The sequence below is a fragment of the Hyla sarda genome, chromosome 5 (genome assembly GCF_029499605.1).
Source record: "Hyla sarda isolate aHylSar1 chromosome 5, aHylSar1.hap1, whole genome shotgun sequence".
NCBI lineage: Eukaryota > Metazoa > Chordata > Amphibia > Anura > Hylidae > Hyla > Hyla sarda.
In genome coordinates, this window is record NC_079193.1 from 324582922 (window position 1) to 324724324 (window position 141403).

General features: G+C 43.3%; 1 protein-coding gene across 3 annotated transcripts; it reads right to left on the reverse strand.

The window, feature by feature from the left end:
- Positions 1 to 65907: 65907 nt before the first annotated feature.
- Positions 65908 to 121582, reverse strand: TMEM67 (transmembrane protein 67). Of its 3 annotated transcripts, none has more exons than XM_056522316.1 (28): positions 121291 to 121581; positions 116177 to 116262; positions 115512 to 115599; positions 114043 to 114142; positions 112842 to 112911; positions 108962 to 109036; positions 108819 to 108881; positions 105818 to 105972; positions 105492 to 105600; positions 103552 to 103644; positions 101765 to 101830; positions 100415 to 100571; positions 100164 to 100287; positions 98572 to 98677; positions 98309 to 98365; positions 97633 to 97731; positions 91855 to 91953; positions 89929 to 90015; positions 80687 to 80783; positions 77492 to 77622; positions 77228 to 77368; positions 77060 to 77140; positions 76170 to 76286; positions 74548 to 74664; positions 74363 to 74467; positions 72315 to 72417; positions 66281 to 66423; positions 65909 to 66178 (listed from the first exon to the last, which is right to left on the reverse strand). In XM_056522316.1, the coding sequence occupies exons 1-28, from the start codon at positions 121490 to 121492 to the stop codon at positions 66098 to 66100; spliced, it is 2952 nt and encodes a 983-aa protein (XP_056378291.1). In that variant the 5' UTR covers positions 121493 to 121581; the 3' UTR covers positions 65909 to 66097. The 3 variants fall into 3 exon arrangements, with proteins under 3 accessions (XP_056378292.1, XP_056378291.1, XP_056378293.1); XM_056522318.1 differs by lacking the exon at positions 121291 to 121581 and adding an exon at positions 121079 to 121177; XM_056522317.1 differs by lacking the exon at positions 89929 to 90015 and having other exon boundaries at positions 65908 to 66178; positions 121291 to 121582.
- Between the last annotated feature and the right edge of the window lie 19821 nt (positions 121583 to 141403).

Sequence of the window (141403 nt, forward strand, 5' to 3'; positions counted from 1 at the left end):
GCAATGGAGTTTCTGAGCAGAATTTTTCCGGTGGATTCCGCTCTGAAACTCTGCCATGTTAACATGGGCCTTAAGGTAAATATAAGCAACAATTGCTTGATGCAGCCGAAAAGTAGCAGCCAATCGGTGCACAAGTTTCCCGGCAAAGGCTGGGTCCACACTACGTTTTGTCCCATACGGGAGCGCATACGGCAGGAGGGAGCTAAAACCTCGCGCTCCCGTATGTGACCGTATGCGCTCCCGTATGCCATTCACTTCAATGAGCCGACCGGAGTGAAACGTTCGGTCCGGTCGGCTCATTTTTGTGCCGTATGCGCTTTTACAACCAGACCTAAAACCGTGGTCAACCACGGTTTTAGGTCCGGTTGTAAAAGCGCATACGGCGCAAAAATGAGCCGACCGGACCGAACGTTTCACTCCGGTCGGCTCATTGAAGTGAATGGCATACGGGAGCGCATACGGTCACATACGGGAGCGCGAGGTTTTAGCTCCCTCCTGCCGTATGCGCTCCCGTATGGGACAAAACGTAGTGTGGACCCAGCCAAAAACAGGTGGACATTGTCTGCTGCATTTCAGCCGCATGGAGCCGACACCTTGTGTGTTTTCACCCTTATAGGGGAAACTCCACCCTAGACATCTTATCCCCTATCCAAAGGCTAAGGGATAAGATGACTGATTGTGGGGGTTCGGCCACTGGGACCCCCTGCGATCTCCAGGCCAGCACCACGGCATTCTGAACACGGGAAGCTTTGGACACGCCATGGTGTGACGTCACTAACACAAGCCCCAAGCTTCCGTGTTTAGAATGCCGCTGTGCCGGCCAGGAGATTGTGGGGTTCCCAGCGGCCAGACCTCCCCATGATCAGACATCTTATACCCTATCCTTTGGATAGGGTATAAGATGTCTAGGGGTGGAGTACCCCTTTAACATAAGATACAACAATGCTCAGCTTTTGAGAACCTGAAACCTCTTTTACCACTAGAGAATTTTAAGAGATCTGGACTAAGTACAACTGGGTGTTCCTTCCAAATCTGCACTGATGAATATTACTTCACTTGTTAAATATTTACAATGATCTGACCAGAGGGAGAAAGTGCTTGTTATACCGGATTCCTCTGTGCAGCGGTGAAGTCATGTCAGCCTTGGTCAAGTCATTAAACATTTACAAGTGTTATCTAGAACCAGATTATTTAAATCCCCACTTTATACTAAACACAACAGTATCAAACTCCATTATGGATAAAGTGAAATCTACAGATCTGTTCACATTGGCACCATGGTTTGCTTCTAAAACGGGAGCAATGACACTGTCCCAGATCACTTATATGGCAGATTCAGGTGTTACAAACCCCATTAGAAATGTGGTGGCCCAGTACAGGAGTTGCACCCATATACCATTGCTGCCCTGTCAGACAGACTCCATTCCGTGACCCCTGGGCCTCCTCTTCACCTGTGTGCCCTGAATAGTTAAATATTGTATGGGTTATCCAATGTAATGTACATACCGTATTTATCGGCGTATAACACGCACTTTTTAGGCTAAAATTTTTAGCCTAAAGTCTATGTGCGTGTTATACGCCGATACACCCCCAGGAAAGGCAGGGGGAGAGAGGCCGTCGCTGCCCGCTTCTCTCCCCCTGCCTTTACTGGGGTCTAGAGCCCTGCTGCCAGCCCTTCTCACCCCCTGGCTATCGGCGCCGCTGCCCGTTCTGTCCCCCTGACTATCGGTGCCGGCGCCCCATTGCCGGCGCCGATAGCCAGGGGGAGAGAAGCGGCGCCGACAGCCAGGGGGAGAGAAGGGGCAGCGGCACCCATTGCCGGCGCCGGCGCCCCGTTGCCTCCTCCCATCCCCGGTGGCATAATTACCTGGGTCGGGTCTGCGCTGCTGCAGGCCTCCGGCATGCGTCCCTGGCGTTGTTGCTATGCGCTGCACAGCGCGGCGCATGACGTCAGTGCGCCGCGCCGTGCATAGCAATGATGCAGGGGACGCACGCCGGAGGCCTGCAGCAGCACGGACCCGACCCCGGCAAAAGGTAATTATGCCACCGGGGATGGGGGGAGGCAACGGGGCAGCGGCGCCGGCAATGGGTGCCGCTGCCCCTTCCACTACCCCCAAGGTCCAAGTCAAAACCTGGTAAGCTACAAACGAGGTAAAGTCTTTCATAGTCAGTCTCAATCAAGTCAGTCCAAGTTAATCTGTCTCAAGTCAGCGTGGCACTGCATCAAATTTTCCAAGTCCACCATAAGTCCCAGCAAGCCCTGTGGTCTCTGAAGTCACTAGTCACCTCAGTGGGCCTAGAAAGTGGGCAAGCTGTATAGACTGTTACATCTGTATGACTCAGTAAAGCTGCCGTTTGTTCCGTAACTTGACATCGGAGTCATTATTTGGCCCCCGTGCCTAGCCCAGGATCCAGCGGTATACCTTCGGGTGGTGTAGAGGATAAACCACGCCCTGGCGTCACGAATACAAGGAGTTGATGCCATCTGCCCCTTGGGTAATTCCATCTGCCCTCATCACACCCTCACCACAGAAACATAGAAGATTTTGCCCCCCTGCTCGATATAGCCTGCCCTTATACTTTTTCCTTTTCTATTCTTATCTTAGGATAGATCTGTTTATCCCAGGCATGTTTAAATGCTGCAGATTCACAAATGGATTGAGGTATGAGCTTCGGCTTGGAGCCCTAATTCATTGGCTGATAACTTGGTTTTACCCTGTCAAAAAATCCTCATACGGTGGCCACATATCTACCCGTGTAACTGTGGATATGCAGCTGTAGAATAATAGGAGTAAAGAGCCATGTGAATGCCCCAGTGATCATTAGCTTTAGCAGTAGGTTTAGGATCACTTTCCTACTGGAAGTTTAACCTTTGTCCAGTCTCAAATCTCTGGCATACTGAGAGGAACTGCCCTTTATTTACTGCTATCCATTTTTCCTTCATCCTGAGCAGCCTTCCTAGTCCCTGTTGATGAAAACCATCCCCAGCATGCTTCATTGTGTAAATGTTGTTCTGTGGGCGATGAGAAGTATTGGCTTTGCTCCAAAAACAGTGTTTCCCATAAAGTTCAATCTTGGTTTCATGTGACCAGAGTCCTTCTTCCATGTGGGCATTGTGCTAAATGCTGTTGGGTGAACTCCACACGTCTTCTTATGTTTTTCTTAAGCACTGGCTGTCTTTTCTGGCCACTCTACCATAAACACTTGCTCACCGACATCTATGGTTTATAGTGTCCTACGCACAGATACTTTCTTTTCCACTGGAGATCTCTGAAGCTCCTTCGGCGTTATCGTTGGTGTTTTTCCTGAATCTCTGGTAAATGCCCTCTTTGCACACTCTGTGTTTTGGTGGCCATCTTCTCTTGTCAGTTTCCCTTTTTGTTACAATGGAGTGAATGCTGATTCATGTTGTTTAAACTTTGGGACTTTTTGTTTTATAACTCAACCCTGATTTTATAACACAACACTGAGCTATAGATTCATACAACTTTACCTCTGACCTGTTTGGAGAACAATTTCTTCTTGGGGCTTTCTGAGTGGTGTTGCAGACCCAGGGGCCTTTCAGAACAAGAGTATTTATATATTTTTCTGACATGTCAAAAGTTTAAATCACACTGGGTCTCAATCCTGAGACTAGCTGCGATTGTGAGTTATAAGCACAACTCCCTGGTCAGTTACCCAATCACACGGATGTGCTCTATTATAGTCTATGAAAGACATCAGTCATATTGGGCTACCGCGTCCTTCAGCCGTTTACAACTCATGATTGCATCAGATCTCTTGACTGAGACCAGAGGTGATCAAACTTCTGACATGTCTGGACCATATACACGCCACAAAATGAGAACGAGTTTACATGTTATGCATGTAACAGAGGTCAGACCACCCACGATCAAACACGTATAAGTTATATACCACTGTATATCAGCTTTAAGTACATTATGTAAACTATCTCCTAGGATAAAGTGTTTAGTGAACCTGCTTGTATATATAAACACAAATGCTTGATACAAAAAAGCAACAAATATGAAAATATCCAAATAAAATCTTGGCATGGAAAAAGGATGTTTTATTTATTTATTTATATCCTGATTCTTGTTCACAATGGTAAACACCAAAAATACTATTATTACCAAGCACAAGTAGTCTAAAGGGTACAAGACTGTCTTCAAAGACATTGGCAGCCCAGCACAGAAATGATATCAAGACGTTTTCTACATATGTAAGAATCCAAAACTTCCAGGACATAGTGAAAAGACATTCACAATATGGCAAAGAAACCACGTGCAACATCCAAAGAATTCCAGGCTGAGCTGGGACAACTGGAGCAATGGTTTCAATGTTACTATATGGCACACACTGATCAAAACAGGACTCTATTTGCAGTAGCCCAAGGGGGGGGGGATATGTTAAAGCAGTGGAGAATGCCTGTGGGATCGCTGTGAACTGTAGTCCACTGTCTGTCACAGTTGCCGTCACACTAGTCACACTGCCATGAGGGCTTCCACAGAGTCATCCTATGCTTTGTCTCCTAGAACAGTGATGCAGAGACTGCACTGCAGATGTTGGTGGTTGTATGTCCCCTAGTGAACACTCGGTATAATGTCTAGCAAATTGGTGTTTAGGGTGCCCGTAATGGTGTACTGCTGAAAGAAGGCCAGACACTAAAGTCTTCCACAAATGGAGGCACAATCTCTTCAACAGTTTAACTCCTTAAGGACCAAGGACGGATGAGTACGTCCTTGGTCCCGCTCCCGTGATATAATGCGGGGTCCCACGGTGACCCCACATCATATCATGGCGGGCTTCATAGTGAAGCTGGGACCCGCCGCTAATAGCACGTCGCACTGATTGCGGTGCTGCACGCTATTAACCCTTTAGCCGTGCGCTCAAAACTGAGCCACGCGGCTAAAAGTGAAAGTAAAAAGTGCCGGTTAGCTCAGGGAGCTGTTCGGGATCGCCGCGGTGAAATCGCGGCATCCCGAACAGCTGTACTACAGGAGGATGGTCTCTTACCTTCCTTCCTGCAGTCCGATCGCCGATTGAATGCTTCAAGCCTGAGATCCAGGCTTGAGCAATCAATCGCCGAAAACACTGATCATTGCATCCCTATGGAGATGCATTGAACGCTGTTAAAGATCAGTAAATGCAATGGTAAATGACTGGTAAAATGGCCAGGAAATTTTCCATAAAGTTCGGAGTCAGAGCAGCAATAAGCATAAAGTAAATTGGCCTTTGGTAGCATGCTCGGGTGTTTATAGTGACAAGAGCAGGAACGGGTACAGAACAGAAAAATCCTGGATCCTAAACACCCTGATACTGCTGAGTAACACTGCAGGCGAAAGGCAATATTAAATAAAAATCCATTCAACGCCAGTCACTCTCCAGTTAGGCTAACAGAAGGGGGCCCAAACACGTGACCACTTCTGGGACATTTATATGCCATAATGGGTTATCTTAATGGAACAACCCATTTAAATTCAAGGAAACTAATATCATGTAACTTTCCGTAACTCACACTTCTGCCCTCTTGTCTTGCTCTCTACATGACACTTACTGTAACATTTCCTTTGAAGAACTTAAAGTGCAATTCAGTCCAATGCAAGAAATCGCCTTACAGCCATGCAGTGACTTCAGATGTCAGTAAGCACCATCAAGAATATATTCATTTGCTTTACTAACTTTTCAAGCCATGCTCGATAATAAGACTTGTCAAACATCAGAAAGAATCATTTGTAATCCAAGAGATTATCTTTTGTTTCCTAAAATGCGTCTAGACTGAAACATAAGACTGCCAACTACTGCCTGACCCCGGGTACCACGGTATCTACTAACCCTATACACTCATTCACCTTCATCTACCATATCTGAAAAATAAGAAAAACTAATACCAGAAGTCTCATGAAGTATTTCCATTAGAGTAAAACTCTCTGATGTTATGGAGTATTTTTATTCAAGGAGGAATATATTATTTGCAGTTATTTTGTTTAATCGTACGCAGGTAAATGTGATGTTAAAATCTCTTCATTTATAAAGGCAAACATTTACCTCATGATATAAAAAGTGACCAAAAATACACTATTTTGGACTTTGTAATTTTTTTGCGCGTACGCCATTGACCATGCGGTTTAATTAACAATATATTTTTATAATTCGGACATTTCCGCACGCGGCGATACCACATATGTTTATTTTTATTTACACTGTTTTTTTTAAATGGGAAAAGGGGGGTGATTCAAACTTTTATTAGGGGAGGGGTTAAATGATCTTTATTCACTTTTTTTTCTCCACTTTTTTTTTGCAGTGTTATAGCTCCCATAGGGACCTATAACACTGCACACACTGATCTTTTACATTGATCACTGGTTTCTCATAGGAAACCAGTGATCAATGATTCTGTCGCTTGACTACTCATGCCTGGATCTCAGGCACTGAGCAGTCATTCAGCGATCGGACACCAGGAGGCAAGGTAGGAGACCCTCCTCGTGTCGCAGAGCTGTTCGGGATGCCGCGATTTTGCTGCGGACATCCCGAACAGCCCACTGAGCTAGCCGACAGTGATTTACTTTCAATTTAGACGCGACGTTCAGCTTTGAGTGCAGTGTCTAAAGGGTTAATAGAGTGAGGCACTGCGATCATTGCCACGGGTCCTGGCCGTTGTAAGAGGCCGGGCCCGACCCGCTATGCCACGTCGTGGCCCCGCGTTATAGAAAGGGAAAGGACTCAGGACGTACCGGTACGTCCTTGGTCCTTAACAGGTTAAAGGGGTTATCAAACATAAGGTGACCTTAGTAATTAAGTGTCATACAGTAATGGACATGCTTACCAAGGATCTGTATTGGGGTGGAAGTAAATGGCCGTGTCCTGTGTCCCCCATCACGCTGCTGGCTTGAATTTGGGAACTGGCTACTTCTGTTTTTCTTGTGGCCTCCCTCAGACTACAATCCCCAGGATCCCTTGTTTCAAGGTGGGAGGTGACTTCTTTCTCTCCCACACATCGGTCACCCCACTCTATGCAGCACAGCCACACTCCCTTTGATCGCATGAATGCCCCACATCACCTGACACACAAGCTGTGGATCTGTGTGATGAATGAATGCACGCACATCATCAGGGGGATGGCTTCACATACAACAGATAAAGCAGCCAAGCCCCCTTTCAGGACCTGACATATAAAGTTTTGTCTCGGGCCACACAGCAAGCTGGAAAGTCTTCCACAAATGGAGGCACAATATCTTGAACAGTTTAAAGGGGTATTCCAGGCCAAAACTTTTTTTTATATATCAACTGGCTCCGGAAAGTTAAACAGATTTGTAAATTACTTCTATTAAAAAATCTTAATCCTTCCAATAGCTATTAGCTTCTGACGTTGAGTTGTTGTTTTCTCTCTAACTGCTCTCTGATGACTCACGTCCCGGGAGCTGTGCAGTTCCTATAGGGATATTCTCCCATCATGCACAGCTCCCGGGACGTGACATCATCATTGAGCAGTTAGACAGAAAACTTCAGAAGCTAATAACTATTGGAAGGATTAAGATTTTTTAATAGAAGTAATTTACAAATCTGTTTAACTTTCCGGAGCCAGTTGATATATATTAAAAAAGGTTTTGCCTGGAATACCCCTTTAATAAACAAGATTTGACTAGAGCTAGGGAAACCCATGAACTGAAGAGTGATAGGGCACCTAAAATGTTTAGGCTTCGTGCTAGCTCATGTTGTGTCACTAGTCTCTTTGTCTCTTTCTCCTGAGGAAGATCCCAGCTGGTTGGCTCCCAGCTTTACTAAAAGGTTATTAATCATAACTCGAGCTGCAATTTCCAACTGCACGGTGCAGGTACCTTGGCCTAAAGCCTCTATGGTGACGCTATGGGGCTCCTGTACTATCTATTTACAGGAAGAGAGGCTTAACACCTCTCCTTGAAACTCACCACTAAAGTTGCCCACTTACTTCTTGTTTTTCTCTGTAAAGAGCCAAACCTAGGGTAAGTTCCTCCCTACTCTAGAAGGTTCGCTAAGTGTATGTACACACATACAGTCATGGTCGTAAATGTTGGCACCCCTGAATTTTTTCTAGATTTCTCACAGAAAAGGATTGCAGGAACACATTTTGCTATACACATGTTTATTCCCTTTGTGTATTGGAACTAAACCAAAAAGGGAGTAAAAAAAAGCAAATTGGACATAATGTCACCAAACTCCAAAAATGGGCTGGTCAAAATTATTGGCACCCCTTTCAAAATTGTGGAAAAATAAGATTGTTTCAAGCATGTGATGCTCCTTTAAACTCACCTCGGGCAAGTAACAGGTGTGGGCAATATAAAAATCACACCTGAAAGCAGATAAAAAGGAGAGAAGTTCACTTAGTCTTTGCATTGTGTGTCTGTGTGTGCCACACAAAGCATATACAACAGAAAGAGGAGAAGAGAACTGTCTGAGGACTTGAGAAGCAAAATTGTGGAAAAATATCAACAATCTCAATGTTACAAGTCCATCTCCAGAGATCTAGATTTGCCTTTGTCCACCGTGCGCAACATTATCAAGAAGTTTTCAACCCATGGCACTGTAGCTAATCTCCCTGGGCATGGATGGAAGAGAAAAATTGATGAAAGGTGTCAACATAGGATAGTCCGGATGGTGGATAAGCAGCCCCAAACAAGTTCCAAAGATATTCAAGCTGTCCTGCAGGCTCAGGGAGCATCAGTGTCAGTGCGAACTATCCATCGACATTTAAATTAAATGAAACGCTATGGCAGGAGACCCAGGAGGACCCCACTTCTGACACAGAGACATAAAAAAGCAAGACTTCATTTTGCCAAAATGAACTTGAGTAAGCCAAAATCCTTCTGGGAAAATGTCTTGTGGACAGATGAGACCAAGATAGAACTTTTTGGTAAAGCACATCATTCTACTGTTTACCAAAAATGGAATGAGGCCTACAAAGCAAAGAACACAGTACCTACAGTGAAATATGGTGGAGGTTCAATGATGTTTTGGGGTTGTTTTGCTGCCTCTGGCACTGGGTGCCTTGAATGTGTACAAGGCATCATGAAATCTGAGGATTACAAATGGATTTTGGATCGCGCTGTACAGTCCAGTGTCAAAAAGCTGAGTTTGCATCAGAGATCTTAGGTCTTCCAGCAGGACAATGACCCCAAACATACCTCAAAAAGAACCCAAAAATGGATGGCAACAAAGCGCTGGAGAGTTCTGAAGTAGCCAGTAATGAGTCCTGATCTAAATCCCATTGAACACCTGTGGAGAGATCTTAAAATTGCTGTTGGGAAAAGGCGCCTTCCAATAAGAGAGACCTGGAGCAGTTTGCAAAGGAAGAGTGGTCCAACAACCCGGCTGAGAGGTGTAAGAAGCTTATTGATGGTTATAGGAAGCGTCTGATTTCAGTTATTTTTCCAAAGCGTGTGCAACCAAATATTAAGTTAAGGGTCCCAATCATTTTGTCCAGACCATTTTTGGAGTTTGGTGTGCCATTATGTCCAATTTAATTTTTTTCCTCCCATTTTTGGTTTAGTTCCAATACACACAAAGGGAATAAACATGTGTATAGCAAAACATGTGTTACTGCAATCCTTTTCTGTGAGAAATACTTCATTTACTAGAAAAATTTCATGGGTGCCAACATTTACGGTCATGACTGTATAACTGCAAAAAATTAACTTCCAGGGAAAAAATAGACTTGACTATTCTTTCTGCGGATGCCAGAATCAGAATTTCCGCAACAGAAACATCTGGCACTTAAATTCTGCTGTGTAAACAGTGAAGCACAATCAAATTGAAATCAATGAGACTCTGCTGCTGTGTAATGTCCGTGCAGAATATTCATGTGGAATTCCGCATGGACAGTCTGATGGTATGTTCATACTGCGGAATCTCCGCTTGCAGAGTACCGCTGGCGAAGATTCCGCCTGGCCGCCGCTGCCGAGAATGCTTCGGCGGTATGACCGCGCGGCACTGCGCCGTCACCACTGACGGCTATGCAGTGCTCGCGGACTTACGCGCAAAGAATGAACATGTTCCTTCTTTGTAAAGAACAATTTCAGCATCCGAATTCCCTGCTCGGAATTCTACTCATGGAATTCTGCGGGAATCTCGCAGTGTGAACGTACCCTTACTGGTAGGAAAACCCATTTAGGGATTATGAACATAGAGTGGACACTCTAGAAATGTATGAGACTTATTTGCTTACTCCACAATTCTGCCAAATTTGTGGGGCAGCAGCCAAGGTAAATCTGGGCAAATCCGTGTGCTAGATTATGGCAAGGTATGAGCTAGAAATCAGTGCACAGCAATAGTCCAGGCATCCATATATTGTAAAGTGCTGCAGAATCAGTTGGCACTATATAAATAAAATTATTATTATTATCCATCCATTGCCTTCACTAGGCTTAGTGCCATAGCGTTACTAATATTACTAAGTCTAAATAAAGGAATCTCTAGATAACACATTGTTTGTATTCGCAACTGAAGACAATTGCATCAGCTTGAAAAAAAATAAATAACTTTAAGTGTAGCTGTGTATATACATGGAGGCCAATTAGTCTAATAGCTAATCCCTGGGGAGGGCATCCTCTAACACAGTGTTTTCCAAACAGTGTGCCTCCAGCTGTGGCAAAACTACAACCCCCAGCACGCCCGGACAGCCAAAGGCTGTCCGGGCATGCTGGGTGTTGTAGTTTTGCAACAGCTGGAGGCTCACTGTTTGGAAAACACAGCTCTAAAAGTAATCACTAAGCTGGCTTCTCTATGCTTAAAGGGTAGCTCCCACCATCCTATTTATTCTTTTTTTGCTAGCCCGTCCTCCCCCGCTACGGCACTAGCCCGTTTCCTGCTCCCCCCCCCCCCCCCCGCATACCCCGTTCCCTCATTACACTTGCAGTTACTGCAGAGTCCGGCAGCGGGCGTGCAGGGACAGCGGCGGCAACGAGCCGGCGGCGGCGATGTGCGGGAGGAGTGGCCTCCCAGCCAGTGGCCGGGGAGCCAATGCGCTCGCTCCCACCTGTCTGATTGACAGGCAGGGAGCGAGTGCAGCCTAACTGAAAAAGGACTGATTGCCACTCCAAAATCAGTCCTTTTTCAGTAGCCGGTTTTTAAATGTAAATTAAAGCTTTTTAATGAAAAAATAAACAATAAAAGTATATTAGAGATATGTTGTAGTACATAAGTACTACAACGTATCAAAAAATAAAGTTGGTGACAGTGCCCATTTAAAGGACATGTCCGGTGTTCACTTTTCTTATTTTATCCGTTCCGGGCTGAAAAATAAAAGAAAACAAATTTTCTCTTACTTGCCTAGGCTCCCCCGGTGCTTCAGTGCAGGTGTTCGGTCCCCGGGCTGTATTCTTCTTACTTCCTGTTAGCCCGGCACGTCACACGGAGCTTCAGCCTATCACCGGCCGAGGCAGGACATCGCTGCGGCCAGTGATAGGCTGAAGCTCCGTGTGACGTGCCGGCCTAACAGGAAGTAAGAAGAATATAGCCCGGGGACCGAACACCTGTACTGAAGCACCGGGGGAGCCTAGGCAGGTAAGAGAAAATTTGTTTTCTTTTATTTTTCAGCCCGGAACGGATAAAATAAGAAAAGAGAGCACCGGACATCTCCTTTAATATGCAGAATAAAGTACAGCACTCTACAGCTTGTCTAAGGCTGCATTCACATTTGTATCAGAGGCCCCATTGTTATTCAGCTCATCTACTCTGTCACTGTAGCAGAAGAACGAAAGAATCCAGCAGGTAGATCCAAAGTATGGCGGACACCCATGGAGCGCATCGGACCCCACTGACTTTAATGGGATCAGTCATTTCTCTATCGGGCAAAAAGAAAAATAGGAATATTGCGGGTTTTTCGTCCTAATTTGAACAAAATCTGTAACAGAGGCTTTTTATTGGAGCCTCTGACACATAGGTGAACAGAACCTAATGCTGTTCATCCAAAGGGGACCTATCAGCTCCCCTGACCTGTCTGCTTTAGTAATCACTGGTATTCCCCATGACATAGAAAATGTAAAACATCTTTTCTCAGAATTCTGCATTATGTTGATCCTCTGTTATTCTTTAGAGATGAGCGAATTTACAGTAAATTCTATTCGTCACGAACTTCTCGGCTCGGCAGTTGATGACTTTTCCTGCATAAATTAGTTCAGCTTTCAGGTGCTCCCATGGGCTGGAAAAGGTGGATACAGTCCTAGGAGACTCTTTCCTAGGACTGTATCCACCTTTTCCAGCCCCCCGGAGCACCTGCAAGCTGAACTAATTTATGCAGAATAAGTCATCCACTGCCGAGCCGAGAAGTTCGTGACGAATAGAATTTACTGTAAGTTCGCTCATCTCTATTATTCTTCCTGGAAATATATGGGTGTTGTTATTTTTCTTAAAGGGGTTACCCAGGTTTTAGATTTTTTTTTAAGGGTCCTAAAATTTTAATTAACAAAGCAGCAGTAAGTTACCCCTCCCATCTCACGCCAATCCCTCGTTAAGTCAATCAGAGGCCTTAGCGGTAAAGTGCCATATTATGGGCATCCCGCTTAGTGTCACGGCAGGTCACGTGATGTCTGCTCCAATCGAAAAACGAGGTGCCGGCCAAGTCCTGAACGAGGGATCAGTGCCAGATGGGAGAAGTAAGTAGCCACTGCTTTGTTATTTTAATGCATTTCGGGATAAACCTTTAAAGGGGTACTCCACTGGCAAGCGTTCGGAACATTTAGTTCCGAACGTTATGTGCTCTGTGCGGGAGCCGGCCACTCCCCCTCATGCCATCAGACCATGCCCTCTCAATGCAAGTCTATGGGAGGGGGTGTGATGGTCACCATGCCCCCTCCCATAGACTTGCATTGGGGGGGCGTGGCCTGACATCACTAGCTTGCACACAGTGTTCGAAAATAAATGTTCCGAACGCTGAGCAGTGGTGTACCCCTATAAAGCATTACTGTCATTAATTGCCACTATCATTAAAACTAATTTTTGCTACTGCACTTCTTACAGTAAATTAAAAATCTTTCTAATATACTTTGCTTCAAAAAGATTAAGTTTTCTATGTTTTATTTGTGTTTAAAAAAAGCTGCCACTAGGTGTCTCCCTACTTCTCCAATACTCCTGCGGGTAGGGGGTGGTTTATCATGATGGGGGTTGTATACTGGGAGGATCATAAAATGTAACAAGATCATGATAGGACATCAAAGGACATCTGTAGTGCTCTGAACTTCCCGAAGGATAGGGAATACGTTTTAGATTGCGGGGAGTCCGAGCACTGGGGCCCCCGCGATCTCCTGTACGGGGCCGCGGCAATGTACAGGAAAGGGGGTGTTCCGTCCCCGCATGACACAGCAGCCGGCACGCCCCTCCATGAATCCCATAGAGGTACATGGAGGGGCGTGTTGGCTGCCCCGTCATGCGGGGACAGAACGCCCCCTTTCTTGTACATTGCCGCGGCCCCGTACAGGAGATCGCGGGGGCCCCAGTGATCGGACCCCCCCGCGATCTAAAACTTATCCCCTATCCTTCGGATAGGGGATAAAGTTCAGAGCACTACAGATCTCCTTTAACAGACAAAAAGCTATACATGCCCTTCCACCACTATCATCACAGAGCCCTGGCCCTGCTGCACCATGCTTCCAGGTTTGTGGGGGGTATCAGAATATCCACATGCCACCCCCAACCTGGAAGTTCTGCACAGCTGGACCAGAGCTCCGTGACAATGGTGGCGAAAGCAGAATGAGATAGCTAAGTGTAGGTTATTTTTCACTCAGCACCTATCTAGGGATAGTTATACAAATTTTCAATGGATAACCCCTTTAATGTTTGCTTTAAAAAAATTGTGTGTTTTTATTACATTTTTAAAGTTTAGGAAAAATTTCACATTAAAAATGCATGAATTTTATTGTTATTTGCCACAGTTTTGTTTTACCAGTGCTTGAGGCTTCATAGGGTTAGCGGAGGAGCCACATGGGAGCATGAGAGGTGACTCCATATTTCCTGGTATCAGCGTGTTCAATTCACTATTTTATGGTTATTAAAGGGGTTCTCCACCATAAGGTGATTTTAGTATGTACCTGACAGACAGTAATGGACATGCTTAGGAAGGATCTGCGCTTGTCTTCGGAATAAATGGCTATGTTGTGAAATTACCAAAACACTCTGGCTAGCTTTTTGTGAACTGGTATTTCCTGTTAAAATTTTCCTTTTTTGCTGCCAAATCCCATAATTCAATTTTCCTCCCTCCCACATATAACCCATATAAACATAAATGAGCTGCATCCATTGGGATCTAGACATGAAAAATCCTATTCTTCGCTGCAGAGTTATAGGTATGACTATAAAATACTTTAAAACTGCTTATGTGACATTTTTATTTTTCAAGATGACCTATAATGATCTACCAGATATGTCTATAATATCCGTAACATCCAAAGACATGATTCTGCAAATTAATATTTCTACATACAGCTGAGTGATTGCTTTAGTAATATTTATATAACTGTGTTATATTTGTTATGTATTGTTCCTTGGCCACGTTATTTTCTTTGGCCAATCTTTCCTTTGTTGTAAATTTCTCCAAAAAAATCCAATAAAAATTATTTAAACCAAAAGACCTGTGGTTTTCAATCAGGGTGCCTACAGCTGTTGCATTATTTGCAGATTGATCTCTCTCCCACCAAGCGATCGCTCCACCCATTGAAGCAGACAGACTCCTTGTCATCAGCTGACTAGTGAGTCCGGTCTCGGCTGCATTGCAAGCTGGGAAAAATCTGATACAACAGTAATTTTGTATGCTGGTAAAAATAAATATTGGGGTGAAAATCACAGAAGAATTGTGAGAAAACTGTCACACACAGGTACAGACACTATATTATGAACTACACTAACATTACAGCCCTTGTAGCATAGTCAAATAAAAAAAAAGTAGTCACATTGCTTGAGTCATATTTGGTAAGAAAAAGTCGAGCCAACGTCTTATGACAACTACTTCTTCACTTTGCCAAGACAGTTATGGCCGTAAATGTTGGCACCCATGAAATTTTTCAAGAAAATTAAGTATTTCTCACAGAAAAGGATTGCAGTAACACGTTTTGCTATACACATGTTCATTCCCTTTGTGTGTATTGGAACTAAACCAAAAAAGGGAGGAAAAAAAGCAAATGTGACATAATGTCACCAAACTCCAAAAATGGTCTGGACAAAATTATTGGCACCCTTAACTTAATATTTGGTTGCACACCCTTTGGAAAAAATTACTGAAATCAGTCGCTTCCTATAACCATCAATAAGCTTCTTACACCTCTCAGCCAGAATGTTGGACCACTCTTTCTTTGCAAACTGCTCCAGGTCTCTTTTATTGGAAGGTGCCTTTTCCCAACAGCAATTTTAAGATCTCTCCACAGGTGTTCAATTGGATTTAGATCTGGACTCATTGCTGCCACTTCAGAACACTCCAGCACTTTGTTGCCATCCATTTCTGCGTGCTTTTTGACGTATGTTTGGGGTCATTGTCCTTCTGGAAGATCCAAGATTTTGGACGCAAACCCAGCTTTCTGACACTGGGCTGTACAGAGCGACCCAAAATCTGTTGGTAATTCTCAGATTTTATGATGCCTTGTACACATTCAAGGCACCCAGTGCCAGAGGCAGCAAAACAACCCCAAAACATCATTGAACCTCCACCATATTTCACTGTAGGTACTGTGTTCTTTTCTTTGTAGGCCTCATTCCGTTTACGGTAAACTGTAGAATGATGTGCTTTACCAAAAAGCTCCATCTTGGTCTCATCTGTCCACAAGATGTTTTCCCAGAAGAATTTTGGCTTACTCAAGTTCCTTTTGACAAGACGTAGTCTTGCTTTTTTATGTCTCTGTGTCAGAAGTGGGGTCCTCCTGGGTCTCCTGCCATAGCATTTTATTTCATTTAAATGTTGTTTGCACTGACACTGATGCTCCCTGAGCCTGTAGGACAGCTTGAATATCTTTGGAACTTGTTTGGGGCTGCTTATCCACCATCTGGACTATCCTGTGTTGACACCTTACATCAACTTTTCTCTTCCGCCCAAGACCAGGGAGATTAGCTACAGTGCCATGGGTTGCAAACTTCTTGATAATGTTGCGCACCGTGGACAAAAGGCAAATCTAGATCTCTGGAGATGGACTTGTAACCTTGAGATTGTTGATATGTTTCCACAATTTTGGTTCTCAAGTCCTCAGACAGTTCTCTTCTCCTCTTTCCGTTGTCCATGCTTAGTGTGGCACACAGACACACAATGCAAAGACTAAGGGAACTTCTCTCCTTTTTATCTGCTTTCAGGTGCGATTTTTATATTGCCCACACCTGTTGCTTGCCCCAGGTGAGTTTAAAGGAGCATCACATGCTGGAAACAATCTTATTTTTCCACAATTTTGAAAGAGTGCCAATAATTTTGTCCAGCCCATTTTTGGAGTTTGGTGTGACATTATATCCAATTAGTTTTTTTCCTCCCTTTTTTGGTTTAGTTCCAATACACACATAAGGGAATAAACGTGTATAGCAAAACATGTGTTACTGCAATCCTTTTCTGTGAGAAATACTTCTAGAAACAATTTTGAGAAAAATTTCAGGGGTGCCAACATTTACGGCCATGACTGTATATTGTCTAACTAAAGATGGCGCCGATGCATTGCCGTAGATTGTGATTTGCCATAGATTGTGATGGAGTGACTCAGCAGTTTTCCCTGCTCGAGCGCTCCGCCTCCATTACATTCTATAGGCTGACACTCGCACACCATCCCACAACCATTGGTTACCGCGGGGGCTGGGGGGGGGGGTGTGCGAGTGTCACGTGACATATTTAATCATCACGCATCGCAGCTCGCGGCAGTCTCACTTGGGCTATCACAGGGAGAGGACAATAAAGCTCTTTCAATAAACCCTGTGATAGCCGAAGTTGCACGGAGCTCTCATGGCCTCTGTGGCCGCCAGCGCGCTCAATCGCCATCGCTATCGGGATCCCTATGCCCGATAGCGCTGTCAACCGCTAACTCTCAGGGAACGGGGAACAGAAAGTAGAGCAGCAGCTAAAGTAGTACTGTGCATGCACAGCACTACACAAATAGCGTAGGTAGGTAGATTAGTGTAGGTTGTAATTTAGCATAGTTTAGGCACCACGACTCCCAACATGGGAGTTGTAGTTTGGGACAACAACTCCCAGCATGCCCAGACAGCTAAAGGCTGCCCAGGCATGCTGGGAGTTGTAGTTTAGGACTACAACTCCCAGCATGCACAGACAGCTAAAGGCTGCCCAGGCATGCTGGGAATTGTAGTTTAGGACTACAACTCCCAGCATGCCCAGACAGCTAAAGGCTGCCCAGGCATGCTGGGAGTTGTAGTTTAGCTTAGATTAGACAGCGAAGGTACTACAACTCCCAGCATGCCCAGACAGCCTAAGGCTGCCCAGGCATGCTGGGAGTTGTAGTTTAGGACTACAACTCCCAGCATGCCCAGACAGCTAAAGGCTGCCCAGGCATGCTGGGAGTTGTAGTTTAGCTTAGATTAGACAGCGAAGAGACTACAACTCCCAGCATGCCCAGACAGCTTAAGGCTGCCCAGGCATGCTGGGAGTTGTAGTTTAGGACTACAACTTCCAGCATGCCCAGACCGCTAAAGGCTGCCTGGGTATGTTGAGAGTTGTAGTGCAGTGAAGGGACCACAACTCCCAGCATGCCCAGACAGCTGAAAGCTGCCCGGGCATGCTGGGAGTTGTAGTTTTACACAGGTATAAAGTAGTTAGCGTAGTGTTTGCGCGATTTTAACGTAGTTAGAGTAGCGTTAGCTCAATTTTAGCGTAGCTTTAGTTTAGTGTTAGCGCAGTTTTACAGTTTTTAGCATAGCGTAGTGTTAGCACAGTTGTAGCGTATTTAGCATAGCGTAGTGTTAGCGCAGTTGTAGCGTAGCATAGTGTTAGCGCAGTTGTAGCGTATTTAGCATAGCGTAGTGTTAGCGCAGTTGTAGAGTAGCTTAGTGTTAGCGCAGTTTTAGTGTATTTAGCGTAGCTTAGTGTTAGCGCAGTTTTAGTGTATTTAGCGTAGTGTTAGCGCAGTTTTAGTGCATTTAGTGTAGTGTAAGCGCAGTTTTAGCGTATTTAGCGTAGCTTAGTTTTAGCGAAGTTTTAATGTATTTAGTTTAGTGTCGCGTTAGCACAGTTTTAGCGTATTTAGCGTAGCGTATTGTTAGCGTAGTCTTAGAGTAGTGAGCACGGGTGTAGTGTAGCTAACTTAGTTTTACATTCAGATGAAGTGTAGTTTAGAGAGTGAAGGGGCTACAACTCCCAGCATGCCCAAACAGCCAAAGGCCGTCCGGGCAGGATGGAAGTTGTAGTTTTGCAAAAGTAGCAGAGGCAGTTGTGCTCTGCTATGTTAATGTAGTATACGGCCACCTGTATAGATGGCTGGATACGGTGATCACAAGGCCACTTACCCACCTCCGTTCCTGCTCCGTCACTGGACTTGTAGCAATGCAGGAAGATGACGGAGCTGGAACAGGGGTGGTAAGTTAGGCTGTCCAGGTACGAACCCATTTTTTTTGTGCGTTTCAGATACGTGAATGCGGAGGACTACATCGGAGTCGGTGGACTACGACGATGACCTGCATTTTTTTCTTTTCTTTTAATAAAATGGTTAACGAGGGCTGTGGGGGAGTGTTTTTCCTAATAAAAATGTTTTAACTTGTGTTTGCTTTTTTTCTTTGTTATTACTTTACAGGCTTAGTAGTGGAAGCCCTCTTGTAGACGGAGTCCATTACTAAGTCGGGGCTTAGCGTTAGCCCCAAAAACAGCTATTACCCCATTACCCACCGCCACAGGGGTATCGGGAAGAGACGATATTAAAAGGCCTAGAGCGTCAAATATGTGGGGAACCACACACGTTCTTTTTTTTGTTTGTTTTTTATAAAAAAAAAAAAAAAACGTGTGGTTCCCCGTCTGTCTGGGCATGCTGGGAGTTGTAGCCACTTGACTTTATTACTAAGCTAAGCTACACCCCACGCTAAACTATCTAAACTACACTTTATCTGCCTGTAAAACTAAGTTAGCTACACTACACCCGTGTACAACTACGCCAACTATGCTAGAACTGGACTAAAACTACGCTGCGCTAACTACTCTAAGACTACGCTAACAATATGCTACGCTAAATATGCTAAAACTGCGCTAACACTACACTACACTAAATACACTTAAACTGCACTAACACTACACTACGCTAAATACACTAAAACTGCGCTAAAACTAAGCTACGTCAAATATGCTAAAACTGCGCTAACGCTACACTACGCTAAATAAACTAAAACTCTGCTAACACTACACTACATACACTAAAATTGCACTAAAACTAAGGTACGCTAAATACAATAAAACTGCGCTAACACTACACTACGCTAAATACGCTAAAACTGAGTTAACACTAAGCTACACTAAAACTATGCTAACACTACACTATGCTAAATACACTAAAACTACGTAACACTACACTAAATATGCTAAAACTGCGCTAACACTAAGCTACACTAACACTACACTACGCTAAATACACTAAAAGTACGCTACGCTAAAAAATATAAAATTGTGCTAACACTAAACTAAAGCTACGCTAAAATTGAGCTAACACTACGCTACGCTAACTACGCTAAAATCGCGCTAACACTACGCTAACTACTTTATGCCTGTGTAAAACTACAACTCCCAGCATGCCCGGGCAGCCTTTAGCTGTCTGGGAATGCTGGGAGTTGTGGTCCTTTCACTGCACTACAACTCCCAGCATCACCGCGCAGCCTTCAGCTGTCTGGGCATTCTGGGAGTTGTGGTGCCTTCACTGCACTACAACTCCCAGCATCACCACGCAGCCTTCAGCTGTCTGGGCATGCTGGGAGTTGTAGTCTCTTCACTGTCTAATCTAAGCTAAACTACAGCTTCCAGCATGCCTGGGCAGCCTTTAGCTGTCTGGGCATGCTGGGAGTTGTAGTGCTAAACTACAGCTCCCAGCATGCCTGGGCAGCCTTAAGCTGTCTGGGCATGCTGGGAGTTGTAGTCCCTTCGCTGTCTAATCTAAGCTAAACTACAACTCCCGACATGCCTGGGCAGCCTTTAGCTGTCTGGGCATGCTGGGAGTTGTAGTCCTAAACTACAACTCCCAGCATGCCTGGGCAGCCTTTAGCTGTCTGGGCATTCTAGGAGTTGTAGTCCCTTCGCTGTCTAATCTAAGCTAAACTACAGCTTCCAGCATGCCTGGGCAGCCTTTAGCTGCCTGGGCATGCTGGGAGTTGTAGTGCTAAACTACAGCTCCCAGCATGCCTGGGCAGCCTTAAGCTGTCTGGGCATGCTGGGAGTTGTAGTCCCTTCGCTGTCTAATCTAAGCTAAACTACAACTCCCGGCATGCCTGGGCAGCCTTTAGCTGTCTGGGCATGCTGGGAGTTGTAGTGCTAAACTACAGCTCCCAGCATGCCTGGGCAGCCTTAAGCTGTCTGGGCATGCTGGGAGTTGTAGTCCCTTCGCTGTCTAATCTAAGCTAAACTACAGCTTCCAGCATGCCTGGGCAGCCTTTAGCTGTCTGGGCATGCTGGGAGTTGTAGTGCTAAACTACAGCTCCCAGCATGCCTGGGCAGCCTTAAGCTGTCTGGGCATGCTGGGAGTTGTAGTCCCTTCGCTGTCTAATCTAAGCTAAACTACAACTCCCGGCATGCCTGGGCAGCCTTTAGCTGTCTGGGCATGCTGGGAGTTGTAGTCCTAAACTACAACTCCCAGCATGCCTGGGCAGCCTTAAGCTGTCTGGGCATTGTAGGAGTTGTAGTCCCTTCGCTGTCTAATCTAAGCTAAACTACAACTCCCAGCATGCCTGTACAGCCTTTAGCTGTCTGGGCATGCTGGGAGTTGTGGTGCCTAAACTATGCTAAATTACAACCTACACTAATCTACCTACCTACGCTATTTGTGTAGTGTGGCGCATGCGCAGTACTACTTTAGCTGCGCCCGCTGCTCTACTTTCTGTTCCCCGTTCCCTGAGAGTTAACAGGGGACGAGGAGGAGAGCAGCGGGCCGGGAGGCAATCGGTTGACAGCGCTATCGGGCATAGGGATCCCGATAGTGCTGTCGACCGATCGCGCTGGCGTGAGGCAAGTGGATGACAGCGCTATCGGGCATAAGGATCCCGATAGCGATCGAGCACGCTGGTGGCCACAGAGGCCATGAGAGCTCCGTGCAGAGATCCTCTCCCTGTGATAGCCCAAGTGAGACTGCCGTGAGCTGCGATGCGTGATGATTAAATATGTTACGTGACACTCGCACCCCCCCCCCAGCCCCCGCAGTAACCAATGGTTGGGGGATGGTGTGCGTGTGTCGCCTATAGAATGTAATGGAGGCGGAGCGCTCGAGCAGGGAAAACTGCTGAGTCACTCCATCACAATCTATGGCAAATCACAATCTACGGCAATGCACCGGCTTATTTCTCTTGTCTTAGTTCTGGCCAGTGCCCAGTGATGCTTGAAGCTATGCAACTGACCTTGGGTAGTAGAATAATGAGATTTTGCTACAGTAGGAAAGATTTGTAAAAGGGGCATTGTGATTGGCAATAAAGCTATTTATGCACTATGAGCCACCAGTGTTCCTTAGCCAGTCAGCTCACACTCAGAGTGTTCCTATATAATAAGCTGAAATCTAATTTGGGGTATGATTTCTTCTGCGGATCTGTTTTTCTGCATGTAAGAGAACATCCACCTGTATCGATACATGTGCATTAAATCTGTCTGACAATCAACACAGCTGGAGTTGGCTGATCACAGGGAAAAACAGATCCTAAGAGGAAAGTCCTTGGTATGTATTCTGACTAATTGATGAGGGTCCTGAATGAGGGGATATCCTCCACTATTAACTCATCATTCTCTTATAAGATTTTTTTACACTGTGTTTTTTAAACCAGACACCCATTTAAGAAAACTCTTACACACACTCTGACTTCACTGACTTTTAGCTTTTTGGTTAATAGATGAACTATTAAGCCGTTTATATTATGCAGGTTTGACAAACTCAGCTAAGAGTGTACAGCAAATCAACTTCTGTGGACAAGTGAATCTCGGGGCTCTGTTTTGCTGTTAAAGGGGTACTCTGGTGGGAAAAAAAAATTTTTAAACCAACTGGTGCCAGAAAGTTAAACAGATTTGTAAATTACTTCTGTTTAAAAATCTTAATTCTTCCAGTACTTATCAGCTGCTGTATGCCCAAGAGAAAGTTGTATAGTTCTCTTCAGTCTGACCACAGTGCTCTCTGCTGACACCTCTGTCCATGTCAGGAAGTGTCCAGAATAGAAGCAAATCCACATAGCAAACCTATCCTGCTCTGGACAGTTCCTGACATGGAAAGAGGTGTCAGCGAAGAGCACTGTGGTCAGACTGGAAAGAACTACACAACTTCCTCTGTAGTATACAGCAGCAAGATTTTTATACAGAAGTAATTTACAAAAATGTTTTACTTTCTGGCACCACTTGATTTAAAAACATCTACCTCTTTAAGACTATACAACTGCATAAATAGCATTAAATTACAATTGATTCCAACCTCTGAGAATAGCAAATGTCAGAGAAAAATCAGTCAATGGTTTGGACATTGTTTCCCAACCAGGGTGCCTCCAGCTGTTGCAAAATTACAACTCCCAGCTTCTGGCTGTCGGCATGCTGGGACGTGTATTTGTTTTTCCCATTAAACTTGACAACTACCGACGGAGCTCCACCTAACGAAGCTGGACAGAAGTGTGAACGAGGCCTAAGTTTGCCGCTTCAACGATTTTAGATCTTGTAGTCAGATGTTTCTATGGTAACTGAAGTGCAATTACAGATTTTTTAACTTTTATTGACAAATATATTAAGTTAATACAAAGACATACTACTTCCAGTGTTGACTCTTCTTTTTGAAGATTTCTGCAGTTCGCCCCGACATACTGGATATTGGCTTCTGGTCTAAATCCTGACTGGTGACAACTCAATGTCCTATTCAGTGCTTGGGGTCTACCACAATTTCTGGCTTTTTGTTTGTCCACCATCTTTTTGAGGATTAACCACAAGTTCTCTAAAGTTTTTGTGACTAGTACACACCAAGCCAGGTATCCATTTTTGCCTGGTGACTAGGGCTAAAACGATTAATTGATATTGGAAATAGTTGTCCATGATTTCAATCATCGATTAATCGGTAATCGGCACAGCCTCGGTCGTATGGGGGCGTGGCCAAGTAACACTGTATTAATACTATTTTTGCTATTTTCCTTGCCTTAAAGGGGTACTCCACCCCTAGACATTTTATCCCCTATCCAAAGGATAGGGATAAGGTGTCTGATCACGGGGGTCCCGCCGCTATCTCCTGCAGCACCCCCGTTTCTCAGCTGCACAAAGCGAGGATCGCCCTGTGGATGATGACGGGCGATGCAGTGGACGGAGTATAGTGACCTTCAGGAGAGATCGCGGGGGGAGAGGGTGCTGCAGGAGAGATCTTGGGGGTCCCCAGCAACGGAACTCCCGCGATCAGACATCTTATCACATATCCTTTGGATAGGGGAGAAGATGTCTAGGGCCGGAGTACCCCTTTAGAGCCCCCACGTGTCCCCCTCCCTCTCCCCTTACCCTCTGGTGCCTTCGCTTACTCTCCAATGCCTTTTTGAAGATGCTGCCGACCTGTAACATCTATGGCCTGCCTGCAAAACTGTGAACATATTCACGGGAGCCCCTGTCCTGCCAGATCTTCCTGGTGCAGGAGGATGGCCATCACTAAGGTGTGTGAACTGCCCCTTCTCCCCTGCAGCGTGGCTCCTAGGTTACCCTTCATATGCTATCCTCTCTCTTTTTTCCCCTTAACTCCTCAGTTTCTGTCCCTATACTCTTACCCTATGTTAACCCCTTAGGTGCTGCCTCATCTCTTTTCCCTCTGTTAACTCTTCACAATGCGGTCCCCACTTTCTCCTGTCCTCCTGTTAAGCTTTCCCTGATCCCTTTATGACGTTTTGGGTTTGGATAGGAGATAAGATGTTTAGGGCCAGAGTACCCCTTTAAACTATGAAAATTAAGTTACACATCTCACTTGGGGTTAATAGGAAATTAAGATTTTAAAACTGTTACCTAGACACGTCTTTTACTAGAATATGCAATGCAGTGGACTAGGATATATACTAAAGTTAGTTCTGCTCCATCACTTTCCAAATATTTGCAAGTGATGGAGAATCCTGTACATTGTGTGTGTAGCATGCAGCATGTCTGAAATTTGCACAGGGGGGACATGAATTGTTGCAGCTGTTGGAATGTGTCTTAGAGCATATCCACAAATGCTGACACCACTACAAATACATGTCACCATTTTGGACGCCATCTGGAGCCCAAATATTCCAATACAGCCCTACAGGATTATGAATAAAATATGCTGCAAAATAATTTGATGAAATTATATGGTAAACACATTGCTAGTCAGATTTACCTTCAAGAGTCTGGAAAAGCTGGGTGACAAACTATGTGAGACCTGTAATGACACAACCTAAGTGGCTTTCCCAACATTTTTACCGAAACTGTGAAAGCAACTGCTGCACTTCACACTGTACACATGAAAGTGTACATCAACTTTCACACAATTTCTGACATGTCACAGATCGTTGGTGGTCCGGCTAATGAGACCCCCTCCAATCGCTAGAACAAAGCAGCATAATCGCTCGCATCAGTGCTGCATCCCTTTGTTTTTTCTTGGCCTGTTTCAGATTAATTTTATGTTTGACTCACAATTTTACTCTCAAGTAACTGGTACTGCCATGGGCACAACGTTTCCCCAGAGTAACGTCAATATATTTAAGGCAGATTAGGAAAATAACGCCATCACTCCCAAAACACACCATCTTAGTGACTTTACGCCAGCACTATCTAAGTACTAATTGAGACACAGATTTTATAAGCTTATAATACTACCCCCATTATGGATGACACCTTGCCAATAATTTGCATTTATTGTATGACATGTGACTAATAATACTGCTTTTTATTTCAGTGTGTCCAAATACGAATTGTGACACATCATTTTTGTATGTAATTTCATTATCTCTGATGTATAAATCTATATACATTTTATTATTGTATTTAGAAGTTTTATTTTGTATACCTAGCATCAAGGCCTGATGGTCAATATATGTTTTGTCCATGCTGTTGGTTTCATGTTACTGCTTGTTTAATATATCTGTCACATTCTGAGATGTCTACGTTTAGAACAACTATTAGTTAGTTTAGTTTTACACCAAAAATGTGCAACAAAATTTGTGTTTAAGCCATGCCCCCTTCCCCACTAAGCCACACCCATTTGAAGTAAGACACACCTTTATTATCTTCTCTAGTAAATGCAAAAGTGTCTCAAACACATTGAAAGTGTGGTGCAAGTAATATAATCCAGTTTTTTTATAGCTCAGATACTTTTCTCTCCATGTGTCTTTCCATTTTGTTTGGTCACATGACCCCATGGTAACCCCGCGCTAGTATAAACCACTTCCTGAAGCCTACAAACTTGAATTCTCTACATGACCTCACATGAACACCTCCTTCTCTGACGACTAACTTCAAGACTGCATCATAGATGGCAGGACGCTACAAGGGTCACATCTATCATACATAAGATAAAGAAGATCCAAACCTGGCTGCCAAGAGAGAGGGGTAGGAATAAAAACTGCTAAATCATTGAAAAAATGTATACTGTTTAAGTAAAAGGGGTACTCCAGGGAACTAAACCCATAGTTATCTATATATATATATATATATATATATATATATATATATATATATATATACAGCCTGTTTCCCTTTTTAAGCTGTCACTTACATGCAGCAAGTGAGAAAAAATAATAATTTTTAGATCCACTTTGTCTCCTCAGTAACAACACCACCTGATTTCTGTTTGGTCTAGAGCTCTGGCTGTACAACCACACCTCCCCTCCCCCTCCCTGTGTGAGAGCTTGTGAGCTGTGAGAGAAAAGCAGAGAAGATTTTCAGTCACAACTGAGCACATAGCTGATTTTTTCCCCCCTGTGAACATCCAATCACTGACTTCTGCTATTCAGGGCACACATGATTTATTGCTGGAGGAAGGATAGTCAGAAAGAAAAGACCTGTACAGTGTGTGTGAGGGGGTGATGAGAGGTGCCCTGTGTGATTACACAGAGGTGCCCTGACTTCTGGGAGTTGTAGTCTGTACCGCAAACAAGGAAAAGGTTTTTAGGATACATCAGGGGCCAAAGGAGCTGCCAAAACCACATGGATAACTACAGAGGACACAGAACATGTATTGAGGTGGTTTTGGGACATTTTTATGTTTCTTAACTTCCCTAGAGTATCAGTTTAGGATTTGTAGGGCAAAAGAGTTAAAAAAAACAAATAAAAAAAAACATCAGAGGGTATCTTTGGCAGTGACTTGAATTGAGCAACAGGAGAGACTGAGAATAGGAATTGCTGCGCAGAGCGAAGGTTGGCAGCGGCAGGGGATTAAAGCAGGCGAGTACACCTTTCCTTATATTTTTTTTAGCCCCATCTGACCACAATTACATATTAAAGTATGTCCCTAGACATTAATGTTGTTGTGTCATTACAATAACAGATACATTACAATTGCTGCATTATATTACAACACAATGTGGTCCTGTAAAATGGATTCTGGGGGAATACAATGATGAATTTGACATAAGAGAGCAGTAGACACGCTCTTATTTCCTTTTACTTGTTCTAAATATTCAGCCTCAGGGGCAAGCAATAAACTATCTACATTCATTTTTCAGCTAATCGGATCTTTTTTTAGGGCCGTTTAAATTGTTGGTAATAATCCTATGCGTAAACATAGGATGTGTAGCCGAGAATTATAAATGTAAAGGGCCACACAAATAATCCAGCAATCGACTGATGGAGCCTTGTAAAGGAGCACCAATGATCGGGAACCAGGGCTCATTATTGGAAGCCTGTCACCCCATGTAAATGGCCTTAAAAATGTGGTCCATGAATCCTGACCCACAAAGCTTAGGTGGATCCCTGAGTTGTCTGTCAGGGTTACTGCAAGTGTGACCTTCATTACAGTTTCCACAGAAGACACCACCTTCCCATTTACACAGCAAGAAATCCCCCAATGTCATATCACTACATATATGGGGGGAATTCAGGAGTCTGGGAATGCTGCATGACAGACCCTTGTGAGCTGTAATACCTGCCTTATTGGTTGTCAACCAGCTTTCCTAAACTCCGATATAACTTAGGCTGAGTTCACACACACACACACACACATATATATATACAGTGACCCCCCCGACCTACGATGGCCCCGACATATGATCATTTCAACATAAGATGGCCTCTCAGAGGCCATCGCATGTTGAAGGCAGAATCAACATACGAGGCTTTTGTATGTCGGGGCCATCGCATAAACGGCTATCTAGCAGCGCAGACTGCTTCAGCTGCCACTAGATTGCCGTTTACAGTGCACCGTGTGCTCCGCTGACGAACACTTACCTGTCCTCGGGGCTCCGGCACGTCCTCTTCGGGATCCCCTGCATCATCGGCGCTCTCCATCGTCGTCATCACGTCGCTGCGCACGCCGTCCCGTCATCCAGTAGGAGCAGCGTGCGTAGCGACGTGATGGCGGCGACGGAGAGCGAGGATGCCGGGGAAGCAGAGGCCTTGCCGGAGCGTCGGGGACACCAAGGGGACGCGGCGACAGTGATGGAAGGCGACATCCAGGGCAGCGGTGACGAGTGGTGACGGTAAGGAGCGGCGGGGACACGTGAGTATAACCTCCAATACCAGGATAGGGGATAAGTTATTTTTCACCAGACTACTCCTTTAACAGAGTGGCCTACCCAAACTATATGGAAGCAACTATTAATAGAGGGGCCTACCCAAACTATATAGGGGACTCCATATAGTTTGTGTAGACCCCTCTGTTAATAGTTGCCCCTATAGTTGTGGTAGGCCCCTCTGTTAATAGTTGCCCACATAGTTGTGGTAAGCCTGGACCCCTCTCAGAGAGGCCTAAAACTATATGGGGGGGGGGAACTATGAGCAAAGAGAGGCCTACAACAATTATATGGGCACAATTTGCCACTATATAGATGTTGTACGCTCCTTTCTGCTGTTAACCATTGCCCCCAATGCTTTATCAATGCGCAGCGGCCGTGCGCAGGGATGTAGCTAGAAACCACAGGGCCCCGATGCAAAAAATGACCCCCCCACCCCAGGGCCCGGGCATTTTATAATAAGCAGCCCATTTTTTTTGGTGGGGGTCCAACAGCTGAGACCCCCACCGATCACCTCAGTTGAAGTGGTTCTACAGCTGTTGGAAAGCTAAAACTCCCTTCATGTCTGGAGAGCCTCTGGCAATGGGAGTTGTAGTTTTGTAACAGCTGGAGAGACACAGATTGGACACAGTTTTACCCATCATCACTGCAGAATTTACAAGTGACTACAGCTCTGATGGGACAGTCAGGAGAATACACAATGATATCAGTGACCTGAGTGACGTCTTCTGACCTGAGTGACATCTTCTCTGTTATCTTTTCTTCTTCATCTGGTCCAGAGACCAGGTCTTCCTCCAGCTCCATCTTCTCTGCAGAGTCTGACATCCAGACATTGTTGGCTCCTCACTTTGTCAGCAGATCCTCATCCTCTGCATGAAGACAGTAATCATTATAACCTTGCCAGAAAGTGTACCCTAAATAAAATACTGCCCCACACTGTACACTGACTATAATACTGCCATACACTGTACCCTGAATAAAATACTGCCCCACACTGTACCCTGAATATAATACTGACCCACACTGTACCCTAAATAAAATACTGCCCCACACTGTTCCCTAAATATAATACTGCTATACACTGTACCCTGAATATAATACTGCCATACACTGTAACCTGAATGTAATACTGCCCCACACTGTGCCCTGAATATAATACTGCTATACATTGTACCCACTAAATACAATCCTGACACACGCTGTACCCTCTGAATATAATACTGCCACACACTGTACCCTGAATACAATACTGCCATACACTGTACCCTGATTATAATCCTGCCACACACCCATAGCCCCCCCTGCACCTCTCATCACCCCCACCCCCATAACCCCTCCTGCACCTCTCATCACCCCCATAACCCCTCCTGCACCTCTCATCACCCCCATAACCCCCCTGCACCTCTCATCACCCCCATAACCCCCCTGCACCTCTCATCACCCCCATAGCCCCCCTGCACCTCTCATCACCCCCACAGCCCCCCCTGTACCTCTCATCACCCCCATAACCCCTCTCGCACCTCTCATCACCCCCATAACCCCCCTGCACCTCTCATCACCCCCATAGCCCCCCCTGCACCTCTCATCACCCCCACAGCCCCCCTGCACCTCTCATCACCCCCATAGCCCCCCTGCACCTCTCATCACCCCCATAGCCCCCCTGCACCTCTCATCACCCCATAGCCCCCCTGCACCTCTTATCACCCCCATATCCACCCCCTGCACCTCTCATCACCCCCATAACCCCCCCTGCACCTCTCATCATCCCCATAACCCCCCTGCACCTCTCATCACCCCCATAACCCCTCCTGCACCTCTCATCACCCCCCTGCACCTCTCATCACCCCCATAGCCCCCCTGCACCTCTCATCACCCCCATAGCCCCCCTGCACCTCTCATCACCCCCATAGCCCCCCTGCACCTCTTATCACCCCCATACCCACCCCCCTGCACCTCTCATCACCCCCATAACCCCCCCTGCACCTCTCATCACCCCCATAACCCCTCCTGCACCTCTCATCACCCCCATAACCCCTCCTGCACCTCTCATCACCCCCCTGCACCTCTCATCACCCCCCCTGCACCTCTCATAACCCCCACAGCCCCCCCCTGCACCTCTCATCACCCCCACAGCCCCCCTGCACCTCTCATCACCCCCACAGCCCCCCCTGCACCTCTCATCACCCCCAAAGCCACCTCTCATCACCCCCCCATCACCCCCACAGCCCCCCCTGCACCTCTCATCACCCCCCCTGCACCACTCATCACCCTCCCCCCCTGCACCACTCATCATCTCTTATCATTCCCATAACACCCCTCCCCCCCCCCGGCACCACTCATCACCCATAACACCAACTCCACCCCCCGCAAGTTCACCTACCTTGCCGGGGATTGGAGAAACCACGTGAGGCTTCTGCTTCTCCAGGTGCTGGACGGGGGAGGATGAAGGAGATCGTGCAGGGACGTGGACAGGTCAGGTGATTGGAGAAGACGTGCGAGCCTGCGCGGGGCACGTGACGTCTGTACTCCAATCAGCCCTTGGCCTGTCCGGCTCTGCCCTAGAAATAAATGTGCGGGCCCCGGGGACTATGAGGCTCGGTCATAGTCCTTGCGGGCACCCAGCGGTCAGTGAGTGACTGTCGCAGTCACTCACTGACAAGCAGGGCCGCCATCAGGGGGGTGACAAGCCATAAAAACATTTTTTTTTTTTTAAGTCCAGGGACGTCCGGGCCACCTGAAGCTCCGGGCCCCATACAAGTGTATGGGCTGTACCCCCCTGATGGCGGCCCTGCCTACATGATCCCTCAACATGCGATGGTTTCAACAAATGATGGTCCGTTTGGAACGGATTACCATCGTATGTTGAGGGACCATATATATATATATATATATATATATATATGTACATGAATCAGCATCTATGCTTGTTCCAAAACTAATGCAAAATTGCATTAGTTGTTATTAAGCCTTTAACTCTTTTTGTTACTAGAAACAATTCAGAGCCAGGTAGGAAAATATTGCAGGATTTATTATTATTATTATTATTATGTCCAGCTCAAGGACTATCCTGGTATCTCAAAACACATAACAGATACCTGACAGCAATTATATTGGTGTTGCTATCAGTTTCTCTCCAGCATTTTACTACAATGCTGAGCTGGATCGCCAGATAAATGGGAACGAGCCCTTAGAAGCAACAAAACAGAATTTTTTTTAACAGAGAATATTATAGAAAATTGACAACATTTGTCCTGCAGAGTCTTTACTTCGTCAGGAATAAGAATCCATATATAATTTTACTTCACATGCTGCGCTCTGGGGATTCAGGAGTTAAGGGCAGTGGTCCAATCAGGAACAGCAGGCGGGATATTTAAATCCCTACAGTGGTTCCCAGCCCCTGCCGTTCTGTACCTTGTAGTCCTTATGACCTTGGCTTATCTGACCCTGCTTCTCTGTTTATGTTCAATGTCTGAGAATTTGTGTTCTGTCTGCCAGGTTTTGTTCCCTGTGTTTTGTTTTTGCTCCTGTGTCTGTTTACCCTTTTCTGTCCTGATTTTCTTTCCTAAAATCAGATGTCACTTAGGCTACGTTCACAGATATGAATTGCATCAGGATCCAAACTTTTTTATTTTTTTATTTTATTGTTTTGACTTTGTTCAGCATAGGGACCAGTACCATGGTCAGGGCGACCCTATTAAGCAGGTGGGTATCCCAAAAAGCAGGGAGAGAGGGTGTGTCTTAGTACAGGGCGGCACTATTCCCTGCCCAGTGTGACACATAGTAACCAGTCAATATAATTTTATATATATATATATATATATATATATATGTATATATATACAGTGATCCCTCAACATACGATGATAATCCGTTCCAAATGGACCATCGTTTTTTGAAACCATCGTATGTTGAGGGATCCGTGCAATGTAAAGTATAGGACAGTGGTCTACAACTTGCAGACCTCCAGATGTTGCAAAACTACAACACCCAGCATGCCCGGATAGCCAACGGCTGTCCGGGCATGCTGGGAGTTGTAGTTCTGCAACATCTGGAGGTCCGCAGGTTGAAGACCACTGGTATTGGAGGTTATACTCACGTGTCCCCGCCGCTCCGGACCGTCACCGCTGCCCTGGATGTCGCCTTCCATCGCTGTTGCCGCGTCCCCGACTCTCCGGCAAGGCCTCTGCTTCCCCGGCATCCTCGCTCTCCGTCGCCGCCATCACGTCGCTAGGCACGCCGCTCCTACTGGATGACGGGATGGTGTGCGCAGCGACGGGATGACGACAAAGGAGAGCGCCGATGATGCAGAGGATCCCGAAGAGGACGTGCCGGAGCCCCGAGGACAGGTAAGTGATCGTCAGCGGAGCACACGGGGCACCGTAAACGGCTATCCGGCAGCAGCTGAAGCAGTGTGCGTATCTTGAAATGATCGTATGTCGGGGCCATCGTAGGTCGGGGGGGTTACTGTATATAGATATATATATGTTTGTGTTAGGATAAATTAGCTCATTTGTGGGAGGGGCAACTGGTGTGTTAGGCTTTCACACGTGTTGTGGAAGGGGTTACTGTCCCTACATAAAGCACTCAGGTCGTCTCCTACACTGTCGTCATCACGGCTTGCGTTCCTGTTGGCGGGAGCTCTGATTCAGATTCAGCTACTCGGCAGCATTCAGGAGCCAGCGGAGTCCACCAGAAGAATGAAGCTTGTGAACATCAGCGGGCAGCATGCAGCACCGCTCCAGCAGGTTGCATCTTCCAGCGGCAGGGGGTGATGGCAGGGACGTCACATTAACTAGGGGCTTTGGTTGTCATGGTTACAGGAAGTGAGCGGGGTTTAGGTTATAAGGAAGCTGGGTTGGTGGCTGTTATAGCTGTATTTCTTTGGCTTCAGCTGTCTATGCTGGGAGTTGTAGTTTTGCAACAGCTGGAGGCACACCGGTTGGGAAACACTGGCCTAGTCTCTTAATCAGCTAATAGAGCAGCGGTCTTCAAACTGTGGCCCTCCAGATGTTGCAAAACTACAACTCCCAGCATGCCCGGACAGCCTACGGCTGTCCGGGCATGCTGAGAGTTGTAGTTTTGCAACATCTGGAGAGCCACAGTTTGAAGACCACTGTAATAGAGGGTCATCTGCTGGCGGAGGTTTGGTTTTACTTGTGGAATCATGAGAGGGCAGTTTCAAATTAGGTGCCAGTAATATTTGCATCACTAGCTGCTTTGGATTCGGTTGTTAAAGGGGTACTCCGGTGGAAAACTTTTTTTATTTTTTTATTTATTTTTTTAAATCAACTGGTGCCAGAAAGTTAAACAGATTTGTAAATTACTTCTTTAAAAAAATCTTAATCCTTCCAGTATGTATTAGCTGCTGAATACTACAGAGGAAATTCTTTTCTTTTTGGAACACAGAGTTCTCTGCTGACATCACGAGCACAGTGCTCTCTGCTGACATCTCTGTCCATTTTAAGAACTGTCCAGAGTAGGAGAAAATCCCCATAGCAAACATAGGCTGCTCTGGTCAGTTCCTAAAATGGACAGAGATGTCAGCAGAGAGCACTGTGCTCGTGATGTTAGCAGAGAGCTCTGTGTTCCAAAAAGAAAATAATTTCCTCTGTAGTATTCAGCAGCTAATACATACTGGAAGGATTAAGATTTTTTTTAAAGAAGTCATTTACAAATCAGTTTAACTTTCTGGCACCAGTTCATTAATAAAAAAAAAAAGTTTTCCACCGGAGTACCCCTTTAAGTTCTACTGCAGCCAGCTGGGCCCCCTTAAATGTTGCAGTGTTGGACATGCTCTGTGTCTGAGAGTATGTCACCCCCCTTTCAGTGTTTGGATAGGTTGTCATTTCATTATACTGTGCAGGTGTAAACAACTCATATGTTCCTACAATGACATCATTACCTTGCTATGCATCACCCTTCCATGTATACATTACTACACCAGGCATATGTTACTTTACAATGCTGCTGGATACACTTGGCATACAGGACCATGCCTAGTGCGTGTTATCGTGCTATTACATGCGTTATCATGCTGTTACATGCGTCAATATGCTAATACATGTGTCACTGTGCATTATATGCATCACTGTGCATTACATGTGTCACTGTGCATTACATGCGTCACTGTGCAGTATATGCATCACTGTGTATTACATGTGTCACTGTGCATTACATGTGTCACTATGCTATTACATGTGTCACTGTGAATTATATGCATCACTGTGCATTACATGTGTCACTGTGCATTACATGCGTCACTGTACATTACATGTGTCACTGTGCAGTATATGCATCACTGTGCATTACATGCGTCACTGTGCATTACATGTGTCACTATGCTATTACATGTGTCACTGTGCATTATATGCGTCACTGTTATTACATGTTTCCCTGTGCATTATATGCGTCACTATGCTATTACATGTGTCACTGTGCATTATATGCATCACTGTGCATTACATGCGTCACTGTGCATTACATGTGTCACTATGCTATTACATGTGTCACTGTGCATTATATGCGTCACTGTTATTACATGTTTCCCTGTGCATTATATGCGTCACTATGCTATTACATGCGTCACTGTGCATTACATGTGTCACTGTGCATTATATGCGGCACTGTTATTAAATGTGTCACTGTGCATTATATGCGTCACTGTGCATTACAAGTGTCACTATGCTATTACATGCGTCACTGTGCATTACAAGTGTCACTATTCATTACAAGTGTCACTATGCTATTACATGTGTCACTGTGCATTATATGCATCACTGTTATTACATGTTTCCCTGTGCATTATATGCGTCACTATGCTATTACATGTGTCACTGTGCATTACATGCGTCACTGTGCATTATATGCGTCACTATGCTATTACATGTGTCACTGTGCATAATATGCGTCACTGTTATTAAATGTGTCACTGTGCATTATATGCGTCACTGTGCATTACAAGTGTCACTATGCTATTACATGCGTCACTGTGCATTACATGCGTCACTGTGCATTACATGTGTCACTGTGCATTATATGCGTCACTGTTATTAAATGTGTCACTGTGCATTATATGCGTCACTGTGCATTACAAGTGTCACTATGCTATTACATGCGTCACTGTGCATTACATGCGTCACTGTGCATTACAAGTGTCACTATGCTATTACATGTGTCACTGTGCATTATCTGCGTCACTGTGCATTACAAGTGTCACTATGCTATTACATGTGTCACTGTGCATTACATGCGTCACTGTGCATTACATGTGTCACTGTTATTACATGTGTCACTGTGCATTACATGCATCACTGTGCATTACATGTGTCACTATGCTATTACATGTGTCACTGTGCATTACATGCGTCACTGTGCATTACATGTGTCACTGTGCATTACATGTGTCACTGTGTTATTACATGTGTCACTGTGCATTACATGTGTCACTGTGTTATTACATGTGTCACTGTGCATTACATGCGTCACTGTGCATTACATGTGTCACTGTGTTATTACATGTGTCACTGTGCATTACATGCGTCACTGTGCATTAAATGTGTCACTATGCTATTACATGTGTCACTGTGCATTATATGCGTCACTGTTATTAAATGTGTCACTGTGCATTATATGCGTCACTGTGCATTACAAGTGTCACTATGCTATTACATGCGTCACTGTGCATTACATGCGTCACTGTGCATTACATGTGTCACTGTGCATTATATGCGTCACTGTTATTAAATGTGTCACTGTGCATTATATGCGTCACTGTGCATTACAAGTGTCACTATGCTATTACATGCGTCACTGTGCATTACATGCGTCACTGTGCATTACAAGTGTCACTATGCTATTACATGTGTCACTGTGCATTATCTGCGTCACTGTGCATTACAAGTGTCACTATGCTATTACATGTGTCACTGTGCATTACATGCGTCACTGTGCATTACATGTGTCACTATGTTATTACATGTGTCACTGTGCATTACATGCATCACTGTGCATTACATGTGTCACTATGCTATTACATGTGTCACTGTGCATTACATGCGTCACTGTGCATTACATGTGTCACTGTGCATTACATGTGTCACTGTGTTATTACATGTGTCACTGTGCATTACATGTGTCACTGTGTTATTACATGTGTCACTGTGCATTACATGCGTCACTGTGCATTACATGTGTCACTGTGTTATTACATGTGTCACTGTGCATTACATGCGTCACTGTGCATTAAATGTGTCACTATGCTATTACATGTGTCACTGTGCATTATATGCGTCACTGTTATTAAATGTGTCACTATGCTATTACATGTGTCACTGTGCATTACATGCGTCACTGTGCATTAAATGTGTCACTATGCTATTACATGTGTCACTGTGCATTATATGCGTCACTGTTATTAAATGTGTCACTGTGCATTATATGCGTCACTGTGCATTACAAGTGTCACTATGCTATTACATGCGTCACTGTGCATTACAAGTGTCACTATGCTATTACATGCGTCACTGTGCATTACATGCGTCACTGTGCATTACAAGTGTCACTATGCTATTACATGTGTCACTGTGCATTATCTGCGTCACTGTGCATTACAACTGTCACTATGCTATTACATGTGTCACTGTGCATTATATGTGTCACTGTGCATTACATGCGTCACTGTGCATTACATGTGTCACTATGTTATTACATGTGTCACTGTGCATTACATGCATCACTGTGCATTACATGCGTCACTGTGCATTACATGTGTCACTGTGCATTACATGCGTCACTGTGCATTACATGCGTCACTGTGCATTACATGTGTCACTGTGTTATTACATGTGTCACTGTGCATTAAATGTGTCACTATGCTATTACATGTGTCACTGTGCATTATACGCGTCACTGTTATTACATGTGTCACTATGCTATTACATGTGTCACTTTGCATTACATGCGTCACTGTGCATTACATGCGTCACTGTGCATTATATGTGTCACTATGTTATTACATCCGTCACTGTGCATTAAATGTGTCACTATGCTATTACATGTGTCACTGTGCATTACATGCGTCACTGTGCATTACATGCGTCACTGTGCATTAAATGTGTCACTATGCTATTACATGTGTCACTGTGCATTACATGCGTCACTGTGCATTAAATGTGTCACTATGCTATTACATGTGTCACTGTGCATTACATCCGTCACTGTGCATTAAATGTGTCACTATGCTATTACATGTGTCACTGTGCATTACATGCGTCACTGTGCATTAAATGTGTCACTATGCTATTACATGTGTCACTGTGCATTATATGCATCACTGTTATTACATGTGTCACTGTGCTATTACATGTGTCACTGTGCATTATATGCGTCACTATGTTATTACATGTCACTGTGCATTACATGTGTCACTGTGCATTATATGCATCACTGTTATTACATGTGTCACTGTGCATTACATGCGTCACTATGCTATTACATGTGTCACTGTGCATTATATGCATCACTGTTATTACATGTGTCACTATGCTATTACATGTGTCACTGTGCATTATATGCATCACTGTTATTACATGTGTCACTGTTATTACATATGTCACTGTGCATTACATGCGTCACTGTGCATTACATGCGTTACTATGCTACATCATGTGTCACTGTGCATTACATGCGTTACTATGCTACATCATGTGTCACTGTGCATTACATGCGTCACAGTGCTATTATATGTGTCAAGGTGCTATATTGTGTCACGGTGCTATATTATGCGTCACAGTGCTATTATAGGCGGCACCAAGCTAACTCATGTGTTGCCACGTTGTTAATGCGTTACCATGTTGTTCATGCGTTACCATGTTGTTCATGCGTTACCATGTTGTTCATGTTTCAATGTTAGCCTGCCTTGTTTTCATGACTTTGACTGGTACATGTTATTATACCATTTATAAGTTGCCATGCTATATGTACATTATATAGCATTTATGTGTTACGTTATATTGCATACATTATCATGCATGGCTTGCATTCATCACCGTGTTTTTCATACATCCTTCATATAGTGCCATGTTTATGCATGGTACATTTTCATACGTTGTCATGCCGTTTATACATTGCCATGCCCTTCATATGTTGCCATGCCTCTCATACATTGCCATGCCTCTCATACGTTGCCATGCCTTTTATACTATACCATGCCTCTCATACATTGCCATGCCTCTCATACATTGCCATGCCTTTTATACTATACCATGCCTCTCATACATTGCCATGCCTCTCATACATTGCCATGCCTTTTATACTATGCCATGCCTCTCATACGTTGCCATGCCTTTTATACTATACCATGCCTCTCATACATTGCCATGCCTCTCATACATTGCCATGCCTCTCATACATTGCCATGCCTCTCATACATTGCCATGCCTTTTATACTATGCCATGCCTCTCATACGTTGCCATGCCTTTTATACTATACCATGCCTCTCATACATTGCCATGCCTCTCATACATTGCCATGCCTCTCATACGTTGCCATGCCTTTTATACTATACCATGCCTCTCATACATTGCCATGCCTCTCATACGTTGCCATGCCTCTCATACATTGCCATGCCTCTCATACGTTGCCAACGCCAGATATACGAGACTGCATTGCTTATAGATTACTGTATAATGAATATGTTGGGTTCCTTACATGTGTTATTAAGATTGTATTATAGACATATGTTTTATAGGTATATATTTTATGAGTATTTCCGTATCATGGATTTATGCGTATGTTTCCATAAGTGTAGTACAGATGTTTGTAGTGTAGTGTAGGTGTTTCTATAGTGGGCATTCATGCACATGTTTAATTTCATGACTGGTGCATATTCCAGACATCCTTCACTATAGCATTTCTCACCACATACATTTACTATAGTCCATATACCATTATTACATTACTACAGCTAGTTTGCATGTATTTGTTACTATAGCATATACATGTTGCCATATCACATATACGCTAGGTATGCATATATCGATGTTGTTGGTAGTAATACGTACAGGTTAGCATTGTCAACGTTCACATGTTTCGAGAGTGCAAAGTAATGGGCTGTCACTTCTACTTTACGGTGACGCTTCTTCATGTATTCAGTGCTGGTTGTTTTCTTAGTCGGCTATGTTTCTAGTTCTATTGCGTTATCATGTGTGCAGGTTTGCTATGTTTAGGGTCAGTCATGTTTCAGGTTGCTCCGATAGTGTCTCTGCCTAATTTCTCATGTACTAAGGTTGGGTTTTAGGCACTCTTGTAGATCTGTCGCACTATTCAGGCTGTCACTACATTCAGCACGATTATTTTGTTCATTTGTCTTGTTGTTTGCCTGTTACAATAGATTTGCTGTCATGTTTTCAGATAGGTATAGCAACTAGGTCTAGTACATCAACTGATGTCAGAAAGTGAAACAGATTTGTAAATTACTTCTCTTAAAAAATCTTAATCCTTCCAGTACTTATTAGCGGCTGTATACTACAGAGGAAATTCTTTTCTTTTTAGATTTCTTTTCTGTCACGACCACAGTGCTCTCTGCTGACACTGCTGTCCATTTTAGGAAGTGTCCAGAGTAGGATAGGTTTGCTATGGGGATTTTCTCCTGCTCTGAACAGTTCCTAAAATGGACAGAGGTGTCAGCAGAGAGCACTGTGGTCAGACAGAAAAGAAATCCAAAAAGAAAAGAATTTCATCTGTAGTATACAGCCGCTAAGAAGTACTGGAAGGGTTAAGATTTTTTAGTAGAAGTAATTTACAAATCTGTTCAACTTTCTGGCATCAGTTGATTAAAAAAAAAAAAGTTTTCCACTGGAGTACCCCTTTAAGGCGATAATATTTGTATCACTGTTTCTCATGTACACAGGCTGTTACGTTAGCTTCATTTTAACGGTTCTCATGTTCTTGGAACAGTCAAGCCTAGACTATCACGACAGCATTGTGTCTGTTCTAAAATCAAGCTGTCACGGTGGTTTCACTATTATGCTGTGTGCTTAGGATGCATGTTACTGCGTTACTCATAATTCATCAAGTACACGCCACTAATTCACATGTAAACTGTGTAGGTACCTGTGTATGAGTGCAGGTATGTGGGTATTCGCAGTTCTTTTCAGGTTTGATACACTCAGGCCTTGCCCGTTTCCTAAGCTCTCTTAGTTTTCTCATATTCAGGTCCACTGGCTTAGGCTGTCCATGTTAGCTCTACCAGGCATATGTTATACACATAGGTTTACCATGTTTTTTAGCGATTGTTTTAGCATTTCTGTTGTGTTTATGTTTTCAGGTTTATTATTTTTAGGCTGATGCATATGGTGGTTGGTCCGGTACTCAGGCCTGTTGTCTTTAGGCTGTCATAATGGCTTTTTGTCCGGCCTTGTCTTCAATTGACTAGATTGTCAGGGATGTCATTACTGTTACGTGTCTCATTTGTTCAGGTCTGTTTCGCCTGCAGGCACAATATTTACGTAAAGACTTGTCACATCCACAGGCACAATGGTTTTTCCAAAGACCTGTTAGGTCTTTAGGCACGATGGTCACGCTATGTCCTGTCACGACTACAGGCATGATGGTTATACATTGTCCTGTCACGACTACAGGCATGATGGTTACGCATTGTCCTGTCATGACTACAGGCATGATGGTAAGTAATGCCCTGTCACAACTACAGGCACGATGGTTATGAAATGTCCTGTCACAACTACAGGAACGATGGTTTTCACAATGTCCTGTCATGACTACAGGCATGATGGTTACGCGTTGTCCGGTCACGACTACAGGCACGATGGTTACGCAATGTCCTGTCACAACTACAGGCACGATGGTTTTGCAATGTCCTGTCACAAATGCAGACACGTTGGTTATACTATGTCCTGTCACAGGCACCACGGTAAGTAATGCCGTCACGATTACAGGGACGATGTTTACGCATTGTCATGTCGCGACTATAGGCACGATGGCTACGTTAAGATTTTCACTTCCACAGGCTCGATGGTTATGCAAAGATATGTCATGTATACAGCCACCATTGGTCATGTTGAGTTCGGTTAAATATACAGGTAGTCAGGCTAGATTGCTTCAGTGTCTGATTCACAGAGCGTTCATCAAGTAGTGTGAGTATTACTTTCTTCCAGGGTATACTGAGATTAATTGGGAGCGTATCTGTTTAACACAAATTCATTCTGTCATTGTTGCCACTTGTAGTATGTCAGGATGTTACCGTATGTTCTTTTAAGCTTTCATTTCACCTACCTGCTCTGTTATATTTTGCCACTTAGATTTTAAGCTATTTGAGGTGCAACAGGCATTCACTTTAGAGAAGGTATTCGGATTATCCTGGTTCAACATTATGTCATAAGGAGCAGGTATGGGTACAGGACAAGTAAGTAACTTGTCATTTATGAGGGTCACCACGTGTGTACTTCATACACAATATAAACCATGGTCACTGCTTTCCAAGTACTTATTCATGTTGTTACGATTAGCAAATTGTACTATGTCACTGTCCACGTATGGTAGTCTTCAGTGGTCATATGATTACTCAAAGATCCTCATGGTCAGATATTACATTTTCTATGTATCTTTAATTACCCTACCGGTTTGATTTTTGCCCACTTTATATGAGCACTTTCATTCGGCGGCTAGGGCACAATTCAATCCGCTTATTGTATATATAAGGGAAGTCTTACTCAGTCATCATACTTGGTCAACCTCAGATCACGATTAATGCTGCATTGTAGTATAGGGGTATTTAGGCTTGAGGCTTTTTGATAGTTGCCCTGACCACAAATATATATATATATATATATATATATATACACATTTGTATGTATGTATGTATGTATGTGTGTGTGTGTGTGTGTGTGTGTGTGTGTATATATGTGTGTGTGTGTGTGTGTGTGTATATGTGTGTGTGTGTGTGTGTGTGTATATATGTGTGTTCCAGCATAACTTTCATATGTCTGGAAAAAAAATGTGATGAAACTTGGTTCACATGTTGCCTGATGATGATTTCACTTTACTATATGCCAACTAAAGATATAGAAGAGTTAAATGATCTCCTTGGGATGCAGAGATTGTTCTGCATTTTTTAAATACCCGGCTGACTGTCCAGAGAATAATTAGGGATATGGGGATGGGATATGAGGAGGGGATGTGAGGTTGGAATATGAGGAAGGAATATAAGGTAAGGATATGAGGACAGGATAAGAGGTTGGGATATGAAGGCAAAATATGAGAGCGGGATAAGAGGTCGGGATTTGAGGTCAGGATATGAGGACGGGATAAGAGGTCGGGATTTGAGGTCAGGATATGAGGACGGGATATGAAGTCAGGATATGAAGATGGGATAAGAGGTCGGGATTTGAGGTCAGGATATGAGGACGGGATATGAAGTCAGGATATGAGGATGGGATAAGAGGTCGGGATTTGAGGTCAGGATATGAGGACGGGATATGAAGTCAGGATATGAGGATGGGATAAGAGGTCGGGATTTGAGGTCAGGATATGAGGACGGGATAAGAGGTCGGGATTTGAGGTCAGGATATGAGGACAGGATAAGAGGTCGGGATTTGAGGTCAGGATATGAGGATGGGATATGAGGACGGGATATGAAGTCAGGATATGAGGACGGGATATGAGGATGGGGAAAAAAACACAAGATATGATGACGAGATATGAGAACAAGAGCCTCATTGTTGCTTTAATCTCCCAGAAGGTTTAGATAGAAAGATCGGGCAACTCCGGACACTCAGCTAGTATTATAAAAATACAAGTGTATGGGGTCACAGAGCCACGGCACAAAATACGATGTCTGTATCTAGTTCTGTCAATGATTATACAAACAATAACATGATAGTTCTCAGCCAAAACATGTGATCAATAATACATATGAGTCGAGCCGGAGGGGGGTCAGGTGGGAGGTGAGTGCATAGACTTATGATTACTAGACCCCATCCCAGAACTCCTGCCCCTACGATCACAGACAACAAGGGTCTATCCCGGATTCTATACCTGACACAGTAAGGAATGTACAGTGTGTGGACATCAGAGTCATTTCTCATTACATATATTATTGATTTTCATGGAAGGGGGATGGGATTTATTTGACCTGCATGAAGCTTTTTCTCTCAGTCATCATTACAGGTAGATAGTGATCACTGACCAAACATTGCAGGGAATAGCAGTGTTTACTTTCTAACAATGGGGATTTTTTCCTGTGTAAAAAAAGAGTTCCTAATACTGTGCACATAGTCAGACAATCGTCCTGATCATAACCTGTGAGGGCAGCACATGGATCACATCATCCTGTTCTTCCCTGTAGTGTAATACTGATCTCCAGTCCGGATCAAGTCATGAAAGGTGAGAGCGTCTTCCATAATAGATGCAGCCGGGAGGACGATGATTTTACTGTAACCTGTGACTGCCCCCTGCTGGGAAACCACCACCCTGCTGGGATGACATGCTGGGAATTGTAGTATCACAGATAAAGAGCTACACGTTTCAGATCACTGCTGTACAACAAAAGTGCTATATATGTATACTGTGTGTATATATAGTGTGCAGAACATCAGCAGCATATCTATTTCATGGAGCCGTACCCTAAATGAACAGTTGTCACCCTAAACACACACCCCAAATCGGATTCAGACGGGCAAAAATATTTTTATTCCATGTGAAAATGTTATAGGAAAAGAAGAGATATAGAAAAAAAGATACATTTTCCCTGACATTTTTAATCCTTTTTGTGGTTGTAGATAGATAAATCTATAGATAAGAGATAGATCACAGAAAGATAGATCATAGATAAATACGGTAAATAAATAGATAGATAGATCATAGATAAATACGGTAAATAAATAGATAGATAGATCATAGATAAATACGGTAAATAAATAGATAGATAGATCATAGATAAATAAATAAATAGATAGATCATAGATAAATAAAGATAGATAGATCATAGATAAATAGATCATAGATAAATAAATAAATAGATAGATAGATAGAAGATCTAGGATGTATATGACCCATACATGTATATAGGGCTGTGTTCTGTATATAAGGCTGTATTCTGTATATAAGGCTGTGTTCTGTATATAGGGCTGTGTTCTGTATATAGGGCTGTGTTCTGTATATAAGGCTGTATTCTGTATATAAGGCTGTGTTCTGTATATAGGGCTGTGTTCTGTATATAAGGCTGTGTTCTGTATATAGGGCTGTGTTCTGTATAGAGGGCTGTGTTCTGTATATAGGGCTGTGTTCTGTATAGAAGGCTGTGTTCTGTATATAAGGCTGTGTTCTGTATATAGGGCTGTGTTCTGTATAGAAGGCTGTGTTCTGTATATAGGGCTGTGTTCTGTATAGAAGGCTGTGTTCTGTATATAGGGCTGTGTTCTGTATATAGGGCTGTGTTCTGTATATAGGGCTGTGTTCTGTATAGAAGGCTGTGTTCTGTATATAAGGCTGTGTTCTGTATATAGGGCTGTGTTCTGTATATAGGGCTGTGTTCTGTATAGAGGGCTGTGTTCTGTATATAGGGCTGTGTTCTGTATAGAAGGCTGTGTTCTGTATAGAAGGCTGTGTTCTGTATAGAAGGCTGTGTTCTGTATAGAGGGCTGTGTTCTGTATATAGGGCTGTGTTCTGTATATAGGGCTGTGTTCTGTATATAGGGCTGTGTTCTGTATATAGGGCTGTGTTCTGTATATAGGGCTGTGTTCTGTATATAGGGCTGTGTTCTGTATATAAGGCTGTGTTCTGTATATAGGGCTGTGTTCTGTATATAAGGCTGTGTTCTGTATATAGGGCTGTGTTCTGTATATAGGGCTGTGTTCTGTATATAGGGCTGTGTTTTGTATATAGGGCTGTGTTCTGTATATAGGAATGTGTTCTGTATAGAAGGCTGTGTTCTGTATAGAGGGCTGTGTTCTGTATATAGGGCTGTGTTCTGTATATAGGGCTGTGTTCTGTATATAGGGCTGTGTTCTGTATATAGGGCTGTGTTCTGTATATAGGGCTGTGTTCTGTATATAGGGCTGTGTTCTGTATATAGGGCTGTGTTCTGTATATAAGGCTGTGTTCTGTATATAGGGCTGTGTTCTGTATATAAGGCTGTGTTCTGTATATAGGGCTGTGTTCTGTATATAGGGCTGTGTTCTGTATATAGGGCTGTGTTCTGTATATAGGGCTGTGTGCTGTATATAGGGCTGTGTGCTGTATATAGGGCTGTGTGCTGTATATAGGGCTGTGTTCTGTATAGAGGGCTGTGTTCTGTATATAGGGCTGTGTTCTGTATATAGGGCTGTGTTCTGTATATAGGGCTGTGTTCTGTATATAAGGCTGTGTTCTGTATATAAGGCTGTGTTCTGTATATAGGGCTGTGTTCTGTATATAGGGCTGTGTTCTGTATATAGGGCTGTGTTCTGTATATAGGACTGTGTTCTGTATATAGGGCTGTGTTCTGTATATAAGGCTGTGTTCTGTATATAAGGCTGTGTTCTGTATATAGGGCTGTGTTCTGTATATAGGGCTGTGTTCTGTATATAGGGCTGTGTTCTGTATATAGGGCTGTGTTCTGTATATAGGGCTGTGTTCTGTATATAGGGCTGTGTTCTGTATATAGGGCTGTGTTCTGTATATAGGGCTGTGTTCTGTATATAGGAATGTGTTCTGTATATAGGGCTGTGGCTGTGTTCTGTATATAGGAATGTGTTCTGTATATAGGGCTGTGTTCTGTATATAGGGCTGTGTTCTGTATATAGGAATGTGTTCTGTATATAGGGCTGTGTTCTGTATATAAGGCTGTGTTCTGTATATAGGGCTGTGTTCTGTATATAGGGCTGTGTTCTGTATATTGGGCTGTGTTCTGTATATAGGGCTGTGTTCTGTATATAGGGCTGTGTTCTGTATATAGGGCTGTGTTCTGTATATAGGGCTGTGTTCTGTATATAAGGCTGTGTTCTGTATATAGGGCTGTGTTCTGTATATAGGGCTGTGTTCTGTATATAGGGCTGTGTTCTGTATATAGGGCTGTGTTCTGTATATTGGGCTGTGTTCTGTATATAGGGCTGTGTTCTGTATATAGGGCTGTGTTCTGTATATAGGGCTGTGTTCTGTATATAGGGCTGTGTTCTGTATATAAGGCTGTGTTCTGTATATAGGGCTGTGTTCTGTATATAGGGCTGTGTTCTGTATATAGGGCTGTGTTCTGTATATAAGGCTGTATTCTGTATATAAGGCTGTGTTCTGTATATAGGGCTGTGTTCTGTATATAGGGCTGTGTTCTGTATATAAGGCTGTGTTCTGTATATAGGGCTGTGTTCTGTATATAGGGCTGTGTTCTGTATATAGGGCTGTGTTCTGTATATAGGGCTGTGTTCTGTATATAGGGCTGTGTTCTGTATATAGGGCTGTGTGCTGTATATAGGGCTGTGTGCTGTATATAGGGCTGTGTTCTGTATAGAGGGCTGTGTTCTGTATATAGGGCTGTGTTCTGTATATAGGGCTGTGTTCTGTATATAGGGCTGTGTTCTGTATATAGGGCTGTGTACTGTATATAAGGCTGTGTTCTGTATATAGGGCTGTGTTCTGTATATAGGGCTGTGTTCTGTATATAGGGCTGTGTACTGTATATAGGGCTGTGTTCTGTATATAGGGCTGTGTTCTGTATATAGGGCTGTGTTCTGTATATAGGGCTGTGTTCTGTATATAAGGCTGTGTTCTGTATATAGGGCTGTGTACTGTATATAGGGCTGTGTACTGTATATAAGGCTGTGTTCTGTATATAGGGCTGTGTTCTGTATATAGGGCTGTGTTCTGTATATAGGGCTGTGTACTGTATATAGGGCTGTGTTCTGTATATAGGGCTGTGTTCTGTATATAGGGCTGTGTTCTGTATATAGGGCTGTGTTCTGTATATAGGGCTGTGTTCTGTATATAGGGCTGTGTTCTGTATATAGGGCTGTGTTCTGTATATAGGGCTGTGTTCTGTATATAGGGCTGTGTTCTGTATATAGGGCTGTGTGCTGTATATAGGGCTGTGTGCTGTATATAGGGCTGTGTTCTGTATAGAGGGCTGTGTTCTGTATATAGGGCTGTGTTCTGTATATAGGGCTGTGTTCTGTATATAGGGCTGTGTTCTGTATATAGGGCTGTGTACTGTATATAAGGCTGTGTTCTGTATATAGGGCTGTGTTCTGTATATAGGGCTGTGTTCTGTATATAGGGCTGTGTACTGTATATAGGGCTGTGTTCTGTATATAGGGCTGTGTTCTGTATATAGGGCTGTGTTCTGTATATAGGGCTGTGTTCTGTATATAAGGCTGTGTTCTGTATATAGGGCTGTGTACTGTATATAGGGCTGTGTACTGTATATAAGGCTGTGTTCTGTATATAGGGCTGTGTTCTGTATATAGGGCTGTGTTCTGTATATAGGGCTGTGTACTGTATATAGGGCTGTGTACTGTATATAAGGCTGTGTTCTGTATATAGGGCTGTGTTCTGTATATAGGGCTGTGTTCTGTATATAGGGCTGTGTTCTGTATATAGGGCTGTGTACTGTATATAGGGCTGTGTACTGTATATAAGGCTGTGTTCTGTATATAGGGCTGTGTTCTGTATATAAGGCTGTGTTCTGTATATAGGGCTGTGTTCTGTATATAAGGCTGTGTTCTGTATATAGGGCTGTGTACTGTATATAAGGCTGTGTTCTGTATATAAGGCTGTATTCTGTATATAAGGCTGTGTTCTGTATATAGGGCTGTGTTCTGTATATAAGGCTGTGTTCTGTATATAGGGCTGTGTTCTGTATAGAGGGCTGTGTTCTGTATATAGGGCTGTGTTCTGTATAGAAGGCTGTGTTCTGTATATAAGGCTGTGTTCTGTATATAGGGCTGTGTTCTGTATAGAAGGCTGTGTTCTGTATATAGGGCTGTGTTCTGTATAGAAGGCTGTGTTCTGTATATAGGGCTGTGTTCTGTATATAGGGCTGTGTTCTGTATATAGGGCTGTGTTCTGTATAGAAGGCTGTGTTCTGTATATAAGGCTGTGTTCTGTATATAGGGCTGTGTTCTGTATATAGGGCTGTGTTCTGTATATAAGGCTGTGTTCTGTATATAAGGCTGTGTTCTGTATATAGGGCTGTGCTCACACCAGGCAATGTTCCTCTAGCCTAGTATCATGAAGCATCAGGTCACTCACCACTTTTCTTGGGCCCATTAGTCTCCACTGACTTTGCCGGGGGTCGGTTACTCCCCTGAGTGTGAGTGAGAGTGCTGCTTGAACAGCCCATGGCTCCTCCAGCGTCACAAGGGTTAAGTTGATGGTGTTCTCTGGCGGGGGCGCAGGTTCGGCTGCAGAGGTCACATCCAGCTCAGGTGAGTGCACACTCCAGTGAAGTGCTGCAGCAGCTGCGGCCGGTGCTGTTTACTTGCACACAGCGGTTGCCATATGAACAGCAGCAGCAGAGACCACACGAGTCCCCGGCTGCTGCACACAGGACGGGGCAGAGAGGCAGGCGGGCACTGCGCATGCGCTGACAGCGCTCCACACATAGTGACACATGGACTGGGCAGAAAGGTGAGAAGTGTCACAATCCCTGAGACCATAATGTCACTCCTCTGCCTCTATATATACTGGGGTGTATTTTACTCCATACTGTGGTGTATTTTACTCCATACTGTCGTGTATTTTACTCCATACTGGGGCGTATTTTACTCCATACTGGGGCGTATTTTACTCCATACTGGGGCGTATTTTACTCCATACTGGGGTGTATTTTACTCCATACTGGGGTGTATTTTACTCCATACTGGGGCGTATTTTACTCCATACTGGGGTGTATTTTACTCCATACTGGGGCGTATTTTACTCCATACTGGGGTGTATTTTACTCCATACTGGGGTGTATTTTACTCCATACTGGGGCGTATTTTACTCCATACTGGGGCGTATTTTACTCCATACTGGGGCGTATTTTACTCCATACTGGGGCGTATTTTACTCCATACTGGGGCGTATTTTACTCCATACTGGGGTGTATTTTACTCCATACTGGGGTGTATTTTACTCCATACTGGGGCGTATTTTACTCCATACTGGGGCGTATTTTACTCCGTACTGTGGTGTTTTTTACTCCATACTGTTGTGTATTTTACTTTATACTGTGGTGTATTTTACTTTATACTGTGGTGTATTTTACTTTATACTGTGGTGTATTTAGCTTTTATTTCACTGCTCAAAAAAATAAAGATAAGGGTAGGTTCACACCACGTTTTTGCAATACAGTTTTTTTTCAGGTTTTTTATTTAAAAAAAAACGGATTCCTCAAAACCTGACTAAACTGTATCAAAACGTGTGTACAAAGTTTTATCTGTATACGGTTGAAAACCATATATGGTTTGAAAAATGATGTCCGGTTGCATCCGTTTTTTAAGAAAAAAAACGTATACGTTTTGAACTTTTCACTCCATTATGAATAAAGTTTTACTTGTTTGATTGAAATTCCAAGAAAAAAAACTGTGCAAAGTCAAAAACCGTATGGTAAAAACTGGATGGAACCGTACGGACATACAGTTCTGTACGGTTCCCATTGACTCTCATGTTAAAAAAAAAACGTATACGGGTCAATACGGTTTTTCACCTGGACCAAAAACCGTGGTAGGCCACGGTTTTCTGTCCAGAAAAAAAAAAGGAAAAAAACGTGTGGTGTGAAAAACAGAGACAACCGTATTCAATATGGTGCATATGGTTTTGAATGGAAAGTCTATGGCCACGGTTTGCTGTACGGTTGCATACGTTTTTTTTTTTTAAACCGTATCCAAAAACTGTATAGAAAATCATGGTGTGAACCCACCCTAATACATCCTAGATCTGAATGAATGAACTAATTGTATGAAATACTTTTGTCTTTTACATAGTTGAATGTGCTGACAACAAAATCACACAAAAATTATCAATGGAAATCAAATTTATCAACCCATGGAGGTCTGGATATGGAGTCACACTCAAAATCAAAGTGGAAAACCACACTACAGGCTGATCCAACTTTATGTAATGTCCTTAAAACAAATCAAAATGAGGCTCAGTAGGGTGTGTGGCCTCCACGTGCCCGTATGACCTCCCTACAACACCTGGGCATGGTTCTGATGAGGTGGAGGATGGTCTCCTGAGGGATGTCCTCCCAGAGCTGGACTAAAGCATCCGCCAACTCCTGGACAGTCTGTGGTGCAACGTGACGTTGGTGGATGGAGCGAGACATGATGTCCCAGATGTGCTCAATCGGATTCAGGTCTGGGGAACGGGCGGCCAGTCCATAGCATCAATGCCTTCCTCTTACAGGAACTGCTGACACACTCCAGCCACATGAGGTCTAGCATTGTCTTGCATTTGGAGGAACCCAGGGCCAACCGCACCAGCATATGGTCTCACAAGGGGTCTGAGGATCTCATCTCGGTACCTAATGGCAGTCAGGATACTTCTGGCAAGCATGAGGCTGTGCGGCCCCCAAAGAAATGCCACCTCACACCATTACTGACCCACCGCCAAACCGGTCATGCTGGAGGATGTTGCAGGCAGCAGAACGTTCTCACCAGCGTCTCCAGACTCTGTCACGTCTGTCACATGTGCTCAGTGTGAACCTGCCTTCATCTGTGAAGAGCACAGGGCACCAGTGGTGAATTTGCCAACCTTAGTGTTCTCTGGCAAATGCCAAACATCCTGCACGGTGTTGGGCTGTAAGCACAACCCCCACCTGTGGATGTCGGGCCCTCATACCACCCTCATGGAGTCTGTTTCTGACCATTTGAGTGAACACATGCACATTTGTGGCCTGCTGGAGGTCATTTTGCAGGGCTCTGGCAGTGCTCCTCCTTGCACAAAGGCAGATGTAGTGGTCCTGCTGCTGGGTCGTTGCCCTCCTACGGCCTTCTCCACATCTCCTGATGTACTGGCCTGTCTCCTGGTAGCGCCTCCATGCTCTGGACACTATGCTGACAGACACAGCAAACCTTCTTGCCACAGCTGGCATTGATGTGCCATCCTGGATGAGCTGCACTACCTGAGCCACTTGTGTGGGTTGTAGACTCGTCTCATGCTACCACTAGAGTGAAAGCACTGCCAGCATTCAAAAGTGACCAAAACATCAGCCAGGAAGCATAGGAACTGAGAAGTGGTCTGTGGTCACCACCAGCAGAACCACTCCTCTATTGGGGGTGTCTTGCTAATTGCCTATAATTTCCACCTGTTGTCTGTTCCATTTGCACAACAGCATGTGAAATTGATTGTCAATCAGTGTTCCTTCCTGAGTGGACAGTGTGATTTCACAGAAGTGTCATTGACTTGGAGTTACATTGTGTTCCCTTTATTTTTTTGAGCAGTGTATTTTGCCCAGTATAAGGGAAACACATGGGAATAAGTATAAATAGGTTAATTGACTACACAAACGTTTTACAGATTTTTTTGTGTATTGTAAGTATTTTCTAGGTATTACCCTTTTTGTATTCTGTTACTATTATGTATTAGAATAGGCCCCCATTCACATCACTTAATGTCTTATACTTTTGTGTTGCTGAAAACAAAAATGCAAATGTATATCCAAATGTTTTCCAACAAGTGTGCCTCCAGCTGTTGCAAATTTACATCTCACAGTATGTGTGAGTTTTGGTTGGGTTCACTCAGAGTTATTGATGTGTGCTTCACAGCTATACTTTGGCATACCGCCAAATAGTGATGCCAGCCTACACTGTTGCACTTAGCAGTGGGTCCATTTCCTTTAATAGCTAAAGACTATATTCAGGCCAAGTCCCACACAGACACGTTTATATAATAGACCAAGCTATGGAATACAGCAAAGCAAACTTGAGTGGGAAGTGGCCAGGACGTAGTCATGGGGGGGGGAGTTATTTATTAACTTGGGTGACTTCTGTTTTTGCTTGTGTGGTTCACTTGTTTGCGCCTGGAGAAGCTTGTTGCCTTCCTTCCAGATGTCTGTGCCTTTTAATAAATGCCGGCTATTGTTTATGCGCAACCACTGGATAGCCGGGATCGCACAGCAGGTGTTCAAAATACAATTTGCCGATGCATCATAATAGTCACTCAGAAGGGGGGTGGTTTGACTGAATACTTACCTACATTCCTACCTACATAGCTACCTATATATACTTGCCTAGCTACCTGACTATCTACATAGCTTGCTACTTACCTTGCTACTTACCTACTTTCCTAGCACCTACCTTCCTGAATATGTACCTACCTTAAAGGGGTACTCCGCCCCTAGACATCTTATCCCCTATCCAAGCATAGGGGATAAGATATCTGATCGCAGGGGGTCTGGCCGCTGGGGACCCCCGCGATCTCTCCTGCAGCCCCCCGAGTCATCAGCTCTCCAGAGCTAAGTTTGCTCTGTGGCTGATGACAGGGGCCGGTGGTTTGTGATATCATGGCTCCGCCCCTCGTGATGTCACATGCCTGCCCCCTTAATGCAAGTCTATGGGAGGGGGCATGGCAAGTCATGCCCCCTCCCATAGACTTGCATTGAGGGGCGGGACGTGACATCATGAGGAGCGGGGCCCTGACGTCACGAACCTCCGTTCCCTATATCCTGAGTCATCAGCCACGGAGCAAACGTAGCTCGGGATAGCTGATGACTCGGGGGGCTGCAGGAGAGATCGCGGGGGTTCCCAGCAGCGGGACCCCTGCGATCAGATATCTTATCCCCTATCCTTGGATAGGGGATATAAGATGTCTAGGGGTGGAGTACCCCTTTAAGAGCTACCTACCTGAATAGCTTCCTAGCTACCTACTTACAAGAGAAAATTGCAGCACTACTTCACCAATCCTAGATGCAGGGTGCCAGTGCCCAAACCTGATCAAAGTCCATCCAGATAAACAAACTATGGCACAGCTCTTCAAAATAGCCAAAATGGAAAAATGAAATGTATTGTCTCGTGTCAAAGCAAGCGTTTCAGTTTCTGTCTGGAAAAATTTTCGAGCACTTACCTACATAGATACATGCCTAGTTTTGGCTTTTTTGGCTGGAAGAAGTCGTCATGGTGGTCTGAGCCTGACGGAGAAGAAAAGGAAAGAGGACGACGCTGATCAGAAAAGACGTCAATTGTGAGTCACTAGATGTAACTGTATGTACAGTATTTTACTGTGTGACGCTAGTTTTCCCTTTTTTTGGGGGGGGGGGGGGAGCTGAGCCCCTTTCCACGGACACTAGGTACTCCTCTGATCCTAGAGATGAGAGCGGGTTAGAAAAACCCCATCACACCATGCGTTTGAATCTTTAGTGTCTACCGCTAAGTACACATCTGTATTACAAGGCTCCATTTGTGGCCTCTGTCACAGATTTAGCTCCTTAGCAGCAAATGGAACTGGCTGGTCCACTACACAACCGACGCACATGTGAACCTAGCCCTACACGGATATATCTACTACCTCACCACCTGGAAAAAAAAGAAGAAGAATTCAGAAAACATTTATGATTCATTACTACAACCCTCCCATGTGCATGGTAAAGTATGAACTTCTATATAAGCTCCTGTATAGATCCAGTATTGGGACTGGACAATTGTGCTAAAAAATGACTTTCCCACAAAAATAGGGAGATGACACTTTGCAGCCCTATCACTTTCACTGACCATTTCTCTCTGATGCTTCCCAGCTTCCAGCCTTTATATTTTTGAACAGAGGGCCTGTTATTTCCATTATATATATTTGGACTCTATAGGATGGCAGTGTTTGTTTTATAGTTATGTTTGTGCTTGTAGCACATTATCCAGTAGGATTATACCATAAAAACATGTTCATGCTCTGTCAGCAAATCTCAACTTTTATGAAGGTTCCAAATCTCTAATATGTTACGATGAGCAATGAGATATATTTGTTTCCCTGACAAAAAAAAGGATAATATGGTGCATGACCCAGCATAAAAGAGATGAGCTTGTCCATTATTTAATGTCATTGAGTTCATTATCAAGCTACAGGACCTGTCACATTAAATATCCAGTGCATATGTAAAATGTGAGAGTGGTTTTCAGGGGCCCGCCCTGTGACACTCCACTGGACCTGTCACAATACGTTTATCACAGGAGACAAATGACCAAAGACGAAAACAAACCACTCCTCAAATCTGCATTTTTCATAGGATTAATAGAATCTTACTGTCCATATTACCCATTTCTTCTAACAGATATTAAAGGAACCTAAGCAGAAAAATAAAATATATTACATTAAAGCTGTTATATGCCTACACATGGGGCATTCTTGGTATTTGCTGAAGCCACTCGTAAAAATACAATCTGGCCACCTTAAAGGGTACCTCTCATCAAATAAACTTTGGATATATTTTAGATTAATGAATGTTGAATAACTTTCCAATAGCATGTTAATGAAAAATATGCTTCTTTCTATTGTATTTTTCCCGATCAGTCCTGGCAGCAAGCATTTCTGACTCATGCTGGAGTCCTAAACACTCAGAGCTGCCAGCCTGCATTGTTCACAGCCAAACAGGCTGTGAACAAAGCAGGCTGGCAGCTCTGAGTGTTCTCCTTTGTGAACAAAGCAGACTGGCAGCTCGTAGTGTTTAGGACTCCAGCATGAGTCTGAAATGCTTGCTGCCAGGACTGGTAGGGAGACCCCTAGTGGTCATTTCTTCAAAGTGGAAAATTGAATAGAAAGAAGCATATTTTTTAATAACATGCAATTGTAAAGTTATTCTGCATACATTAATCTATAATATATCAAAAGTTTTTTTGATGAGAGGTACCCTTTAAAGTTCAAGTGTACCTGTCACTTAAAAAACTTTTGACATGTCCTAGTGACACGTCAAGGGTTTTGATCTTCAGGTGTCAAAGTGTTCAGACCTCCACCGATCAGGAGAAAGAACCAGAGGAAGCCTACACGCTCCTCTCCCTGCTCTGTGTCACGTGATACGCTCTATAGACTTACACTGAGAGTGTGTTTTCCTGATCGGTGGAGGTCTGAGCATTCTACAATAGAAAAGTAGAGGGGGGGCTCACTAAATATAAATAAACAGCTGAGGGGTGCTGCTCCAGTGAAGAAATGCAGAACAGCTACTATACCAAGATTTCACTGGAAAGAAAGAGCGCACACCACCAAAAAATATATTATAATGAATACAAAATATTTTATGAGAACATGTGTATCAAAATGTCACATATACAGTAACCCCAACCCCCCCCCCCCCCCCGACCTACGATGGCCCCGACATACGATCATTTCCACATATGATGGCCTCTCAAAGGCCATCGCATGTTGGAGGCAGCATCAATATACAATGCTTTTGTATGTCGGGGCCATCGCATAAACGGCTATCCGGCAGCGCAGACTGCTTCAGCTGCCACCGGATAGCCGTTTACGGTGCCCCGTGTGGTCCGCTGACGATCACTTACCTGTCCTTGGGGCTCCGGCGTGTCCTCTTCGGGATCCCTGCATCGTCGGCGCTTTCCATCGTCGTCATCACGTCGCCACGCACGCCATCCCGTCATCCAATAGGAGCGGCGTGCGTAGCAATGTGATGGCGGCGACGGAGAGCGAGGATGCCGGGGAAGCAGAGACCTTGCCGGAGCGTCGGGGACACCCCGGGGACGCGGCGACAGCCATGGAGCGTGACATCCAGGGCAGCGGTGATGGTCCAGAGTAGAGATGAGCGAACTTACAGTAAATTCGATTCGTCACGAACTTCTCGGCTCGGCAGTTGATGACTTTTCCTGCGTAAATTAGTTCAGCCTTTAGGTGCTCCGGTGGGCTGGAAAAGGTGGATACAGTCCTAGGAAAGAGTCTCCTAGGACTGTATCCACCTTTTCCAGCCCACCGGAGCACCGGAAAGCTGAACTAATTTATGCAGGAAAAGTCATCAACTGCCGAGCCGAGAAGTTCGTGACGAATCGAATTTACTGTAAGTTTTGCTCATCTCTAGTCCAGAGCGGCGGGGACATGTGAGTATAACCTCCAATACCAGTGGTCTTCAACCTGCGGACCTCCAGATGTTGCAAAACTACAACTCCCAGCATGCCCGGACAGCCAACGGCTGTCCGGGCATGCTGGGTGTTGTAGTTTTGCAACATCTGGAGGTCCGCAGGTTGTAGACCACTGTCCTATACTTTACATTGCACGTATCCCTCAACATACGATGGTTTCAACAAACGATGGTCCATTTGGAACGGATTACCATCGTATGTTGAGGGACCACCGTACACAGAGACTACTAAAATCAATTAAAAACAGCTCAAACTGAGCATAGCACAACCCTGGGGAAGGGCCATGAACCCCCTCCCACAGGTAAGTGACCCTGTCCTCAAATAGGCAAGCTGTAAGACAAATAACATAACATGTACAATACAGAAGGTCTGAGCATTCTGACACTTGCCGATCAAAACTTTTCACATATTGCTAGGATATGTGCCTCCAAGACGGGGACGTGACGGGGCTGCACTGAGATCGCGGGGGTCCCCAGTGGCGGGACCTCTGCATTCATACAACTCATTTCCTATCCTTTGGATAGGGGATAAGATGTATAAAGCCGGAATACCCCTTTAAGAGCCAATTGTAGTGCCTACATAATAATGGCTCATACATCAAACATAACAAAGTTTGTTATGAATGTTTGGTAGAATACATGGACATTGCTCACCTCGGAGAAGAAATTAAACCAGCACAACAGAGGCAATATGAAGCGGCGGGCAATGTTCTGCGGGGAAACCTTGGTTCCCAACATTCATGCTGTTACTTTATAACGTACCACCTACCTAAGCATTAGACAAACCAAGTATTCCCCTACATGACTAAAATGTTATCCAGATGATATAAAACACCAGAAATTCTAAATAAATTAAACTTTGCTTTATCACCATTATGTTTAAAATATGTACGCGCGATTGGAAACATGTCACATTTATGGTTTTATGCCCTAAAATCAAACTTTTCTAAATGGAAAAAAATTAAAATAATAATAAATGTTTTTGGAACTAAAACTGAACTTCCAAAATAACCTTATTAAACATTGATTACATATTAAAAACCTATAACCTTCAATTTGATAAATGTAGCCTAAGCGTTGCCATACCATAAGACAGTGTTTCCCAACCAAGGTGCCTCCAGTTGTTGCAAAACTACAACTCCCAGCATGCACAGACAGCCAAAGGCTGTCTGGGCATGCTGGGAGTTGTAGTTTTGCAACAGCTGGAGGCACCCTGGTTAGGAAACACTGCCATAAGAGGATGTTTGGAGGATATCTACAACATAGGTTAGGTAAATATAGACGGGCCGCTGATTCCAGATATCAAAAACAATACCAAGGTCTGGAACGAATGGAATGGATTTATACATATTCTAAACATTTTTACACATTTCTATTACTATATAATTCTCTTCCTAAACTAGCTGGTTATTCCATTTATCTATCTTTCCCATTTAGTCTCTAAAATGTTTTACTGTGTTACACACATATGTCATTGTCACAGACTGAACAGAGGCCCTTTTGCAAAACCTGAAAGAAAAATGTTTACCAGTCTTCCATCTATTTGAATACCATTCTAAAGTCCACCAAATAGCTTTAGCCTTGGAGGTAAAGGTTATCTGAGACACAATGAATCATTGTGTATAATGTTGTCCATCTGGGGTAGGCCAGGTTCACACACCGAGACTGCAGAGGTGACAGAGGTTCTTCCTTGTCAACATTGGACTTGTCCAAAAAGTATTAAAGGGGTACTCCGGTGAAAACCTTTTTTCTTTTAAATCAACTGGTGGCAGAAAGTTAAACCTATTTGTAAATTACTTCTATTAAAAAATCTTAATCCTTCCTGTACTTTTTAGCTGCTGAATACTACAGAGGAAATTCTTTTATTTTTGGAATGCTCTCTGATGACATCACGAGCACAGTTCTCTCTGCTGACGTTATTATAATAATAATAACACTTTATTTATTGTTGTCCTTAGTGGGATTTGAACCCAAGTCCCCAGCACCGCAAGGCAGCAGTGCTAACCACTGAGCCACCATGCTGCATTTAGCATACATCTGCTATGCATGGTTGCTAAAATGGACAGAGATGTCAGCAGAGAGCACTGTGCTCGTGATGTCATCAGTGTTCCAAAAAGAAAGGAATTTCCTCTGTAGCATTCAGCAGCTAATAAGTACTGGAAGGATTAAGATTTTTTAATAGAAGTAATTTACAAATATGTTTAACTTTCTGCCACCCGTTGATTTAAAAGAAAAAAGGTTTTCACCGGAGTACCCCTTTAAAGTGACAGAATATGTGCCTGGCCTTGCTGTGTTTCCCTCTCCATATATTGGTCAAATTATTTTAACCATAGACAATAAAAAAGTGGTTGAAGCCACCATGCCTGGAAAGGATTGTCTTTGCACTGTTCATAACATTAAACATGTCCCATACACCTACAGGTTTAAAGTGTTGCTGTCACTTTAACACATTAAAGGGGTACTCCGGTGGAAAAAATAAAGTTTCAAATCAACTTGCTCCAGAAAGTTAAACAGATTTGTAAATTACTTCTATTAAAAAATCTTCATCCTTCCAGTACTTATCAGCTGCTGTATGCTCCAGAGGAAGTTGTATAGTTCTTTTAAAAATATAATCCTTTCACTACTTACCAGAGGAAGTTGAGTAGTTTTTTCTGTCTGATCACAGTGCTCTCTGCTGACACCTCTGTCCGTGTCAGGAATTGTCCAGAAAAGGAGCAGATCCCCATAGCAAACCTCTTGTGCTCTGGACAGTTCCTGACATGGACAGAGGTGTCAGCAGAGAGCACTGTGGTCAGACAGAAAAACAACTCAACTTCCTCTGGTAAGTAGTGAAAGGATTCATATTTTTTATTAGAAGTAATTTACAAATCTCTAACTTTCTGGAGCCACTTTGTATTATTTATTTATTTATTTTTTTTGTAGCTTCATTTTTTACTCCTCGCCTTTTAAAAGCCATACCCCAAAACTCCATCTACAGGGCCTTATGGCCTTTTTTTATGCAGGACCAATTGTACTGTGTAATGACATAATTGATTTTACAACAAAATCTATGGCGAAAAAATTGTGATGAAATTGAAAAAAACCAACTGCCCAATTTTGGGGAGATTTATTTTCTATGCAGTGCACACTATGTTAGAATAATGCAATTGCAACAGGGTTCTTTATTTTTCTGTATGCAGGGCTTACTTTTTTTGCGCCATGGTCTGTAGTTTTTATTGGAACCATTTTGTCTTTTTTTTTATAGGGGGGGGGGGAGTTAATGTGCATTTTTTAAGGGAAGAGGCTTATATATTATTTTGGGGGATGCAACTGCAGAAAGAGAGAAAATTGACCAAAGCAAAGCGCAACAATGTGCAATTATCCCCAACAGATAACGTGGATGCAAGGTGAAAGATGGAAAGGTGCTCACCTTATGGCGTTGGACTTCGAGTACAATGCCTTTTACTGCTTTCTTGTCATTAGTAGTGACCACCAAAATACAGGGATGCAGCCGAGCAGTGACCATAATCGGTACGGTGTAAGAATACTGTAGTAGATGTAGATGCCTCCAGACGAGATGACGAAAAGTACTGCTCCTCCGGTGCTCAACTGTTCAGTGTCCTGTGTCAATGTTCTTAATCACCGAAGCAGACAAATTAGAGAAATAGACTCTATTTGCCAAGTGAACATACAGTAACAGACAACACGTTTCGAGGGGCTGCACCCCCTCTTTCTCAGGTTATGTGGTTAAGCCATCCAATGATCTAATTTATAGGCTGAAAAAGCCCGCGAACTTTGGAAATTCAAAGCAGAAAGTAAACTAAGGGGGAGATTTATCAAAGATGTCTATGTTCGCATCAACCAAACTACAGAGGGTTAGGCTGGTCTATTGTGCGCCTAATTTATCTTGATAAATTCTGTGCACAGATTTCAGGATCTATGCTTTAGACTGTATTTAAACCTGCTCCAGCATGGTCTGACATTTCAGCGTACTTTCAGCCGATGCGACTTGACGCTGAAAAGTCACTTTTGATAAATTCAGCACCAATGCATTTTTCCGTCTAAAATAGACTAGAATACATCATGTTCTAAAAAAGCAAAAGTTGAAAAAAAGTTGCATATATTTAGACTGCGACTTTCTGTGCGACAAATTTAGACAGAAAAAAACAGTCTAAATCCTTTGATCTCCTCCTAGGTTTCCAAGAGAAGGGACATCTGTTACATTTGTTCAAAAAGGATGTTCTGTTGATAGTAATATTTACAGTGATTACACATTATTATTTGTCGCTACAAATCGGTGGTAATAGAAAGGCAAGGGACTGGTCGGGTGGGTGCAGCCGTCCGTCATAGACTGTAGTGGTGTGAATAGCAGCGCTGTGCTGACATCATAGTGAAACACAGTAGAGCGAGGCAGCACTCCTGATTGAGAGAGCGCTGTCAACGGGGATTTTTTTAAATGAATGCCATACAGGACTGCGGGCAGAGGAGAGGTAATAGATTACCTCCTGCTGCATGTATGTTTTATTAGTAGATGTTACATTGCGTGGTGGGAGGAATAGTAATGCCACAATATGTTTTGATGACTTGAGTGTGGGTAAGTTATGCTATGGTGCGATTGATGAGCAGATAGTTATGGGCATACGATGTATGCCGCAGGATCTGTAGTCGGGAGTTACGTGCATGGGATGTATCCCGTAGAGGCTGTATTCACCGAAACAATAATATCAGGGAGTGGAATGATAGTGTGTGTGGATGGATAGGATGACGAGTAATAAGGTGAAGGATATTATAGCGGGTTGGATTAGGCTGGTTAAATTATGTCCAGGGTATTTGTGGATTATTATAATGGTGGTAGACTGGATGCAGTGTAGGTAATATAGAACATGTAAGAGATTTTGGTTGTAAAGAATCATTAAGAGGTGTAGAGTAATGATAATGATCGGCCCAGAGAGGGTGGGCATTAGAGACGAGCAAAGTTACAGAGATTCAATTCGTCACAAACTTCTCGGCTTGGCAGTTGCTGATTTTAGCCTGCATAAATTAGTTCAGCTTTCAGATGCTCCGGTGGGCTGGAAAAGGTGGATACAGTCCCTAGGAGATTAATTTATGCAGGCTGTAAGGTTGCATTGATTGCAACATCCAGAACATCTCTTTTCTCACAAGTGTTTTAAACCTGTTGGTGTTTGATGGCTGGATACGCTCAATAATAGTGATCTTGATAGGTTGCAGATCTCCTGGATGATCCGTACTGCAGTGGCGTGAGAGACCATGAAACAGAAAATTCTTCCTGATGTTCGAGCGATGTTTATAGAGTCAGTGCAGTGGCTGAATTGTTCTGCCTACGTTTTGTGCATTTACATTGTATAAGATAAACAACATAATCTGACTGGCAGGTTAGGACTTCTTTTATTGAAAGAACTTCCTTGGTAGTAGTGCTTGTTATGGTGGTGAATCCATGGATGGTGGTGGTACAGCAAAGACATTTCTTTCTGCCATATCTGTAAATCCCAATTTCCTTGATGTCTCGGTTTTGGTTATTTCTTTTGTGTTCCTCTTTAGTTTGCTTGGTGCTATCATCCCACGTAGTGTAGTGGAGTGTTATTCCCGGTTTCTAATGGCATCCTTCAGGTAGGGATCTTCTAGTAGGATATGCCAATGTTTGGCAAGCACCTTTCGGATATCCTTGTGTCCCGCAGAATAGGTGGTGATAAAGTTGGTTCTGTATTTGTTCTCAGGGCATTCAGATGTTGGTGGCCATTTTGTCAGGCAGTCATCTTGTGTTAAGTTGAGTTTTTTGGTCTGCTGCTTCAACCAAAGATTTAGGGTAGCCCATTTTTTCAGAATCTTGGCTTTCTGATGGAATGTGGAATTATTAGTGCAATTTTTTCTTACTCTTTTGAATTGGCCAAAAGGTATGTTTTGCCTCCATTTCTTTTAATATCCGCTCCCATAGGAGATATAACTATTCGAATCAACTGCTTTGAAATAGTTAGATGTAATGATTTTCTTTTTGCTATGGGTGATCTCTAGATCCAAGAACTCTATTTTTCAGCTGAGTAGTTTGGGGTCAATGTGATGCCCCAGTCATTTTGGTTTATTTCAGTTAACAGTTTGTCAATGGTGGTTCCTCTCCAAAGTACAAATAGGTCATCTTGATTAAGAAGGAAACTTGTTGTTCAGGGATATTTTTGTCCTGTTGGAGAAACCGGCGGGTACACTCGATACCAATCTCATGTTTAATCTCAGTATATAGTGCAATCACGTCCATAGTGAAGAAAATCCTCTCTTCTGTCCAGGGGATATCTGCTACTAAAAGACATCCCCTGGACAGAAGAGTTGATTTGCTTCACTATGGACGTGACTACGCCATATACTAACATTAAACATGAGATTGGTATCGAGTGGTATCGCCGGTTTCTCCAACAGGATGAAAATATCTCTGAACAACAAGTTTCCTTCTTAGGGTATGTTCACACTGAGGAATTGGGGCGGAAATCAAGCAGAAATTTTCTGCCTCAAAATATTGTTACTTTTCCACAAGAACTCACAGAGATTTCGCGCAGAATTTTGCGCGGAATTGGTGCGGAATTGTCGCGGAAGTCGAGCGGAATTCCACACGCAGAAATGAAAATTTCAAGCGGAGGAGGAGAAGAGTATAATATATTATATTATAATATTATATAATATATTATAATATTATCCACTTTTTTTTTCATGCGGAAATTCTGTGCCAATTCCGCACCATTTCCGCGCCAATTCAGCGTGGAAATGATTCTGACTGAAAAAAAAATTAACATTGATCTCTTTGGGAGTAAGACGCTGATTCCGCCTGAAAGAAAGAACATGTTCTTTCTTCAAGCGGAACAGACTTCCTCGTCAGAATTCTGCTTGAGGAAATTCCTCAGTGTGAACTGAGGGGCAGAAACTCTGCACAACTCTATGGGGATTTTCACTGCTGAATGAATTGAAGAGGAAAAAGCGAGCAGAATTACTCGTGGAAATTCCTCTCCAATTCCTCAGTGTGAACATACCCTTAATCAACTGCCTGAAGATTGTTCTGGAGAACAATTTCTTCACATATAATGACACCCTGTATCGACAAGTGAGAGGGACCACTATGGGGACTCCGGTAGCCCCAGCCTATGCCAATCTGTTTATGGGTGTTTTCAAGGAGCAATTTATTAAAGGAAACATCTTGTTCCAGAACCACGCCCTATTATATAAAAGGTACATAGATGACCTCTTTGTACTTTGCAGAGGAACCACCGATCAGATTGACAAACTGGTAACTGAAATAAACCAAAATGACTGGGGCATCACATTGACCCCAAACTACTCAGCTGAAAAAATTTAGTTCTTGGATCTAGAGATCACCCATAGCGAAAAGAAAATCATTACATCTAACTATTTCAAAGCAGTTGATTCGAATAGTTATATCTCCTATGGGAGCGGCCATTACAAGAAATGGAGACAAAACATACCGTTCGACCAATTCAAAAGAGTAAGAAAAAATTGCACTAATAATACCACATTCCATCAGCAAGCCAAGATTCTGAAAAAACGGTTTTCAGCTAAGGGCTACCCTAAAACTCTGGTTGAAGCAGCAGACCAAAAAAACACTAACTTAACACAAGATGAATGCCTGACAAAACGGCCACCAACATCTGAATGCCCTGAGAACAAATACAGAACCAACTTTATCACCACCTATTCTGTGGGACACAAGGATATCCCAAATTATTTATTTATTTATTTTCAATAAAAGAAGTCCTAACCTGTGAGTCAGATTACGTTGTTTATCTCATACAATGTAAATGCAGCAAACAATACGTAGGCAAAACAATTCAGCCACTGCACTGACTCTATAAACATCGCTCGAACATCAGCAAGAATTTTCTGTTTCATGGTCTCTCACGCCACTGCAGTACGGATCATCCAGAAGATCTGCAGCCTATGAAGATCACTCCTGGTGAGCGTATCCAGCCATCAATCACCAACAGGTTTAAAACACTTGTGAGAAAAGAGATGTTCTGGATATTGTAATCAATACAGCCTTATGGCTTGAATGAAAGTACTGTCCGAATTTTCTCTCAATAATGTCTGATATCAGCATAATATTCATTACATTCCTCTAGCAAAACATCCACCACATTTTACATATATCCCTATCTGTATCCTCATTTCAGCAAAACATTTATTACATTCCTCGAGCAAAACATTTACCACATTCTTACTCTCTTCCCTTCCCCTACCTCCTGTGTTCTTTCCCCCTTTCAAAATGTATCTCATTCTCATCCACTCCACCCATCCCATTAATCTATTACTTTTCCATGCCCACCCTCTCTGGCCCGATCATTATCATTACTCTACAGCTCTTAATGATTCTGTACGACCAAAATCTCTTATACATGGCATCGCATGTTCTATATTACCTAAACTGCATCCAGTCTACCACCATTATAATAATCCAGAAATACTGTGGACATAATTTAACCAGCCTAATCCACCCAGCTATAATATCCTTCACCTTATTACTCGTCATCCTATCCATCCACACACACACTATCATTCCACTCCCTGATATCATTGTTTCGGTGAATACAGCCTCTACGGGATACATCCCATGCACGTAACTCCCGATCCTGATATCGTACCTTGGTTTAGCACAACTACAGTTCCTGCGGCATACATCGTATGCCCATAACTATCTGCTCATCAATCGCACCATAGCATAACTTACCCACACTCAAGTCATCAAAACAGATTGTGGCATTACTATTCCTCCCACCACGCAATGTAACATCTACTAATAAAACATACAAGCAGCAGGAGGTAATCTATTAACTCTCCTCTGCCCGCAGCCCTGTATGGCATTCGTTTCAAAGATCCCCGGCGACAGCGCTCTCTCATCCAGGAGTGCTGCCGCGCTCTACTGTGTTTCACTACTGATGTCAGCGGAGCGCTGCTATTCACACCACTACAGTCTATTACGGACGGCTGCACCCACCCGACCAGTCCCTTGCCTTTCTATTACTACCGATTTGTAGTGACATGTGTAAGTCACTGTAAATATTGCTATCAACAGGACATCCTTTTTGAACAAATGTAACAGATGTCCCTTCTCTTGGAAACTTAGTCTTTATTGTACGCATTATGTTTGATTCTGCATTAGCGCTTACTTTCTGTTTTTAATTTTCGAAGTTTGCGGGCTTTTTCAGCCTATAAATTAGATCGTTGGATGGCTAAACCACATAACCTGAGAAAGAGGGGGTCCAGTCCCTCAAAACGCATTGTCTGTTACTGTATGTTCAATTGGCAAATAAAGCCTATTTCTTTAATTTGTCTGCTTCGGTGATTAAGAACATTGACACAGGACACTGAACAGTTGAGCGCCGGAGGAGCAGTACTTTTCATCATCTGGTCTGGAGGCATCTACATCTACTACAGTAAAACAATTACAATGATACCTAATTTATATAGGGTACTATTCTTTTACTTTTCCGTATACAGGGCAGTATATTTTTCGTGCTGTGACCTGTAGTTTTTGTCAGTATCAGCAACCCTGGCATTGCCGTTCACTGCACAGGATCATAAACATTATAATTTAAGAGCTTCACAGGTGACTATACTAAATATGCGTTTTCTTTTATTATTATTATTTATTTATAAGGTGGGGGGGCTTCATTTTTTTAAATCCTCATAGTGATTGCTTGTACTGTTCAGTGCTATGAGATGGGATAATAGTGCGAACTATAGAGTCCATCTTGTACAGCAAGATGGGTAGAGAGGTGCATAGTCACATGGTTCTCCTGCCTCGTTCTAGCAATTGGTGGAGGCCTGAACACTCAGACCCCGACCAATCCAAACTTTTGACATGTCTCTTAAAACAACAGATTTTTAAAAGCACATAGCCCCAAATCAGGTCCAGGGAATTTACTGACAGTCTTAAGAAGGATAAAGAACCAATCTATTCATTAAGGTAATACACCCCCCCCCCCTTCACACAAGGGAAAGGTACGTCAAGTGAATGCAATGCTAAACATGTAATAAATTAATAGTCTTTGCATCCATCTTAAGCAATAAAAACAAAATACCCTCTTTTAGAAATTAACACATAGTACAAAAATGTAATGTTTTGCATAATATATACAAGAATATGCGTAACAGGCAAGGAAACATAAAAAAATATTTTTATCTTCAAAATAAAAGTAATACATGTAATGGTTCAAGTCAAATGGTCCTGAAGTTTCATCTGGTAGAAAACTACAGAAAATGTTTAAATCAAGAATCTTTCATCTACAAGGGTTTTGGATGCCAAATTCTTCTGCCCTATGGCCCCACGGATATGCCGGAAACACTGAGGAGAAAAAAAAATACACATATATATATATATTTTTTTTTATTAAACTGGCAAATTGAAAATATAACATTTTACAATATTATAAAAAAGCAGACTTACTTCTTGTTGCAGATAAGTAATAATAGCTGCAAGAACAAAGTTTTGTGACAGGATATCCACAATGCAGAAGAAGAGAGTGTCAAAGATGAGGAGTGTGGATTCATGACCATAGAAGAGGACATCACTGAAAGAATGATTTTCATCTACAGACGACAACAAAAGGGAGACAGGTAACATGATGAGCATGGTTCAAGCTACTACTGCTTAGACTGCAACTATGTATACATATAAAAACAAAAGGAAGATCTATTTCTTCATAGATATTATGATCTAAAGGGGCTATCCGGCCAAAGACATCTGATCTCCTATCCAAAGAAGATAAGAGGTCTGGTCGCAAGGAGCCCACCACTGGGTTTACCTGCTTTTTTGTGTTAAAAAAGTGGATTCATTTGTTGCCGGATTTGTCTCAGTGTTAAATTTGCGACTTTTCCTGCCACTTTTGATTTACAGGAGAAATCAAGTTGTGTTGTTTATACACAGATTTGTAGTAACGATAATGTAGTGGTAATGGGTTCATCATTAGCGATTTGTCGCAGAGCTCTCATAATTTCTCCCAACTGTCTTACAAAACTGGCTGTGGACTCATTTTTGAAACGTTGTAAATATTTGGCGCAAACGGGTTAATAAGTTGCAGAAAAGTCACAGAGTACTTAAAGGGGTACTCCGGCCCTAAGACATCTTATCCCCTCATCTTATCTGATGACTCACGATCACGGGGCCGGAGTATCGTGACATATTGCCCCTGCCTCTCAATGCAAGCCTATGGGGGGGGCGTGACGGCCGCCAGGCCCCCTTCATAGGCTTGCATTGAGGAGGCGGGGCGTGATGACAAAAGGGTCGGAGCCATGACGTCACGATACTCCGGCCCCGTGATTGTGAGTAATCAGACACGGAGCGATCTTCGCTCCGTGAGGCTGATGATAGGGGGTGCTGCATGAGAGATTGTGGTGGTCTCCAGCGGTGGGACCCCTGCGATCTGACATCTTATCCCCTATCCTTTGCATAGGGGATAAGATGTCTTAGTGCCGGAGTACCCCTTTAAGTAATAATGGGTGCCAGCACCAGATGAATCACATGCCCTACATCACTTGATAAATTTGGTGCACATACACATTTCCACCCACCACATAAATTAAAGGTGTAAAAAAAATGTCGACCTGCACCTCCCTTGATAAATCCCCCCCACTGTGTCTTTGTTACTCTGCTGTTACTTAGGGAATATATCTGCACTTTGGTTGCCTTAGTTAATCATTGCACTTGTACTTTACTGTTATGGCTTAGCATAAGTTCTAATATTTACCTCATTTAATCTGTGTATATTATGTGCTGGTGTTTAGGCACATGGGGGAGATTTATCAAAACCTGCAAAGAGGAAAACTTGACCAGTTGTCCATAGCAACCAACCAGATCACTTCTTTCATTTTTTTTAACCCCTTAAGGACCCAGCCAATTTTCACCTTAAGGACCCGGGCATTTTTTGCACATCTGACCACTGTCCCTTTAAGCATTAATAACTCTGGGATGCTTTTACCTTTCATTCTGATTCAGAGATTGTTTTTTCGTGACATATTCTACTTTATGTCAGTGGTAAATTTTTGTCGATACTTGATGAAAAATGTGAAATTAAAAAAAAAATTAAATTTGAAACGCTCTGCTTATAAGGAAAATAGACATAACAAATAAATTATATATTGATTCACATAAACAATATGTCTACTTTATGTTTGCATCATAAAGTTGACGTGTTTTTACTTTTGGAAGACATCAGAGGGCTTCAAAGTTCAGCATCAAGTTTCCAATTTTTCACAAAAGTTTCAAAATCGGAATTTTTCAGGGACCAGTTCAGTTTTAGAAATACCCCATAAATGATCCCATTATATAGACTGCACCCCTCAAAGTATTCAAAATGACATTCAGTAAGTGTGTTAACCCTTTAGGTGTTTCACAGGAATAGCAGCAAAGTGAAGGAGAAAATTCAAATTCTTCATTTCTTACACTCGCATGTTCTTGTAGACTCAGTTTTTGAAATTTTACAATGGGCAAAAGGAGAAAAAGCCCCCCAAAATGGGGAACCCAATTTCTCTCGAGTAGGGAAATACCTCATATGTGTATGTAAAGTGTTCGACAGGCAGAGTAGAGGGCTCAGAAGGGAAGGAGCGACAATGGGATTTTGGAGAGTGAGTTTTTCTGAAATGGTTTTTGGGGGGCATGTCACATTTAGGAAGCCCCTATGGTGCCAGAACAGCAAAAAAAACAACAACATGGCATACTATTTTGGAAACTAAACCACTCAAGGAACGTAACAAGGGGTACAGTGAGCCTTAACACCCCACAGGTGTTTGATGACTTTTCGTTAAAGGGGTACTCTGCCCCTAGACATCTTATCCCCTATCCAAAGGATAGGGGATAAGATGTCAGATTGCCGCGGTCCCGCTGCTGGGGACCTCCGGGATTGCCGATGCGGCACCCCGCTGTCATTACTGCACAGAGCGAGTTCGTTCTGCACGTAATGACGGGCAGTACAGGGGCGGGAGCATCGTTACGTCACGGCTCCGCCCCTCGTGACGTCACGGCCCGCCCCCCTCAATACGAGTCTATGGGAGGGGGCGTGGCGGTCGTCACGCCCCTGCCATAGACTTGTATTAAGGGGGTGGGCTATGATGTCACGAGGGGCGGAGCCATGACGTCACGCTGCTCCGTCCCCTGTATGGCCCGTCATTACGCACAGAGCGAACTCGCTCTGTGCAGTAATGACAGCGGGGTGCCGCTGCGGTGATCCTGGGGGTCCCCAGCAGCGGGACCATGGCGATCTGACATCTTATCCCCTATCCTTTGGATAGGGGATAAGATGTCTAGGGGTGGAGTACAAGTCAGATGTGTAAATACATTTTATTTAGTTTTTTTCACTTTAAATGCTGGTTTTCCCCCAAATATTACATTTTTACAAGGGGTAATTGGAGAAAATGCCCTCCAAAATGTCTAACCCCATTTCTTCTGAGTATGGAAATACCCCATGTGTGGACGTCAAGTGCACTGCAGGCGCACTACAATGCTCAGAAGAGAAGAATTCACATTTGGCTTTTGGAAAGCAAATTTTGCTGAAAAGGTTTTTGGGGGCATGTCGCATTAAGGAAGCCCCTATGGTTCCAGAACAGCAAAAAAAAAACACAGGTGTTTGACAAATTTCCGCTAAAGTTGTACGTGAAAATTAAAAATGTTGTTTTTTTTCTTCACTAAAATGCTGGTGTTACCCCAAATTTTTCATTTTCACAAGGGGTGATAGGAGAAAAAGCCTCCCAATATTTGTAACCCCATTTCTTCTGAGTATGGAAATACCCCATATGTGGATGTAAAGTGCTCTGCGGGCGAACTACAATGCTCAGAAGAGAAGGAGCGCCATTTAACTTTTGGAGAGAGAATTTGGTTGGAATAGAAGTTGGGGGCCATGTGAGTTTACACAGCCCCCCGTGGTGCCAGAACAGTGGACCCCCCCCACATGTGACCCCATTTTGGAAACTACACCCCTCACAGAATTTAATAAGTGGTGCAGTGAGCATTTAGACCACACTGGTGTTTGATAGATCTTTGGAACAGTGGGCTGTGCAAATGAAAAATAAAATATATCTGTCAGACACCTGTGGGATGTAAATGCTCACTGCACCACTTATTCAATTCTGTGAGGGGTGTAGTTTCCAAAATGGGGTCACATGTGGGGGGGGGGGGGGGGTCCATTGTTCTGGCACTATGGGGGCTTTGTAAACACACATGGCCTTCAATTTCAGACATTTTCTCTCTCCAAAAGCCCAAAGGCGCTCCTTCTCTTCTGAGCATTGTAGTTTGGACTGCAGAGCACTTTACATCCACATATGGGGTATATTCTTACTCTTCTTTCCTATTCTCTCTTGTGAAAATGAAAAATGTAGGGTAACGCCAGCATTTTAGTGAAACTTTTTTTTTTCATTTTCACATCCAACTTTAACGAAGATCCGTCAAACACCTGTGGGGTGTTAAAGCTCACTATACCCCTTGTTATATTCCGTGAGGGGTGTAGTTTCCAAAAAGGGGTCACATGTGGGTATTTATTGTTTTGTATTTATGTCAAAACCACTGTAAAATCAGCAACCCCTGTGCAAATCACCAACTTAGACCTCAAATGTACATGGTGCGCTCTATTTTCTGAGCCTTATTGTGCACCAGTAGAGCATTTTACACCCACATATGGGGTATTTCCATATTCAGGAGAAATTGCGTTACAAATTGTGTTTTTTTTTTCCTCTTTTACCGCTTGTGAAAAAGTGTAAAAGTATTGGGCAACACCAGCATGTTAGTGTAAAAAATGAAATTTTTTTACTCTAACATGCTGGTGTAGACCCCAACTTTACCTTTTCATAAGGGGTAAAAGGAGAAAAAGACCCCCAAAATTTGTAACGCAATTTCTCCCGAGTACGGAAATACCCCATATATGGCACTAAACTGTTGCTTTGAAATAGGACAGGGCTCCAAAGCAAGAGAAGGGGATTTGCATCCGTTACCAAAATACCCTACGGCAGTGTTTCCCAAACAGGTTGTCTCCAGCTGTTGCAAAACTCCCAGCATGCCTTGACAGTCAGTGGTGGTCTGGCAATACTGGGAGTTGTTTTTTTTTTTTCAACAGCTGGAGGCTCCGTTTTGGAAACAGTGCCGTACAAGACTTTTTTTTTTTTTATTGGGGGGACGACGACGACTGTGTAAGGGTATATGTATATGTAGTGTTTTACTTTTTATTTTGTGTAGTGTAGTGTAGTGTTTTTAGGGTACATTCACACGTGCAGGGGTTTAAAGTGAGTTTCTCGCTGGGAGTTTGAGCTGCCGCAGAAAATTTGCCGCATCTCAAACTTGCAGCAGAAAACTCGCTGTAAACCACCGCCCATGTGAATGTACCCTGAACATTCACATGGGGGGGGGGGCAAACCTCCAGCTGTTGCAAAACTGCAACTCCCAGCATGTACTTACAGACCATACATGATGGGAGTTGTAGCTATGCAACAGCTGGAGGCACATTGGTTGCGCAGCACTGAGAGTTTGTTACTTAACTCAGTGTTTCGCAACCAGTGTGCCTCCAGCAGTTGCAAAACTAGAACTCCTAGCATGTACAGTCTCTCAGAGCATGCTGGGAGTTGTATTTTTGTAAGAGCTGGAGGCACACTGGTTGCAAAACACTGAGATAGGACACAAACTCTGTTTCACAACCAATGTGTCTCCAGTTGTTGCAAAACTGCAACACTCAGCATGCATTGACAGTCAAAGGGCAGGCTGAGAGTTGTAGTTTTGCAACAGCTGAAGGCACACTGCTACAACTCCCAGCATGCCCTTTGGTAGTCTGTGCATGCTGATAGTTGTAGTTATGCAACCGCTTGATGCACTTTTTTCATAGAAAAAATGTGCCTCCAGCTGTTGCATAACTACAACCCCCAGCATGCACAGACTACCAAAGGGCATGCTGGGAGTTGTAGTTGGAACTTCAGCTGTTGCAAAACTACAACTCCTAGCATGCCCTTTGGCTGTGCATGCTGAGAGTACCCATGCCACCTCACTCCTGCTGGGTAAGGGTGAATGGGGCTGTCTCGGTCAGCCCCATTCACCCTTTTTTTCTGGGTCACCAGAGACCCAATTGATCCGAAATTGCAGCAAATCACCGCTCTGAATTGACCAGCGATTTTTGGCGATCACCGACATGGGGGGTCTCAGGACCCCCCCAGGGGTTTGCAAGGGATGCTTGCTGAATGATTATAGCAGGCATCCAGGTACGCCCTGGGTCCTTAAGTACCAAGGAGCCAGGGCGTACCCATACGCCCTGGGTCATTAAAGGGTTAAAGGCCTTTTAAAGAAAAAAAAGAAGCTATCTGATTGGTTGCTATCTGCACAGGTTTTGATAACTCTCCCCCATAGTCTGGAGTTATTCTTAACTTATGTGGTGAGCACAGAGATCGCCTAAGCAAAATCTGTGCAGAATACATTGCCGTCTATGAGGACACATAAGAACATAAGTTTGTACCATTATAGAAGATGCTTCTGTCCATTGGCTCCATAAATTCCATGCTGAATATTCGTTCCAGAAGAAGCTTGTCTTTCACAAAGTAATCCATGTCTTTAAAAGCCTAAAATAAACACAGTAAAAAGGGAGAAGAATGAACCTTTGGTCTTTAGTTTTGTCTACTTTAGCAATCTGTGAGACAGTTTTGTAAAAGAAATACAAGTGGGAAGAAACAGAGCTCTAAATGGTTAAAGGGCTACCAGAGAAAATGCACAATAAATTTATCAAAACCTGTCCAGAGGAAAAAGTTGCTGAGTTACCCATAGCAACCAATCAGATCACTTCTTTCATTTTTAACAAGGCCTCTGCAAAATTAAAGAAGCGATCTGATTGGTTGCTATGGGCAACTTTTCCTTTTCACAGGTTGATAAATCTCCCCCAAAATGTTCTGACTATATTACGATTGCAGAGACTTGGCAAAAACGTCAGTAACCAAATAATGGTATAAATCTCCTTAAAAACACACTTTAAACAATACATACAAGTTTTCTTTAAGCAACACAACATACACATACTGATTATATAATCATAATCTGTAAGGGTGCATTCACACCATGATTTCTTTATACAGTTGCTGGATTTGGTGGGGAAATTTTATAACAGGCCACTGCCGTATCCCCACCACATCTCATTCATTTGAATGAGCCGCCCGGAGTCAGATAGTGCATCCGGTCAGCTCATTTTTGCACCGTATCTGGTTTTGTTGCAGGACTGAAAACTGTAGTACGTATACGCACTGTATAAGCAGCAATCAGTGCTTAACAAGTGAACATACTGAAATAGCGCAGTCTGTGGTATTCAGTTACATTTAAATATATTCGATTATTGGAATAAATTTGTATAAATATCAGATGCAAATCAAAAAATGTTGCAGTATCTTGTAATACCTTTTTTTATTGGACTAACAGCATTTTGTAGAGACAAGCTTTCGGGATTCCTCCCTTTATCAAGTCCAAAGCAAACCAAAGGAAAGAGATTTGCTTTGGACTTGATAAAGAGAGGAATCCCGAAATCTTGTCTCTACAAAATTCTGTTAGTCCAATAAAAAAGGTATTACAAGATACTGCAACATTTTTTGATTTGCATCTGCATAACTGGACTAATACGGCTACTCAAATTTACTATAAATATCAGGAAATATTCGAGTACATTATTTTGTTAAAGGGAACTCAGCATTGAAAAAGCAGTTTGATACACAGCAGCCTGTTATAGAGTAAGAGGAGCTGAGGAGATTGATATATAGTTTCCTTAGAAAAGTTGTCATTTGGGGCTATGTAGTAAAGTGGGTGATCGTAAATTTGCATATAGTGATAGCGGTCAATCACTGAATAGGACCGCCCATTTGACTGCTGAATAGGACTGCCTATTTCACTTCTTGTGGTAATATAGAGAAAAAGAGAAGACCGCGAACGGCGCCTCGTGTATTACCCTTAGGATAGATAAAGAATAGTGTAGCACCTTATAGGTGGCCCCGCTCACCTTGAAGTGGAAGATTAATAGCATATCACCTCTGATAGAGGTATAGAGGTGGAGCAGGCTGCTCAGCCGGAGGGTCCTCAGGAGTCATACTGATATCAGTATGATACTGATCTGATGAAGAGGGGGTTACCCTCGAAACGCGTCATCTGTAATTTTATTATTTTATCAATAAATATGATCCCTGCAAGGATCTTTTACTATTAATCTCTGCTTATGGTGTTTGAGCAAGCAGTGCCTGGAATCTGCTGGTCCCTTTTCTTCTATACTCTTCGCATATTTCACTACTTGAGTACTACTACCAGCTGCGGTATTGACAAATTTGAGCAATTATGGGTATTTGGAAGGTGTATGTTTTCATTGCAGCAGGTTTTGATAACTTTTTCTCAATTAAAACAACGCAGAGAAATAAGGAAGATGGTGTGGTGACACGTAACATGGTCTGAGTTTTAGATGTTAAATTCAGATGACAGGTTCCCTTTTAGCTATTATCCTTGTATATGTGTTTCTTTATATATCGACATTATACATACATGATCAATGAAGGAACTCAGGAATTTATTCATGGTGTGATAGGCTTTATTGCTCTGTTCAGAAATAGTTGTAGAACTGTGTAGAAATCGAGAGGGTCCACGATTCTGAAATAATAATTTAAAAAAACATAAGAATAAATGTTTTGTTGAAAATCAAAATACCATCACTATACTTTCATACCAACCTTTAAAAAATTATCATGGATCCGATCAAACTGTGCCCTGGTCCGGCTAGAAATTGACATCTGAAATGTCTGAATATCCGTGTTAGGCTGCAACCCTCTTTGGCTGCACATGTTCTCCTGAAGCAGAGAAGCAAAAATTCTAATTATATTTTTTTCAGTTTACAAAACCTTTTGTTAAACTTTTTCAAGTAGTTGACATATTTCAACAATGTAAATATAGAAGAATAAATTCCAAACAGAGAAAGTGTGAAAAAAACAGAATGCAGATTTGTAAATGCTATTCACAAAGATATCGCATTTAAAAACTGCAATTTCCACTGTTGTTACAATGGGCAACCATATGTAGGGTCCCAAATTACTAGTTAATAGTTTTCCAAGTAAACAAAAAGGTCAAAAGAAAAGTCAACACCAAAGGAAAACCAAAAAGAGAAACACAATGCATGGGTAAACAAAAGAGGATAACGAAAAGAAAGGGAAGAGAAGACTAAGAAGGCCACAATACTCTGGTTGGAGGACAACTGGTGGTACAGGAACCTCTCCACTGTGGCTTGTCTCTCAGCCAGTTGTGATCGGTCGGGTTTGAGTGCTGAGACACACTGATCTCTGAATATAGGAGGGTGAAGCATGGCTATAGACTCTAATGAGCCGTCTCCTGAAAACTAGTCAGAGCGAGCGCCAAGCTAGATAATGAAACATGCTGCCACGTGCTTCACCTGGCTATATCTAGAGATCAGTGGGGGTCTCAGCAGTGAAACCCTGCCCGATTAAAACTTTTGACATGTTCTGCATGAGATATCAAAGCTTTACTGTCATTTAGAAGAACAAATCTAAATTTGTCTTATGAAAAGCATTTTCTGCGATATTTCATTTCAAGAATTTTAAATTTCATTACCATGAAGTGATCTTATTAAGAGAAGATTGTGCAGTGGTCCCTGATTTATTCTGTGCGACTTTTTGGGAAATGTTGCAAAAATGTTGCAAGAATTATTTTTAAGTTAATTTAAGTTATTACAGGGCAGGTCAATTTGATACAATTGTCGCACAGCCGCCACTTCTCTGCCACACTTAACAAAACTTAAAAGGGGTACTCCGCTGCTCAGCATTTGGAACAAACTGTTCCGAGCACTGGAGCCGTCGCCAAGCGTGTAATGTCATAGCCCCTCCCCCTCATGATGTCACGCCCTTCCCCCTCAATGCAAGTCTATGGACTTGCATTGAGGGGGTGGGCGTGATGTCATGAGGGGGCGGGGCTATGACATCACGAGCTCCCAGTGCCGGCTCCAGCGTTCGTAACTGTTTTTTACAAATGCTGAGCAGCGGAGTACCCCTTTAAGTAGAAAAGTTCTGTGATGATTTATCAAAGTCTGTGCACCATTTGATAAAGCTGGCGCATGTCTGCCACCTTCTCCGCAACATTTGTGGATTTTTAACAGCCAAAACTCACACCAGATTTGATACATTTTTCTCAAGCAGTGTAAATACCATTAAATAAGTTTACGTTTGGAAGCAGAAGACTTTAGGGTTACAGATCTTGATGGTTTAGACTTTATTTCACTATTAATATACACACACATATATATGAGATAGATAGTTACAAGCGCAAAATAATTCATCAACCTTACCGCTTCTCTCTTTAAATTCATATTCATCTCCTCCATGTTTGTATCAGAGTGTCCGTGAACCGAGCGGCCATGGATGTAGTATCCATAGCATCTGTGTGACAGTATGAACACTGAGTTCTGCAAAATTGAAAGAAGTTTAGATTATACTAAATAAAGTCATGCAATGAAGTGCATTGTAATGTGGGTGGATCATTCTTTAAAACGTACCTCTTGTTTACATTTTTTTTTTTTTTTTTTTAAACTGCATGGTTTAATTAAATTAGCCCTTCAGAGTGGTGACATGGTGATTTTCTCATTTCTTATTCTCTCCATTTCAGGGGCCAGACCAAAGATGGCCAGTAGTACACACACAGTTACCTCCTCCCTTACTTTTCTAGCCAATCACAACACAGTTTGCAGCGTATTGTTTTCTATTGCAAATTTTAGCTGCAGATGACATGCCTTATAATGTAAAGAGGTGACATGAGCATTTTGTGACAAAAATATGTTTCAGTGGACTTCTTTAGAGATGAGCGAACTTACAGTAAATTCGATTTGTCGCGAACTTCTCGGCTCGGCAGTTGATGACTTATCCTGCATAAATTAGTTCAGCTTTCAGGTGCTCCAGTGGGCTGGAAAAGGTGGATACAGTCCTAGGAAAGACTCTCCTAGGACTGTATCCCCCTTTTCCAGCCCACGGGAACACCTGAAAGCTGAACTAATTCATGCAGGATAAGTCATCAACTGCCGAGATGAGACGTTTGCGACGAATCGAATTTACTGTTAGTTCGCTCATCTCTAGACTTCATTATTTTAAATTAAACCGATGTTACATTACTGAACAGAAATTATCATGAAAACATAAAGGGCTAATAAATAAATAAATAAATTATAACTAGGAAACTACTTACGTTACTCATGGAACACAAATCGACAAACTGTCGGATTTTATCTTCTACAAATCTCTCATAAATTCCAGAAAAGAAGAGAATCTGAAAATATAAAATTCTTAGTTTAATGTACCTCTTACAAATCTCTTGTTTTGTAAGTTAAAGGGTTCCTTCACTATAAATTCATACCTGTAAACATCCAATAGCAAGCCACAAGGCAGTCGCCACACCGTAACGTAAAATGCAGCTCCACGGGGCTACATAATCCTGCATGTCCCTGGAGAGACTGGAAGAAGCGTCTCGCAGTGCTAGGTTTTCAAAGCCGGCAATCTGAAAAGCAATAGGTCATTACATAATGGTTTCTATAAGGGTAGCTTACATTATTACGGGTGATTATAGCAATCATGGGGGCCAAATAAAGGGACCATGACATATACATATGCATATATATACCTCGAGAAAGAAGAGGACAGCAAGAACTTGAAAGAGGGGATTGATCCTGCGCACTGTTTGAATTTCATTCCATTCATTCGCTATGAAGTACGTTCTCCAAATGCTCACTGGAAATATGTAACTTTTTCCACCTGCCAAGATATCAAATATTGTTTTTATTTAGAAAATCCTATTTTATTGCATTTAGCAACACAACAACTTTTCTATCCTCCAGCATATCACGAGGATGTACTGGTAAGCTAAACATAAAAATAAATAAATAAAATCTATATAAAGTCATATATTGTAAATGTTGGCACCCCTGGAATTTTATCAGATAATGGATTTTTTCTCACAGAAAAGGATTGCAGTGACACATGTTTTGCTATACACATGTTTATTCCCTTTGTGTGTATTGGAACTAAACCAAAAAAGGGAGGAAATACAGCAAATTGGACATAATTTCACACCAAACTCCAAAAATGGTCTGGACAAAATTATTTGCACCCATAACTTAATATTTGGTTGCACACCCTATGGAATAAATAACTGAAATCAGTCGCTTCCTATAACCATCAATAAGCTTCTTACACCTCTCAGCCGGAATTGTTGGACCACTTTTCCTTTGCAAACTGCTCCAGGTCTCTCTTATTGGAAGGGTGCCTTTTCCCAACAGCAATTTTAAGATCTCTCCACAGGTGTTCAATGGGATTCAGATCTGGACTCATTGCTGCCACTTCAGAACTTCAGAACTCTCCAGTGCTTTGTTGCCATCCATTTATGGGTGCTTTGAGATGCAAGCCCAGCTTTCTGACACTGGGCTGTACAGTGCGACCCAAAATCCGTTGGTATTCCTCAGATTTCATGATGCCTTGCACACATTCAAGGCATCCAGTGTGAGAGGCAGCAAAACAACCCCAAAACATCATTGAACCTCCACCATATTTCACTGTAGGTACTGTGTTCTTTTCTTTGTAGGCCACATTCCGTTTTCGGCAAACAATAGAATGATGTGCTTTACCAAAAACCTCTATCTTGCTCTAATCTGTCCACAAAACGTTTTCTCAGAAGGATTTTGGCTTACTCAATGTTACGTTATGTGCTCCGGCCGCACACGCTGGCCGTGAGCGCATGGTCCCATTACCTGCTGCTGCCAGCGGGGCTGGGACTCGCATCGCGAGACGCACCCGCATGCGAGCCCCAGTCCGTCACTCACCTGGTGCTTCTCCTGCCCCAACCTCTGCCTCTCTGCTCCGGCACGTGTGTCCCCGTCCCCTAAGGTGCGCGCGAGCCGGAGCTTTAAGATTTAAAGGGCCAGTGCGCTCATTAGTGTAATTCACATGTGGCTCATTGATAAATTCCTCCACCGTCTTCACTTCCCTGCTGGATCTTTGTTGCCTTGTGCCTGAGAGAAAGCATTCCTGAGAGTTGCCTTACCGTGTATCTGATCCTTTGCTCTGTGACTTGACCTTGCTCCTCTGTTGCCTGCCTACTGACCTCCTGCTACGTTCTGACTATGCTACTTTTTCGCCTGCCTTGACCTTCTGCTATCCTGACTACAAGCCGCCTTATCCCTCCTGTGCCTCGCATCTCCTCAGCTGCCTGTGTGGTCGAGCCGTGCCAGGGGTAGCGACCTGGGTGCCGTCTGCCGCAGCAAGTCCATCCCGCTTTGCGGCGGGCTCTGGTGAAAACCAGCGGCACCTTAGACTCTGCCCCCTGCTACGGTCCGAGTCATCTGCCACAGGTCCAGCGGATCCACATCCACCGGAGTTCCTTTCTTCCGAAACGTGAGTGTTACACTCAAGTTCATTTTGGCAAAATGTAGTCTTGCTTTTTTATGTCCCTGTCAGCATTGGGCTCCTCCTGGGTCTCCTGCCATAGCGTTTAATTTCATTTAAATGTCGATGGATCGTTCGCGCTGACACTAATGCTCCCTGAGCCTGCAGAACAGCTTGAATATCTTTTGGAACTTGTTTGGGGCTGCTTATCCACCATCTGGACTATCCTGTGTTGACACCTTTCATACATTTTTCTCTTCTGTCCACGCCCAGGGAGATTAGCTACAGTTCCATGGGTTGCAAACTTCTTGATAATGTTGCGCACTGTGGACAAAGGCAAATCTAGATCTCTGGAGATGGACTTGTAACCTTGAGATTGTTATTTTTCCACAATTTTTCCTCAGACAGTTGTCTTCTCCTCTTTCTGTTGTCCATGCTTAGTGTGGCACACACAGACACACAATGCAAAGACTAAGTGAACTTCTCTCCTTTTTATCTGCTTTCAGGTGTGATTTTTATATTGCCCATGCCTGTTACTTGCCCCAGGTGAGTTTAAAGGAGCATTACATGCTTGAAACAATCTTATTTTTCCACAATTTTGAAATACCATTTTTGGAGTTTGGTGTGACATTATGTCGAATTAACGGCCATGACTGTATGTGTGCATATATATATATATATATATATATATATATATATATAAAAGGAGCAAGTATTCTCCTTAGTCATAAGGAGAATACATGCCCCTTTCAGCTAGTCACAGGCCTCTTACCTCAGCCAAGCCAAAACACCCTGCTCTGTAATAACGAGGGGCAAGCACCCCCGAAACAGCTGTTTGCAGATGGGTATTCTTCCCTTCTGGGGAGAATTCTGGCTTTGCATATATCCCAATCAGTTACTGAGACTTTGTAACTTGAGCCAGAGCTGATCATATATATATATATATATATATATATATATATATATATATATTATATTTATATATATAATATATATATATATATATACACACACACACACACATATAAAATGGCGATTATGATGATGAAAATAAAAAATATATATAATAATGACACTTGGTACATGCACACCAGATGGAATTGTTGAAGACATATTAAAGAGCAACATTACAGGACAGTTTGTCTTAAAGAACTGCATAAAATTGCGTGGATTTTGGCGCAAATCTTAGTAATACAAATGTTACCATCCCCACTGACAAAACCGGGGACCAATCCATAACAGAAATTATGAAGATGAGAATCAGAAGAACCATTAAAACAGTGTTTCCCAACCACGGTGCCTCCAGCTGTTGCACAACTAAAAATCCAAGCATTTGAAACACTGCATTAGAGGGTACTTGAGTTTTTTTTTTACCTTTTTCTAAGAAACCAGCAACACAAGATTTGGATCTTATTCTTAATATCTCAGTAGTGCTCACCTTCCGATTTGAATGGTTTATTTTTCGGTCTCTCCCAGTCGATAAAAAAAATATGGATGGAAAGCTGTGAGACGAGGGTGTGCAGGAACTGCAGTGCCTGTATAGAAAAGTTTCCCCAGTTATACAAGTGTAAGGGAATTTAGAAATCTAAGTGCAAAGTATTGTAATAGAATCCATATTAAAGGGGTACTCCGGTGGAAAACATTTTTTTTTTTTTTTTTTACTGGTGCCAGAAAGTTAAACAGATTTGTAAATTACTCCTATTAAAAAATCTTTACCCTTCCAGTACTTATTAGCAGCTGTATGCTACAGAGGAAATTCTTTTCTTTTTTAATTTCTTTTTTGTCTTGTCCACAGTGCTCTCTGCTGACACATGATGCCCGTATCAGGAACTGTCCAGAGCAGGAGAAAATCCCCATAGCAAACCTATCCTGCTCTGGACAGTTCCTGACACCGACAGAGGTGTCAGCAGAGAGCACTGTGGACAAGACAAAAAAGAAATTAAAAAATAATAGAATTTCCTCTGTAGCATACAGCTGCTAATAAGTAGTGAAAGGATTAAGATTTTTAAATAGAACTAATTTACAAATCTGTTTAAGGGAGTACTCCAGTAGAATTCACATTTTTTTAAATCAACTGGTGCTAGAAAGTTAAACAGTTTTGTGAATTACTTCTATTTAAAAATCTTAAGCCTTCCAGTACTTATAAGCTGCTGTATGCTCCACAGGAAGTTCTTTTCTTTTTGAATTTCTTTTCTGCCTGACCACAGTGCTCTCTGCTGACACCTCTGTCCATGTCAGGAACTGAGTAGAGTAGGAGAGGTTTGCTATGGGGATTTGCTCCTACTCCGGTCAATTCCTAACATGGACAGAGAGAGAGAGCACTGTGGTCAGACAGAAAAAAAATTCTAAAATAAAGGAACTTCCTGTGGAGCATACAGCAGCTGATAAGTACTGGAATGATTAAGATTTTTAAATAGAAGCAATTTACAAATCTGTTTAACTTTCTGGCACCAGTTGATTTAAAAAAAAAAAAAAAGGGATTTTTGTCTTACCGTAAAATCCTTTTCTCAGAGGATCCATTGGGGGACACAGACCTTGGGGTGCATGCTGTTGTTGCTAGGAGACTTGACACTAAGGAAACCAAAAAAGTCGGCTCATCCCAGCAGGATATACCCGCCTACAGAGCCTGAGGTAATCAGTTTAGTCCCCAAGCAGTAGGAGAGGACCGAGAGGCAGAAACTAAGACCAGTCCGAGGCAACCAGAACAAAAAATTAACTGAACACACCCTCGGACAGGTAACCAAAAACCGGAACACCAAAGAAAGGGCGGGAACTGTGTCCCCCAATGGATCCTCCGAGGAGTAAGACAAAAAATCCCTTTTTCTCCATCGGCTCCATTGGGGGATACAGACCTTGGGACGTACCAAAGCCGTCCCTAGGGTGGGTACAAAAAACAATCAAGGGGCAGGTGGTCACCGCCGCCTGCAACACCTTACGGCCCATACTAGCATCAGCGGATGCAAAGGTATGAACCTGGTAGAATTTAGTAAAAGTGTGCAAGGACGACCAGGTAGCCGCCTTACAGACTGAGAGGCTGAAGCCCTGTTATGGAGAGCCCAGGAGGCTCCAACAGAACGCTTGAAGTGAACTGAAACCCTGAAAGGAGGGGGCTTCCCCCTGCAACGGTAAGCTTCTGAAATGGCAGGCCTGATCTGCCGCGAAATGGTCGCCTTCGAAGCAGGTAGACCCTTACGGAGACCGTCCGTAAGAACAAAAAAGAAGACGTAACAGAGAGGTAGGTATGCACCGCCCGTATCACATCAAGTTTAAGAGGTAAACGCACCCCGGAATGAGATGGAGCGGGACAAAAGGACGATATCCTCAATAAGGTGGAAGGCAGAAACCACCTTAGGTAAAAAAGAAGGAACCGGACGAAAAAACAACTTTGTCCTGATGGACAATCAGAAAGGGAGAGCAGCAAGAAAGAGCCGCCAACTCCGAAACCCGTCTGATGGAGGTAATTCCCATAAGGAACGCCACCTTCCAGGAAAGAAAACGAAGGAAAACCTCCCTGAGGGGTTCAAAGGGTGCACCCTGTAAGGCTCCAAGGACCAAATTGAAAGGGGCCGAAACTTGACCCTTTAAAGAGCTGAGAGCTAATTGCTGATCCAGCCCTGACTGCAAAAATGCAAGGAGTCGGGGAAGGGAGAACCCACTGGAGAAAAAAAAAATTTGAGATTCACACACAAACGAAAATAAGACCGCCAGGTACTTTGGTATATCTTCGCGGAAGAGGGCTTGCGTGCCCTGAGCATGGTGCGCATCACCTGTGTTGAGAAGCCACGGGCCCTTAGTACTGCGGTCTCAACCGCCACGCCGTCAAATACAGTGACGGTAAATTGGGGTGGCATAGGGAACCCTGAGAGAGAAGGTCTGGACGAAGCGGAAGGCACAGCGGAACGTCGTCCCGGAGGGAATGCCCTCCAATTTGAGCTTCCTCAGGACCCTGGGGAGGAGGGAACATAAGGTAGGACGAACCCCGACCAAGGAATCACCAGCGCGTCCGCTGACCGAGCACGGGGGTCCCGCGACTTCGACACAAAGAGGGGAACCGTCTGGTTGTGGCGGAATGCAAAGAGGTCCACATCTGGAGTTCCCCAGAGGTCGCAGTGAATTGCCGAGATGGCCGGAACCCTAAGTTCCGCCCAGAGAAGAATCCTGGAAACCTCGGCCATCGCCTCCAAGCTGCGAGTGCCGCCCTGGCGATTGATGTACGCCACCCCAGTAGAGTTGTCCGACTGGACCCGAACTGGGCGGCCCTGGAGAAGGATCTCCCAATGTAACAGGCAAAGGTAGATTGCCCTCAGTTCCAAGATGTTGATCGGGAAGAGTGTCTCTCTGGGAGACCAAAGGCCCTGGACTGTCCGGTCTCGGAAAACATCCCCCCAAACCTGAAAGGCTGGCAGCCGTTGTGACCACCAGCCAATGGAGGGGCACGAAGGAGCGCCCCTGAAGAAGTAGGGGGGAGAGGAGCCACCACAGAAGGGAGCGGCGAGATGTCCAAGGAAGTACAATCTTGTGATCGAGGAATAAGGGAGACTTGTCCCACCGGGATAGAATCGTGAGTTGAAGGGGTCGAAAATGAAACTGAGCAAAGAGAACAGCCTGCATGGCTGCCACCATCCGTCCCAGGACTTTCATGCAAAAGCGAAAGGACACAGGGGAGGGGTTCCTGAGAATACGAACCCCCGACAGAAGGGTCACCCGTTTGTCCGGCGGGAGGTGCACCCGGGCGGACTGGGTGTCGAACTGAAGTCCCAGAAAAACCAAGGACTGAGTGGGGGATAGGATGGACTTGTCCTGATTAACTAACCAACCGAAGCGAGACAGAGCCTGAAGCGTGAGGGTGAGACTCTCTAGATTCTGGTCTCTGGACAGAGCCTTGATCAGAAGGTCGTCCAAGTAAGGAAAGTTGGTGAATGCCCTCAGAGCTGTGACCAGGCCGAAGGGGAGAGTCACAAACTGAAAATGACCCTCCAGAACTGCAAAGCGGAGGAACCGCTGGTGTCCCGGAAAAATCGGAACATGGAGGTAGGCGTCCCTGATGTCCATTGAGGAAAGAAGCTCCCCCTGATCCATGGTCGCCACGACCGAACGGAGAGACTCTAAGTGACGCAGGAAAAGATGCCGGTTGAGGAGCTTTAGATCTAAGATGGGGCGTACTGAGCCCTGTTTCTTGGGAACGGAAGAGGTTGGAATAAAAACCTCGAAAGCGTTCCTTGGGAGGAACCGGGACAATGACCCCCTGAAGGAGGAGGGTTTGAAGCACACCCCGAAAGGCCTTTGCCAGAGAGGGAGACCGTGGGGCTCGGGAAAGGAAAATAACGATCCATTGGAAGAGAGGCAAACTCGATCCGGTAACCGTTGGATACCACATCTCTGACCCAGGAGTCCTGCACAAGCGTGGTCCAGACATTCCAGAAGAGCAACAGACGACTTTCCACCCGAGAAAAATCCGCGGGTGGGGGCGTCCCTTCAGGCAGAGGTGGGTTTGCGGGTGCCCGCCTTGACCGCAAAGCGGCCCGAACGGTTATCTGATTTCCAGGATGGGCGAGACTTGAAGAAGGGAGCCTTTTTGTCCCGAGAAGGCGCCTGCCTGGCCCCCTTTGTGACCCCGAAGGTCCGAAAGGAGGTAGATTTACAGCAGAAAGTTGTACTGCGGGCCTTATTTTGAGGTAATAAGGAACTGTTCCATCCCGTGGCTTCCAAATTGATCTCATCAAGACGCTTACCAAAAAGCCTAGATCCAGTAAATGGAAGCTCAGTGAGAGATTTTTTTTAGAGGCTGCATCCGCATGCCAGGCTTTGAGCCACGCGGATCTACGGAGAGCCACTAGGTTACCCGTGGCAAAAGCAGCACAGCGGGCCGACTGCATGGAAGCAAAACATAGAAAATCTCCCGCTTGAGAAAGTAGGAGAATTAAGTCGGCCAGTTCTTCCTAGGAAGCCTCAGAAGAAAAGCCCTAACGGAGTAGGGAACCCAGATCACAAGGGCCTTGGAAACCCAGGCAGAGGCAAAAGCAGGGAGAAGAGATGAACCCACCGCCTCAAGGCAATTTTTGCCAAGGTCTCCACCCTTTGTCCGCTGGATCCTTAAAAGAAGCAGCATCGGGCAAAGGCAGGGTAGTAGTCTTAGATAGGCGGGAAACTGGTGGGTCCACCGGCAATAACGCGCTTCAACCTACTTTGTTTCTTGAAATCTCTTGTCAGGATGCCCCCAGGCAGACTCCAGCAAGGCTTCAAATTCAGCATGGGAGCTGAACATCTTGGGTGCCGGACGGGCACGATGAAAGGAAACTTCTGGGACAGCGTCCGAAGTTCCTGGGTCCTCTAGGTGAAAGGTGTCTCTTATGGCCGAAACCAATGAGTTGACTGTGTCGGTCATGTCTGTGCGGTCTTCTGAATCAGAGGCAGAAGCCTCATCAACTAGTTCTCCAGGAAAGTGGGAACGGGTGGAGGCAGCTTTAGAAGAAGGAGACTCTGACCTGGTGCGCTGTTCAGGGGACCCAGAATGGCGACTCGGGGAACGTCTTCTTAAAGAGCGACGCTTGCGGAAAGACCTAGCAGAGGGGCGATGCCCATGAGGGGAGCGCCTACATATGTAAAAAGACTCTGCAGAGGAGTCAGAGGAATGACCCCTATTACACCTGCGAGAGCGTTTAACATAGGGTGAGGGAGAGCGAGTCTCTCTTGAGGAACGGTGTAAAGAGGACCCTTTCAAGGCAGTCACCACGGGACGGGAGAACTGCGCCAAGTCAGAGAGGCAGAGAGAGGGAAGACACCCATATTGGAGGGGCAGCAGAGTCCACTGGGTCTGGGGGAACATCCCGAGTAGGAATACCCGGGGGGGTCAGGAGGTGCAGTGGTGCAGGGGGAACAGGTGGGTTCAACAGACCCAGGCATTTTAGAATTGCAGCCCTTGCCAGAATAGTAGGTGACCAGGGCCCCCGGTACCTGCTTAGAGGGAGGAACAGTTCTGGGCATGGACATGAGAAAAATAAAACAGTCTCATCAGCGTCCGTGTACCCTACCAGGCAGCTGCTGTGAGAGAGGGAGAAGCAGGGGCAGCAGGACCAATGAGAAGAGAGGGGCTGGGCTAGACTGGGGCGCCTCTGATTGGTCCAAAAGCTCCCCTGCCTGTTCCCATTGGCTGTAGTGATTTCGCGCCTCTGCACTCACAGGGCTCGAACCCCGCTGTGAGAGGAACGATGTCGGCGTGGAAATGGCGCCCGCTCTCAATCCCCGTCACATATGCGAGTGCAGGGGGAAGGGAGCGCGAAAGCGCCGCCGGCAGCTTACTGCCGAGAAAGTGAAAGTAAACTGTGCACCTAACGCATCGGCACACGATGCGGCCGGAGCACAGGGAATAGGCAAAGTGCGGCTGCTGAAGAAAATACAGAACTGCCAACGTTAAAACACTGGCGTCCAGAGAGGAGCTAACAGTCCTACACCACTGACCACCAGCCCCCCAGTTCCCCCAATAAGTAATAGGAAGCCCCTGCCTAGATAGTAAGAGAGGGGGAAGAGCAGAGCCACCTCAGAGATGCACACATTAGCTGATAATAAAGAGGAGTGGGACTAAAACAGGGGGTCTCCAGAGGTTGCAAGTCCCCAACCTGTAAGAAAAGGAGGGGGGAAAGGGGGGAATACTCACCTTAGTCAGAAGAACTTACCTAATGAAGTCTTCTGATGAAGTCTTCAGTCAGCTTTTAATTACCTGCATCATGCCGGGCTGTAAAATGCGAGACGAGCAGGGAAAAGTGGGGGACCCGGACCCATGACCCCAAGCGCTGACCGTTGGCGAGAGGGGGTTGACAGTACATCCACGATGTCTGTGCCCCCTCAATCGCAAATGGGGAAACAGTGAACGCTATGTTCCTGAGTCCCCACCTGAAAACAGGAAAATAAAAGGAAATAAGAAACTAAACGTCCCTAATCTAGAAAAATAAAAAAGTTAGACCAGGTCTGGGGAGAACTCCAGACCAGTGTCCATCTCCTGCAGACACTAAACTTAAACTGATTACCTCAGGCTCTGTAGGCAGGTATATCCTGCTGGGAGGAGCCAACTTTTTCAGTTTCCTTAGTGTCAAGTCTCCTAGCAACAACAGCATACACCCCAAGGTCTGTGTCCCCCAATGGGGCCGATAGAGAAATATATGTTTTTCACCGGAGTACCCCTTTAACTTTCTGGCACTAGTTCATTTAAAAAAAATTATTTTTCAGGAGTACCCCTTTAAGCTCTGTCCAAATTATGGGAGAAAAAAATACTACCTGGCGGAAACCCTTTGGACCCCATTCAAAGTCAATGGGACCCGTTGGGTCCTATTGGTGTTCGATGTGCAACAGACTATCCAGGTGCGTTGTTTATCGCTAGAACTGACTATGCGACAGAGCTTCCCGAAAGTAGCTTAACGCTATTGTGAACTTAGCCTTAGCTGTCATCCAGTGCGTAAACAACGTATTAACATTTTCCCCTTTATTGTTCACAAAGCAGCTTATCCGTGTAAGTGTCTGTACCTGGTTCTGCAGCTTCTCATGCTCAGTCCTATTCAAGACAATAAGATGAGCTGCAGTATCAGGCACACCTGTACTAAAGACATATATGTAGACATCAAAGGGGAGAACTGTGGCACCTTTATAGTGCTGACGGACCGGGGTTCCAGATATCAATATTGATGTTACAATCCCAGAGAACCACAGTGCTCAACCTGGCATGAAAACTGATCATAAAAATTAAAGCGTCAAAGTCCAGCGTTGATCTCCCGTCTGTTCTTCGTTCGACGTGGAGGGGCGCTGCACACACTGGGTGGTACAGCTGCGGAGGCAACCGTATAGACACTTACCAAGATCTGTGCACAAGTTCTATTTAGGGTTGGGTAATACGTAGCACCCAGCGAGTTTCTCACAGTTAAAATTCTGCAGCAGAAAATCTGCAAGCAGAATCCAATGACTTCAATGGGTAGTCAAGTTAATGAAAAGTTGGGGAAATATTTGATCTTCAAGTTCACGTTTGACTACAAAGAAGCACATTTGGGGCTAAAGTATGTGGGGGAGATTTATCAAAACTCGTGCAGAGGAAAAGTTAACCAGTTGCCCATTGCAACCAATCAGATCACTTCTTTCATTTTTCAGAGGCCCTTTTAAAAATGAAAGAAACGATCTGATTAGTTGCCATGGGCAACTGGACAACTTTTTCTGTGCACAGGTTTTGATATATCTCCTCCTATATCTCTCATTATATGAAGACAACAGAACAGCTGCAGACAACTGGTTAACTGTGTCTGACTGCATATAAAAAGGTAAAAATAAAATGACTTATTCATACTCTAATACATTAAAGGGTACCTTTCATCAAAAAAACTTTTGATATATTATAGATTAATGTATGCAGAATAACTTTCCAATAGCATGTTATTAAAAAATATGCTTCTTTCTATTTAATTTTCCACTTTGAAAAAATAACCACTAGGGGTCTCCCTACCAGTCCTTTTTTTTTTTATAGATTTCAGACTCATGCAGGAGTCCTAAATCTCAGACTGCAGCCAGAACACAGACAAACTCACCACTGCTCACTTGTCTTCATGAGTCTGAAATCTACAACAAAAAAAAAAGGACTGGTAGGGAGACCCCTAGTGGTTATTTTTTCAAAGTGGAAAATTAAATAGAAAGAAGCATATTTTTTAATAACATGCTATTGGAAAGTTATTCTGCATACATTAAACTATAATATATCAAAAGTTTTTTTGATGAAAGGTACCCTTTAAAGGACATCTGCAGCGTGATTAACACTTATCCCCTATCCACAGGATAGGGGATAAGTGTTTGATCACGGGAGGTCCGACCGCTGGGACCCCCTGTGATCTCCTGTACGGGGTCACGGGTGTTCCGTGCAGGGGGCGTGCCAGTCGCAGCATGACGTTGCAGCCGGCACGCCTCCTCCATATATCTCTATGCCTCCCTGTCTCCCCCATAGAACTGTATGGGGACGGGGAGGAGACGGGGCGTCACCGTCGACCTCTAGGTCGACACTACATCACCATGAGCGCTAATGGCGGCGCCCCGTTAGGGAGATCAAGGGGGGTCCCAGCGGTCGGACCCCCCGCAATCAAACACTTATACCCTATCCTGTGGATAGGGGATAAGTGTCATACCGCTGCAGTTGTCCTTTAAGAAGAGACACCAACATAAAATTCACATTTTACCTGTTTGATCTCTATTCATACAGGTTGTTTCCCCAAAGGTCACGGTGATATTATAGTTATTGTCACAAACAGGGCTGTGTTGGAGAAAGTTCTGGCCAAGGCTAGGTTACCATCGCGTTTTGTTCCTCAGACACACGGATACTTCAGGAAACTGTCAAATAACCTGAATTTAGTCAGCTACCGACTACATCTAGTCAGCGTTCGTACCTCCCCGCCTCTCCCATAGAACTGTATGGGGAGGGGGCGTACCGTTGAACTCAGAGACGTCGAAGCTATGCGAGCCCCCGTTTTGGAGATCGTGGGGGGGGGGTCCCAGCGGTCGGACACTTATCCCTTATCCGGTGGATAGGGGATAAGTTGTCTTTTGCTGCAGATGTCCTTTAATGTATGGTAATGTACTGCTTTGTACATGTGATTTTACAGCATCTGTAAATACTGTACAACATCCTGCTGACAGCTGACTAGAAAAGTTTCATACCTTCAGAGCAAAAGCACATGATACGTAGGTTATGAAATCTTTTTCATCTTCAGGTAGAGGCAACAAGACAGAGACCTGCTGCTGGCCCTGGAAAAGATAATTAAAAAAAATGCACACATTACTAGTTATAAAAATACTATTAGGGTCGGGTCATACTGAGCGAATACGCAGGGTATTTGAGAAATCTGTCGAAAAGCAGGAAATACGCTGTGTATGCGCTAGGACCAGACACAGTACTTTTCCCTCTATAGCCCTCTGTCTGCTATAACATTCGGGGGCGGCCGCGCACACTGTCATAATTGTGACATGTGTTCCACCTCCAAACCTTACTGGAGACACAGGGAAAGCCCTGTGTCTGCTCTTAGCGCATACACAGCATATTTCCCGCTGTTCGGCAGATTTCTCGCTGCATCAAATTCGCTGCGTATCTGCTCGGTGTGACCCTACCATAAGACTGTTTTAACACACAGTAATTTAGGCAGTTTTTTTTTTACTCTGAACCAAGCAGTAAAACAACTGGTTTAAAAAAAATGATATCTATATAGTCAGCCGCCATTAGACTAGTAAAATAATCAGAATTTTACTCCAACTTGCAGCAGTTGTAAACATATGACGTGTTATATATGTATATATAATATATAGCTAGATAAATCCAAACAGAGGTCAGCCCATCCAGGAAGGGCAATAGTAGGTGCAATGGGGCCCCAGTCACAGGGTCCAACAGCATATCCAGACAAACAAAGGCGATCGCAGCACACTGAAGTATGCAAAGTGAAGGTAATATATAGCTAGATAGCTAAAAAAGATAGAAATTGGTCAGCCCATTCTGATACACAACCATTGTATGAAAAAAGTATACAGGTGCATGCTGCTGCGGCTGAACTACAAATACAAGCAAAAGAATTACAGCAGCACACTGCTAGCACAAAGCTATATATTAAATATGACATGTTTAACTTAGCAATACTGCTATGGTGAAAAACAGGTTCTTTGTTTACCATTTGGCCAAATAGTGTGTACCATCCCACCACAATATGGTAACCTCATTTGGGACGGACCCAACACTATGAATATGCCTCTCCTAAGCTAGCAATGAGCCTACAATTTCTGGGTATGAAAGGTCTGGCACATCCTGCACGAACCAACATGGAGCCAGCCACTCCCCCACATGTGCAGTACAAAAAAGGTCAGCACACTGATTCACAACCATGGTGGAATTCATGGTGGGATGGTACACCCTATTTGGCCAAATGGTAAACTAAGAACCTCTATTTTTCCCCATAGCAGTATTGCTAAATTAAACAGGTCTTATTTAATATATAGCTTTGTGCTGGCAGTGTGCTGCTGTAATTCTTTTGCTTGTATTTGTAGTTCAGCCGCAACAGCGTGCACTTATTTCATACGATGGTTAAGTATTAGAATGTGCTGACCAATTTCGATCTTTTTTGTATTGCACATGTGAGGGGAGTGGCTCTTGAAAAGATTTTCTAAACATGATTCAGGATTATTTGCAAAACCAAAATCTTTACCTGGCTAGCTAGTTAAAGACTTTTAACATGGGGCATAGAGTTGTAGTGTAATTTTTTTCCTTTCCTTTCTGGAAATGAGCTACTTTCCATACTTTTATTTACCCATAAAGCCTTGTATTTCATGTTTCAAGACTCTCTCTAGCCAGCCAAAACCATGCTCTTTACTGACAAGAGGCAAAACACCTAAAACAGCTGTCTAGAGATGGATAACTCCCCTTGTGGTGGAGATTCTGGCTTGCAATATAATCTCCAATCATGTTTTTAAGGCTCCTGAAGGGAAGCTACCCCAAGCAGGTGACCTTACAGAGTAAGCTCTATGCACCAGTTTGGCAGTCTCTTCAAGGAGACATTCTACTCATCTAGTCCTACCCAAACGCCAAAACAAAAAAATACTTACTTTAAATAAAAGCAGCCAGTAGAATCCAGTCCCAACAGTGACAGCGAAAAACACATTGGCCAAAACTCCAGCAAATAAAATCAGAAACTGAGTAACAGTCTGAAAAGTAAAATGAAGTCATGTTCACACTGGAAATAAAGTGACGTTTCTTACACAATGGACTGTGTGCTCGGGACTGCAGGTGTAAGACAAAAATTACTGTATGGCTATCGTCTTAAAGCGCAACTGTCATGAGATGGTAAAAAGCTTAATGCAGTCATACCTTTGGCTGCTGTTTAGTAGAGTCTTATTTGTCCTAAAAATGTTGCTTTCTCTTTGAGTCACAACAGTCAGCTAGGCGTGGCCAGGGGTTTGCAATGTCCCTGGGCCGCCATGCTTATCTCCTGTATGTCAGCACTCGGACCGCTGAGTGATTAATACACAGGTCCTCAGAGCATGCACCCTCCATCTATCTTCCATGCGCACGGCGAGTTGCCTGCGCTCACTCTCTACCTCTAGCGTTACGCAAGACACACTGTGGCGGCATACATGAGCAAGAGTCAAATACAGGACAAAAATATTGGAGAACACAGTGCAATTTTGTCCAGTAAAATACCCGACACTATGACAAAATTAAAGTCAATGGTGTCTGTTGGGCGCTGTTAAAGGGGTATTCTGGTGAAAAATATTATGTATTATCAACTGGCTCCAGAAAGTTAAACAGATTTGTAAATGATTCTATTAAAAAATCTTAATCCTACGAGTACTTATCAGCTGCTGAAGTTGAGTTGTTCTTTTCTTTCTGACAACAGTGCTCTCTGCTGACATCTCTGTCTGTTTCAGGAACTGTCCAGAGCAGGTGAGGTTTTATATGGGGATTTGCTCCTGACAGTTCCTGACATGGACAGAGGTGTCAGCAGAGAGCACTGTTGTCAGAAATAAAATAACAACTCAACTTCAGCAGCTTATAGGTACTGGTAGGATTAATATTTTTTAACCTCTTAAGGACCAAGGACGTATGAGTACGTCCTTGGTCCCGCTCCCGTGATATAACGCGGGGTCCCACGTGACCCCGCATCATATCACGGCGGGCCTGGCGTCATAGTGAAGCCAGGACCCGCGCTCAAAGCTGAGCCACGTGGCTAAAAGTGAAAGTAAAAAGTGCCGGTTAGCTCAGTGGGCTGTTCGGGATAGCTGCGGCGAAATCGCGGCATCCCGAACAGCTTACAGGACAGCCGGAGGGCCCCTACCTGCCTCCTCGCTGTCCAATCGCTGAATGACTGCTCAGTGCCTGAGATCCAGGCATGAGCAGTCAAGTGGCAGAATCATCGATCACTGGTTTCTTATGAGAAACCAGTGGTCAATGATAAAGATCAGTGTGTGCAGTGTTATAGGTCCCTATGGGAGCTACAACACTGCAAAAAAAAAGTGACTAAAGATCATTTAACCCCTCCCCTATTAAAAGTTTAAATCACCCCCCTTTTCCCATAAAAAAAATAACACAGTGTAAATAAAAATAGAAATATACATATATGGTATCGCCGCGTGCGGAAATGTCCGAATTATAAAAATATATCGTTAATTAAACCACACGGTCAATGGTGTACGCGCCAAAAAATTCCAAAGTCCAAAATAGTGCATTTTTGGTCACTTTTTATATCATGAAAAAATGAATAAAAAGCGATCAATAAGTCCTATCAATGCAATAAATAAGTTATAGGGGTCAGAAGATGACAATTTTAAACGTATTAATTTTCCTGCATGAAGTTATGATTTTTTCCAGAAGTACGACAAAATCAAACCTATATAAGTAGGGTGTCATTTTAATTGTATGGACCTACAGAATAAAGATAAGGTGTCATTTTTACCGAAAAATGTACTATGTAGAAACGGAAGCCCCCAAAAGTTACAAAACTGCGGGTTTTTTTCAATTTTGTCTCACAATGATTTTTTTTTCCATTTCGCCGTAGATTTTTGGGCAAAATGACTGACGTCATTACAAAGTAGAATAGGTGGCGCAAAAAATAAGCCATCATATGGATTTTTAGGTGCAAAATTGAAAGAGTTATGATTTTTTAAAGGCAAGGAGCAAAAAACGAAAGTGCAAAAACGGAAAAAACCCCGGTCCTTAAGGGGTTAATGTAGATAAAAGGAGATCCAAGAAAAGGGAGATGAATCGCGCTGCCACAAGAAGTATATATGGGCAAATCTATTGCACACAAAGGATCCACGCAACGCGTTTCAAAGCCGTTCTGGCTTTTTCGTCAGGCGTGGTTACACATTACACACAATCCAGTGCACCTTCACATCAGTATCAACTTCACTTAAGGCGACACAATTATATATCAGATCAAAAACTTTATATATATATATATATATATATATATATATATACATGAAAATTACACATAATGATACTCAAAACAATAAAATGTGAGCATAAATAGCGATGTTCTAAAAATCTGTTTTTTCAAATACATCAATCAGACCTGCCGGAGATAATGTGTTAAGATTAAATATCCAGAAAGATTCCCTATTTATTAATCTTTGAAATCTGTTAGGGGCTTCTTCTGGGATTGTTTCGATCACTAATACAGACAAACCTTCAACCACCCCATCGTGCATCAAAGCAATATGCCGGAACACGCTATGCTGCATAAATTTGGCATGAATATTAAATCTATGTTTTTTCATGCGGGCCCTCAGCGTTTGAATCGTGCGGCCAATATATTGCAGGCCACAGGTACATGTTAATAGATAGACAAAATAGGTAGAAGAACAATTGTTCACTTCTCTCAGGGCAAAGGATTCACCCGTAGAGAAGGATATCACCTTTCTCCAATTGTACTGAGGAACCCATTTACAACACAAACATGTAGATACATTACATTTAAAGGTTCCTACTTTTTCCGTATTCACCATAGCATTTTTTATCTTTTTTTCTTTTTCTATTTTGAGACCACTGGGCGCAAGGTAGTTCCGCAAACTGTTTGCCCTCTGATATGTCATTGCTGGTGCTTTCGGGACCTGCTGTTTTAAAATCGGATCTTGCATTAATATAGGCCAATGATTCTTCAAAGTTTTTTGAATCTGGAAAGTGAAACTATTAAAATTGGTAATAAAATTTAATTTACGTTTTTCGTTATTCTTATTTTCTTTTATTTTTGTTTTCGGGACTAACAAGTCCTCTTGTTTGATAGTGGTAGTTTTTTTAAAAGCAGACTCCAAGATTTTTTTAGGGTAGCCCTTTTTCTCTAAAACGTGTATACAATAATTTAGATTGTGTTTTAAAATCAGCATCCAGGGTACAGTTCTTTTTGATCCTTTGGTACTGTCCAAAGGGTATATTCCTGACCCACTTTGGAAAATGACCGCTATCGTAATATAAAAAACTATTCACATCAACTTTTTTTTAAATGGGTCCTTGTTTTAATAGTGTTGTTCAGATCCTTGAAAATTTCAAGATCTAAAAACACTATGGAAGTATCGGAATAATTTAAAAAAAAAACTAACACTATGGAACAAGGGGACTTGTTAGTCCCGAAAACAAAAATAAGAGAATAAGAATAAAGTAAAACGTAAATTTAATTTTATTACCAATTTTAATAGTTTCACTTTCCAGATTCAAAAAACTTTGAAGAATCATTGGCCTATATTAATGCAAGATCCGATTTTAAAACAGCAGGTCCCGAAAGCACCAGCAATAACATATCGGAGGGCAGAGAGTTTGCGGAATTACCTTGCGCCCAGTCGTCTCAAAATAGAAAAAGAAAAAAAGACAAAAATGCTATGGTGAATACGGAAAAAGTAGGAACCTTTAAATGTAATGTATCTACATGTTTGTGTTGTAAATGGGTTCCTCAGTACAATTGGAGAAAGGTGATATCCTTCTCTACGGGTGAATCTTTTGCCCTGAGAGAAGTGAACAATTGTTCTTCTACCTATTTTGTCTATCTATTAACATGTACCTGTGGCCTGCAATATATTGGCCGCATGATTCAAACGCTGATTTAATATTCATGCAAAATGTATGCAGCATAGCGTGTTCTGGCATATTGCTTTGATGCACGATGGGGTGGTTGAAGGTTTGTCCGTATTAGTGATCGAAACAATCCCAAAAGAAGCCCCTAAAAGATTCCAAAGATTAATAAATAGGGAATCTTTCTGGATATTTAATCTCAACACATTATCCCCGGCAGGTCTGATTGATGTATTTGAAAAAACAGATTTTTAGAACATCGCTATTTATGCTCACATTTTATTGTTTTGAGTATCATTATGTGTAATTTTCATGTCTATATATATATATATATATATATATACATTTTTGATCTGATATATAATTGTGTTGCCTTAAGTGAAGTTGATACTGATGTGAAGGTGCACTGGATTGTGTGTAATGTGTAACCACGCCTGACGAAAAAGCTGGAACGGCTTTGAAACGCGTTGCGTGGATCCTTTGTGTGCAATAAATTTACCCATATATACTCCTTGTGGCAGCGCGATTCATCTCCCTTTTCTTGGATCTCCTTTTATCTACATTTGCGATTGGACGCTGGGAGCCGCAGCAGCCGCGATTACAGGATTCCTGATCAAGCGCATTGAGTGTTGTGCCTCCATTCGCACAACTTGCATAGGTGAGTGCGTTTTGATTGGGCTCTTCACTATCTCATTCATCAGGTTCCATCCAGGGGCGCGCACCCTGTTCTCTTTTGTAATATTTTTTAATAGAAGTCATTTACAAATCTGTTTAACTTTCTGGAGCCAGTTGATAGGAAAAAAAATAGTTTTCCATCGGAGTATCCCTTTAATGTCCAGTATATAAGAAATACCATCACATAGCAGAATAATGGAAACAACTATGTGAACAGGGCCTAAGAGCTGAAATGATATTTAACTTTTTTTCTACATATAGAAATCGATAAAGAGTAACAACTACTATAAAAAGTACAGCAAGTCACACTTGAAAACAATACAGTGGTCCCTCAACATACGATGGTAATCCGTTCCAAACGGACCATCATTTGTTGAAACCATGGTATGTTGAGGGATCCGTGCAATGTAAAGTATAGGACAGTGGTCTACAACCTGCGGACCTCCAGATGTTGCAAAACTACAACACCCAGTATGCTGGGTGTTGTAGTTTTGCAACATCTGGAGGTCCGCAGGTTGAAGACCACTGTTAGAGGAAGTTGTACTCACCTGTCTCCGCCGCTCCGGACCGTCACCGCTCGTCACTGCTGCCCGGGATGTTGCCGGCCATCGCCGTCGCCGCGTCCCCGGGGTGTCCCCGATGCTCCGGCAAGGCCTCTGCTTCCCCGGCATCCGCGCGCTCCGTCGCCGCCATCACGTCGCTACGCACGCCGCTCCTATTGGATGACGGGACGGCGTGTGCAGTGATGTAATGACGTCGATGGAGAGCGCCGACGATGCAGGGGATCCCGAAGAGGACACGCCGGAGCCCCGAGGACAGGTAAGAGACATCATCGGAGCTCACGGGGAACCGTAAACGGCTATCCGGTGGCAGCTGAAGCAGTCAGCGCTGCCGGATAGCCATTTATGCAATGGCCCCGACATAAAAAAGCATTGTATGTTGATGCTGCCTTCAACATGCGATGGCCTCTGAGAGGCCATCGCATGTTGAAATTATCGTACGTCGGGACCATCGTAAGTCGAGGGGTCACTGTATGTCTCTTTGGCATGAGTAGGGTGCCTAAACTACTGTATACTGTGCTGTAATGATGGGTTTCACTAAATAATATTAAGAGAACTAAACTTACTATTTTGCATATATTTTACCTGCAAGTCAATCACTTGACTACCGATTCTCCTCTTCCAGGCTGCAGTTTTTAGAAGGGACCACAATACAGCCAAACCACCCAGCACTCCCAAAGCCACCTGGGAAATTGGGTAAGATACGTCTCAGATTAAAATTATATATAATATTATGTCTTAAAGGGGTACTCCCGTGGAAAACTTTTTTTTTTAAATCAACTGGTGCAAGAAAGTTAAACAGATTTGTAAATTACTTCTATTAAAAATTCTTAATCCTTCTAGTACTTATTATGGTCTGTATACTACAGAGGAAATGCTTATCTTTTTAGATTTCTCTGATGTCATGACCACAGTGCTCTCTGCTGACCATTTTAAGAACTGTCTCCAGAGCAGGAGAAAATCCTCATAGCAAACATATGTTGCTCTGGACAGTTCCTAAAATGGACAGCAGAGGTCAGCAGAGAGCACTGTGGTCATGACATCAGAGAAATCTAAAAAGATAAACATTTCCTCTGTAGTATATAGCCCCTAAAAAGTACTGGAAGGATTAATATTTTTTAATAGAAGTAATTTACAAATCTGTTTAACTTTCTGGCCCCAGTTGATTTAAAAAAAAAAAAAAAAAAAGAAAAAAAAAGTTTTCCACGGGAGTACCCCTTTAAAAAGATAAAGCAAAGCAAGCTGATAACCGGTCACTTACATCTGTCTGGATGAGAGCATCTGACTGATTCATTTCATACTGCACTGAGAAGGAAACCTACAAGAAAAGCATTATGTAAAACAGTATTTTCTAAACGGTGTGCGTCATCAGTTGTTGCAAAACTACAACTCTCAGCATGCCCGGACAGCCTTTGGCTGTCCGGGCATGATGGGAGTTGTAGTTTTGCAACATTGCTTACAAATTATGATCCCAAGCTAATTAATCAGGTATCGTTGCCACGATTATCTATATGAGGGCTTTACCTGTACAATCTGGTTGTCTGGGTTTTGTACTTGTACATCTGTGTATTCCACAGTCATCAGTGGGGGGTAGATTGTTCCTCTCTGTGTTTCGGGTACAAGGCTGATGCTAAAAAAAAGATAATTTTAAAATTTCACATAGAAAATCAATTTTACCAACAGTTCAAAATAGTGTCTCAGGCCTTATTCACACTTATATGTCTAAGGCCTCATTCTCTTTACAATTTCTGCCTCCAAGGCACGGATACATCGGGCAAAATCACAAGATGACACTCCCACGTATCCATGCTGAAACAGACATGGCGCCCATTTATTTTAAAGGGGTTATCCAGGAAAAAACTTTTTTTTATATGTCAACTGGCTCCAGAAAGTTAAACAGATTTGTAAATTACTTCTATTAAAAAATCTTAATCCTTTCAGTACTTATGAGCTTCTGAAGTTAAGGTTGTTCTTTTCTGTCTAAGTGCTCTCTAATGACACGTGTCTCGGGAACCGCCCAGTTTAGAAGCAAATCCCCATAGCAAACCTCTTCTTAACTGGGCGGGTCCCGAGACACGTGTCATCAGAGAGCACTTAGACAGAAAAGAACAACCTTAACTTCAGAAGGATTAAGATTTTTTAATAGAAGTAATTTACAAATCTGTTTAACTTTCTGGAGCCAGTTGATATATAAAAAAAAGTTTTTTCCTGGATAACCCCTTTAATGGCCCTGAGCATAGTCAGCTAGTGACTACATTCCAGTCAGTCAGTTTCCTAAACACACACAAGTTTAAGCTCAGAGTGAGAAAGGCGTCTTGCAGCAATTTTCAGCCCAAGACAAAACTCGGATATGTTGGGAAAATGACCCAAACATAGTCACTAGCTGACTACGCTCGGGTCATTGAAATGAATGGGGCCAGTGCCTTTACGACATGTCATTTTGACAGTTTCCCGACATATCTGTGCCTCAAAGGCACAAATCGTGTTGTAAAGCGTTACTGTCACTTTAAAAAAAAAATTGACATATCACTGAGACATGCATCTTTTCTCAATGTCAGATGGTGGCAGCTTATCTCCTGTCAGACTAAAGGACTGGGTGTTAAAGGGGTACTCCCCTGGAAAATATAGATATATATTTTTTTGTTTAAATCAACTTGTGCCGGAAAGTTAAACAGATTTATAAATTACTTCTAATAAAAAATCTTAATCCTTCCAGTGCTTATCAGCTGCTATATGCTCCACAGGAAGTTCTTTTCTTTTTGAATTTCCTTTCTGCCTGACCACAGTGCTCTCTGCTGACACCTCTGTCCATTTTAGGAACTGTCCAGAGCAGGATAGGTTTGCTATGGGGATTTGCTCCTACTCTGGACAGTTCCGAAAATGGACAAAGGTGTCAGCAGAGAGCACTGTGGTCAGACAGAAAGGAAATTCAAAAAGAAAAGAACTTCCTGTGGATCATAACAGCAGCTGATAAGTACTGGAAGGATTAAGATTTTTTAATAGAAGTAATTTACAAATCTGTTAAACTTTCTGGCACCAGTTGGTTTAAAAAAAAAATAAAAAAACGTTTTCCTTCTTCAACATGCTTGATCCTTCTTTTCCCAACATCATTTTACCTGATTGTTATTTTGCTGGCAATTCGGATTACACGAGGCATGCTGGTCAGTGTGTTCTCTCGCCCACTTAGTGAGTCAACCAAGAATATGCGGCGCGTCAGGATCCAATTGTTAATATTGTTTCCTTGGAAGACAGAGATACAAACACAATGAACAGAGATGGACAAACTGCTGTAAAAGAACTGCTAAAAGCTAAAAAAAATGTCCAGGAGCATTACAGAGCAAACATCTTTATGATCTATAGGACTTACCCATATTGATATACTGTTCATTGTGCTGCAGGTTTAGGTTCAAGACCGGGACAGGCCAGATGTTCTGCCGCCCATCACTCTCCCCATAGGTTAGATACACATCAAAGAACACGGGTTCAGGATGATCATATAGAAGCTTGGAGATGGATATTTCACACTGCATAAAAGTGAGTACATGTGTTTATGTCAATATAAATCTTTTCAAAGTGTGATACTTCTGTAATGCAGTCATAACCAGGAATCTTTAAAAAAGGGGTACTCCGCTGCTCAGCGTTTGGAACAAGCTGTTCCGAATGCTGGAGCCTGCGCGGGAGTTTTTGACGTCATAGCCCTGCCCCCTCATGATGTCAAGCTCCGCCCCCTCAATGCAAGTCTATGGGAGGGGGCGTGACGTCCGTCACGCCCCCTCCCATAGACTTGCATTGAGGGGGTGGGGCGTGACGTCATAAGGGGCTATGACATCACGAGCTCTCGACTCCAGCGTTTGGAACAGTTTTCCAAACGCTGAGCAGCGGAGTACCCCTTTAAACAAATCTATATGTATAGACCAAAGTAAATTAAAAGAATATTACATTTAACATAACACACATTTTTCCTAAAGGGGTATTCCATACTTATTAAAGGGGGTATTCCAAGATTTTTTTTTCTTCATCTTTGAAGCCCATGATGCAAGGTTAGAATACTGTGTAATATTCTATTACCTCCGTGCACAGCTTTATCCCGTTTTCATGCACAGGACCCGCACCCAGAAGTGCTGTAGTACAAGTCTCTTTATTTTACTGTTGTCTCTGACCTTTTCCAGCATTCCATGCGCCCAGAGACAATGTCATAAGTCAGATGGTCTTCAGGAGCATGACTATGCTGCGGTGGGTGGGTGGATAGCATTACTTCAGTAAATCCTTTCTACCCTGCTATTCACCCACCCACCGCAGCATAGCCACACCTCCTGGAGACCATGTGACTTATGAAATATTGTCTCTGACCGTATGGAATGCTGGGAAAGGTCAGAAACAACAGTAAAATAAAAAGACTTTCACTACAGCACTTCTGGGTGTGGGTTCCCTGCAAGAAAATGGGGCAAAATGCTGCATGAAGATAATAAAAGCATATTACACGGTATTATAATTTGGCATCATGGGCTTAAAGGCTGAAGAGAAAAAAAAAAAAACTGGAAAACCCCTTTAATAAGCACCATAAGCAATGTCACTGGATAGGTCCATTACCTCAACATACAGAATTCACAATATATATATAATTTTTTATATAATCTTTGTTTTATCACTTATAAGATCTATAATGCTATATAAGCACTATAATACTAGTGGACCCATAGTATTAGTAATCTCTTACATTTTGCTCATATGTTGTTCCGAAAATAAATGCAGCATCCAAGCGTTTGGTAATGCCAGGACAAAGCTGCAGAGAAACAAAATGAAATTAAAATATATTTTTGATTATGTGATCAAAGACACTAAATGTGTAGAAAACAGACAGGAATCAATAATATACAAAGGGGGAGATTTATCAAACCCTGTCCAGAGGAAAAGTTGCTGAGTTGCCCATAGCAACCAATCAGATCGCTTCTGAAAATGAAAGAAGCATTCTGATTGGTTGCTATGGGCAACTCAGCAACTTTTCCTCTGGACAGGTTTTGATAAATCTCCCCCAAAGTCTTGCAAAAATCAGGCAGAGACAATTTAGGACAGTTTTAGTACAGGATTGGTGCAGAGTTAACGCGTACCCGTCAGATCCAACAAAAAAATATATATTATATATCCCTCAGTACCTAATCCTGATCATGTACATCTAATTTTTATGTGTCTAGCACCTTTATTATTTTTTTCATTATACTTTTAATTTAGCTCACTAGTCTGAATTCCTCTCAAAGGGAGGGGCGTGGCCTCACTGTGCAGGTCTCCGCCCCCTCACTCAGTATGCTGTCTGCTCACATCTCCCCTAGCATTAGCAAAACTACAACTCCCAGCTTGTCCTCACTGACAGTAGCGGGACACAAACTGACAGTGGGAGGATTTTTCCTCCAGCTCTGAGCCCTGCGCTCACAGCTGTCAATCAAGGAAGTGTGTCCATGACATAGGTGATGCTGCATGGACACAGCAGGACTAGTATGTGTCAAAGCAGGCAGGGGGGACAGTTGTTTGATTGGCTTTTTCGGTATGAAATACTGAAAATTATCTAATGAATGCAATTGCCAAACCTATTGGTTTTGCATGCTTTACAACATATCAAAAGTTTTTGTATCTGACAGTGCCCATTTAAAGAGTTAAAGTGTACCTGTCATCAACAAAAACTTTTTACATAATGTAGATAATACCATTATATGTATATTTGTAATATACATTGGTTAAAAAATATGTATATATTTGTCCCTGCAACTATTGCCTGTGTGTCTCTATGAAGAGTCCAAATACAGGAAGTGTACACAGGACAAGCAGGGATAGCACTTTTTCACCCAAAAGTATAGACATTTTGTAACCAATGTATATTGCAAATATACATATAATGGTATTATCTACAATATACCAAAAGTTTTTGTTGACGGCAGGTACACTTTAAAGGAGACAGGGTTTAGCTATTATCCATATTAGAAAGGGCAATAAATCAGTCTAAAAGGTACCCATACACATGAGACACACATTACACAAACTTGGCTCAAGCTGCTGATTTTGAATATCCAATGTAAATAGGGTTGTTCTGTTTTTCCCCCAATAGCAGATGTAAAGGTAAGAGAAGCTTTGAACATGTTGGATTTCAACATTCCACATTGTTTGTTCTTAAGAAATTAGATGTTGCCAGAGATGTCTGGCAGGGACTTTTTCTTTCCCCCCATTGAGAAGTCATGCAAGCTTGGATGATTAAAGGTTATCCCCTAAGCATTGTGGAAAAGATCAGTGGAGTTTCCAGTGTGGGGGATAGGTGATATCTTTTAATCTTTAAATAATCTTTCTATTTTTGTGTTTACAGCTTTTAGGTGTCTTCACGGTTACAGATTACCATTAATCCCAAAGTAACCCAACCTTGCATTTGTATTCCTTTCTACCTGTCCTCTACACATTTCTGGTTTACATTTAAAGTAATTTGTTGTAGATTCAGGTTCTTTGTAATGTGTCCTTAGTTACCTGTAACAGGCCTCCATTCAGCGACCTCCATTCAATGAACTTTCCCCGAATATCATAAAGTGCTGCTAAAAATCTGAGGTTTATGTTCCGGGTCTAGAAGACATGAAAAAGTAAAAGTCTATATAAATCCAGTGCTTTAAGACTGTTTGAAGTATAGGAAACACTAAACCTAAAATCTATATATGTATTAAGAGGGAATGTGCAAAGCATCTCACCTACACCACCTTTTTAGGTAGTTTTTCAGCTTTTCACGCCAGTTAGAGTTTTAGAAACTTGTTGGTATTTATTGCTAAGCCAATGAGATCTCCAGAAGGAAAGGTGAGGTATTATTTCTTTCTGAAGAGATCTCTGGCTTGGCATTAAATGCCAATAAGTTTCTAAAACTCAATAAGTTCCCAGAATGCCCAGTGGAGTGCTAATGGCCTTTGAAGCTCCACACACCAGCAATGGTGATCTTCTCAAGAAGAGTTATCACTATATATATATATATATAAGGCAACTGACTGCAGCAGGATCCTCTGCCGCTGCTCTGTCTGCAGAAGAAGACTAGGATCAGTAAGCCCTGCCCTCACATTATAGTCCCATGTCTACGATATGGAAATAGATGGTCCACTTTTATTCTGTATAATTTTTTTTAAATTATTCAGACTTACATGTGATAGATGGGGGAGTAGGGTATATGGGGTTTAGCTGTGTGGTGACTAAAGGGTGTCTGGTTAACCCTTTCTATTCGTGACGCCAGGGTGAGGGCTCCTCTGTAATGCTTGTCCTACCGCCACCGTTCCCAAGAGCGATAGGGAGGTATAGAATAATGGAATGTCCACAACCGGAGAGTTTGCTGAAGATTTTATGCAAGCTTTATGCAATCCACTGGATTTAGGGGATTTAGTTTCGGTCCAGTAGTCACGCTAGCTTTAACGGGGATTAGTTTAGAACTCACGGTTTAGCTTAGGCTGAGGCCGGTAGGTTTTCTGGCCTAGCGTGTCTTTGAAAGTTGCGCAGATCCGTCCTGCTAGTCCGGCATCCACGAAAGCAGCAACCCAAGATAGGGATAATTGGCTACAGCTCCCTTATATGGGCAGGGGCTGGACTAGAGCTAATTGGTCCAATACTTCTGTCAATTACCTTTACATAGAGTTATGGGTAACTATGTGACCCAAGGACCTCCAAAAGGTCCTCCAACATACCATAGAGGAATTAACATACTCACATGACCGAAGGTCCTGCGACGCTAACAAGGTAAGTATACTATACATTATATTAAATATACATTATTAAATATGTACATAAAAACATCATAGAATTAGAATAGAAAAGAGGCGACTAGGGGCTGTCCCACTTGAGGGACCCTACCTGAGCGTAGTAACTCTGACTTTGGGGACCACCATACAAGTTACGGTATGCAATACGGTACCGGGACACCACATACATTATTTACATTATTCAGAATTTTAAAAATTTCTATCCTATCCTGTTTATCCTTATAATAGGCCATTATTATAATATCCCTGTGGGAAGCTACCCCTGCTGGAAAGGGCTGCTGTGCTTAGGTGAGTTCAAGCAGGGCTGTCCTGAGTTGTACTCCAAGCAATCTACTATTGGTGGGCTATCCTAAGGATATGAATTTTCAGGTCCAGATAAACCATTTAAAGGGGTTGTCCAGGAATAGTAAAACAGAGCTAATTTGTTCCAAAAACAGCATCACCCCTGTCCTTAGGTTGTGTGTGCTATTACAACCTGCCTCCAGTCACTTCAATGGAACTGAGCTGTAATACCACACACAACCTGAGGACAGACGTGGCGCTGTTTTTCGGACGAAATCCGCAGTTTTTCTTATCCTGGATAACCTCTTTAATAAATGTGCCCACTGTTACCTCTCTTCTACGCCTTTATGACCCATCATATGATCAGCTTTCCAGCAAATTGAGATGTTTACTCACCTGATCATTTAACTTGAAGCTAAAGTTTTCTGGAAACGGAAAAGCTGTAAGGACTCGGGCTGCTAAACCTGGCTGGTCATCATAATACAACCAAGGGATATTGGTTCTCCTGTGAATACACAACACTACATTTTATCACACTGAAGATGTGTGCAGTAGAGCAAAGATTCCCAACCAATGTTCCTTTCGATTGTTGCAAAACTAGAACTCCCAGCATACCCGGACAGCCTTTGGCTGTCCGGGCATGCTGGGAGTTCTAGTTTTGCAACAGCTGGAGGCACGTTAGTTGTGAAACACTGCAGTAAGGGTTTGGTTTTATTCTTTACCAGAAAGAAATGGAGTGAACCACTCCAAGTGCAGCTGTATTGGTGAATATGTATCGGAAGAGACCACAGGCATCAGCGCTCTGGAGGCTGGTATAATGCATGTTCATCACGCACATGTTCCCCAATGCTTGACATGCTGTCTGATTGGAGAACAGCTACAAAATGGATATGAAACGGGAATAATTATACAAAGCATATATTTACTTTAATGAGATTTTAAAGCATATACCCCTTTAATATAATAAGATTGCATGGAGCAAATTCCCTCTGGTGGCAGCTTCAGACATCCAACACGCTGCGTAAAGGGAACCAATCATCAGATTTCACCATATATAACGCTTAGCAATGCGTTCTATATATATTAAAATCCGAATCACCGCATGCAGAAATGTCGGAACTATTGAAATATAACATTAATGAAACCGCACGGTGAATGGGGTAAAGGTAAAACATACCAAATGTCAGAATTAACAATTCTTGGTCACTTCATATATTAGAAAAAAAAAAAAAAAAAGGAAGAAAAAGTGATCGAAAAGTTCCATATAAACAAAAATGGGAATTAAAAAAATAAAGATCATGGCGCAAAAAATTATCCCTAATACAGCTCATACGGCTCACAGAAAAGTAAAAAAGTTTTAGGGGTCAGAAAAGGGCAATTTTAAGCATACTTATTTTCTTAAAGGTTACTCCCCTGGAAAACTTTTTTTTTTAAATCAACTGGTGCCAGAAAGTTAAACTGAATTGTAAATTACTTCTATTTAAAAATCTTAATCCTTCCAGTACTTACCAGTAGGGATGTAAGAAAAAATCGATTCGCGCGATTATCGCGATTTTTTCATTTGGCGATACTGAATAGATTCAAAATATTTTTGAATCGATTCTTTTAGGGATGTGGAATTTGTATCTCCTGACGCCCGGAACAGCATGTCCCGGGCATCAGGAGATACAAGTTCCACATTTGTGGAGCCGGGCAGGCCGGATCTGACGCGGCAGCGCTCTGGGTGTATGGAGCGGGCTCCGACTCGTGCCCGCTCCGTACTCTGCGACCCCCGGCTGATTTCAGTAGCCGGGGGCCGCTGATGCATCACCGCTGCTAGTATCCAGCATGCGGTGCTCTGCATTGTGTATGGAGCGGGCTCCGGACTCGTGCCCGCTCCATACTCTGCAGCCCCCAGCTGTTCTCAGTAGCCGGGGGTCGCCGCTAATAGCCAGCATGCGGCGATCGCCGCGGCTGGCTATTAAAGGAGTACTCCGGCGCGCACTTTTCTCATTTTATCCCGTCCGGGCTGCAAAATAAAAGAAAACGCACTTTCTCTTACTTGCCAACGAGCCCCCGGAGCTCCGGTACAGGTGTTCGGTCCCCGGGCTGTATTCTTATTACTTCCTGTTAGCCCGACACGTCACACGGAGCTTCAGCCTATCACCGGCCGCAGCGATGTCCCGCCTCTGCTGGTGATAGGCTGAAGCTCCATGTGATGTGCCGGACTAACAGGAAGTAAGAAGAATACAGCCCGGGGACCGAACACCTGTACCGGAGTGTACCGGAGCTCCGGGGGCTCGTTGGCAGGTAAGAGAAAGTGTGTTTTTTTTTATTTTGCAGCCCGGACGGGATAAAATTAGAAAAGTGCGCGTTGGACTACTAGATCGCCACTGTCAAAGCTGACAGCGGCGTTTATTGGGATCTATGAATGCTCCCAAGTGGGCGATGTATCGGGATATATCGTGATGTATCGTCACCTAAACGGTATCGCGATATATCGGGATATATCGAATCGCCACACTGGTATCGCGATTCGAATCGTATCGCCACATTCTTGGCGATTCACACCCCTACTTACCAGCTTCTATTTTCTCCACAGGAAGTTATTTTCTTTTTTAATTTCCTTTCTGTCTGACCACAGTGCTCTCTGCTGACACCTCTGTTCATTTTAGGAACTGTCCAGAGTAGAAGCAAATCCCCATAGAAAACCTCTCCTGCTCCAGACAGTTCCAAAAATGGACAGAGGTGTCAGCAGAGAGCACTGTGGTCAGACTGAAAAGGAAATTCAAAAAGAAAATTACTTCCTGTGGAGCAAATAGAAGCTGATAAATACTAGAAGGATTAAAATTTTTAAATACAAATCTGTTTAACTTTCTGGCACCAGTTGATTTAAAAAAATAAAATAAAATAATAATGTTTTTTTCCAGAGGAGTAAAAGTAAAAAAAATATATAGTAGTAAAATAAAACAAAACCTACGGTATATAAATTGTGTATCATTGTTTAATTTACCTACAGAATAAAGAGAACATATAATTTTACCGCTAAGCGTACTGTGTAGAAATGAAAACCCCAAAAATTGCAAAATTGTGTGTGTGTGGGGTTCAATGTCACCCTCAAAAAAAAAAATTTCTTTGTTTTGGCAAATATTTTGTGGCAAAATTTGTGATTTCATCACAAAGTACAATTGATCCTGCATAAAACAATCCCTCATATGGCCATGAGGATGTGAAATTTAAAGAGGTAGGCTAGGTTCACACTACAGAATTTACCACCGGAATTCCGCTTAGGAATTTCGGTCGGAACTTCTGGTGCAGCAGAATCACATTGCTGGCAATGAGATTCTGCGGCACGGTACACACTACGGAATTTTATAACTTGTTCTTTCTTCAGGCAGAATCGCCTCGCAAATATTGCAGTCTATGGGGACAGCAATGTCTACGCGGTCCTAGTACCAACTAAGACAATATCCGTCTAGAATTTTTCCGGCCAGAGATTCTCAGTGTGAACCTATAAAATTAAAACACAAATGAAAATTTTCTGTGTCCTCAAGGGGTTAATCTATGTCTATGCAGGGGATTTGGAACTCTGTATCAGAAAAACAACTCTCCAGTCTCTATAAAGATTTTTTTAAGAAACAAATCAGCTCAGAATTTTGAATTAGGACAATATTTTTGCATTATACATTATAATACTGTACACATACATTATAATAATCACGCGGATATACTCTGAATTCATACCAGACAAGCTGCCGCTGATGCCTGCAAGTGCATAGAAAACCACTCCGACCGTAATAATATCCCCTGAAAACATATGACAGATGTTTAGGTTTATACTCTTCACATCATACATAAAGTCAAATGAGCCAAATACAGGTACTTACTAGCTGCCCAAATCGGATTGTCGAAATAACTCTGGAGAAAATATCACCTGCTCCATTAAAACATATGCCCCCAGCCTAGAAAAACATAGGTAGTGTCAGTGCACTTTGACAAAAGAATCCAGGGGCTGTAACAAACAAATATAAACTACAAGAGCCTTTAACATCAAATCCACTAGGTCTTTTACCATGTTTTGTAACAATGGGCACTGTCATTAAAACTCATTTTTGATAGTTCACTCCATATGTTAAATAAATAAACTTACTATTGTACGCAGTAAAAAAAAGTAAGTTTTATATGTTTTTGTGGCCTTATAAATATGGCCACTAGGGGGTTTCCCTTTAGGTCCAGACGGCATACGCTCCCCTCACAAGCACAGACTTTGGTCTCCTGCTGGCCTGGGAAGAGACCAAAGTCCAGAAATGCGGTCTGGATCTAGTCAAAGTCCTTGTTCTCTGCCTGTATATGAAACAGGCGAGAGCGAGCGCTGTGCACGGCCGCATGCAGCGCGCCTCATCTACATGTTCCCACCTCCATAGAAGCTCAGCATAGAGAGAGGGCAGAAGTGATCCCCGGCAGGACTTCAGATGACGTTGTGCCTGCTGGAGAATGCCACCTCCCTCTGCACGGAGCTCACAGACAGTAAGCAGCCATTTAGGTATGAAAAACCAGATTTAGAAGCTAGAAAAATAAAATAAAAAGCAGGAGGGGTGTTAGGTGTAAGTAGGGAGGTTTATATTAGTTATTTTGTAAAAATTTACTTAGTGACAGGTAGTCTATGATAAATATGAGATATGAGATAGATAGATAGATAGATATGAGATAGATAGATATTAGTGACAGGTAGTCTACAATATATAGCCTATATCTTATTTAGTGCTCTGTTTCTCTCCCTGTCAATGCTCTAATTTATAAGCTACAGCACTGCAAAATGTTATACCTAAAACTCCAAGACTTTACCTTTAACACACTGTAATATAAGTATACAAGTAATCATATGTGTGATTTCACACCCTCTGATATGCAGCCATTGAAGGCTGCTGCCTATACAATGTGTTATAGATCAGATCAGATTCCTTCTTCATTCATTCTTCTTCTACAATGTATGTATCTCCTCTCCTCCATACACACATGCATAATGCTAAGGGGGTAGGAGTTATCTCATTTCTCTTTTGCTGCCTCCACTATCTGCACTCCTCCCACCCTGCAGATTCTGCTATGTGTTCTCTTCTGACACTACTATGTCTGTGTGATTTCTCCACATGCGGAGTTACACTCTCCCTCCCCAATAGCTTCTTCTAGTGTTTACAACCATGTAACTGTATGCAGGGGCCGACACAGACAGCATAGGGCCCCTGTGCAGAGAACGTGCCTGCCCCCCCCCCCCTCCCCCATACATCAATTGTTCAGGTAGGAGATAAATATGAGATATGAGATAGATAGATAGATAGATAGATATTAGATGGATAGATAGATGATAGATAGAGATAGACAGATATAAGATAGATACAGTAGATAGATAGATAGGACATGGATATCTTTTTACCAACCAGGGTGCCTCCAGATGTTGCAAAACTAAAAAACTACAACTCCTGGGCCTTTGGCTGTTGAGGCATGCTGGGAGTTGTAGTTTTGCAACAGCTGTAGGCACCCTGTGGGATGGATAGATCGATAGGTAGATAGTGTTTTCCAACCAGGGTGTCTCCAGCTGTTGCAAAACTACAACTCCCAGCATGCTTAGACTGTAGTTTTGCAAGAGCTGGAGGCACCATGGTAGGAAAACACTGATCTATGCCCAGTCAATCTATCTATGTCAGTGTTTACCAACCAGTGTGCCTCCAGCTGTTGCAAAACTACAACTCCCAGCATGCCCGGGGTCCACAGGTCACCTACAGGTCACATTACAAGAATTTTTTTTTTGAAAAATCGCGGCAGAAATGGCGCAGTTTTACCGCGATTTTTCGAAATCGCGGTAAAAACCGCGCCATTTTTGCCACAATTTTTGCCCAAATTTTTTCTTTTAATGTGACCTGTAAGTGACCTGTGGACACCGCAGGTGAAAGTGACCCCACTGGGCTGCTACCCCCCAGCCCCAGGTTATACTGCTAGTGAGAAGAGAGGCAGGACAGGGGACATAACTTCCCCTCACAGCCGCTGTGCTCCTGGGAGGCCGGTCAGCTCTCGGCCTCCGTCCTCTTCCTGTGCTGGGGGCGGAGCCATGAATCAGATACCTTCATCCCTGCGCTACTGCCTGTCTCCCTAATGATACCGGAGCAGGAGCAGCGCAGGGATTGTAAAAAAAAAATAGTGCTTGTCTGAGTGGGGATCGGGAAAACTGTCCTGGATTCTCACCAGCTGCACCTCTCTCAAGGGGGCCCTTGGCCAGTGCCTGAGGGCCCATGTGTAGTGGCGGCCCCTGTGCAGCTGAACATGCTGCACATAGGATTTGTCCGCCCCTGACTGTATGGGAGGAGGAGAGCAGGAGGAAGTAACCATGTTGCTAGGGTTGGTGTCACCCGGTGCGGTAGAAAATGGTGTCACCCCATCCCCCCCCCCCCCCCCCCTACAACCAAAGTATTTTTTTTAGACTGTTGTGATGAACGGCAGTGGTGTTGGTGCGTTGTAGAGTACCGTTTCCACTATAATAATGAAATATACCAATTGTAAAGTAAGAAAAAAACATTTAAAACTACAGCTCCTAGTATGACCTAAGCAGTGGTAAGGTTATGCTGGAAGTTGTTGTTTTATCAATCATTACTGCAGAACTTACAAGTGACTCCAGCTGTGATGGGACATAGTGAGGAGAATACAGAATTATATCATTGACATCTTCTCTATAGTCTTTCCTTATCTAATTCAGCTAGTACATACCACCGGGAGTTTTTCAAGCTAAATTTTCACTTTGCAGAACTTAACACCCAGATGGTATTGGCTCCTCACTTCATCAGTGGATTCTTATCATCAAATACCTGTCACCAAATTAAACTTTAAATATATTGTTCCTTATGTAACTATGAGACACTTTGTTATTTACTTGAAAATTCTCAACCTTTATATGCTTTTAATGTGATTGAAAAAATGGCCACTAGGTGGGTCTGTTCTGTACCCTGCGCAAGTCAAACAGTTAGTTTGGTCTCCTCCCGGCCTGGCAGGAGACCAAACTCAGGAAGTGCGTGCGGGTCATGGTGAGGCACAGCTCTCTCAGGCTTCAGTGATGTCGCGCCTGCTGGGGAACACCCACTTTCTCCTGTTGGGAGCTCACACAATGTGAGCAAGGGGAAAGTTATTATACACAGTTTTTTAAAGCTTGGAAAAATGTTTTAAAGGCAGGAGGGACATTAGGAGTATTTATGGAATATAAGCAGCATTGGAATGCTCCTGCTATATATATATTAAGCAGCGTAGCCACAGCTCCTAAATGATCACCATGAAAATCATGTATGCCTGGTTTCTACAGGTTTAAAGTGGTTGCCACTTCAGAGTCTGTGCCAACATGTCCTGATAACTTTCTTCCTGCTTCAAGGGGAAGAGCCATGTTACCCGGCTAAGTTGCCGCAACCTTTAGCGATATTGTGCAACCATTGGCCATTACATATAGGTGGGGTTTCCCTCACAACTTAGTACATGCTCTGTATCGTGAGTCAGAAAGTTATGGCACAAGCTCTGTAGTGAAGAGCTGAGGGTGCCTGGGATTTTTAGATCCCAGGACAACCCTATTAAAAGGGGCAGTGCTTGTGCTCATTAAAGTTACTATGGGGCATGTCTTAAAATGTCTCATAGTTTGGAATTCAAACGTTGAGAAGAAGGGAATAAGGACGTGAATTAATAGGCCATGGTGTAATATCAAGCAGTTGCCCTTTATGTTAATTTTAAGTTACTTACCAAAATATTTGGCTGGTAACAGTGGCATGAGTTGGTCCTATTGATATATGTCTGATGACATCTCTCACACCTAGAATAATAATAAACTAGTATATAAATGTCAGTATTACATGGCACCGAAGAACACAAAATACATACATGAATTACAGTCTCGGATGAAGCCAAGCATCACTGTGTTCCCGCATATAGTGACATAAAGAAATGTGGCGAAACGTGTGAAAATTGTTTCACGGTTATAGCCAAACGCACCAGAGCATGTTACAGATCTGTAATAAAGTGGGATAGACTGCCTAAACTGTATCCCTCTGAATATATACAGAGGTTCATTTACATAATTCCAGACAGGCCAGATTTCTTGCAATGGATGAAAGGCCTCTTGTGAAGTATTTTCTCAACAGGAAAACAAAAAAGATGCGCAGTAAAACAGATCACTACAGCTCACCATGCCATGTGAAAACTAGGTCTTACCAACAAGTCAATAATGGTCTCCTGTGCATGAAGACTTCTCCGAATTTATGGTATGACAATTCCCAAAAAAATCAATGGAGATCCAGCACCAAGTCAAGACAAATTTTATTTAATTCATTGAAAACAAATAGTCCAGAGGTCCCAGTTTTGGATGCATTTTATGTCTACATGGCTAGGTTCAAATTTGCCTTCAGGGCCTCCATCATAGATTCCGTTCAGCAGCAGAAAGTGGAGCTAGCTGGTCCTCTGCCTTATGGAAACCAACAAAGCCTGATGGACCCCTTGGACAAACTACTGGTCTAGTCACTTAAATGGCCCAGAACAAGGCTTCTGATGCAGATGGGAACCTAGTCTTCACCGTCAAAGTGTGCAAATAATCTGAATAGGGTAAAAGGTGTAAAGTACCTGATTGTCAGTACTTTGTGGTGTCCTTAGAATGTGCAGGGCATCCGGTCTAATTGAATAGTATAGGCGTCACTAATAGTCTGTAAAGCAGCATAGTATACTACACATACCTGTGTGACTGGCAGCCTATAGAAGCCTTATCTATGAACAAGCATAATACTAATTATAAATTGTAGGTGAGGTGTAGTCTGTTCATGAGTATTTTGCACCTGTGCGACCTCCTAAAATGTAGCATTATGGTTTTTATCTGCCCCTCTGTCAGTAAGTACAGACATTTTTTCTGTGATTTTTTTTGCAACATAATAATCATAATTTTCAAAGATCATACCGGATTCCAGGAGCATCAGGCCATGTAAAGGATGGCTCAGACCCTTCGCAATCAACACATTCAGCTTCATGCAGCAATGTCCCATTGATATCTCTTTCCACTAAATGAAATGAATGAGCAAATAAAATGGATATTCTTAGCAAACAGTTCATCACTATAAATGGGGGTAGCAGTGAGTGCTAAAGCGGAAAACATTATAGCAGTAAACACACCATTTTATTTTCTATGAAAAAAGAGAAGGGCTCTGTTCACACTACCATTAGGCCTTGTAACATAAAGCAAAAATACAAAAATGACTGCTGGATGCAGCACCTGACAAACCCCAACTGAGCCCAACAGCCTAACAAATTATAGCATACTGTGCGTGAACAGAGCCTTAAAAGGCATTATCCATGTGCCTCAATTCACCTTCCTGGCCAACTCTAGCCTGTTTGCGGCCACCGAAGGTGGTCGGAAAACCATAAAGGAGCTGAAGGGGGGAAACTATGCTATATCTGTCCCATAAAAGAGCACTGAAACAGGACTAAGAATATTAGCTAAACCAGCCCCCACCTGTGGACAGCGAAGCAACTATCTACCAATGGGTCTCTGCTTGGGCTAATATCGTAAGGGTACCCGTACATATCACAGTAGCCCATGCAGTCATCCTGTGCTTTGTGTGCATTTGCCAAAAATCCTCAGAAACTTGCGGTAAACTGTGAAAATTCTCAAAGTACAAAGGACAAAGTACTGGGTAACCGCTTGGGTTTACTGTAATGTGTAGAAGCCCCCTTAGTCACACTCACATTTCACCAGCATCCCAGACTTTATCAGCACCTAAGTGTATATTTCCAGGACTGGAGACGTCACACCACTCCCCCTCGTGACGTCACACCACGCCCCCTCCATTCATGTCTAGGGGAGGGGGCGTGATGGCCATCACGCCCCCTCCCATAGACATGAATGGAGGGGACATGACTTAACGCTACATCTCCAGTCCCGGAAACAAAGCTTTTTATGAGACTGTAGCGGCAATTGGCACAGAATGCCGACTGCTGCACGGATATCGTGGGGGTTCCCAGTGGAGGGACCCCTGTGATCAGACATCTTATCCCCTATCCTTTGGATAGGGGATAAGGGGGGAGATTTATCAAAACCTGTCCAGAGGAAAAGTTGCCCAGTTGCCCATAGCAACCAATCAGATCGCTTCTTTCATTTTTGAAAAGTCCTCGGATTGGTTTCTATGGGCAACTCAGCAACTTTTCTCTGGGCAGGTTTTGATAAATCTCCACCAAGATGTCTATGGGAGGAATACCCCTTTAACAAGGAAGAGTTTATAGTGCAGGCCATCAGAGAAGGCTCTTGTGCAGCAGAAAAGCCTACTCTGCTGAAAGGAGCCGGAGATTAGACATTCTAGAAAACTAGTCACCTTTACTAAACCAGATGGAATATTTCATGTGCATTTGTCATTATACAAACTGAAAACTTACCCAGAATCTTCCCAGAACACATGCAATGGCCATACAAAGTTAATCCATCTGGACATTTAATACAATTCCAGCCATCAGTTGTAACACCCTGAAATAAAACATAAATTCCTACATAAATGGCCTTCTAAAGAGGACATGTGGCCATCCCAAAAAATGTTTCATTTTACTGTCATTGCTAAGTGTACCCTGATCACCTTTTAACAGTTTCTTGATACACCCTAATGATAGGAGGGTTTATAATTTGTCTGACAATTTAGGGAATCAGTCAGATTGGCGTGAATTTAATTTAAAAAATGGGAGTGGCTATCCGGTGATGGGCGAGATTATACAGTCAGGGGGTGTGGATGTTGTACACTGAGGGGCGTGTATACCTGACACCCACCCCCTGACTGTATAATCCCATCCGTAACTCCCATAATAAAAGTTCACGCCCATCAGACGGAACCCCTGAATTGTCAGACAAATTATAAACCCTCACATCAGAAGGGTGTATCAAGAAACTGTTAAAAGGTGATCAGGGTACACTAAGCTATTTAATGATAATGTAATCTCATTTTTTGGGGGTTGAATACAGGTCTTTTTTAATACGAGAACACACAGATGATTGATCAGATGGAAGATGTAGTCTATTCTCAACAAAATTAAAACTGCAACCAACTACTCACCAAGTTGTCTGGACACTTCTGGCAACTGATGCCATTGTCGTTTTTAGAAAGAAGCTTATATCCAGGAAGACACTCACATGAAGTACCTAAAAGAAACAGAGCAAAAAAGTGAAAAAAAGAAGAATTTTATATTTACCTGTCCCAACCACATCTGTCCTGACATTGCCCAGTCCTGACTGTGCAGCATGTCCTGCTTTCATCTTGACGCACAGGAAGTGTCCGCTCAGCCAACCACAGGTCAAGGCAGATCACAGCTGAGCAGTCACTTCCTCAGTGTTGGGGTGGAAGCAAAAGAACACTTCTTAGCCGAAATTGCGCATTGTTGTAACAGATGGAGTGGGGAATCCAGGCAGGGGAGTGTAACTTTTTATTTTTATAGTAATTACCCCAAACATGAAGGGTGCATAGAGTAAGGCAGGTCCAGTGGTAGCACTATTACATTAAAATACCCTATCAAACACGAAAACTACAAGAAGGACCAGGTAGTTAAAAGGTTACAGCTTTATTATAATTTAATCAAAAACACAGTAAATTCATTAAAATGCAAAACAGGCATAGACAGAAAAGGTAGGGTATTGGGCATTGGTTAATATGGAACTACATATAGGGGACACGAAATGTGTAAACACTACTCACATGTGCAATATAATAATAGTAAATCTATATAGTAATAGTAGTAAAAATGTTGCACATGAAGGTATATGGAGATTAACAGTCCCACCAAGATCAGACAAGTGAAAAAACATATACAAATGTAAAGGGCTTCCAATAAGCCCAGAGAAGTAAGGTAAACTGCAGTCAGATATAATCTTCCCCCTTACCCCAGGGACTCAACACCGCAGACGCGTTTCGCCACTTGAGCTTTGTCCTGGACAAAGGCCGCCGTAGCCCTGTGTGCATAGTGACGTTTGGAGTCGGGCCCAGTGTGGCGATGTGACTTTGACATGCTGGCCCCACCTCCAAACCTCACTGCGCACACAGGGCTGCAGCGGAGGAGCTGTGTGTGTCTCCCAGTAGCAAAATACACTGCGTATCTCCTGCTGCCTGGCAGATTTTCTGCAGCATAAAATATGCTGTATACGCTACGTGTGATAATTTACAGTTGTGGCCATCGGTTTTCAAACGGACTTAAAGGACATCTGTAGTGCAATATAACTTATAATCATAGATAAAGAAAGAGACACAGTCGGCACTGCTATACTACCCTTTGCATGGAAACCAGCTCGCAAGTATACGAATACCAAGATAGCAAAGGCATCAACTAGTCCGGTGCTCAGTGATATAACGAGATGCAAAGTCCAAAATGTAAATATCAGAAAGAAACTCGCGGCACTCGTAGAGGATGCAGTTTAAAAGTCTTTAATCCCGGTAGAGGTTCATACAGGCGTCGGGAGGGGGAGATGAGACGGGACCCGTCTATTCTTCCCCTCCCGACGCCTGTATGAACCTCCACCGGGATTAAAGGCTTTTAAACTGCATCCTCTACGAGTGCCGTGAGTTTCTTTCTGATATTTACATTCATAACTTGTAATAAGTAAAAAGTTATAGGTCACGGTGGGGCCCCCGCAATCTTCTGTACAGGGCCGTGGCAGTATGCTGGAAAGGGGGCATTCCATCCCCGCATGACGGGGAACATAGAGATACATGGAGGGGCGTGTCTGTCGCAGCTTTCTGCTGGGGACGACACGGAACTTCCTGCAGACTGCAGCAGCCCCGTCCAGGAGATCGCGGGGGCCCCAGTGTTCGGAGCCCCCTGCGATTTCTAACTTATCCCCTATCCTTATGTTGCACTACAGATGTCTGTTAAAGCACTGATTAGATAGGAATGTGTTGTCATAAGTCAGGATTTGCCCCAGAAGCTGATCCAGTATGCCAGGATCAACACTGGATTGAGTCTTTGGGGGGACATGTATCATTATTTGTGTATGGTAGAAGCAGTTTACCCCTTTTGTTGAATTCTAAATTATGCGCAGAAGCCCTAAATTTATCAATCAAGCGCAATGAGTTTCATAAATTGCAAGAAATATAGTAATCTCCTCAATCCACTCTTTGAAAAATGGAATCGTTGATGTAGAGCATCTTGCTACGTGCAGTCCAAGATGGCTTATATTTGCCTAAAAAATATGGCCATTGCGCAAGATTTCTGCGGGTAAATGAAATGTACGCAATTAATAAATTTGTGCGTACTAAATAAGTCACTCCAAGGTACCTCGAAACCTACACATCTGGAGGAAATGCTCTACCAGAATGTACGCAAAAAAGGATGCAAAAAAACAGCTTGCGCAAAATTTTCCGCAAAAATTTAAAAACAAAACAGGGGTAAAATCTTTGATACATGTCCCCCATTGTGTATATGTGATGTATTTGTCAATAAAAGTTTAAAAACTTATTAAAAACTTACAACTGTACATCAGTAACCATAGAAACATATGACTAAAAGATCTAAAAACATTGAAGCAGCAAACGTTGTGAAAACAAAAATTTTTACAAGTCTAAAACCTTGCACGGTGCACGAAAAAGGTGCACGAATGAGCCATAGATTTTTTGGTGGGCCTGCTTTTACGATAACAGAACCATGTAATCCCTGCAGCTGTGCACACTGCGGATGTACTGATGACTGTCACTAGAGTAAGCTCCCTGCTGTGCCCGTGTTTCCTGTGTGTCTGCTTATACCAGCAATCCACTGCTACAAGCAGACATTCAGGGATCTGCAAGTCTGTAGTAAACCGTGCGCCCATGCGCAGTTTACTCAGAGACATCGAGGTTGCTTCCCTGCTCCCTGAGCTAGAGCGAAAGCGGCCACGATATCAAAGAGTAAACTGCGCATGCGTGCGCTGTATACTACAGACTTGCAGATCTCTGAGTGTCTGTTCATAGAAGCAGATTGCTGCTACAAGCAGACACACAGAAGTAAAAGTATCCTGGCAGCTCAGCAAAGCTGATCGGGACCATCACGGTGAAACCGCAATATCCTGATCAGCTGAGAGGACGGCAGGGGGGGGTCTTCACCTTCCTCCTCGCGGTCCGATTGGCCTTTAGCTGCCCTTAGACTGCATAGCACCGATAACACTGATTGCGTCCCAGCGGTCGGAGCCCCAATCGATCAGCTACTTATCCCCTAACCTGTGAGTAGGGGATAAGTTAATTAAAAATAAAATTTTTGCTGGAGTCCTCCTTTTAACTCCTTCAGGACAAAGACCGTATCTGTACGCCCCTCGCTCGGTCCCGGTGTTTAAAATGGGGTGGGTCCCGGCTGCTAACGATAGCCGGGACCCTGGGCTAATAGTGTGCGGCACCGATCATTGTGCCGCATGCTATTGACCCTTTAGACGCGGCAAGCAAAGTTGATTGCCACGTCTAAAAATGAAAGTAAACGCTTCCCGGCAGCTCAGTAGGGCTGATCGGGACATCGCGATAAAATCGCCATGTCCCGATAAGCTAGGACGCGAGCGGAGACCCCCTTACCTTGCTCCGTCGTGCCCGATCGGCATTTGATTGCTCCAAGCCTGAGCTACAGGCTTGAGCAATCGAGCCCCTATCTTGCTGATCCATGCAAAGCTATGGCTTGACAGGGATCAGGGTAAAAGATCAGTGTGTGCAACACTGCAAAGTTAACAAAGGTCATTTAACCCCTTCCCTAATAAAAGTTTGAATCACCACCCTTTTCCCATTTAAAAAAAAAAACTGTGTAAATAAAAATAAACATATGTGGTATCGCCGCGTGTGGAAATGTCCGAACTATAAAAATATATTGTTAATTAAACTGCAAGGTCAATGTATTTTTGGCCAGTTTTTAGATCATGAAAAAATTTATAAAAAGCGACCAAAAAGTCAGATCAATACAAAAATGGTACCGATAAAAACTTCAGAACACCACGCAAAAACTGAGCCCTCATACCGGCCCGTAAGCGGAAAAATAAAAAAAGTTATAGGGGTCCGAAGATGAGAATTTTTAACGTATAAATTTTCCTGCATGTAGTTATGATTTTTTTCCGAAGTACGACAATATCCAACCTATATAAGTAGGGTGTCATTTTAATTGTATGGACCTACAGAAGATAATGTGTTATTTTTACCGAAAAATGTACTACGTAGAAACGGAAGTCCCCAAAAGTTACATACATTTTCTCTTCAATGAAATTTTTTTTTCTGTTTCGCCATAGATTTTTGGGTAAAATGATTATTGTCATTACAAAGTAGAATTGGTGGCGCAAATAATAAGCCAACATATGGAATTTTATGTGCAAAATTGAAAGCGTTATGATTTTTAGAAGGTGATGAGGAAAAAATGAAAAACCCTGCGTCCTTAAAGGGGTAGTTCAGTGGTGAAAAATGTATCCCCTATCCTAAGGATAGGGGATAAGTTTGAGATTGCGGGGGGTCCGACCGCTGGGGCCCCCCGCGATCTCTCTGTACGGGGCCCCGGCTCTCCGCCGAGATAGCGGGTGTCGACCCCCGCACGAGGCGGCGGCTGACACGCCCCCTCAATACATCTCAATGGCAGAGCCGGAGATTGCCGAAGGCAGCGCTTCGGGTCTGCCATAGAGTTGTATGGAGGGGGCGTGTCGGCCGTCGACACGCCCCCTTCCCGCGGGCTGTCGGGGCTCCGTACAGGAGATCGCGGGGGGCCCCAGGGGTCGGACCCCCGCGATCTGCAACTTATCCCCTATCCTTAAGATAGGGGATAAGTTGTAAACCACTGAGTCACCACTGGACTACTCCTTTAAGGGGTCAAATTGACCCATGAATGTTATAAGGCTGGAAAACACCTTAAACTATCAGTGGGTGCCTGACCACTGGGCCCTCACAAACTATTTGGGGGGGGGCTTGGGGTTAAATACACATATACAAGCTGGATGTGCACAGCTTAGAGTAACATAAACACTACATACACACACTAACATAATGAGTCCCGGATGAGGCCACATTTATACACTGAGGAGGAGGAGCCGTTGCCCATAGTAACAAGTCAGATTCTTGCTTTCATTTTCCGGTGTAGGGGGAAACAGCGAACGCAGTGATGTGATTGGTTGCTGTGAGCCACGCCCCTCCCCTTCTGTTTAAATATTTATAAATAGTCCGGGCCTGTATACGGCGCTGTGCGGTGTTATTACCGTCCGGGCTGGGCCGCTGTGTATCCGGGCACTGGAGGCAGGAGAGGCTCCCCGGGTGGTAGTACTGCTGAGCCGTACAGTCCTGGGGCCGCTGCAGGGGGATGGAGTATCCGAGGCCGGAGGAGGACGGGCACACCGCGGCTATGTACAGCCAAGGAAGCAGCCGGGAGCCGGAGAACAATCGCTTCCCGCCGGGCTCCATGATAGAACAGGCGGAGGGGGTGGAGGAGAAGAGGGGATAAGTGGGGACAGGAGGAGGGGGGAGCGAGGGACATGGCAGCCTCTTCCGGGAGAAGAATATACACACAGAACAAATGTGCCTCCAGCTGTTGCAAAACTACAACTCCCAGTATTGTCCGGGCATGCTGGGAGTTGTAGTTTTGTAACAGCTGGAGACACATGGGTTTGGAAACACTAATATCAACTAATCAACTGGCTGCTTTCATTTTCTAAAGCCTCAGCTGACGTAAGAGCTGGATTCTGATTGGTTGTGCAGTATATATAATGGCTCAGATTTATCAACGTCGAGTGATTTACCTGTAACAACCAATCACAGCTCAGCTTTCACTTTACCAGAGCTCATTAGCCTGTTAAAGGGGTACTCCCGTGGAAAACTTTTTTTAAATTTTTTTTTTTATTAATCAACTGGTGCCAGAAAATTAAACAGATTTGTAAATTACTTCTATTAAAAAAATCTTAACCCCTTAATGACCAAGCCCATTTTCACCTTAAGGACCAGTCCAATTTTATTTCTGCGTTTTCGTTTTTTTCTCCTCGCCTTCTAAAATCCATAACTCTTTTATATTTCCATCTACAGACCCATATAAGGGCTTGTTTTTTGGGTGACCAATTGTACTTTGTAATGAAACCTTTTACCATAAAATGTATGGCGAACCCCCCCCCAAAAAAATTTTTTAGGGAGGAAATTTAAATGAAAACCAAAATTTTGCACATTTTGGAGGGTTTTGTTTTCACACTGTACACTTTACGGTAAAAATTACATGTTTTTTTATTCTGTGGGTCAATACGATTAAAATGAGGGGTTAATAGCGGACATCCGCACGATCGCGGATGTCTGCCATTACGGGCGGGTCCCCGGCTGCTGCTAGCAGCCGGAACCTGCCGTGCATGACGCGAGCATCCTTCCGATGCTCGTGTTCATACACAGGACGTAAATGTACGTCCTGGTGCGGGAAGTCCCACCAAACCAGGACTTTCATTTACGTCCGTGGTTGTTAAGGGGTTAATCTTTCCAGTACTTTTTAGGGTCTGTATACTACAGAGGAAATGGTTTTCTTTTTGGAACACAGAGCTCTCTGCTGACATCATGACCACAGTGCTCTCTGCTGACATCTCTGTCCATTTTAGGAACTGTCCAGAGCAGCATATGTTTGCTATGGGGATTTTCTCCTACTCTGGACAGTTCTTAAAATGTCAGCAGAGAGCACTGTGGTCATGATGTCATGAGAGAGCTCTGTGTTCCAAAAAGAAAACCATTTCCTCTGTACTATTCAGCAGCTAATAAGTAGTGGATTACAATTTTTTAATAGAAGTAATTTACAAATCTGTTGCACTTTCTGGCACCAGTTGATTAAAAAAAAAAGTTTTGCACGGGAGTACCCCTTTAAGGACACAGGGCATACTTGTACACCCTCACGAGAGGAGCACGCTTCAAACCCAGTGGGTCCTGACTGCAGCCAGGACCCAGGGTTAATGGCGGACACCGCCGATCGGGCTGATGCCCGCCATTAATCCTTTAGACGCCACAATCAAAGTTGATAGCGACGTCTAAACCGAAAGTAAAAGTATCCCTGCAGCGCAGCTGATCGGCACCATCGCGGTGAAACCGGAATGTCCTGATCAGCTGAGAGGACGGCAGGAGGGGTCTTACCTGCCTCCTCGCTGTCAGATTTGCCTTCTGCTGCTCTTAGCCGGCATAGCACCGATAACACTGATCAGTGCTATGCTATGGCATAGCATTGATCAGTATATGCATGGTATAGCCCCACTATAGGGGAAAAAAAAAGTTTATAATGGTCTATTTACACGTACAGGATCCTGTGCAGGATTTTCTGCTGCAGATCTCAATGTAAACTGAATGACTGAACACAGCTTGAAATCCTGCGCATCAAATCTGCTCAGAATACTGTACGTGTGAATAGACCCTAAAGGTGAAATAACCCCTTCCATAATAAGTGTGAATTACCCCCCTTTTCCCATTTAAAAAAATAAAATAATGTAATTAAAAAAAAATCATATGTGGTACCGCCGCGTGTGTAAATGTCCATACTATTAACCCCTTAAGGACTCAGGGTTTTTCCGTTTTTGCACTTTTGTTTTTTCCTCCTTACCTTTTAAAAATCATAACCCTTTCAATTTTCCACCTAAAAATCCATATTATGGCTTATTTTTTGCGTCACCAATTCTACTTTGTAATGACATCAGTCATTTTATCCAAAAATTCACGGCGAAATGGAAAAAAAAATAGTGCGACAAAATCAAAGAAAAAACACCATTTTGTAACTTTTGGGGGCTTCCGTTTCTACGCAGTGTATATTTTGGTAAAAATTACACCTCTTTATGCTGTAGATCCATACGGTTAAAATGATCCCCTACTTATATAGGTTTGATTTTGTCGTACTTCTGGAAAAAAATCATAACTACATGCAGGAAAATTTATACGTTTAAAAATATCATCTTCTGACCCCTATAATTTTTTTATTTTTCCACGTACAGGGCGGTATGAGGGCTCATTTTTTGCGCCGTGATCTGAAGTTTTTATCGGTATTTTTGTTTTGATCAGACTTTTTTTTATAAATTTTTTAATGGTATAAAAAGTGACCAAAAATACACTTTTTTGGACTTTGGAATTTTTTTGCGCGTACGCCATTGATCGTGCGGTTTAATTAATGATATATTTTTATAGTTCTGACATTTACGCACGCGGCGATACCACATATGTTTATTTATTTTTATTTACACTGTTTTATTTTTTTTATGGGAAAAGGGGGTGATTCAAACTTTTATTAGGGAAGGGGTTAAATGACCTTTAACCCCTTAAGGACACAGCCCATTTTCACCTCTAGGACGCAGCCCTTTTTTGCACATCTGACCACTGTCACTTTAAACATTAATAACTCTGGAATGCTTTTACTTATCAATCTGATTCCGAGATTGTTTTTTCGTGACATATTCTACTTTAACATAGTGGTAAATTTTTGTGGTAACTTGCATCCTTTCTTGGTGAAAAATCCCAAAATTTGATGAAAAAATAGAAAATTTTGCATTTTTCTAACTTTGAAGCTCTCTGTTTGTAAGGAAAATGGATATTCCAAATATTATTTTTTTGGGATTCACATATACAATATGTCTACTTTATATTTTCATCATAAAATTGACAAGTGTTTACTTTTGGAAGACACCAGAGGGCTTCAAAGTTCAGCAGCAATTTTACAAATTTTCACAAAATTTTCAAACTCGCTATTTTTCATGGACCAGTTCAGGTTTGAAGTGGATTTAAAGGGTCTTCATATTAGAAATACCCCATAAATGACCCCATTACAAAAACTGCACCCCCCAAAGTATTCAAAATGACATTCAGTAAGTGTTTTAACCCTTTAGGTGTTTCACAGGAAAAGCAGCAAAGTGAAGGAGAAAATTCAAAATCTTCATTTTTTACACTTGCATGTTCTTGTAGACCCAATTTTTGAATTTTTACAAGGAGTAAAAGGATAAAATTTATACTTGAATTTGTAGCCCAATTTCTCTCGAGTAAGCACATACCTCATATGTCTATGTAAATTGTTCGGCGGGCACAGTAGAGGGCTCAGAAGCGAAGGAGCGACAAGGGGATTTTGGAGAGTACGTTTTTCTGAAATGGTTTTTTGGGGGCATGTTGCATTTAGGAAGCCCATAGGGTGCCAAAACAGCAAATAAAAAAAACATGGCATACCATTTTGGAAACTAGACCCCTTGAGGAACGTAAAAAGGAATTAAGTGAGCCTTAATACCCCACAGGTGTTTCATGACTTTTGCATATGTAAAAAAAAAATAAAAAATTTCACTAAAATGTGTTTCCCCCCAAATTTCACATTTTTGCAAGGGTTAATAGCAGAAAATACCCCCCAAAATTTGTAACCCCATCTCTTCTGAGTATGGAGGTACCCCATAAGTTGACCTGAAGTGCATTACGGGCGAACTACAATGCTCAGAAGAGAAGGAGTCATATTTGGCTTTTTGAGAGCAAATTTTGCTCGGGGGGCATGTCGCATTTAGGAAGCCCCTATGGTGCCAGGACAGCAAAAAAAAACGACATGGCATACCATTTTGGAAACTAGACTCCTTGAGGAACGTAACAAGGGATAAAGTGAACCTTAATACCCCACAGGTGTTTCACGACTTTTGCATATGTAAAAAAAAAAATATATTTTTTTACACTAAAATGCTTGGTTTAGCAAAAATTTTACATTTTAAAAAAAGGTAATAGCAGAAAATACCCCCCAACATTTGAAGCCCAATTTCTCCCGATTCAGAAGACACCCAATATGGGGATGAAAAGTGCTCTGCTGGCGCACTACAGGTCTCAGAAGAGAAGGAGTCACATTTGGCTTTTTGGAAGCAAATTTTGCTCTGGGGGCATGCCGCATTTAGGAAGCACCTATGGTGCCAGGACAGAAAAAAAAAAAACACATGGCATACCATTTTGGAAACTAGACCCCTCGGGGAACGTAACAAGGGGTAAAGTGAACCTTAATACCCCACAGGTGTTTCACGACTTTTGCATATGTAAAAAAAAATATATATTTTTTTACACTAAAATGCTTGTTTTCCCCCAAATTTTACATTTTTACAAGGGATAATAGCAGAAAATACCCCCCAAAATTTGTAACCCCATCTCTTCTGAGTATGGAAATACCCAATAAGTGGACGTGAAGTGCACTGGGGGCGAACTACAATGCTCAGAAGAGAAGGAGCATCATTGAGCTTTTGGAGAGAGAATTTGGCCATGTGCATTTCCAAAGCCCCCCGTGGTGCCAGAACAGTGGACCTCCCACATGTGACCCCATTTTTAAAACTACACCCCTCACGGAAGGTAATAAGGGGTGCAGGGAAAATTTACACCCCACTGGCATTTGACGGATCTTTGGAACAGTGGGCTGTGCAAATTAAAAATTTTATTTTTCATTTTCACAGACCCCTGTTTCAAAGATCTGTCAGACACCTGTGGGGCGTAAATGCTCACTGTACCCCTTGTTACATTCCGTGAGGGGTGTAGTTTCCAAAATGGGGTCACATGTGGGTATTTATTGTTTTGCACTTATGTCAGAACCGCTGTAAAATCAGCCACCCCTGTGCAAATCACCAATTTAGACCTCAAATTTACATGGTGCACTCTCCCTTCTGAGCCTTGTTGTGCGCCCCCAGAACACTTTGCGCCCACATATGGGGTATCTCCGTCCTCAGGAGAAATTGCATTACAAATTTTGGAGGCTTTTTTTCTTTTACCGCTTGTGAAATTTTAAAGTATGGGGCAACACCAGTATGTTAGTGTACAAAAATGTTTTTTTTTTTACACTAACATGCTGGTGTAGACCCCAACTTTACCTTTTCATAAGGGGTAAAAGGAGAAAAAGCCCCCCAAAATTTGTTAGGCAATTTCTCCCGAGTACGGCGATACCCCATATGTGGCCCTAAACTGTTGCCTTGAAATACGACAGGGCTCCAAAGTGAGAGAGCGCCATGCGCATTTGAGGCCTAAATTAGGGATTTGCATAGGGGTGGACATAGGGGTATTTTACACCAGTGATTCTCAAACAGGGTGCCTCCAGCTGTTGCTAAACTCCCAGCATGCTTGAACAGTCAATGGCTGTCCGGAAATGCTGGGAGTTTTTGTTTTGCAACAGCTGGAAGCTCCGTTTTGGAAACACTGCTGTAGGATACGTTTTTCATTTTTATTGGGGGGGAAGGGATGGTGGTGGGGGGGGGGCAGTGTACGTGTGTATATGTAGTGTTTTACTCTTTATTTTATGTTAGTGTAGTGTAGTGTTTTTAGGTTACATTCACACTGACGGCGGATTACACTGAGTCTCCCGCTAGGAGTTTGAGCTGCGGCTGCTGCAGCTCAAACCTGAAGCAGGGAATTCACTGTAATCCGCCTCCAGTGTGAATGTAACCTGTACATTCACATGGGAGGGGGGGGGGGGGGCAAAACTACAACTCCCAGCATGCACTGACAGAACGTGCATGCTGGGAGTTGTAGTTTTGCAACAGCTGGAGGCACACTGGTTGGAAAATACTGAGTTAGGTAATAGAACCTATTACCTAACTCGGTATTTCCCAACCAGTGTGCCTCCAGCTGTTACAGAACTACAACTCTCAGCATGTACTGATTGCCAAAGGGAATGCTGGGAGATGTAGTTATGCAACAGCTGGAGGCACGCAAGTACAACTCCCAGAATGCCGAGACAGCCATTTGCTGTTCCTGAATGCTGGGAGTTGTAGTTTTGCAAGATTTAGAGGGGTTCAGGCTAGAGATCACTGACAGTGGTCTCTAAACTGTGGCCCTCCAGATGTTGCAAAACTACAAATCTCAGCATGCTAAGACAGCAAACTGCTGTCTGAGCATGCTGGGAGTTGTAGTTTTGTAATATCTGGAGGGCTACAGTTTAGAGACCACTGTCAGTGATCTCTAGCCTGAACCCCTCTAAATCTTGCAAAACTACAACTCCCAGCATGCCAACACAGCAAACAGCTGTCAAGGCATGCTGGGAGTTGTAGTTTTGCAACATCTGGAGGGCGACAGTTTAGAGACCACTCTCTAAACTGTCGCCCTGCAGATGTTGTTAGGCAACAGACTCCTGGACACGCGGCGTCATACTTACCTCCACCGCCGAGATGATCAAAGCCGCCGCCGTCATCTGGAGCTCCGCCGCCGCTACTACACGGTTCCCCCCGCTGTGCCCGGACACTGATGGGCGGGCATAGCGCGGGGAACCGAACTTTAACCCCCCCGCCCCCAGTCTGCTATTGGTCGGCCGCTCCGCCGATCAATAGCAGGGATAGGAGGGGTGGCAACCCTGCCACCTCACTCCTATCTCTTCAAGGGGGGTAGAGGGTGTCTTGGACACCCCCGATCCCCCTTATTTTATCGCGGAGCCGCCGTTGATGGGCAGGGGGAGAGCGCTCCCCCTGCAAACACCGTAGATGCCGTGATCAGACTGATCACGGCATCTATGGGGTTAATGCTGCCGGGACCGGCGCGATCGCGGCCCCGGCAGCTGCGGTGGGACTCCGGCTGTGATTGACAGCTGAGTCCCACCCGCGATCTCCTGCGCTGCCCGCGGCAGAGCAGGAGATCGCTTGGACGTATGCATACGTCCATTTGCGCGAACGTGTAATTCGCCTGGACGTATGCATACGTCCAATAGCGGGAAGGGGTTAACACTTTTTTTAACTTTTTTTTTTTTGCAGTGTTTATAGCTCCCATAGGGACCTATAACACTGCACACACTGATCTTTTACACAGATCACAGGCGTGTATTAACACGCCTGTGATCAGTGTTATCGGCGCTTGACTGCTCCTGCCTGGATCTCAGGCACGGAGCAGCCATTTGTCGATCGGACACCGAGGAGGCAGGTAAGAGCCCTACCGGTGTCCTGTAAGCTGTTCGGGACGCTGCGATTTCACCGCGGCGGTCCCGAACAGCCCGACTGACTAGCCAGGATAGTTTCACTTTAGAAGCGGCGGTCAGCTTTGACCGCCGCTTCTAAAGGGTTAATACCGCACATTGCCACAATTGGCGATGTGTGGTATTAGCCGCGGGTACCGGCCGTTGATGAGTGTCGGGACCGACGCGATGTGATGCGACCCCGCTTCATATCGCGGGAGTTGGCGCAGGACGTAAATATACACCCTGCATCGTTAAGTTCGCTCATCTCTAGTACCAATAAAAATTACAGACCATGGCACAAAAAAATTAGACCACATATGGCCCTGTATGTGGAAAAATAAGAGTTATGGGGTCAGAAGATTACAATTTTAAACATACTAATTTTGGTGCATGTAGTTATCATTTTTCTAAAGTAGTAAAATAAAATAAAACCTACATAAATTAGGAATCCTTGTGACTGTATGGACATACAGAATAAAGATATGGTGTATTTTTTTTTTTTTTTACCAAAAAGTGCACTGCGTACAAACGGAAGCCCCCAAAAGTTTTAATTTCACCCCACAAATAAGTGTTTATTTTTTTGTTTTGCCTCAGATTGTTATAAAATAAGTGATGCCATTACAAAGTACAATTGGAGATGCACCAAAAAAAAAAAAAAGCCCTTATATGGGTCTGTAGGTGCAAAATTTAAAGTGTTAAGAGGAGAAAAAACCAAAGTGCAAAAACGAAGCCGAGCTGTGATTGGTTGTTTTGGGTAAATCACTACAGTTTGTTTTTCTTCTCTCACAGATTGATGAATCTGGGCGATTTCTTTCTATAGGGTTTGTGTAGTAGTGGGTGCAAGGAATACCTGATCACTTTGTGACGCCAGGGCACCGTTAGCCTATACACTCTCCGAAGTTGGAGACCGCTTCTCCTGGGCCAGACATGGGAAGTAAAGAAACACACCGACATCGGGTTACGGATAACTGCCTTTTACTGAGCAGGGTGCAGATGGAATTACACGCTAACAGTATGGTGCAGAGTGGAGAGGATGCAGAGTAACCCCTTGGGAGCCCTGTTGCTTGCCGGGACTGAGATTGGTTCTGGACTGCCCTCAGAGCTTCTCCACATACAGCTCACACCTTTACCACACTTGAGCTCAGCTGAAACTAGACTTAGACTCAGGCAACTCCTCCCCTATTACTCTATATAGCTAACAGTTTAGGGGTTCCCATTGGGCAGACAGGGTCACATGGGCTTGCACTGCTCCTCTGCTCTTAAAGGTATAACACATACAAATAACATATAACACAGTATTTATGAAAAATATAAACATTTGATAAAGTGCTTGAACATATTAACCATAGCAAAGCAACCAGTCCTTTAGAGGGCCCAACACCTGTGCCGCAGGCCTGCCAGAGGAAGTCCGCAGCCCATAGGATAGCCTTTGGTGCTGGGACACCACATAGGGTTATGCCTCACAACTGACATTGGGGGGGGGGCATTTATCATTGTAGGTGTCAGTGAAGCATTTTTTACACCTTTTTTTTTGTGTGCTGGTAATGTGTAGGAGAACCAGATTTATTAAATGGTCGCAGAATATTTCATAAATTTAGTGCAGGTCAAAGTTTCTGAAATGTTACTCTTCACATACACCAAAAAGCTAAGTCTGGGCTGGTGTAGTTTTAGAGACTTTTCAGTGGCTTTGCGCCTTTTCACAAAAAGGTGCCGTTTAACTCAAAATCAGCAGAAATGTGTAAACCAAAAAGGTGCAAATAAACCCTGCTTGCACCTTTTCTAGACACAAAAAAACTGCCTAAGGCTAGGTTTCCACTTGTTTTTTTTTTTTTTGTACACCTAAAAAAACGCCCCAGAAAAACTGCCACAGGTTTTTCCTGCGTTTTGGCAGTTTTTCTGGCGTTTTGTCTGGTGTGTGGAAACAGCCATATTTGTCTCCTGTGGCAGCTTTCTCACTGTCTTCAGGTACCACTCTGTGGGTCGGATGCTGAGCGCCCGGTCCACAGAGTATAAGGAGGTGAGGAGTGATGTATAGCATCACTACTCACCTCCCTGGCCATATAGTATACAGGGGTGCATAGTGAACCCGAGTATACTATACAGGAGACAGGAATCCTGTCATTATACTGATAGGACTCCCTGCTCCTATAGCCCCTTTGGGCGGTATACAGTATATACAGCTATCTATAGATAGCTGTATATAGTGTATACAGAACACGAGGTCCACTTCCCTCCCTCATTTCTGTCCCCGCCGGGTCTGTGTAGCTCCGCCCCTAGTGATGATGCAATTAGGGGGTGGAGCTACAGACGGGATCCAGGCTGGTAAGTCTGAAGCTCTGTTAACATTGTCCGTTTTGGATAATGTGAACAGGCCCTTCTGCCAGTTTCTTCCCAGACAGGGAGACTCCAGCTGTTGCTAAACTACAACTCCCAGCATGCCCAGACAGCCAAAGGCTGTCTGGGCATGCTGGGAGTTGTACTTTTGCACCAATTGGATGCTCCCTGTTTGGGAGGACATGGCATTATGGGAACTCAACCCTGCGGAGAGCGCAAACAATTTCCTAACCCATTTTTTGTGTTTTTTTTCTTCTCGTTTCAGATCCGTGGATGCAGAGGATTACGGCGGATTCGATGGATTACGACGGATGAACTGGATTTTTATTTTAATAAAATGGTTAACGAGGGCTGTGGGGGAGTGTTTTTTTTTTATAAAATAATTTTTCCAATGTGTTGTGTTTTTTTAAAATTGAATTTTCAGGCTTAGTAATGGAGGCTGTCTAATAGATGGAATCCATTACTAAGCCGGGGCTTAGCCTTAGCCCCAAAAACAGCTAGCGATAACCCCGAATTATTGCCCCGGTACCCACCGCCACAGGGGTGCTGGGAAGAGCCGGTACCAACAGGCCCGGAGCATCAAAAATGACGCTCCTGAACCTAGGCGGTAACAGGCTGGCGTTATTTAGGCTGGGGAGGGCCAGTAACAATGGTATTTGCCCACCATGGTAATGTCAGGCTGTTCCTGCTTGGTTGGTATTTGGCTGTGAATAAAAATACGTGGAACCTTATGCGTTTTTTTTATTTATGGAAAAAAAACGCATATGGTTCCCTGTATATTCAGTATCAGCCAGAGACCAAAAAAGCAGCAACAGCCTGATGTTACCAGGGTGGGCGAGGACCATTGGTACTGGCCCTCCCCAGCCTAAATAAAGCCAGCCTGTTACGCCTAGGCCCAGGAGCACCATTTTTGATGCGCCGGGCCTGTTGGTATTGGCTCTTCTCGGCACCCCTGTGGTGGTGGGTACTGGGGTAATAATTGGGGGTTGGCGCCAGCTTTTTTTGGGGCCAACGATAAGCCCCGGCTTGTTAATGGATTCCGTCTATTAAACAGCCTCCATTGCTAAGCCTGAAAATTCAATTTAAAAAAAACACAACACATTGGAAAAATTATTTTATTTAAAAAGACACATTGTATCTGCCGTAATCCACTGCATACAAGGATCTGAAACGAGAAGGGAAAAAACCACAAAAAAATTGATTAGAACATTTTTTGCGCTCTCCGCAGGGGAAAGCGCCCATAATGCAATGTCTTCCCAAACAGGGAGCCTCCAATTGGTGCAAAACTACGACTCCCAGCATGCCAATACAGCCTTTGGCTGTCTGGGCATGCTGGGAGTTGTAGTTTAGTAACAGCTGGAGTCTCCCTATCTGGGTAGACACTGGCAGAAGGGTCTGTTCACATTATACAAAACGGACAATGTTAAGCCTTATACCCTTAGCAGAGCCTGGATCCCGTCTGTAGCTCCAGCCCCTAATGACATCATCACTAGGGGTAGAGCTACATGGACCCACGTGGACTGGAGGGAGGTAAGGGGACTTCTTCATCTTCTGTATACAGTACTGGACTTGGTCCCGTATCTTTGTTGTAAGTCCTCACAGTCAGAGTTCCCCCATGCTGTTGGAGCTTTCCTGATGGGTTAACCCCTAGTTGCCTCATAGTGCTATTTAAAAGTGGATATATTTAATATATTTTATTATAATGTAATTTATGTACAGGACCTTTGGTCATATGATTTATGGAGAATTGTGTTATGCTAAGGTTCAAGGACCTTTAGGTAATGTAATTAGGTCATGTGATGTAACCATAATGCCTTGGTTTAGGACTGACAGGGTTGGGGACCAATAAGCTTTGATCCTGCCCCTTCTGTATATGAGGGCGCTTCATCAAATAATCTCTCTCTTAGTTCTTGGTTGCAAAGCAAGCAACATCTCTCTTGTATCCTGGATATGAAAGAAAGCAAATCTGTTATCACAACTACAAGACAAGCTAGGCCTGAAGGCTTCCACTTCAGCGCATTCTAAACCGTGAGTTGATTTGACTCAAATCTTAACAATCCTACGTGACTACTGAACCTAAACATACCCCTAAATTCAGTGGAACAGCGTACAGCAAAAATCAAAGCTTATTTTACCTCAAAGTCCCAGCCAACCTGTGAGGAGCCTAAGTCCCTGTCCTCTTATGAAAGACTGTTTGTTATCATCATCTGCATAAAATCTGCAGTAAAGTTATTTCCAGTTTATTACTACTTCTGCTGTGGACAATCATTTATTCCTCCCTATCGTTCCTGGGACGGTTGGCGGTAGGACATATACATTGAGGAAGCCCGCACCCTGGCGTCACGACAATCAAGGGTTAATGCTACACCCTGCAACACCCCTGTTTACCCTACATCCCCCAAGATCACCACAACTATATACAGCTATCTATAGATAGCTGTATATATTGTATACTGCCCAAAGGGTTAACCTACACTGTCCAGCAGTGTAAGTTAACTCTTTCCTTGCCGGGCTGGCTTAGTGCACAGCTCAGCAAGGGGTTAAGTGAGCCAGCAATGTGAATACTGTATACACATTGCAGGCTCACTGTAAGTTCTTGCTGGGCAGTAAATATACGATGTATATCTACTGCTCAGCATCAGCTGTTCTCCCGGCTCTGTAGCCTTAAGAACAGCTGAGTCCCCACAGTCACTTCAGGACGATCGCAGCGGGTGTCAGGAGAAGTGATAGCCGCTGTGATCTATCCCTTACTGCAGGTACTACTGCTCCCAACATGGAGCACACTCTTCTCCATGCTGGGAGCAGTAGTACCTGCATTAATAGACAGATCGCAGCGAGTGTAACTCCTGACAACGGCTGCGATCCTCCTGTATAATGTATAGATGTGGGCGGCCGCTCTTCTATGGTCCCCTGCACTGACGTATATATACACCTATTAATATTTCCCACACAGTTGTGATTGGCTGGAACCATCTGGCCAATCACAGCTCTCTGCAGGAAATATGAATAGGTGCATATATACGGCAGTGCAGGGGACCATAAAAGAGCGGCCGACCGCATCTATATATTATACAGGAGGATCGCAACGGAGCCCGGGGCGATCTGTCAATTAGTACAGGAACTACTACTCCCATCATGGAACAGTGTGTTCCATGCTGGGAGTAGTAGTACTACCTAAAAAATGTTTTTTAAAAAAAGTGAAAAACACACACACACTACAATTTTATTATTGTCGGCTACATTTTAGTGCTTTGCCCGCCCACATAAATTGATCCCTGTTTAAAAATGAATAAAAATTTAGTTTAAAAAAAATACATTTCGTTAAATACAATTTTTCCATCACTACAGTATCTTTTTTATTATTATTTTTAATGGCACCCTACTAAATTTTTATAAAAAAAAGGTATCTCCATCACTTTTTTGGATCGCTAAAGTCCAAAAAAGAATAAAAACCGCCTGCAAAAACGCCAAAGTTAAAACCCACATGGCGTTTTTTCACTCCCAATGACTTCTATGGGGGGAAAACGCCAAGATTTTCCCGCAAAATGCCACAGTCTCAACAAGAGTTCGTTTTTGAAAGACTGCCAAGGAGCCCAAAAACGCCAAACTGATATGCCATTTTGCAGTTAACTATTGACTTGCAGCTAACATCAGGCTGCAGAGTTTTTCACACAAAAAAAATGCCATGTGGCAGAATGGGCGTTTTTATTGGCGTTTAAAAAAAAAAAAAAAAAGGTGGGAACCTAGCCTAAAGACAATGATAAATGTTGGTCTGAGTCCGTACTATAATATGGAACATTATGCATTAGGGCTCGTTCCCATTACCGTCTGCCCCTGTTAATAAATGCCCGTTATCAATCCGTTTGAAAAATTATCAAACGGGTTGCAAAAGGTTGTAAAAGACTCCCATTGATGTCAATGGGATTTTTAATCCTTTATCACCCGTTTGCTTCCTGTTCCCTTTTTTTTGAGAGGGAAAAGACGTTGCATGCAGTACTTTTTCTCCCGTCAAAAATAACGGAATAGAAATAGATATTATAAATTTATCATTGAAGTCTATGGGTAACGGATTGCAAAAAAATGAGTCTTTAATGTCTCTGCACCTGTTCTTTTCCAAAACATTTTTCATCTGTTATTACTTCTGAGCATGCTCAGAAGAGGTGTGAGGAACCAAGTAACCAGACAAAACTAAAAACAGAAAATAAACGGATTAAAAACTGATCCAACAGAATGCCACTTAACCCCTTAACTTCTTAAGAACTCAGGGCATAACTGTATGCCCTGAGCCCGGTCCCGGTGTTTAAAACGGGGTCACGCCGTGACCCCCCATCAAACCGGGTCGGTCCCGGCTGCTATTCATAGCCGGGACCCTGGGCTAACAGCGCATGGCACCGATCGTTGTGCCGCGTCCTATTAACCCTTCAGACGTGGCGATCAAAGTTGACTGCCGCATCTGAAAGTGAAAGTAAATGCTTCCCGGCAGCTCAGTCGGGCTGATCGGAACATCGTGATAAAATCGCGATGTTCCGATCAGCTTGGACGCAAGCGGAGGTCTCCTTACCTATCACCGCGGTGTCCAATCGAGGTTTGATTGCTCCAAACCTGAGCTACAGGCTTGAGAAATCGAGCCCATCCGTTATGGCTTTGCATGGATCAGCATAAGAGATCAGTGTGTGCAGTACTATAGGTCAAATAACTATATGTGGTATCGCCGCGTGCGGAAATGTTCGAACTATAAAAATATATCATTAATTAAGTCGCACGGTCAATGGCGTACGCAATAAAAATTCCAAAGTCCAAAATAGCGTATTTTTGGTCACTTTTTATATAATGAAAAAAGGAATAAAAAGAAGCGATTAAAAAGTCCGATCAATACAAAAATGGTACCAATAAAAACTTCAGAACACAGCGCAAAAAATTAGTCCTCATACCGGCCCGTACGCGGAAAAATAAAAAACTTTATAGGGGTTAAAAGATGAGAATTTTTAACATATAAATTGTCCTGCATGTAGTTATGATTTTTTTCCGAAGTACGACAATATCCAACCTATATAAGTAGGGTATCATTTTAATCGTATTACAGAATAAAGATAAGGGGTTATTATTACTGAAAAATGCACTGCCTAGAAACGGAAGCCCCCAAAAGTTACAAAATGATATTTTTTCTTCAATTTTGTCGCACAATTAATTTTTTTTCCATTTTGCCGTGGATTTTTGGGTAAAATGACTAATGTCACTGCAAAGTAGAATTTATGTGCAAAATTGAAAGCGTTATGATTTTTAGAAGGTGATGAGGAAAAAAATTAAAATGCAAAAATGGAAAAACGCTGAGTCCTTAAGGGGTTAAGGACCCATGACGTACCGGTACGTCATGAGTCCGCTCCCCATCTATAATGCGGGGCCACGGCATGGCCCTGCGTCATAGCGGGTCGGGCCCGGTTTTTAACAACGGCGGGGACCCATGGCTAATAACGCGCAGCACTGATCGCGGTGCCGCACGCTATTAACCCTTTAAAGTGTCTAAAGTGAAAGTTATACGTCTAAAGTGAAAGTAAAATGTTGCCGGTTAGCTCAGGGAGCTGTTCGGGAATGCCGTGGCGAAATCGCGGCATCCCGAACAGCTGTAAGACACGAGGAGGGTCTCCTACCTTGCCTCCTCGCTGTCCGATCGCCGAATGACTGCTCAGTGCCTGAGATCCAGGCATGAGCAGTCAAGCGGCAGAATCATTGATCACTGGTTTCTTATGAGAAACCATTGATCAATGTAAAAGATCAGTGTGTGCAGTGTTATAGGTCCCTATGGGTGCTATAACATTGCAAAATAAAAAGTGGGAAAAAAAAGTGAATAAAGATCATTTAACCCCTTCCCTAATAAAAGTTTTAATCAACCCCCTTTTCCCATTTAAAAAAAAACTGTGTAAATAAAAATAAACATATGTGGTATCACCGCATGCGGAAATGTTAATTAAACCGCATGGTCAATGGCGTACGCGCAAAAAAAAATTCAAGTCCAAAATAGTGTATTTTTGGTCACTTTTTATATCATGAAAAAGTGAATAAAAAGACCAGCAAGTCCTATCAATGCAAAAATGGTACTGCTTCAGATCACGGCGCAAAAAATTAGCTCTCATACCGCCCCATATGTGGAAAAATAAAAAAGTTATAGGGGTCAGAAGATGACAATTTTAAACGTATAAATTTTTCTGCATGTAGTTATGATTTTTTCCAGAAGTACGACAAAATCAAACCTATATCCGTGTATCCGTATAAGACGACTTTTTAACCCCGAATTTTCTTCTGAAAAGTCGGGGGTCGTCTTATACGCCGGGTATTGGGGTCCGGCATAGGAATACTTATGATTATCTGCCCGGGCCGGCTCCCGTGCGAGCGGCTGCAGGCGGGGGCCGGCCAGAGCATGTACAAACTAATAACTGTATACTTAAAAACCAGGGTGCCTCCAGCTGTTGTGAAACTACAACTCCCAGCATGCCCGGACCGGCAAAGGCTATCCGGGCATGCTGGTAGTTGTAGTTTCACAACAGCTGGAGGCACCCTGGTTTTTAGTATATATGAATTAGTTTTGACATGCTCTGGCCGGCCCCCGCCTGCAGCCGCACACAGGAGCCGGGCAGATAATCATAAGTATTCCTATGCCGGACATCCCTGTGTCCCGAAAAATCTTTTCGGGACATAAGGATGTCCGTGGGTCACTAACCATTCCCCGGCCGCCGGGCGTCCTCCTCCGGTCCTCCTGCGGTCCTTCTGCGCTTCTCCACCTCTCTATGGTTGTACGCACGGGACGTCAGTGATGTCCCGTGTGTACAACCATAGAGGCACAGGAGGACGAGCGCCGGCCGGGGCCTGGTGAGTGACTGGCGACGCGTCATCTACAGTGTTCCGGTCACCGCTCCTCCGGTCCCGGGACTGCTGCTATGGTCCATAGGCCATAGCAGTAGATTGTGACCCCGGGCCGGAGGAGCGGTGACCGGAACACTGTGGGGGGCAGTACACAGACATACATCCTCCAGCCATACACTCTATATGGCTGGAAGTTGTATGTCTGTGGGGGGAGCTGCCTATTAATGTTGGGGGAGCTGCCTACTATTGAGGGGGAAGGAGCTGCCTACTATTGTGGGGAACTGCCTACTATTGTGGGGGAGGGAGCTGCCTACTATTGTGGGGGAGGGGAGCTGCCTACTATTGTGGGGGAACTGCCTACTATTTTGGGGGAGGGGAGCTGCCTACGATTGTGGGGGGGAGCTGCCTACTATTGTGGGGGGAGCTGCCTACTATTGTGGGGGAGGGGAGCTTCCTACTATTGTGGGGGAACTGCCTACTATTTTGGGGGAGGGGAGCTGCCTACGATTGTGGGGGGGGAGCTGCCTACGATTGTGGGGGGGGAGCTGCCTACTATTGCGGGGGGAGCTGCCTACTATTGTGGGGGGGAGCTGCCTACTATTGTGGGGGAGCTGCCTACTATTGTGGGGGGGGGAGCTGCCGACCTAATGTGGGGGAGCTGCCTACTATTGTGGGGGAACTGTCGACCTAATGTGGGGAAGCTGCTGACCTAATGTGTGGGAGCTGCTGACCTAATGTGGGGGAGCTGCTGACCTAATATGGGGGAGCTGCTGACCTAATGTGTGGGAGCTGCTGACCTAATGTGGGGGGAGCTGCTGACCTAATGTGGGGGAGCTGCCTACTATTGTGGGGGAACTGCCGACCTAATGTGGGGAAGCTGCTGACCTAATGTGTGGGAGCTGCTGACCTAATGTGGGGGAGCTGCTGACCTAATGTGGGGGAGCTGCTGACCTAATGTGGGGGAGCTGCTGACCTAATGTGTGGGAGCTGCTGACCTAATGTGGGAAAGCTGCCTACTATTGTGGGGGAACATGCTGCCTACCTAATGTGGGGGAACTATACAAGGTACTGTACATCGCGGTAGGAAGGGTAGTCTTATACGGCAAGTATATCCCAAGCTCTATATTTTAACTGTAAAAGTTGGGGGCCGTCTTATACGCCCAGTCGTCTTATACGCCGGCATATACGGTAAGTAGGATATAATTTGAAATCGTGTGGACCTACAGAATAAAGAGAAGGTATCATTTTACCGAAAAATGTACTGTGTAGAAACGGAAGCCCCCAAAAGTTACAAAATGGGTTTTTTTTGTTTTTTTTTCAATTTTGTCTCACAATGATTTTTTTTTCCGTTTCACCGTACATTTTTGGGTAAAATGACTGATGTCATTACAAAGTAGAATTGGTGGTGCAAAGAACAAGCCATCATATGGATTTTTAGGTGCAAAATTGAAGGAGTTATTATTGTTTAAAGGTAAGGAGGAAAAAACGAAAATGCAAAAACTGAAAAACCTCGGGTCCTTAAGGGGTTAAGGACCAAGCCCATTTTGACCTAGCCTGTTTTTTCCTCCTCTTCTTCTTAAAATCATTTTTTGCACCACCAATTATACGTAATCATTTAATAACAATCTACTGCAAAACCAAAAAATATATATTTGTGCGGTGAAATAGAAAAAATAAAAAAAAACGCAATTTTGTAATTTTGGGGGCTTCAGTTTCTACACAGTGCAATTTTTCGTAAAAAATGACACCATATCTTTATTCTGTAGGTCCCTACGGTCACAATGATACCCAATTTATGAAGGTTGTTTGATTTTACTACTTTCAAAAGAATTGTAACTAAATGCAGCGAAATTAGTATGCTTGGGGACTGAGCCCATTATGACCCTAAGGACGGGAGCATTTTTTGCAAATCTGACCACTGTCACTTTAAGCAATAATAACTCTGGGATGCTTTTACTTCTAAATTTGATTCCGAGATTGTTTTTTCGTGACATTCTACTTTATGGTAGTGGTAAATTTTTGTCAATACTTGCATCATTTCTTGGTGAAAAATTCCAAAATTTGATGAAAAATTTGAAAATTTTGCATTTTTCTAACTTTGAAGCTCTCTGCTTGTAAGGAAAATAGACATTCCAAATAAATTATATATTGATTCACAAATACAATATGTCTACTTTATATTTGCATCATAAAGTTGACATATTTTTACTTTTGGAAGACAACAGAGGGCTTCAAAGTTCAGCAGCAATTTTCCAATTTTTCACAACATTTTCAAAATCGGAATTTTTCAGGGACCAGTTCAGTTTTGAAGTGGATTTGAAGGGCCTTCAAATGAGAAATACCCCACAAATTACCCAATTATAAAAACTGCAGCCCTCAAAGTATCCAAAATGACATTCAGTAAGTTTGTTAACCCTTTAGGTGTTTCACCGGAATAGCAGCAGAGTGAAGGAGAAAATTCAAAATCTTCATTTTTTACACTCGCATGTTCTTGTAGACCCAGTTTTTGAATTTTTACAAGTGGTTATAGGAGAAAAAGACCCCCAAAATGTGTAACCCAATTTCTCTAGAGTAAGGAAATACCTCATATGTGTATGTCAAGTGTTCGGCGGGCGCAGTAGAGGGCTCAGAAGGGAAGGAGCAACAATGGGATTTTGGAGAGTGAATTTTGCTGAAATGGTTTTTGGGGGGCATGTCACATTTAGGAAGCCCCTATGGTGCCAGAACAACAGAAAACCCCACATGGCATACCATTTTGGAAACTACACCCCTCAAGGCACGTAACAAGGGGTCCAGTGAGCCTTAACACCATGCAGGTGTTTGACGACTTTTCGTTAAAATCGGATGTGTAAATGAAAAAAAGTGCAGTTTTTCCCCCAAATTTACCATTTTTACAAAGAGTTATGGGAGAGAATGCCCCCCAAAATTTGTAACCCCATCTCTTCTGAGTATGGAAATACCCCATGTTAGGACATAAAATGCTCTGCGGGCGAACTACAATGGTCAGAAGAGAAGGAGTGTCATTGAGCTTTTGGAAAGAGAATTTGGAATGGTAGTCAGGGGCCATGTGCGTTTACAAAGCCCCCTGTGGTGCCAGAACAGTGGACCCACCCACATATGACCCCATTTTGGAAACTACACCCCTCACAGAATTTAATAAGGGGTGCAGTGAGTATTTACACCCCACTGGTGTTTGACAGATCTTTGGAACAGTGGACTGTGCAAATGAAAAATAAAATTTTTCATTTTCA

Excerpts from the sequence above, each read along its gene's own strand:
- TMEM67 (XM_056522316.1), bottom strand. The coding sequence starts at position 121,492 with ATGGAGCCCGGCGGGAAGCGATTGTTCTCCGGCTCCCGGCTGCTTCCT. Across the intron at positions 109,037-112,841 it reads GTTACCAGCCAAATATTTTG|GCTGGGGGCATATGTTTTAA; the intron begins GTAAGTAACTTA and ends ATGTTTTTCTAG. Across the intron at positions 97,732-98,308 it reads ATGCTCTCATCCAGACAGAT|GTGGCTTTGGGAGTGCTGGG; the intron begins GTAAGTGACCGG and ends CCAATTTCCCAG.